The sequence below is a fragment of the Rutilus rutilus genome (assembly GCF_951802725.1).
Source record: "Rutilus rutilus genome assembly, chromosome: 23".
Classification (NCBI taxonomy): domain Eukaryota; kingdom Metazoa; phylum Chordata; class Actinopteri; order Cypriniformes; family Leuciscidae; genus Rutilus; species Rutilus rutilus.
This window is the reverse complement of record NC_140233.1, coordinates 12869612-13013790: the sequence shown is the minus strand read 5'-3', so window position 1 is coordinate 13013790 and position 144179 is coordinate 12869612. Positions and strand designations below refer to the sequence as shown.

At 37.1% G+C, this 144179-nt stretch overlaps 10 protein-coding genes and 1 long non-coding RNA gene across 21 annotated transcripts in view; 7 read left to right on the top strand and 4 right to left on the bottom strand.

Moving 5' to 3' along the window:
- The window catches only part of ccnd2a (cyclin D2, a), a 152235-nt gene extending 140124 nt beyond the window's left edge, over nucleotides 1-12111 (top strand). For both annotated transcript variants that reach the window (XM_084397850.1, XM_084397849.1), the window contains exons 4-5: nucleotides 4067-4215; nucleotides 8629-12111. In XM_084397850.1, the coding sequence (XP_084253976.1) occupies nucleotides 4067-4215; nucleotides 8629-8805 (326 nt within the window). In that variant the 3' untranslated portion in view covers nucleotides 8806-12111. The remainder of the gene's footprint in view (nucleotides 1-4066; nucleotides 4216-8628) is intronic.
- A 1034-nt stretch (nucleotides 12112-13145) lies between these two features.
- tigara (TP53 induced glycolysis regulatory phosphatase a) lies at nucleotides 13146-16084 on the top strand. The gene is made up of 6 exons (XM_084397851.1): nucleotides 13146-13385; nucleotides 14023-14060; nucleotides 14218-14339; nucleotides 14743-14820; nucleotides 14925-15035; nucleotides 15405-16084. The coding sequence occupies exons 1-6, from the start codon at nucleotides 13291-13293 to the stop codon at nucleotides 15792-15794; spliced, it is 834 nt and encodes a 277-aa protein (XP_084253977.1). The 5' UTR covers nucleotides 13146-13290; the 3' UTR covers nucleotides 15795-16084.
- A 3810-nt stretch (nucleotides 16085-19894) lies between these two features.
- Nucleotides 19895-22972, bottom strand: LOC311283048. Its single transcript, XR_014626006.1, has 3 exons — nucleotides 22715-22972; nucleotides 22531-22634; nucleotides 19895-21928 (listed from the first exon to the last, which is right to left on the bottom strand). It is a non-coding gene; the product is annotated as an uncharacterized lncRNA (long non-coding RNA).
- Nucleotides 22973-25128: 2156 nt separating this feature from the next.
- On the bottom strand, nucleotides 25129-31809 carry fgf6a (fibroblast growth factor 6a). The gene is made up of 3 exons (XM_084396734.1): nucleotides 31096-31809; nucleotides 30441-30544; nucleotides 25129-28414 (listed from the first exon to the last, which is right to left on the bottom strand). The coding sequence occupies exons 1-3, from the start codon at nucleotides 31430-31432 to the stop codon at nucleotides 28238-28240; spliced, it is 618 nt and encodes a 205-aa protein (XP_084252860.1). The 5' UTR covers nucleotides 31433-31809; the 3' UTR covers nucleotides 25129-28237.
- Nucleotides 31810-33657: 1848 nt separating this feature from the next.
- On the bottom strand, nucleotides 33658-59511 carry LOC311282690 (solute carrier family 45 member 3). 2 transcript variants are annotated; one of them, XM_084396649.1, is made up of 6 exons: nucleotides 59421-59511; nucleotides 43613-43956; nucleotides 38845-39672; nucleotides 36706-36971; nucleotides 35804-36229; nucleotides 33658-34339 (listed from the first exon to the last, which is right to left on the bottom strand). In XM_084396649.1, the coding sequence occupies exons 2-5, from the start codon at nucleotides 43758-43760 to the stop codon at nucleotides 35819-35821; spliced, it is 1653 nt and encodes a 550-aa protein (XP_084252775.1). In that variant the 5' UTR covers nucleotides 43761-43956; nucleotides 59421-59511; the 3' UTR covers nucleotides 33658-34339; nucleotides 35804-35818. The 2 variants fall into 2 exon arrangements, with proteins under 2 accessions (XP_084252775.1, XP_084252774.1); XM_084396648.1 differs by having other exon boundaries at nucleotides 33659-36229.
- Nucleotides 59512-61388: 1877 nt separating this feature from the next.
- ferry3 (FERRY endosomal RAB5 effector complex subunit 3) lies at nucleotides 61389-81337 on the bottom strand. Its single transcript, XM_084396647.1, has 14 exons — nucleotides 81268-81337; nucleotides 80586-80769; nucleotides 80317-80462; nucleotides 74674-74855; nucleotides 73851-73950; nucleotides 73640-73761; nucleotides 71059-71165; nucleotides 69413-69610; nucleotides 69183-69311; nucleotides 67396-67467; nucleotides 67121-67323; nucleotides 64173-64230; nucleotides 63034-63101; nucleotides 61389-62417 (listed from the first exon to the last, which is right to left on the bottom strand). The coding sequence occupies exons 2-14, from the start codon at nucleotides 80761-80763 to the stop codon at nucleotides 62325-62327; spliced, it is 1656 nt and encodes a 551-aa protein (XP_084252773.1). The 5' UTR covers nucleotides 80764-80769; nucleotides 81268-81337; the 3' UTR covers nucleotides 61389-62324.
- Nucleotides 81338-93473: 12136 nt separating this feature from the next.
- Nucleotides 93474-117015, top strand: dyrk4 (dual-specificity tyrosine-(Y)-phosphorylation regulated kinase 4). Of its 8 annotated transcripts, none has more exons than XM_084396729.1 (15): nucleotides 103698-104287; nucleotides 107141-107283; nucleotides 107493-107576; nucleotides 109731-109874; nucleotides 110335-110476; nucleotides 110660-110823; nucleotides 111781-111917; nucleotides 112520-112660; nucleotides 113663-113801; nucleotides 114499-114580; nucleotides 114919-115091; nucleotides 115280-115340; nucleotides 115740-115869; nucleotides 115960-116126; nucleotides 116606-117015. In XM_084396729.1, exons 2-15 carry the CDS (start codon nucleotides 107281-107283, stop codon nucleotides 116872-116874), a joined length of 1836 nt encoding a protein of 611 aa, XP_084252855.1. In that variant the 5' UTR covers nucleotides 103698-104287; nucleotides 107141-107280; the 3' UTR covers nucleotides 116875-117015. The 8 variants fall into 8 exon arrangements, with proteins under 8 accessions (XP_084252854.1, XP_084252859.1, XP_084252857.1 ...); XM_084396730.1 differs by having other exon boundaries at nucleotides 104087-104287; nucleotides 115960-116120; XM_084396728.1 differs by lacking the exons at nucleotides 103698-104287; nucleotides 107141-107283 and adding an exon at nucleotides 93474-93608.
- A 3263-nt stretch (nucleotides 117016-120278) lies between these two features.
- ndufa9a (NADH:ubiquinone oxidoreductase subunit A9a) lies at nucleotides 120279-126251 on the top strand. The gene is made up of 11 exons (XM_084397725.1): nucleotides 120279-120366; nucleotides 121450-121620; nucleotides 121723-121820; nucleotides 121915-122006; nucleotides 122499-122640; nucleotides 123295-123397; nucleotides 124343-124413; nucleotides 125195-125271; nucleotides 125395-125490; nucleotides 125833-125899; nucleotides 125982-126251. The coding sequence occupies exons 1-11, from the start codon at nucleotides 120312-120314 to the stop codon at nucleotides 126150-126152; spliced, it is 1143 nt and encodes a 380-aa protein (XP_084253851.1). The 5' UTR covers nucleotides 120279-120311; the 3' UTR covers nucleotides 126153-126251.
- An 888-nt stretch (nucleotides 126252-127139) lies between these two features.
- Nucleotides 127140-137863, top strand: LOC311282687 (putative polypeptide N-acetylgalactosaminyltransferase 8). 2 transcript variants are annotated; one of them, XM_084396641.1, is made up of 11 exons: nucleotides 127140-127325; nucleotides 127848-128052; nucleotides 129951-130117; nucleotides 130408-130591; nucleotides 130679-130876; nucleotides 132641-132755; nucleotides 132854-133039; nucleotides 133172-133309; nucleotides 133441-133536; nucleotides 133614-133781; nucleotides 137083-137863. In XM_084396641.1, exons 1-11 carry the CDS (start codon nucleotides 127154-127156, stop codon nucleotides 137215-137217), a joined length of 1764 nt encoding a protein of 587 aa, XP_084252767.1. In that variant the 5' UTR covers nucleotides 127140-127153; the 3' UTR covers nucleotides 137218-137863. The 2 variants fall into 2 exon arrangements, with proteins under 2 accessions (XP_084252767.1, XP_084252768.1); XM_084396642.1 differs by lacking the exon at nucleotides 127140-127325 and adding an exon at nucleotides 127617-127774 and having other exon boundaries at nucleotides 127921-128052.
- A 1718-nt stretch (nucleotides 137864-139581) lies between these two features.
- Nucleotides 139582-144179, top strand: part of LOC311283283 (RIB43A-like with coiled-coils protein 2) — a gene marked incomplete at both ends in the record, with an annotated part of 5501 nt that continues 903 nt past the window's right edge. Inside the window, 4 exons of the mRNA XM_084397637.1 lie at nucleotides 139582-139612; nucleotides 139962-140051; nucleotides 140442-140753; nucleotides 143566-143570. Coding sequence (XP_084253763.1) covers nucleotides 139582-139612; nucleotides 139962-140051; nucleotides 140442-140753; nucleotides 143566-143570 — 438 coding nt within the window. The remainder of the gene's footprint in view (nucleotides 139613-139961; nucleotides 140052-140441; nucleotides 140754-143565; nucleotides 143571-144179) is intronic.
- LOC311283228 (RIB43A-like with coiled-coils protein 2) overlaps nucleotides 144015-144179 on the top strand; it is a 5051-nt gene continuing 4886 nt past the window's right edge. Inside the window, exon 1 of the mRNA XM_084397548.1 lies at nucleotides 144015-144179. This exon is cut by the window's right edge and continues 294 nt beyond it. The gene's annotated coding sequence lies outside the window, so the exon portion shown is untranslated.

Here is a 144179-nt window from a genome sequence, read left to right as displayed (position 1 = left end):
GGACTGAAATAGCGACGTGTAATGGAGAGAATTTCACTGGAAGCCTTATGTGTTTGCCTGGTATGTTTGGTGGGCATATCAGTGGCTAACCCTGAATGCAGTGACACTTCAAAAGGCAGTTGTATAGTTAAGGACATTCCTGTGTGCTGTTGAGCCATTGGTTATGCTGTTCCTGCTCTTAGAGGTGGACCACCTTTAGGAGATCAAACATAGAGATGAGAAGGAGGGTGAGAAAACGTGAGGAGTGTATTGTTCCAGCCGAGCCAAACAGTGAAACATGTCATGTTTTCATATCTTATCCCCTCTTCTCACGCCTCCCAGATGCTCCAGGGCATGACGACTTTCCCATAATCAGGAGCCTTTGTGGGGCTGGTTCTCCCAGCCAAGCCTGTACTGAACATCACCATAGGCGGTAATGGGATCCAGTGCACCACCCTTGTTCCCTCAGGCTTCTCTCTTCCTCCCTGGGGTTGCTCAGCTCCCCATGAACCTCAGGAGTGACTCTGACTTTGGGAAAGTGGCATACGATGGGAGAGGGAGGAGGAGGATCTGGCTGATCTTTTAAACATGGAGCTTTTGATTCTGCTGTTGGTTTTTGCAATAGATATAGATCTGTTGTGAAACTGCTCTGGCATAAACAGAATCCATAGAAACTGGTTTGAATTGGCAGGTTGAGCATTGATGATAGCTGGGATAATATGAATGGTTTAACAAAATAACTTGGTTTTTAGATGCCGAAAAATTGCAGATGCAGTGCAACATACCTCTTTTGTTAAATCTCTTGTTTTAAGCAATACACAAATTAGTTACTAGTTTAACAACAGAGATTCGAGGGGTGTCCAAAAGATTTTAATTGCCGGGCAGATGCCCTGACTGCTGCTTTTCTTTTCCCTGTACAGTTTGCTTTCTTTGCAGAGAATTCAGCGTCCCCCTCTTTTCTGAGACATGCATAAATCAAGGCCCCTGTATCTGAATGAGAAAGGAGAGAAGAGTGTGGAAAGACGACAGCTAATTTTTAATGGTGCTTTGCTTTTGATAAAACAGTTCCGTTTAGAGCACTCTGTGAGATTTGGTCAGGCAGAGTAGACCAGTTCAGTATTAATTAATAACATGGAGGGGCCTTTCAGAGATATGCAAATAGCTGGAAGGCTTGGCTAGAGACCGCAAGAAAGGAGACAAAAGGAACAACCCTCCATTTCATATGCAGAGGCATGTAAGGGTCAGTGCAGAAGGAGCACACGATAAAGCGTTTCTCCGGAGGGCAGTCTGTCGAAGGCCTACACAGGAACAAGCTCATTAAACGTGATTATACCCCATTTTACTGTTAAACACCCAGCACCCCCTTTACTTTTCCATCGTAGATTGTCTGTAGATGTATAATAACAGACTATCATATGCTATGATATTAGCAGCAAATATGTTTTGTAGGTAGAGATCATCTTGCCACTCTTCAGATGGTTACTTATCAGAGAAATCCCTTTGGAAAAATAAGTAACTAGTGACTGGTGGAGAGTTCAGTAGGGCTGAAAATTCATTCTACGATTAATTAATTCTGTTTAATGTCATATTCATGTCATTTCTCATTCAAGAGGCTCTGTTTCCTCCCACACCGGCCTGACTGCTGTTGCTAAAGACTCAGCACTGGAGCAAGACTGAAACAAGTTGTTACAGGATTTTAACAGTCAAAGAGTGTTCCTGTTTTTAATTAATCTGTTTTACTATGGTTTGACAGGGCAGACCGACACGCCACTTTTGATTATGAATTTACTTTGTTGAAGATTTGTGACAGAAAAAAAAAGTAATGTTATACACGAATGTCCCAGACATGACCTGCAGATATCTAATTACTTAAACCCTCATAATGAGACACAACATAGCTAAGAGTAAAAAAAAAAAAAGGTTTAAAAACTGCTTCAAAAAAGTGCCAATGAGTTAACGTTTATTTGAATATTTGTTACTGTACATGTCTACTCTTTTAGTAACTCTGTCTTCAAGTTCTTCACTTACATGCTTTACCATTTATCTAAGCGTTATACTGTGATGCCCAATTCATATTTACGTTTGATCTTTATCAGGCAGGTCGAACATGACTGCTTAAAACGATACTTTCTGTAAAGGCAAACCTGTGCATCTGCATGAAAGCCTGGCACTTGATTTATTGCCCCTCAAATCATCGGTCTCTTTGGCCGTTCCTCAACTTTCCGGACGTTTAATTAATTTACAAGTTAAATGCGTACACAGCACATTGCACCCACCAAGGAGCTTGCTGTGTTGGCACAGTTCTGGGGATGCAGTGTGGCGAGGGCAGGAGAATGGTCCATTGAAGGGGGTGAGAGGCTGGTATACCAGGCCAGCCAGCCGCCGCTTACTAGGAGCCTTCCATCACAGGCGTCACCACTCAGCTACATACACTGTTTATACTCAGCATGAATATCAATGAAGGCGTGCAGAATACATCCATTCTTCCCTTACCACTCTCACAAACCAGGGCGTCCAGCTCTGCCACTAGCACGCGCATACTCTTGTTCCCCCGACAAACTTGTCTTGTCTAGAGTGTGAAAAATCAGATTGCAACCCACTCAGCACACGCAAGCTGTGTGTGGGCATCTTTTTTCCATTGTTTTTTCTCCCTGCCCCAGAAGACCTAAGAGTTGCAATGCGGTTTTTGTCTTCTTCTGCTTGACCAGAACTTGTCTTTTAATACATTTTTGTCTGGCCCGGCAAAAACTACAAAGGGAAGAGTGTATAATAAGTTCATTTATTTGTCAACACTGAGCCGCAAAATGAGAAAATGGCTGGCTTTGAATGTTAAAAAGGCAATGAAGGCATGCTCGTCAGTTATCAAAGGGCCCAGGGCTTTGATTTTTTTTTCCTAAAAAGAAAGGGGAAGAAAAATCACCCTCAGAGCCATCACACACAGTTTGCTTTGCAATTGAATATGGCAATATGGTAATGCAAAGACTGCCAGGGAGTGTGGGACCGTGAGCCCAGAGGTGGCCCTGCATCAGAGGAATGGCATGGGGGGAATGAGGTGGGTAGGAGGGTCTTTTCTTCTGCCAAAACCTTACGAAGGTCTGGACACTGATTAAAGAATGATGCTTAGTGCCCCCCTCAGCCGCCCCTGCTGTCTAAAACCCAACATCACCCTCCCCCAACACCCATCTTTTGTGCGGCTGTCAGGTTGAATTGGAATCCACAGAGAGGACTTGATGTTGCATCTCTCAGTTGGATGAGATGAGGTGATGATTTCGGACAATGAGGCCACACTCTCTTGCTCACTAGACCCACGTCCACCAGTGGCCACACTCAATATGCCAAAAGATAGCAGCAACGCTGACACAAATCTCGAGCTGTTGTAACAACAATGACATGTATGCTATTCAACTTTAGGAGTATGTGTCTGAAGTAAAAAAGTGTTGAAAAACAGTCTGAAAATAGAGAGAGGGGGAGCCGTAGAAAAAGAAGAAAGATGGAAATCAATGAGGCAGGGGGCAGACAGCCTAAGTTGTTTGGTTCTTTCTTTTCCTCTTTCTTTCTCCCCCTTCTTGCAGTCAGTCGTCTTTTGGGGTTTCAGGCCCGTTCACAAGCTGTCTTATTTGCATTATGAATGACAGTGAGAAAGCTAACAAGGTTATTGGTCTTTGAGATGTACGCCTGTGACCACACGTGGAAAAAGGACCTACAGCAGTGAGCATTGGCAGGGGGACTGTGGCTCTTTATTCCATCCTTTCCAAAGGCTATAGGGCTTTTTTTTTCAGGGAGCACACGATTTACTTAGGAGCTGGAAGAAAAGGGTGACTGGAGGAGAGGGATGGGGGTGGGGTGCTTTTCAGATTCTTTTCAAGCCAAGTGAACCCTCATTATCCTGGGCTGCAGTCATTAGCAAAGGACTGTGCACAGACCTAATGGAAAGGGTCTTCATTTATCTGTATTTATGATTTGGGTTATTTTTGTATCAATTTAATAATATCTGATATTACTATTCAAAATACTGTATAAGTGTGATAAAGTACATTTTTATGAACTCAAAGTTTGATTGATCTTGCCTGGTCTGCTCTTTCCTCAGATTTCAACTTTGCCATGTCCCCTCCATCCATGATTGCAACGGGCAGCGTGGCAGCGGCTATCTGTGGCCTGCAGCTCAACAGCACTAACCGCTCACTGTGGGGAGACAACCTTACAGAGTTGCTCGCCAAGATCACAAACACAGAAGTTGTGAGTATTGTTGCTTTGACAATATATTTTACTAATGCATCTTTTAATGAGTCATGATACATGGCACTTCCATGCGGGCCAGTGTGCTACACAGATTACCTCACAGTTTGTTTATATTCTAAAGTGGAGTGATCATATAGGGATGCTTTCTAATTTAAAACAGCGACCATCATAAGAAGATTCCTTGTTTTTTACCAATAGCAACACTATTGGTAATCTGTGGGATAAGTGTTGCTGTGCCTGTAGGACTGTAAGAGGAGGCTGTGCATTTCCCCTATTTACTCAATGGGCTTGGGTCCAGCTCCAATTCAATTTCACATTCAGCCACTGAATTACTGGAAATGAAATGGGATTGACCCTGACTGAGAGACTGTAAGGAGAGAATCCGCAGGGCTAGGGGAATGTGTCAGGGATACTATGGCTTTATGCAAATGACTTGCATACAAATTCACACATTCTGTCGCACGAGGGACCACCTCCTGGTCATTTAGTTTCTTTTCGGTCCTTTATTATCTCTTTAGGGGGGAAAGTAAAAGCCAAAGAGAATAGAAAATTAGGATTAAGAGAATAACCCAGGAAACACATTGAATTACTGTCCTGACCTGAAGAGGTCAACTCCCCAAGATACCCTAGAGTGCACTGCTGCTGGTAGAATGACTGCTGCCCCGGCATGTGGTGTGTGAAGTCGTGCACCATAGCAGAGGAAAAACAAATAGTCCTCCTCAGCAGTAAAGGTGCTCAGTGTCTGAGGAGTGTGAGGTCCAGGGCAGAAGGAATGAACTGCCTGCTCCATGAACAACTCGTCACATTGCTGGATGCCAACAAGCCATACCTTTGAAAACATGCAGATGCACGCTACCCTGCTCGCACTGAGCTATAAAGCCTAAAGAAAAATTAAAGGTATAGTTCACCCAACATGAACATTCTCTCATCATTTACTGACCCTCAAACTTGTATGACTTTTCTTCTGCTGTGGAACATAAAAAAAGATATTATGAGAAACGTCTCAGTGTTTTTATCTATCCAATGGAAGTAAATGGTAAATTATTTGCAAAAAAATTACTAAATAATTTGGTTACCAACATTCTTCAAAATATCTTCTTTTGTGTTCCTCAGAAGAAAGACATATAGGCTTAGAATGACATGAAGGTGAGCAAATGATGACAGGATTAAAATGTTTGGGTGAACTGTCCCTTAAAGGAAGGCAATTAAACAGTTTGTCTTGCCAAGGATGCAAATTGACTTTTTTATATGCTACTGCAACAGTATCTTTATTGTGACATTATGGAATCACGTGTGTAAGGGTTATTGCTAGCAGTGCTACAGGTATGTCTGCTATATCTTAAAGTGCTTTCATACTAGCACTTCTGGTTTCGCACCCACAAACTGAACCTGATTCCACTTTAGTGGGGTATGGTTCATGTGAACTCCCGTACGGTATGTTGCTGATATGAATGTAATCGTAGTAAATCGTGGAAGTGAAAGGCTATTAATGACATATCATTCGGTAAAACTGTCTGTTTGTATATGTTCTAACACACTTTCCTGACAAGCGGGACTGCCGCACTGCAAACATAGACTCCCCCGTTCTTTAGAAACAAAATCAAACTATAAAAGTGAGACGGGCAACGCAATGCATTTTGCTGCCTTCTCTTGCATTGCCGTTACCCAGCAACAAGGCAAAACAGCTGCAGCTTCAGATAAGACAAACATACCGCAGTTCAAAAGGCAAAAAAATACAATGTGTACACAATTTAGCGGGAGCAGGTGGGGGGGATCGAACTTGGGTTCGGACCAAGCAATTGAACCATGTGTGAATGCACTCTTATGTTTAATTGAGCACTGAATTCGTTTGGGATGAATAACTCATTTTACCAATTAGAATTGTTTTTGCATTATTGTTTTGAGAAAATCTTAGAGGTCCTATCTAGATATCTATAGCAGAAGTAAAGTAGAAAAACTTAGTCTTCAATAAACAAGGTTTTTGTGTACTAAACCTTTCCTTAGTGTATGAGGACCTTCCATATTGAGGCAGAGGTTGGGAGGTGAGCGGTCAGACAGAGTATGAAGGAAAGTCAACCTAATGCCAAACGATGCTGCCAGCCTGGAACCAGGAACCCTGCTGACATTTGTGGTGTCCAGTGCCTGTAGTTTCCAGTAGACATATGATAGGGGCAGCCAGCCTCTTCCAGTCGTCCTTGGAATGTGTGTGTAGCTGAAGACACACCTGGTGAAGCATACTCTGTGCAGCAGTAAGGTACACACATGCATGCCAAACCAAGAGGGCTGATACATTGGCTTGAAGTTTCCACAAACACCCTAAGGTCTCTCTAAGAAAGAAGCAAATACACTAAATATTTGTCTGATACTGGGTGTTACTAGTAGTTTGTTACTGTAGCTACAGTAAATACAGTAAATTATGCTCTTTGGGATGTTGTAGGCATCCAGGGTCTCAGAGTTATCAGTTCTTTTAAATGAGGCCTTGACTGATTTGTTTATGTTGAGGCATTGATTTGTGTCCTTGTGCTCCTCTAGAATACTTATAATATAGCTTTATACAAGCTAAAGATCTGCAGTTATAAAAACTAATCAGGAAGAGAAAGTGCACAGTAAAAACTCTTTTGAGATACCGCAGTTTCTAAAAGTAGGTGAAATGTTAGAAACTTTGGGTCTGGTATGCTGAGAATGCTCCTTTGCCTAAAGTCATAATGTCATAAGGACGTTGTTATTTGCAACCGAAATGTTATTTGGAGCTGAAGAGTTGCAAATTATTTAGAGAAGAACTTCAAGGCTTTTTTGGTACATAAGATCATGTGTTAGGCCCCCTGGCCTCTTGCATTAGGCCTCTGGGACATCTTAATCCCTTTCATTTCTCAATGCTGTGATGGCCTTGCTCTGAACCCGGCAATCCTTGCTTTCACTTCCCATTAAAAAACAGACACCAATTTTTTATTTTTTTATTTTTTGCTACTTAAGTCTTCCCTTTATGCTTCTAGGCTATTTCTGTCTAAGATGGCACACACTGAGTGGCATCACAATAACTGCTGTTTCTTCAGTAGACCATCTTTCTTGAGGTTTCGACCGATTTTTATTCATTTGTTTGACTTTGACAAACGTAGCCATGCTCTGGTGGGATAGAGGGTGTTCTTGATGAGGACAAGGTTGGATTAAGCAGGGACCACCCACTCCATCCTACAGCTCACCAAGTGCCACCCTCCTCTGGATCTAATCATTGAGAAGCTCTTCTAGAGCAAGTCCTGGTTTTATCAGTAGTCGCACATTGAAGCTATTAGAGTTGCCTGAATTAAGCCTTTGGGGCTTGGCATGAATTTGGTTGTGCAGCTATAAAGACCAGCACACAGGGAAAGGTCTTTTAAGAAGTCGGGCCTGGCATTCTTGTGGTAAGACACAGGCAGTTCCTTTACATGTTTTATGCTTTAGTTAATTTACTAGAAGGAATTTATTTTTCATGACTAATAATGGCTCATCGTGGTGGGAAACGAGAGATCTCTAGAAGGATGGTGGCATTGTCATCCACGATGAAAGAAAACAACCTAGAGACACTAAGCTATTCCTCAACAATAATAAAAAAAATAAAAGATAAACGATAGACTGCTTCTACAGGCAAGAAACACTCGCCTGGCCCAGGAGCCATGCATAACATAATTTCAGACTTTGGCCCATCAGCTTTTAATTAGCAGTAAATGTCAAAGGAATGCAGCCTCTCCACAAGCAACACATTCTCCACAGGCCCTTCCCATGGGCCATTCACAGCAAACTTCCCACAGATGCCTGTTGTGTCTCAGACATACCCACTAAATAGGAGGGAGAGCTTTGATCACCGTATCCATTTAGTTGCACTAGAGGGCATCATTGCTCATTTTGGTGACAGTGTGTGAAAGCCATTTTAAATATGTCATATGCTCTTTGGAGCCACCCACAGGGTTGCAATAAGCATTTCTCATATTTGATCTAAAAAAAAAAGATAAAAGATAACTTTTTAGTTTGTTCTTAGTTATACAGAGCAGGAAGAAGACTCTGGTGGACTCAAGTGAGATTCCCTTAGGTCATTACATGCTGTTGTGAAAATGAAAGGGTATTAAAAAAAAACAAGTGAAACACTACCTTGTTTTATCCATGGGATATAGATGTAATTAACATAGGAGACTGTGGTAGAGCTTTTTTTTTCTCTGCTTGCAGGGCAACTATTGTTTTAGATGCATATTTGGTGTAGACAGAAAAATCTGGCATAGAATTTTGGTTAAATCTTGTTGTTTGACCTAAACCATTAACCGAGTGTGAATTTGCATTTGCTTTAACAGTACTACTAATGAAGAGATTCTGGATAAGTACAGACATTGCAGCGATGTAAGTGACCGGTTTTTCTAACGTTACGTGTCTGATGCATTGCAGGATGTGTTAAAGGAATGCCAGGAGCAGATTGAGAGAGTGTTGATGAATAACCTAAGGGAGGGTCGCCGGCAGCAGCAGAAACAGCAGCAGCAGGAACAGGGTGGCCCGCGCAGCAAAGCACTTGATGACCAGGACCAGTCCAGCACCCCAACCGATGTACGAGACATCAACTTGTGAGCTTGCTGCGGGAATGCTGTGATCAGTCTTCAAGAAAAGAAAAAAACAACAAAAAACAAAAATGACAAAAAAACAAACAACCCCAACAAAAAGTGCTTGCTAGTCTTTGTAGAGTTTTATCTTCATTTTCCAATAAATAAAAAAATACTCCCGTAAATGACAAAAAAAAAATATATAAAAAAATCTAAGCTATTTTAGATACAAAAAATAGATATTTTTAAAATGATTTGATAATGATGCAAAAACCTCTACGGTGCCTCAGACTCTTAGAAGGGAAGCGTGTAGTATTTTGCAAACTCTTTTGATTGTATAATAATAATAAAATGATATTTAATGCAAAAGTGATAGCGTAAAGGGCTTTTCAAAATAGAGAGTCTACTGTATCAGACTGGCTTGAAAGGGTACAAAAAGTGGGGCTATGTTTTTTTTTTTCCTGTTTTGTTGTGAATTTTTTTTTTTTTTTTTTTTTTGGTTCATTTTGGAATGCCTGAACTTGAACACACATTGAGGTGCCATGAGTCTGAATGAACGCACCCATTCACTTGGCTGTGTACTAAGAGTGCATTAGGACCAGAAAAGGGGGATTAAAAAGGAGTGGTGAGACACAAGTCTTATGCTAAGAACGCAGGGCTCTTTTGCTAGGGCAACAGGGGCTTATATCACGACAATAGACTATTAATATAATTTTAATATGATTATTATTATTATTCCTGTTAAACAAGCAAGTTATTGTCTCTTGATGCTAAAGTTACAGACACTTCAAATAAGCTTTTGTCAAGCTGCTTGTGTGCATGCATTTACGTGTGGTGTATGTTGGCTCATGTGCAAGCGTGTACAAGTTACCCTATATCAGGCACTCTTGTGTGAGTCATGTGGGCTTTGTTTAATCATCTATCTGCAAGTGTTTGGTCATAGAGACAGATTCAGTTGTAGGCACATGGTCTGGACAGGGATAGCAAATGATTCCACGATGCTTCGAGGGCCTCCTGTATCAGTGCCTTATATTAAATGCTTTTATTTACTGGCCTGGAAACTGCTTGAGGGCTGAGCCCAACCCAGTGCACAGAACAAGAGGAGGCAAGAAAAGGGAGCGGACAGAGACGTCTACGTTCCCTCATTTCTTCTAAAGGCAAGAAGAGTTGTTTTTAAAATTTGTGGGTAAGGTTGTCCTTTGGGGCAACTTCCCACTAAATATTACAGTTGTATTGTATACAGTTTATTATGTTATTACGTATTTTGTTGTGAGTGTGTTGAAGGAGCCTTTGGCTGATTTGTGTTTGGTCCAACCAGGGACCGAGAGACGAGTCATGGAGTTGTTTGCAAATTTGATTAGCAGTAAAGGAATGTGTAGGCAAGAATGATTGAGGATGATGATGATGATGAAGCTTGGTTAGTTTGAGGTGTGAAGCATGCTGCTGAGATGAGGATGATGATATGAAGTTAGGAGAAGCAGGAAAGGAGGCCAAAGGAGAAACAACAGCTATAATGGTTTCCATAAATCACCTAATATTTAAGATCTTTAATCTATTTGTCAGTTTATTTGTTTGTCCTTTAGGTTTTTTTTTTTTTTTTTTTTGTCTCGTGTTTGAATTACAGACCAGTATCTAAACCAGTTTCATTGATACTGCCAGCTCATAACTGGGAAAGGTTACTCCATCGGTGTCAGTTTAGAGAGCGTATTTGCCATGGATAACAAATGGTTATGATTAAGGGGTCTTTTTTTCTTTCTTTCTTTTTTTTTTCGGGGCTGGTTTCCCATGTTTTGATCATGGCATGTTCGGTTCATTATAGCGTTAAAACATTGAAAACCAATGTATGACAACAGCAACAAAATAATAAGGTAAATTAATTTAACAAAATAAAAAAAGACCAAAAACCAGACAACAAAAAGACAGGAAACAGATCAAAATGGAAGAAAATAAATTGTTTGTTGGTTTGCAAGGGCAGTTTTCTTGAAATTTGATCAGATTAACTTGTGCAACTGCACCATTGCAGAAATGTTTTTTTATATAGTGCCTTGAGTCTGATGTAGACTTTCACCCTGTTTTGCAGAGCTTAAGCATAAGATCCATTACCAAGCCATCCAAAATATGCTGCTTCCAAAGGTTGAACTGGCATGGGATTTGAAAACTTCCAAAAGTCATTTACACAGTGTCCAAAAACAGGGTGCATCATCAGCACAAAATGGCTTTCAGTGCTGAATTTTCATAGCTTACCCTGAAAAGGGGAAGTCGAGCTTAGGTTTGTGTCCGTCTACATATGCGTGTGTGTTTGTGTGCATGTCTTTCTGTGTGTAAAGGAGATGTCTGCGTGTACTCGCAAGTTTCCTTTGCCGAGAAACAGTTCTTAGTGTTGCTTGAGTTTCACAAGTCACGTTTCCTCCATCCTCACACCAAAACCCCTGTCAATCTCATTGTATTAAATTAGTCTGTCTTAATATTTTCCCAGCTCTGCTCTGAAAATGAATTACAGTACTGTTAACAGATTGTATGGGTGGCTATGTCGTTTGACTTTGAATATGGACTGAAGTTACGTTCATTAAGGGGTATGATACTGTATTCCAAAGTGATGAGATGGAAAGGGTGTGAAGACATCAATCAAGTGTCAATATTGTTATTGAGTTATTGTTTTTTCCGCTGCTAAAAAGCTATGATTTTTTTGTTTGTTTGTTTCATCTTATACACAAAAATAACATTACATAGTTGTGATGTCACATCAGTGTGCTGCTATTTTATAAACAATTGTATTATAATTATTTTACTGCTTACAGAATACTTTGAGAATACAGAAGTAGAGGGTAAAAGAAGAACATGAAATGAGTATTCGACTGGAAATGCTCTTTGTACAGTGTGCTCTTATAAAGGCATGTGTCTTTACCTTTTAGTCTTTTCCTCCTCTTCTTTCTCTGTCACATTCTGTAAGTATGGTATCTCTATACCTCAGGTTTACTGGACATAAAATACTTTTTCCATTACCTCACACAACTCACAACAGTTTTTTCGGGAACCTGGAAAGGACAACACATAGAAGAGGTTATGATATGTCTGATGTAGTAAATACAGTTGAATTTCGATGTAGATGAATAGAAAGCTTACAAGGCTCCCACCTGGACGTCAGAAATAGTGGATGGAGGAGGTGACAAACGACTGCCAATGTCTTGTGTACCCTGTCCATTTCAGTGAATATAAACCTGTAAATATAAAATAAGCAACAATGAGTAAAGGCCTCCTCCCTCCACTATAACCATATCATGTACCTCAGTTATGTCTGTTGCACAGCCTCTGTTCAATAAATATCTGCTTTAAAGAGTGTGGTGCTATGTTGGTCCTATGTTATTCTTAACCTTTTATATTGGCAATGTTAATGGTGAAAATAACAATGGGAATCTATCCAGCATGTTATAACCTGGTAGAGAATGACTGTAAAGGTTGAGTGTGGATAATCAGACAGACTGGGTGAAAATTACACATTTGAACAGGTTGAATTTTTATATTCAACCTTGTTTCCTTACATAATTTCCCGCTAAATAATTATAACTTAAATACGTTGGAAATTGTTACAGCTGATTTATAAGAGATGAATTATAGGGTAAAGTCATTAGGGCCTGGCAACTCTGTGGATATTCTTTGGATTTCTGTTGAACTCAAATAATTTGTCATTGAGAGCATGAATGAAGTTAAAGGAGAGGACATGCTGTATGCTAAGGTCAATAAACTTACCATGAAAGAAGTATTCCGCCTCCTCTTCTTATTTCCGTAACGTTACTGTACTGTGGTGAAAACGTTTATATTTTACTACTGTGGAACAGCTGGTGAGTGCTTAAAAACATCATAATTAAAATGAAATACCTATGTCGAGTCAATGTAATGTAAATGAGATGCAGTCCATAAGAAAACCGTGACAGACAGACGTTATCAAATTTCAAAGCCCGCCACGCGCCACTGGCGCCAATGAGTCACTGCAAGCTTCAGTCAGGGGTGAGCGATGTCCGATTCGTTAAAGAATCATTCTTTTGAGTCGGATCTTTTCAAGGATTCGGTTGAGCTGGTGCATACAAACCTGCTAAACAAATCTGAAACACACTGGAAATATGAGTTTATATGACTTAATCAGCTATGACAGCTTTATCAACAAACTTACGCAACAGAGTTGGTTTTAACAAATAGCATTTTATTAAAACATCAAGCAAAGATTATTTCAGCCAAGAAATATAAATACATTTTAATAATGTTTCAGCTACATCATTTAACTGGGATGAATTAAATTCCAATAAGCACCCTTATAAACAAAATTTAAAAGGATAGCAAATATTGCTTAGGCTACATTTTGGAAATTGAGTCGGACCTACTAGCCATGCGTACGAACTTCCGGCTAAAACAAGTAGCAGTACGGTGATGATAATCGCTGTCAGTGGCAGTGCTTTCCCCACAAAAGCAGGGCATATTTGAAAACGCAAGGGAACGTGACAGATTCCGGGATCAATGGATGAAGATATATAACCTCACGAGTCACGACGCTGTTAACTGCGCCATCGTAATACCTGCAGCAATGCTCGCTTTTGGTTTAACGATAGTCCGACAGTAAGTTGGCTTTTCTGTCTCGTTTGCTCAATGAAAACAAATTTGCTCATTATACCTATTCATTTTACATTGCCAACTGATAATCACTGCATTATTGATTCAGTAACTGTAAATTAAAGTGACCTGATATTTTAATTATACTTTGCTGAAGTAGTTCTAAATATAGCTCTGTATCTGAACGTCATGGCGTTATAGAACGGTATTAATACATGAGGGCTGTCTGACATTTAGTTGAGTTTAATTATGCTAGTGGGAATTTAGTTTAAACTTTACTGGGCTCCTCATATCATATTACTCCTGTCTGTTATAACTTATGTTTAAAGGGCAATAAGAATACCTCTTCTAGTGAAAGGTCAGAGGCAAACTTGATGTAACTCTTTAAAAAAACACCAAAAAAAAAGTCCTACCCTCACTGTCCATGTTAAATAGACATGTTGTCTTCACTCTTCATTGCAAGAGGTTTTGTAGAATCCCTTTCTTTTTCATTACAGCCTACAAGAATAAACGTGTGAAGTTAGGAACACCTCTAGTCACAATTACAACTAAGAGTTTTCTTGAATTAAAATGATTGATTACAACTGTGCGCTGGTTAGTAATAAACATTTTATTGATCACTATTACTGTTTTGGTTTATCAGTGGTGAGACGCAGTGCAACAAAGATGGCCTTTTACAAGGTAATTTTTTTACGGGGATTAAAATTTTTATGTTTTTACTATTTATGTTATCCATATCAGTACCCCTGCATTTATATCAGGCATTAAGCATTACTTTTCTTTTTTTTTATCTCAGCACATGCTCCACAAACTATAGCTATAATTTCTTTGCTTTTAGGTCAGAAAATAGACTCACCGCTTTCTGAAATTGGGATACGGCAATCTGAAGCTGCTGGCCAGTACCTCAGGGATGTAAAATTCACAAATGTGTTTGTCAGTGACATGAAACGTGCCAAGCAGGTAAGTAGAAACATACACGTTTGCCACAGGTAGAGGGAAATGTTTCTCCCCAAAATAAAATAAACTCTATTTAGGATATTCTGTTCAGTGCTCATGTGGGTCAGTTGAGCTGGAAATGCATGTTTCCCTATATAAGAGTCAGTAAGCATTGAAGCGATATACTTATGTGAGACTATTTTGAACATGATAAAGAAACCATCAATAATAGTCAAACCTTAACAGACAAGATCTGTTAATTCGCAATATGCAACTGTTACAAATGTTATTGTTATTGCATATGCCCACTGAAGTTATAATCATATCTAACTAGTGTGTCCTATTGGTTTCTTGTAACAAATATCACTTTCCTTGTGTGTATTCGTTTGTTAGGATGAATAATCAAGTTTTTTTTGTAAAATTGCAGACTGCGGAGATCATTGTGAGGAACAACAGAACCTGCCATGATATAGAATTAGTAGCAGATCGATCACTTAAAGAGAGAGTAAGTACAGAGTACTGCTTGATAATATAAGAAACATGTCTGATCAGAGTATGTCTTTTCAGAGGAACTTTTCATATGCATCTCAGGACAATTTTTTTCTCCAGAGTTTTGGTATAGCTGAGGGAGGTCGAGTCATAGAAATGAAAAACATGGCCAAAGCAGCCGGGCAGCCTTTACCACAGTTCACTCCACCCGAGGGAGAAACCATGGAGCAGGTAAAATTAATGGCACTTATGTCAAAAAATAATAGTCGGTATAGCTGGTTTGTGATGAAAGAAAACAGCCACTCTAAATGGCAACACTGTACAAAACAGGAGTTTATATTTTAATATAATATAATATAATATAACAGTCCATGTTTGTCCTATGTCCCATGTATTTAATATATTTTAAAATGAATTTTGAATTATTATCAATAAATAATTTAAAATGTAATGTCCAGTTCTTCATATTTTCAGCAAAAAACAACAAATCTGATTATCATCGTAAACTTCTGTTTACTGTCTTTAAATGAGTTAAATGAGGCAAATTTGATTTAGTTATTCTTACTAAATATATATATTATATGCTTATATTCCTTTCAGGTGAAGGTGCGAATCAAGGATTTTCTCAAGGCTATGATCAAGCGAATAGCTAATGATCATCAAGACAAAGTGCAAGATGGTGAGATATCCATATCAGATGAAACCAATCGGGCTCCTGCAGGACTCCCAGATGACGGAGTCTTGAATGTTTCTGTCCATGCCTTGGTTGTTGGCCACGGGGCTTATATGAGCATAATGATGCGGCATTTTTTTGAGGACCTAAAGTGCCCCGTGGGCCGTTGTTTAGACCCAGCTCAACAGTTTTCCATCTGCCCGAACACCGGAATGTGCCGTTTTATTATCACTTTGAAAAGTAGTAATGCGGGTTTTGCACTTTCAGACATGAAATGTGTGTTCATCAACAGAAGAGATCACATCAAGACTGATTAAGAACAACAATATATGAATAGAAAAGGCAATAAAATGTTTGCATGTCAAAGTTCAAGCACTTTACCCCCGATTCATCATACAGGATTTTGCGATGTATCAACTTTTAGAAAGACAACCTTTACAAATATCTGATTTGATTTTACAATATAACTTATGAATCCTGTATTGTATACCATTCAGACACTGGCAGTGTATTAAATATTGTTTTTTGAAGATTATACATTTTCTGCAAGGGAGTGTGTTTTTGTGTATGTAAGTGTATGTAACTAAATAAATACGTCATACATCTATGTTGTTGTGTTTATATATAGCCACAATTTTGCTGTTGGGAAATTGTATTTTATTAGGGGTATGATGAAACACTTGGCAGACGAGATGATAAACAATATTTGGTTCACGGGAATGGGACGAGATTATTTTAACCATTTTTAAGAAATCTTCAATGACATAATATATTCTTTTATTCGAACTGCACGCATATTAAATTCTCATTGAAATCACTGTAGTTGCTATAATATTTTGCAATATTTTCTTCCTACTAAAGTTATTGAACTTCTGTTTTCATCTTTGAAGGATGACTGTCATGACCTCTTATTACTGAACCCGAAACCATGCATTGCTTGTGTATTTATTCTTGTGTAAAGACTTTTAAAACGATATGCAAGAACACAAGATTTTTATATATGCATTCTGTGCCTCATATTTGCATAAGAGTTGCGGAGTGGCCTGACATGTTCAGCAGCACAGAACAGTCAATATTGAAGATATTCATCTACTCTGACCTTGTTTTAAGGTGTTTGTTGAGTGAAGGTTTGAATTAACTCATGCACCCAAATCTGTTGACAAAAGAAAGGTTAAAATGTTGGTTATATGCACTGCTTGCCTCTTAAAATTACATAATCACTAAAAACAAACATCAACAAGTCCAACTGATACAAGTCTGATGCAAATGGAAACAAGTTTTAAACAGATTATGGTCAGTATATGGGCCATTCTACAGAATTGGTGCAAACTGCTGTCCGACAACCAAAAAACACATAAAAAGCATTTAAGTATTTAAATTTTAAATGTTTACTAAGATCCTTCTATTATCTATTGAATCCCACAATAATATTTAAAATATAAGTAAGCTTAATATATATATATATAATGATAATTTATTGGGTACTTTCAACTGGGAGGTGGCTGTCCCGAACACTAACCCTTAAATTTCAACTTGTAAAAATGATATTGAAATATATATTTTTTTTCTTTTTTTTTTTTACTTTTTAAAAGAAATCAAAAAGAAATCAAAAACTTTTTGATTTCTTTTAAAAAGTAAAAATATATATATATATTTATATATATATATATATTAGGCTATATTTGATTTTTAAATCATGAAACTTTAGTAAAAAAATGTGTCCCGCATTTTCATGTCACTACCAAAACAGTGTGTGTTTTAGTCCATTGGCTGAGACTGATTTTAACCTCACCCCTACATTTTTGATAAGGAAATATTCCTGTGTCCCTCTCTCTCATAGTCTCTCTTTCATTGTAGATGGGTAACATCATTTTGAGGGAAATGTGTTCAAAAGTCTGAAAATCTGTGTGTAACTTTAAGGGAGGTCACTACCAAACACCTTGTTTCTGCAATTAAAGGGATAGTTCACCCAAAAATGAAAATTCTGTCATCGTTTACTCACCCTCAAGTTGTTCCAAACCTGTATGAGTTTCTTTGTTCTGCTGAACACAAAGGAAGATATTTGGAAGAATGTTTGTAATCAACAGATCTCGGTCCCCATTGACTTCCATAGTAGGAAAAATATATACTATGGTAGTCAATGGAGACTGAGATCTGTTTGGTTACAAACATTCTTCCAAATATCTTCCTTTGTGTTCAGCAGAACAAAGAAACTCATACAGGTTTGGAACAACTTGAGGGTGAGTAAACGATGACAGAATTTTCATTTTGGGGTGAACTATCCCTTTAAGCAAACCTTTTTGGGTGTAATTCCTTGAAATGTAGTTTTTATATTTGTGTACAACTGTTCAGAACTGTGCTGGTTATCATCTTTGAGCTAGGCTCAAAAGTATCTTAAATTGTCACTGCCGAAACAGGAATGACCGAAACACGCCATCATTATTTTGGTAGTGACAAAAGGGAACACATAATAATTTATTTGGGGGAAATAAACACATTTTTTGTACAGTTATGCAAATCATTAGTATCTTAGTATGTTTTAGTAGTGTTTTAGTATGCGAGTTAAAATTATGTAATGTGATTTTAAAAAACATTAGTTATGTTAGTCACTACCAAAACATTACTGTCACTACCGAAAATGTGCTGTCACGACCGAAACATGCATGTTTTGTCTAAAATAAAGTATACTGACTTATCAACTAAGATGTTATTATAGTGTTTGGTTCAATGTATATTCAAACTAATGAATCCTTAACTTTGAAATCAGGGCTGGGTTTCCCGAAACCTTCTTAACGCTACGTCGTTCTTAAGTTACATCTTAAACTGTACCTTATCGTTAATACGTGTTTCCCGAAACGTTCTTAGTTAAGTATACCTTCTGTAAGTCATACGTTCGGAAGGTTGGTCTGGACCACTCTTAGCTTTACCTTATCTCTGTTGCAGGTCTATACGAATATAATTCTGAAGTTTTAATACACACAGACAGTGTTCAATTAAGTGTTTTCATGCAAAGATTAAAATTGTCATTACACTGATTGTGGTTAGAATTTTAATTATATTATTATATATATTATATTATTAATTTAATAAAATTAAGAGCGCTTTTAAAGGCCAGTGAAAGCATAGGCTACTGTCAGTTAAGTCCTATTCGGACGCTAATTTTTTCTCATGGGCTCGTCCGGTATTTTAAACATTTACAGGGGTAAGTCGGTGCTTTTAGTGCCGTCCGAATCCATAATATCAGTGTTTTTCCTCACCCAACCCGCGTAAAAATCCCTGGCCAAATTAGAACCTAGCCTACTATTTTTTGACAAACAGGTCGTGTGGTAATTTAATTGCCCTCTGAATCCAAATCTCTGAGTTTACAAGAAGAGATTCAAAATTCACTGTTTAAATCCTTTTTGCTCACTGCCGAGCACCGTACGTAAGATGTACACTTTTATTTCTGAAATGCTGGAAAGTATTTACAAGAACAATATTTCATCGCAGCTCCACCTCAGCAAACAAAAATGGGAAAGAGAAGAAAGCACGTAAAAATTTGAAAGCAATATATGATACAATTTTAAAATATGTAGGTAGGCTATTATAGTTTGGATTATTTTTTATAATATCCAATAGTCCTAATAAATGTAATTTCAACTATTTCTGAAGTGCTTATTTTATAAAGAACACCACTTTCTAGCATAACGCAGTGAAACAGCGCCTGGACAAGAGAATAATTGATTCTCGAGCCATCAATATCAACCAATTCAGCACCATCGCCACGGACAGCACCGGGTCACGTCGCACGTAAGAAGGTATCTTAAGCAGCTTTCTAAGGTATAGTTCGGGGAACACGCCTAGTAATGGTATACCTTTAGTTAAGTTATACCTTAAGAGTCTTCGTAGCGCGCTAAGAGACAACGTTATCGGGAAACTCAGCCCTGTATGATTAACTTAATGCCTTTTACAAAGAAAGATTGGGTTCAAAATACAACAAATCTCATAAATTACACTTGAAATATTGTTAAAATTGTAATTGTTATTGATTTACCAGTGAAAACTTTTTTAAAAAATAGCAAAAAAATAGCAAAAAAATTATAATATATTTACAAGGTTGATGTAAACAAAATATTAATAGGTCAATATAAGCCTTCTTATTCAATTATTTATTATTGTGTTTCGATAGTGACAAATTTGGGGGGAGGAAAAATATTCCAAAACTTTCTGAAATTACAATATGATAATTAACTGCACAATTACTTGAAATGTGTACCTTGGATATTATACAATTTGCATACATACAAAATTTGTGGAAAAAGACTCCTTTTTTTCAAGACGTTTCCAACTCTGACTTTGAACCAATTCTGTAGAATGGCCCATAACTGTTAAGGAGTGCGTGTGTAAATAATCCAAGAGAGATGCTTGACACAAAACAAACAATCAAATAACTTTTAATATACAACAAGAACCATACAGTATTATGTACATAGGACAAGGAACTGAGGAACACCAAGGGCTTAAATACACAAAGATAATCAATAGAGCATGGAACAGGAACTCAATTAAAAAACAATGGAAATAAACAAGGAACTAGAACTCAGGCAAACAAGAACAAGGAAAACCAAACTAAGAGCAGGTTTACATGACAATGATATACTAAAACCAGAAAATCTTTTCCTTTGCGTTTTTCACATACAGACGACAATGTTGTCAAAACAACGAATTCGTTCACACGAATCCTCGAAAACGACTAAAAACGCTGTATTATGCTGCCAGGCCAGTAGTTGGCTGTGCCACTCTGTGAAGAAAAACCACGCGCCAATAGACTGAACACGTAATACGTGTCATTTTGCACAATTTTGCCTCTTTTTTTTTGTAGTTTACACGGAGAGAATAACAGTGTCGTTTTCAAAAACGTGTCAAAGTCTGTGTTTTCAGGCCCCCAAAACGCTGTTGTCGTGTAAATGAACAGCCAAAACACATCAAAAGTTTTCAGTTTTTAGTTAGTGTGTGAACAGCCCTTCAAACACAATGAAACTAAACATCTGTTACAATCTTTATATTGATATTTATTGTCATTGTACTCGATTATCATCATCATCCACCATTAATCTTGAGAGCTAGAAAATCTTGTTTCAAAAATATAAAAGTATCAGTACCTCACAAAAACTATTTAAACATATCATGATTGTTTTTATATAATGTGCTGGGAAACTTGTGAGAAACAAAATTTAAGAGATTTAATGGGAAAATCTGTGACACCCATGTCATAACATAAAACTTGTAAATGTAATCCAATAATTAAATTGTTTGAATGCATTTTTTTTTTTTTTTTTTTTTACATTTTTGCTAAATGAATTATACATTATAATCAAAATGAATCCTGGTAAGAACTTTAAGATTTCCTGCAAAGATGATTTAATTTAAGGGTATTACTGAACTAAAGCATACAATTTAAACATTTCTTTCACATTTGATAAACTGAAATTTGATAATTTTTCGATTTCGATTAAAGACATCAATATAAAATGTAATAAATAAAAACGTATCAATACTTCTTCAATAAATAATTCAGTAGAGGTGGCCAGCACCATCTCATATATGTTTGAAACTATGATATTTAGGCCTACTGTCGACATGAAATATAATGATACAAATTGCAGAGTCCAAACATTGCAAGAAAATAATTGCCAACTGCACATGATTCTTAGTATTTCATGATATTACCTACATCAATCAGTGAAAAAGGTTCTTGCACAGTTCTGATGAAAACAACGTCATTGCCACAGCATTGCAGAGTAGTTTAAATTTTAACTGACTTAAAAAGGTGAAAGGACTGACAAGCAGTGACCTAAACTAGCCTCACTCACTGAGCTGAAAAAGAGGCCCTGGATTGCATCAGTTGCTGGTTATTTGTTTCCATGGAACCATTTGCAGAAGTTCTCCAGATCGGTGTATTGTTTGTTTTTAGGTAGGCTATCATCCAAAAAGGGAACCATCCCATGTAGTTCTTTGGCATGAGGCTGTAAAACCGTTAAGGAACCTAATTTGTTCAGAATGGATCAGATGGTGCAACTTGCTTATTTTTCTTTTCTTTTTGTAAATTTGGACTGACTGGACTCTTGGAAAGCAGTACGTGTAAAGGGTCATCATAGGAAGTGATGGTCTCTTTAGAAACATTACTGCTGCGCTCATGCTCTCGATCAAGTCTTCGATAATTGGTGGTTTTTGACTTGGGATTCTCGAATCCCAAAGGATCAGATGGGTCAATATTGAATTTGTGGCTTCTTCTCTGCCTGAGATGTGTTTTATGGTTGTTTGATTGCAGAGGAAGAGGTAATTCTGCCCTGTCAGCCTCAGTGTGGCTTATAGCTCCAAAAAGCTTGATCATTGCATCACTCCTCCGTGTAGATTGATAGGAATTCTTTCTTTGAATTGTTTTAAAGAAGTCCTTATTAATGACATCAACCTGAGGATAACACACGTGATTGATTGAAAAAAAAGTTCTTTGATGAATAGAAAGTTCAAAAGAATTGCATTTATTTGAAAAAATAAATCTTTTGAACCATTATCCTCGCTGTCACTTTTGATTAATTTAATGGATCCTTGCTGAATAAAAGTGTTAATTTCTAACCAATTCTTATTAATAAAAAAAATAAAAAAATGCTGTAATTAAAAGTATTTGGTATTGGAATTTATTGTTATTATTACACTGAAAAAAATTATTCGTTGAATTTATTATTTTTTTTATCGTAAGTGGTTGCACACAATTGATTTTAGCTACATTTAAACAAATGCATTAAGTTGAACTAAAATTGATTAAGTTCAACTTAATGCATTTGTTTAAATGTAACTAAAATCAATTGTGTGCAACCACTTACGATAATTTTTTTTATTAAATTTAATGTATTTGTTATTTAGGGCTTTTAGCCATAATAAATATTTGTTTATTAATCCATAACATAGTAATTATGATAGAAAATGTCGAAGTATATATCAGAAGCTGTAAAATTAGGTATTTATTTTGTATTAATATTGATAAAAACAACTTTTTAAAAAACTCATACTTACTGAAATATGTGGCTTTTTGGTTGTATCCAAACACATTATATTATTATTTTTAATATCAAGTGCTGAAAAGCAGTCCTTGCTTCTTTTCTTCAGTAAAATGTCTCCTTTATAAAATAAAAGAGTGTCAATAATATTATTAAAAGTAAAAATATGAAGATTCAGTTTATGTAAAAAATAAACTTACCTTTTGACTGTTGATGAATAGCTTTCCTCATCCTATTACTAAATTTAATCATCAGGAAATTGCTGCTGATCTTGGCCTCCATATCTCTCATATTTTCACATATTAAATCTGTTTGGATTGTTTCCTTTTGTATAGGATGACAAGTTAGTGTGCAGATGCTTAGAGCTGCCAGACAGAGAAGATGAATCATGTGCATGATCAGTCTGGATCAGGCTAGAGCTCAGGATACAGTGAGGCATCTCACTTCTGGTTTATATAACTGGGGGAACATTAGTTTAAAGGTCATGTTTGCCAACTAAGAACTTTAGGCTACTGTTGAGCACATGCAACTGGCAGTTGTAACCGGATTATTTTACTGTCAAGTGACCCTGGGTATCCAAATTAAGTTTTTACATAATGTTTACTACATCTTTTAAGTTATAAAAGTCTGAAATAGCTATACTGCAAGTTGTAGTTGTCATTTATTTATTTGATAACACTTTACAATAAGGCTTCATTAGTAAACATTTGCATAGTATAGCCCATATTACTGAGCCCCTAAGGTGGTCAATCCTTTTGCATTCTTTGGCAAATGTCTTGTGTTCCCCCTGGAAACTTTGCGGAAACCTCGCTCGTAAAACCTTTTGAGCTCTTTGCGAGGGAATGCAAAGTTTATCGTGGGAAATGCAAAACATTAGCGAGATAATGTAAAAGCATTGACAAATATTTTTTCCTCCATCTCATATTTTTTTTTCTCTTCACCAGGTAAAGAATATGAGGGAAAAGAATATGGGATGGGAGGAAAAAATATTTCAATGCTTTTTTTTTTTTTCTCGCAAACAATTTGCATTTCCACGAAAAACATTACATCGCTCACAAAACCTTTGCGTCCACTCGCAAAATGTTTGCGCTCGCCTCAAAAGTTTTGCGAGCGAATGCAAAGTTTCTCGGGGGAATGCAAAACATTTGCGAGTGAACGAAACATTTTCGAGAGGGACCATGTTTTTTCTTCACCATGTTTAGGGACTCCGTATGGCTACATTAGTTAACATTAATTAACAATGAACAATACTTCTACAGCAGTAGCCTATTAACCTTAGTTGATGTAAATCTCAGCATTTACTAATACATTTTTTAAGATAAAAAGTTCTGTTAACATTAGTTAATGCGAACTAACACAAACATTTTTATTAGATAACATTAACAAAGGTTAATAGGCTAAATACTTGAAAAGCATACATTGCTCATGTTAGTTAACGTTAACAAATGAGAATATATTTTACTTATTGGGTGAAGTCAGCAAAAGTGGGACATCAGCTAAAATGGGACAAATAAGCCTTTTGGTGTAGTACTTTTTTTTAAATGCATTGAATTTAAATTCTAATACAAACAGTATTTCAATCTACAATATACATTTTTATTACATATGTTCAAGTGATAATTAAACTTTATGCAATGATGTGCAAGTTTCTTCCTTCTATTTTTTTAAATTAAGTTTTGTTACTGTCCCAATTTACCTGGACGTGTTAGATAAAATGGGACGGTAGCATTCAGCTAAAGTGGGACATCCTATTAAAAAAAAAAGATAATACATTGCTTAATGTGAGAAATTGTTTTCAGAAATGGCAGAAAGGAAAAAAAAATTGGAAAACACGTCAGCCAAACAGAAGAGAGGTATAATCAGTGGTGAAGTAAGAATGAAAAGTGCAATCAATGAGTACAGGGTAAGAGTGGAGGAAGGCCAGGAACCTAGACTTGGTTTTGGCCAGGGCATGGTGTGCTCCAAAATCCACCTTTAAAAAAAGAGTGAAGAGTTGTGAGTGGACGTAGTCATGCCTCTGTCGGAAAACCATGGAACTGGCAAACATGTTAAAGCTTCTTTCGCAGAGATGTGCAAAAATAGCTTTTGAATATGCAAAAGCTAGTGGAATTCAATTGTTTTCTGAAACCAAAAACAACTAGTTTCAAAACTTTTTTTTTTTTTTTTAAAGGAACACAGAGCTGAGCATGAAACTTCATCATCATCATCGACACAATCCGCTAATGTGTCTGTTTTTGTAGTTATTCTTTTACATATTGAAAAAAAAAACGTACAATATCCAGTTGTAAGTAATTGTATTATCCAAGCACAAACTACTAGATGAAAATGTGTCCCACTTTACCAATTGCACTGTCCCGATTTACCTGTAGAATAAAAATGGTTTCTTATCATTTTTAAACACACACACACACACACACACACACACACACACACACACACACACACACACACACACACACACACACACACACACACACACACACACACACACACACACAAAACACCTATATTTCTTCAAAAAACATAGTTGGAGATACAAGAGACCTTGAGCATTTGTTTAAACCATTAAATGTATATGTTTTTAATACACAGTTTACCAAAATGTGTCCCAATTTTGATGACTTCACCCTTGTTATTTAATTAAATTACTACTTATTTGTTTGCTCATTCTGTGCATAAACAGGCATATGCAATAAAATTATAAATACACAGGATGGTAATTTTAGTAAAAATAAAGCACAATTAAATGAGAATCTCATGCATTTCGGATTTTGACCACACGAGGAGGCTCTAACCCAACAAATACCATCCACTTTTTTATTGATAACTCAAACTAAATCTTACATGTAGGGCCTGCGCCTTCCTGACTAAATAAAAGCAAAGTATTAAATCACAATTAAAGTATACTGCAAAAACAGAGGCTAAAAAACAACCTTTTATTTTCATTTCAGTAATACAGTTGGCTGCTGTGCACAGCACATACGTATAAAAATAAAAGGAAACATTTTCTTAATATATTAGAATTCTTACTCTTTTTTTTTTCTTTTTTTTTTTTTACATTTTTCTTTTCAGAGAACAAAATGATTGGCAAAAGTTTGTTGTCTCCAACAAATCGTACAATCATTTCAACAAATTGGAACTAAGGCAGAAGGTGAGGTATATGTTAGAAAATAGGAGGGGAATTTGGAGGGGGTCTGCCCCTCAGTGCAGGAATACAAAACTGAGGAAAAACAAAGGCTGCATACGTACAAGGACACGCACACATGCACTACCCCTTACAATCATCTCGCAAGCCGCAAATGAGGCCATTTCAAAGCTGGAGACAAAGTACAGTACAAAGAAACTGGTGGAACTTACATGAGAAATAGCTGTTTCTGTATAAGCACTTAGATTAGAGGGCCTAACTTCTAGATACAACATTTCCGTCCCACATTTTGCATTAAAAACCATGCAAAATTCTATTCACCTAAATATAAAGAGATCAGAAATGTGACAGAGGACAGGGTACAGTGAAGATACATATCAATAAATTAACATCAGTCATCACATACATAAAAAAGCAGTCATTTTGACAGTTTCATTAAAGCAATAACATTGCATGCCATTTTTGGGGTAGAAAGAATTTTAAATCTGTAGTTGCCATTACTAATATAGATGGATCATATTATCAACATAACACAGCTGAAAATCTCTCGTTATACCCAAAACACACACACAAAAAAAATGACCATACCCATTTTGTTTCAGTTTTGATTAGTTCAACCCGAAAGATTATACTCACCCTCATGTTGTTCCAAACCTGTGAAACATAATTTTTACATTGAAAGTCAATGGGGTCCAAAACAATATTTTGGACCCCATTGACTTTCATTGTATGAACAAAAACATTCTTCAAAGTATATTCTTTCACGTTCCACAGAAGAAAGAATGTCACACAGGTTTGGAATGACATAAGGGTCAGAAATCTTCATTTTTGGGTGAACTATAACTTTAAGGAAAAAGCCTCACACACACTCCATACAATGTAAATATCAGTGTACCTGGCTCAAACATCCCAGCCATAACTGTTATAAAAATAACATCCTTCTCCTTTGTAGCATTAACATGTCTCAAAATGTCAAGTAGAAGCATTAATGCAAGAGAAAGCAAGGTTTATGTGTACTAACCAGTACTGCAGTGATTACCAAACCTTTTATTCTCTCCTGCACATTGCAGCTGCGACAGAAAAGATAAAAGGGTATTGTAGTAAAGATATAAACAGATCTTGATTATTGCAGTCTGAGCTGGAACTAGATGGAAAATGAACAGATTATCTTAATTCTGTAAAAAAAAAAAAGTACAATCAACTTGGATATTTCAACTTAAGTCATATTAAACTAACTTAAAAAAAAAAGTTGAATCTTGTATAACTTATAAAAAAAGTTGAACATTGCTTAACTTATTTTGATGAGTTAAAGCAATGTAAAAACATGTTGTCATAACTTTTTTTTTAACAGTGTAATAATAATTTAACATTATTTGAATTTAAAGGAGTTTGCTATTCATTTAATTCTAGAGCCAAAAAAAAAAAAAGTGGGGTGACATTGTAAGTGAGGGAAGGGGAATGCTTAAATACCGAAGTTCAATTCAATTTCAAGTGCGACCAAATTCTCTAGACAAAGTAAACTGACTTGGGAATTTAAGAGTGTGCACAGGTGTTTGGGTCTATGCCTGGTATTCAAACATAAAGTAACGAGCAAATTATGTTATCTCGAACAGATTAAGACGGTTGTATTGGTTTTTACATTCCAAAGACTTTTTTAAGGAGGAGTTCAAGTATGCAGTCAACATGTTGGTGAATGAGCCCTCACTGGAGATCACTGACTATAGAGGTAAAACAGAGACACCACTGACTAGTATCAATACATATCTATGATTTAAAAAAAGAAGTTTAATCGCACGCTATATTTAATCTGATAAGTAAAATGAGAGGTTTCCTTATCACTAAGCTTTCATATAATCGTGCCACATAATTCAAGATGAATGCAATTCTATGCATTACCAAACCGTACAGGTCTAGCCGTCCACAGGCTTTCAGTCAAATTCTGCCCTTGCATGAGGCGTAAAATGGCCTTCTCTGAGTTCAACTCCCAATAAGTATGCATGCAATCAGTTTTTAGTTATTGATCTAAAAAAGGAACAAAAACCTCTTTCTTGCATGCACAAAAGGAGGCAAAATAGCAGAGGCTAAGGCACCACCTAATCATGAAAAAGGAGTAACTACAGAAAAATAAGTGCTTTACGAGTGCCCTCGTAAAATGGCGCAACAGATGAAGATCAGAGTAAACTGATATTTATTTTTCCCTCCCTAATTTTTCCAATGCGGACGTGGCTCTTTGAGGTAATAAAAAGTATCCGTTTCACTTCTAAAAGCTGAGGATGTTAGTCCAACGCCAGGTATGGTTTACACCAGTTATGGCAAGCACCCATAAAAAGTGAGAGGGCAAAAAAAGCTCCTCGACTCTCATATATTCATAATAGAAATCATAAGCAGCAAAGAATGGCATGTACACAAAGTTCAGACACAAAGTAAGCTACCGAAATATACATATATTATTATTATTTCAATGAGAATAAATACCGTAAGTGTTATTTTAGTTCTTTGCAGTTCACCTCTTAGCATGTTTGGGTTACCTACGAGAACATCCAACATGTGCAAATTATTGTGTTATTGCCAGTTTTGCTCATAAACGTGGGAGGAAATGTGTGACAGTCATTGCTGGGGAAGCCTTGTAGCCTCGCTTCAAGCGGCCATGTTTGCTGAGGGCAATATAAAATCCCTTGTAAATGGAAGACTCGTATGCGTTGTAATTGTTGGGCAGCAGCGTCTCCTTGAACTTGCACTCGTCATGGAAGGCCCTCTAAAAACGGTATGGATTAGATAGTTAGTTTGATATCCTCCTTCTAAGCCCCATCACACACTCTCAATATACATCTAACTAGGGTAAGGTGCAGAGCAACACTGGTTCATCTTAAATAAATAATGATCTAACTGACAAAAGCTTTGCTTTAAAAATCCAGGCAACTCATTTCCAGTTTTCTTAGAAGCTTCAAAACTTCTCAATGTGAATTAATTTTTAAACTTTTTACAGTCATCACATAACATACACGTGAATTCAAGGTTAGAATCATGGTTCAAGGCCCCATTTTTCAAACTTTTTCAGTTTGTCTTTATAACTGATCTCTGAAAGTGCCAACTGAATAAATCTTTTAAGTGACTTTAATTAACAGATTTGATCAATAAAGCAGATTTGGTGCTTTCGCAAATGACATGCACATAGTCTGCAATGTGTGTGAACATTGACTTTGACAATAGAAGACCATGAATGATTCTAGATGATTCTGTCATCAAAATGTAATGTGTTACTCATGGTGAGATCTGGCATCCAAGTAATGCAAGTTGAAAGTAGGTCAAAATTACACTCAAGCCATGCACAACATCACAGTCCACTCCACTGCTCATATGAGCTAACAGTTATTAAAAATTAATGACAAACCAATGTATTCAATGCATCATCAACTAGGCCTACAGCTGAGGAATAAAAAAACAAAACAAAGCAAATGACATATTCCATCCAGGCAATGACGCTCATATTTGAGCCCACTTCAAATTAATCAAACACGGCAAAAACAGAGAGAAAATTCATGCATTTGGGTCAATGACGTGACGATCTTTTTTCCTGAATCTGAATTCCGTGAAAATCCAAGTTTTTCAAATATAGCCTACAATAAAATGCTTTTTATTTCACTCTTCTGAATCATTAGGCCAAACCGTTCTGAGCACGGTAAGGAACTGTTACATTTGCACGTTTCGGCACGGTATTACAAAACCTTCAGTTTGATGGTTGGATTATGTTTTTCTAGCATATTGACCTAAAAAAAAACTATTTCTACACGCTTTTCTCGTCAGCGAATCATATAATATATCAATTTTCTGTATGTAGCCTATTATTAATGTAACTTAATGTCAGTAAATGTTTGGTAACTTTTACTTTTCTACAAGGCGATCGTCCTCCGCGGCACGCTCGCTGGCTCCAAAGTTTACCTACAGCATCTCGCGTTTCACGCAGTCTCCAGCTCTTGCCTAACAGAGGTTACATAAGCTACATTCTTCTAATCCTGATTTCATAACGCCAATGTTGCTGCCTTAAATTTTAAGTATGGTCAATTTGAACGAATTTGAATGAATAAGTCATTTCATTAAATTAAACTGACTTATAAAATAAGTTGAATCTTTAGGCTATAACTTGAAAATTGCTTAACTTAGGCTATTTTGATGAGTTAAAGCAATGTAAAACATATGTTGTAATAACTTTTTGATCATCTCATTTTTTTTACAGTGCACGGTTAAAAAAGAAACCGTCCGTAACCGTGCCAACTGACCTGGATAGGCACGGTTTCGCAACGAGAACCACTCAACCCGATGGCGATAATTGGATATTTTGTGAGTCAAACATTTCGGGTGGTGTTTTGACCTTTAATGAAAGGCACATTTTGTGCAGCTCAAAGGAAGTAGGCCTATAGTCCTGATATTTATGATGGCCTATTTTCTGTGAACACAATCATTATTTTCAAAATGGTTTTCATGTATCCAAGGCGCCAGGAAAATATTTAGGGTACTTTTTACTTAATGGTTACACCACTTGACATTTCAGAACGAACAAATAAATGTGTGTTGTTTTTTTTTTAAAGAATCAGAATGTGTCAGAATATGACATAGGCCTATAGCGACTAATTCTAAGAACTTGGCACTAATGTGAAAAGATCAGCATTTTTATCACCTCAAACCAGAATCCTTATTTGCCATTGACCCATTTAAAACCGCAGTAAAACTGAAGTGGCGTTCTCTGCACAAATACAATGAAATCAAACGACAGGCATACCTACCGTTCCATATAACCTTCCGCGGCTGTTCATTGCGACAAACATCTCGCTTTTCACCCCGTATAGAGTAACCACTCCTCTCTCTACCGCTGAGATTTCAATGAGACCTGATTGAACAGAACATCAGGGTTACATACATGACAATGTGGCACACGGCAGCTCATTTACTCATTCTGCGGGATGCGTTCTGCACAAGTCTTTGTTCTGCATTTTCTCCCATGCTGGCTCATTTTTTTTATACAGTGACATAAAAAAAAGCCCTGCAGGTCTGGCATGTACGACAAGCAGATGGACGCTGTGTAAAATTAGTTGCCGTCTAAATTCGTCCAAGCATTCGTGACATGTTTGAGCCTCGGGAAACTCGGCAGTGATTGACACTAGGGTTTATTTTAACAGATATGTCATTGCTTTAGGACACATGCAAAAATAATAATAATAGTAATAATAATAATTTTAAATAATACATTTATATAGTAAATAATATAATTTATTATAATAATTATAACATTTTTGTATAAAATACATGCTATATTTTATATTATTATAGCCCATATTTAGGTCTATATTCTGAAATTAAAATAATAATTGAGGTGTTCATTCAATCCTTCTGCATCCCTGCTATAACGAGTCATGCATGACATTTCTGGATGCAACTCACTGTACGGGTTCTCATTATGGACACCGTTTATCTTTCCGCCTGGCAGGACCTGCAGGTGAAACCCGATGCCCACGTTGCAGTACAGCCTCCGCACTCTCTTAATGCCCAGCAAATAGTCACTCTCCCAGTTCAGGTCCGATTTCTCCACCGAGATCCCCAAAACGGAGCGGGAGAAGAGCGTCTCCCACCTTTTCTCCAGTGGAGTTGCATTAGTCCTGTTCGAGGTGGGGTAAGAGGACACGATCCCAAGCAGAAAGCCCAGCAGAACAACCGCAGTCCACGTCCAGCGCCCGCTGCTCTCGCACATACTGATGAGGAACCTTTGCGCAGTGGCCATCCGGTTTACCCTCGGGGCACGTGGTCAAAATTAATGCCCCTAAAAATACCACTCTTGTTTTTCTTCTTTCGGCATGGTGGCAGGGGCTTATTTTTGGAAGGCAGGTCGGGGCTGCGGGCGTGTAACACAATAAGCCCCTCGGTAGATGAGAAGAGCAGGGCGGCAGAGCTTGAGCTGGTGGCGGTGGTGGTGGAGATGATGATTACCATGTTTCACCTCTCTGGATGGGGAGCACCGCACACTCACCAAAATGCAAGCTCACCTTGCCTGGGAGATCTTCGGAATGACATCACTCACCTTCAGGATGACATCACGCTGACCTCACCGCGACCGGGGGGTCAGTTCGAACGCGAGAACCCAATCGCTGTCGATCCACGCGAGCGGCCCCGGGGGGACAGTGAGCGCGAGAGCTCGCGGGAGAACATGGGGCGTGCGTGATGGGCTTCGTTGGCAGCTCCCAAATTGGACCTGTGGTGATATGCCTGACGGGCCGCTTCCTTATTTAGAAGGAAGGTGTAAAAACAGGCCAGTTGTCACCGCGAGGCCATGTCAATCTCGCAAAACACTTCCTGCGCTGTTTGCTCAGGAAGCTTTCACTAAGATATATTTTGAATATGCCCCCGTGATTTATTAATCTGGGTAAGAACACATAGGCTAGTTGTTGGACGTTGCGCACGTCCGAGCGCGAGCTGAACTCCTTTGATCGCTGACGTAGCTTAATTGACTTAAGCACTATAGATAGATAGATAGATAGATAGATAGATAGATAGATAGATAGATAGATAGATATTTTTACACCTGGCAGGTAGACACAAATAAAAGACAGTATGTGTCCACCAGGTGGCGCTGTATCATAATGTTGCAATCAAATAACCTATTTAAGAAATTACACCCTGTGAGTGTGTATTAGGCTATTTATTACTATCATTTTGATCATTTATGCATAATTCTGTATAGCACATAATCCTTTTGTAGAGTATGAGGCACCAATATCATATGGTACAAATGCTATTTGTTAATAACCTTTAAGATTATTTTAAAGAAAGTAACTGGCAATTTGTTTTAATTTCCTCGGGGATTAATGATATTTAAGACTCACAACACTTCTCAAATTTAATTAACCTAAATCAGTCAAAATGTTAAGTTATATTAAGTTATGTTAATATTAGTTTATCATTTAAATCAACCTTAGGGAAAATAAGTTTCAGAAATATCAACATTAATTTAGAAATATCATGTAATAAAAGGCGAATACAGTGATAAGACGACCAGATGAGTATATGGTATCATTGCTTCTTTATATTTGTTTTTTAAAGATGTTAAGCTTATCATCTCTAAATGGAGACATAATTATTTCTATGAATTTAGGGCCTTGGCCTATAAAGTAATGAATAAACCATAATTAAAACTGAGTCAGAAATAATCCCTAAGGATGCCATGATAAAGCTCAATGCAGTTTGTTTTTTCAATGCAAAATCCTGACCCATTTATCTACAGCATTAATTGTCAAAACACTTCAGAAGTCTAATTTAGGAACAAAAGAGAATGTTAAGTAGTTGCACGAGGCAGCATCATGTCACTTGAGTGCTGAAACCGCATCCACTTTATAACATGACACTGCACTAATTTACAGCCTCAAAATGTGTTTACCATATTTTTAATTGGAAGGTTTTATCCCCTGTTTACATATAAGATTAACCAAACACCATTTACCCATTCAGGAACAGAAAGAAAAAAATTTGAGCGTGCGTTATTTTTTCTCTAAAATGACAAATATTTAATTCTGTGGCTTTCTAGACACTTGCAACTAAAGATTTATGTAGCAGCTTGTTTGTTTTTTAGGTTTTTTTTTTTTTAACAGAATTTAGTTATAGATTTGTCAGCCAGTCAACTCTGGAGGGAAAAAAAAAAATCCAATGAGGGAGAAAGCAAGATTCAAATTTCAGAGAAATTTCTGAAATGTTTGCATTTGCACTCAATTTCACTTCTGTAATGTGACAGTATTTAACGAGAAAAAAAAATTTGTAAGCAGGAACTGATTGGATATGATTTCTGCTGATGCTCATCTGAAACTTACCAGAAAAATTGTTCATGGCATTAGTTTGATGAAGATCATGTCGATCAGAAAAAAAAAGTTGTAAACCTACTGCATTAGATGTTAGAATTCACCCAAAATGAAATAGGACAGGATAAAAAAAAAAAAAAAAATCATATTCTCAGCGATTAAAATATCAGTACCTCTTTTATTATTTCATTGTGCTGTGATTGAACAGATGATTTTTTTCAACTGGACGACACGTCCATCCTGAGAATCCTACCACTTTTTACAATGTCACACCCCATTACACACACAAATAAGACTCCACATACACACTCTCTGGCCAACGGTGAGTGTACCTACAGATGAATAACTTAAATAGTACAGGAAACGGTTACAGTTTTGTAAAAGCAACCTACGTAACTCAGTCACACCACAGAAATGTCATTTTAATATAGCTGATGCTTTGCAACACATAATAGCTTAGGTCTGTGTAAAGTCACCTGTAGAAAGGTATCCCAGATTGTCATTTTGAACACCAGACTGAGATTTTATACATGAATATATTGTAAGTCTTGGTTACTGACCAAAATTTCAGGTTAAAAAAAAATTAAGCCACATTTGTTTGACAAACAAGTCAAACAAGGTTAGAATACTACATAAATACAGACCTCGCCAAACCAGGTTGCATAAGAATTCCCATAGGGATATAAATATATGTATATATTATCAATATAAAAATATATATACAATAAAATAGTTCTTTACAAAAAGTCTTTAAAACACAACAGGAATTACATCAAGTCCATGTGTCCATTGGTCCCATAGAGATCTGAAAAAGCACAATTTATCCTCATAGCAAATATGACCTATGAAAAAAATAACGATCAGTCAGTACATACAAAGGACTTTTACAGTACATACAAAAAAGCAAAAACGTATCTAAGGTTGGTCATGTCCTAAGAGGACATGAAATGTTTTTTAGTTCTCTCGCAAAAATACTGCATTCCCACAAGTCCCCCAGAGACACTTTGTATTTCTCTAGCAAAAGTATGGTGTTCCTCTAAGAAACTTTGCATTATCTTGCAAAGGAACAACAAAGGAATTGTGTTCCCATGAGAAACTTTGTGTTCTTTTGAGAGCGAATCCAAAGGGAAACAATACTTTTGCAAGAAAACGCAAATGTTTTGTAACTGAACGAAAAGCGAACAGGCGAACAAAATAATTTAGTGCGCAAACAAACTTCTGCTAGTGAACGAAAATGTTTTGCGAGCGAACGAAACCATTTTGTGAGCAAACACAAACCTCTGCAAGTGAACGAAAATGTTTAGCAAGCGAACACAAATGTTTTGCTAGCGAACGAAACCATTTTGTGAGCAAACAAACTTTTGCGAGCGAACGCAAAGCTTCTCAGGCGAACAAAATCATTTTGTGAGCAAACACAAACCTCTGCAAGTGAACGAAAATGTTTAGCAAACAAATGTTTTGCGAGCGAATGCAAAGCTTCTCAGGCGAACAAAATCATTTAGTGCGCAAACAAATTTCTGCGAGTGAACGAAAATGTTTTGCGAGCGAACGCAAAGCTTCTCAGGCGAACAAAATCATTTTGTGAGCAAACACAAACCTCTGCAAGTGAACAAAAATGTTTAGCAAACAAATGTTTTGCGAGCGAATGCAAAGCTTCTCAGGCGAACAAAATCATTTAGTGCGCAAACAAATTTCTGCGAGTGAACGAAAATGTTTTGCGAGCGAACGCAAAGCTTCTCAGGCGAACAAAATCATTTTGTGAGCAAACAAACTTTTGCGAGCGAACGCAAAGTTTCTCAGGCGAACAAAATCATTTTGTGAGCAAACACAAACCTCTGCAAGTGAACGAAAATGTTTAGCAAGCGAACACAAATGTTTTGCGAGAGAACGCAAATATTTTGAGCAAACACAAATGTTTTGCGAGATAGTGAAAAGTTTCTCAGGAGAATGCAATACTTTTGCAAGAGAACACAAAGTTTCTCGAGGGAATGCAGTCATTTTGAGAGAGAACGCAAATGTTTTATAAGCAAACAAATGTTTTGCGAGATAATGCAAAGTTTCTCAAGGGAACACAATCTGTTTGCGAGTGAACCCAAAGTTTCTAAGAGGAACGCAATACTTTTGACAGAAAATGCAAATGTTTTGTAAGTGAACGGAAATGTTTAGCAAACAAACACAAATGCAAATGTGTTTTTGTGAGAATGCTAAGCTTTGCTCCAATCACCCTGTCCCTTTAGGGGCTCCGTAGATTAGTCAGTAACATTTAAGATGATGCTTGGTACAAGGTCGACTGTGAAATGACTCACATGATTACTGCTTCTTCAGCTTCTGAGGTCATTTTGGTCAAAGATGATGTGGGTGGCAAAATAGATGCCAATTGCACCAAATATGGCAGAGGAGGCGATATACGCGGTGACGGACTCTGTGAACTGGACGATCATGCCCATGAAGAGGGTAGGGAAGACCTGAGACAGAAGGAAGGTGCTGTCCAGAATGGCAAAGTCTAGTCCCACTCCACGTTTCTCAAAATCCTCTGATTCCAGACCATTCTGATTGTGCAGAGGAGGGTAATACTCTGGTTTCTCTCTATTGTAAGGAGCATGCCCGTTGGAAACGCCACTCTTGTGGTTGAGATCTCCAGGGCCATTGTCTAGTGTCAGACAAACAGAGTCCCTTGTGATGGTAAATCCATTTGTGTGCGTTTTTTTGGTTTTGCTGTTTTGCATGTACACCTGCGATGAGAAGCAAGTGAGACATCACATATATGACAAATATATCTAGCTTTTATTTTAGGGCTTCTTGTAATTTTATAGGCACCATACAAGGATGACAATAAATGATAAGGCAAATGTCTTAGTTTTACAGTGTATTTTTGTTTGTATTAATACTCATATTAAAGACCTATTATGTATGTGTGTATATATATATATATATATATATATATATATATATATATGCTCACAGTGTTCTTGTAAGTCTTGTAATTTTACAATATATTTGTACTGTTTTTATAATTGACATGGATGTTTAAATATTATATCAGTAAATGTTGCAAGCTGAATTCTAACTGACCTTTCTAAAAATATAAAAAATATATTGTAAAACTACTTACAAAATATTTTGACTATATACAGAATATGTATTTTCTATACAAGCTAAGAAAAAAAATATATATATATAAATAAAAAAGAAAGCATTTAATGCCTACCTCTTTCTCTTTGTGGTAGTGGCAGGTGAGCGTGTAAGGCAGTGTCTGCAGCGTTGCATAGGCAAAGCCAGTGAGGGCCGACATAGCTGTGACCAACAGCACACTCTTGGACAAGCAGATGACCAGAGCAGAGATGGTGAAACACACCATGCTGCTCAGATAGACCGTCCTGGACCCGAAGAGGCGCACCAGCCTGCTCATGGCCAGCGAGAAGAAGGTTGAGGTAGCGCACTGCAGGAACAGGCCCAGGCTGCCCATACGGATACCTGTAGAGGTGACATTAGAGAATTTCACAATAGAAACTACTTAATTCTGTATTTTCTGTATGAATTTAGATTCAATAAAGTATTGATTCAGAATCAGCACTTGATTCTAGCTGGTGAATCGCCGCATTGTACAAAAATCTAATAAATTGTAAATTTTTATAATGCCACTTAAATATGCTTGAACTGTTATTTGTTCACCAAATCAGCATATTATAGAATGATTTCTGAAGGATCATGTAACACTGAAGACTGGATTAATAATGCTGAAACTTAAGCTTTGCCATCACAGAAATATATTATTTTAAATTGTAATAATATTTCACAACATTACTGTGTCCTTATAAGAAAATAAATGCAGCCTTGGTGAGCTTAAGAGACTACTTTCAAAAACATTAAAGAATAAATGTAATGACCCCAAACTACAGAAAGTGTAGTGTGTGCGGGAAAAAAAAAATTCGTTTTTGGTAGTACTATATTTCGATTGTTCACTTTAGACATTCTACTCTACAAGTACAACTACAAGTAACTTTGCAACTACATGTCTCAGAATATTAGTAGACTGTTAGGTTAGGGTTTGTAGAATAAGTTACTTATAGACAGTAGAATGTCAGTTGTTTGTGTGTGTGTGTGTGTGTGTGTATAATCATTATAAATTATAGAATAATGTTAGTGAGTATCATTACTCCTTACATATATTGTTAACTGACCTTTATTATACTTTAAATTCAGTGTGTGCACCATCATTTTCAACAACTGCATGTCCAGGTAAACAACATTCCCTAGCCCTCGCGGATTTGACAGATGAGGTCATTTCAAACGGTTTGGTTTGCTTTGACCATTTGAGCATAATGGAGAATGCTTCCTTTGAATACATCCTGCGAGTGATGTTGACTAAGGCATGTGTTTACAGGCTTTGGCGTTGTACTTCAAACAAGCCAGGAACTTTCCTCACAGTAGGAATTCATCATTTAAACACAATTGCAGAGGTGCCGAGATGTTCACTGAACAAGTATCTCAAACATTTTTCGTTGCATGGTGCAGTTACACAGTTTGCGGTCGACTGCACTGACAGACTTCATTTGTTTGCACACTGATCTTGACCACATCTGTCAAAATGTTTTGCTAAAGGAGCGTTCTGCTGGTGTCAAAGCTCAGTGGGAGGCATCCAGATGGGTATAGATTTTCTAAGCCCGTTGTTGACTAGCTAAGGACATGCATTCGTGTTTATGAACATTGCTGGAAACTTAAGCACAAAGCTGACGGAGGCCACATGTGGAGGTGAACACAAGTTCACAGTCTAGAGACAGACGATCTGACTAGAAGACGGAAATTAAAGACCACCAATACCAGGAAAACAAGTTCATGGACAGTGAAAATGATTCCTTAGGAAAAAAAAGCCTTTTTATTTGGCCATAGACAGACAGTGAAATGAGTTGAAGGTCTGTTCATTATTATTTAATGTCCCTTAACATTAACAGAAACGCCTCTTGAGTAGGAATGTATGACGCTTGAGTCAGAGAGCAATCTGAAATAAATATCATTAATCAATCTCTTGGGGAATCAAGTAATGAACTGCTCAAAATGCAACATTATGACAAAACAAAAAGTAATCTTTTACCATCTTAAACATGTTTATAGTGTTTATAATGTTTGTAAATGTTTCATTTTATTTAACGGTAGGCTATACATTATTTCTTAATGTCATTTTCTCTCAACAATGCAATTTTGAAAAACTAGAACAATAGCCTGGCTAAACGACATTAGTGGAAAATGATGAATCACTCTATTAATCGCTTACAATAAAGACCAGAAATGTGCCTTAAGAAAGTAAATAGGTTCGATTTCGATTTTATGTAGACTAAGTCTTACTCACCTTCATCATAGCGTTGCCGGAGAGCGGTTCCCGGAGCAGCGCTGGGAACTCCTTCGTACAGTCCCTCGCCGACGAAATCTGTGTAGAAGAGCATGAAGGACATGACACCCATCCAGCTGCAGAGCTGCGCCAAACACAGCTGTCGCATGACGCGCGGCACGTGGCAGTAGCTGCGATAAATGACCGGTGTCATGGACCAGCAAGTCCTCAGCAGGCACATGAGCGGGCCAGATTTTAGAACCCGTAGCTTACACTGAAACAGATAGCAGCACGAGCGTGGAAAACACCGCCCAGGCTCCGACGGTCCCGGTTCTATGGTGGAAGAGGGTTCCTCTGATACTTTCATGGTGACTAACACGCTGACCACGAAGATGAGGATGAGGAGGGAGAACAAGCACTCAGCCTGACCTCCCAGGTAGAAGGACAGGAGCCCACCACTCCAGTCCAGGGCGGGTAGCAGGTAGCCCACGCAACCTCCAAGGCTAACCATAAAGGAGAACATGGCGAAAGCCTGTCCACAGTCGTCCTGTTCGCGGTAGAGGTCCGAGAGTAACGCCTCCAGTGGTGTAAAGCACACCTGCCCGCAGAAGTCTAAAAGGCCCACGCCTAGGATGAGCAGGCCCACCTGGAGAGCCTGGTTGCGGCGGGTGCTGCCCCAGCTCAGGTTGGCGGCCAACACGTCAGCATGTGGTATGATCAAAAGGGCTATGAGAACTCCCAACGACAGCAGCCATATGAAGGGTCGACGCCGGCCGTAGCTACTGTTGCAGTGATCGCTGGCTGAGCCAATCAGGGGGATGAAGAGAAGTCCCAGAACAGGTCCAATACCTAAGAAAAATGTCATTTGAATATTAAGGCAAGACACCCCAGGTGAATAGTGTAAAACATTAACTAACAGATATCACCATACTTCCCTAGTTGATTGATTATATATATATATATATTTCAAGTTCATGAAATATTGTTTAAATATACAACCATGGCATTATCTAATTAAATATGCACTCATTTCCAAACATTTCCAGAACAGAAATCAGAACATTGGAAATCAAAACCAGGTTAAAAACCAAATACATTTTCACCATGTTTTTAGGAATAATAAGTACCGGAATTATATGAACAACCCCCATGTAAAACCTGCAGAATGTACATAGGAATACAACTGTAAAAGTTTGGTATAAGTGCTACTGAATTGGAGATTTCTGGCTCTGTACATGAGAAAAACGAGAAATGGCTTTTAAAGATATGTACTGTAATTGGAATCTACAGATGCAAAATAGATGAAGTAGAATAAAAAAAAAACTTTAAAGTCAATTTGTGCCTTTTCTTTCCATTACACTCTTAAAAATAAAGGTTCTTAATTGGCATTGATTGTTCCATTAAGAACATTTAACATCCATGGAACCTTTTCAATGCATAAAAGGTTCTTCATAGTGGAAAAAGTTTATTTAGATTTTTAAAAAGTTCTTCACATAGTCACGAGTTTTTTAAGAAGTGTTAACTTAATGGTTCATTGGGGAACTAAAAATGGTTCTTCTACGGAATCACAAAAAAACAAAACAAAAAAAAAAACGTATGAAAAGCCAAATAGCCCCAAATCTCACAATTGACCAGCGCATGAAAAAAATAATGATTTGCCTGTAGATTCTCGCCTTCAACTAAAAGAGAAATAGTCACGGGAGAATCACAGCTGTGGCCTCCATTCCTTCATCTCTTAGCTTGGTCTTAAGCCTGCTGTAAAGCTGCCTGTAGTTTAAGGTGACCAATCTCTGGCCCAGCTCCCTCATCTCCACAGCTTTTCTAATTAAAGAAGATGACTCAGTCCACTGGTTTGGCACAGATTCCCATTTTGATTCATGTCTAGATCTTCAGGAGCTATTTTTATTCAAGTGCGTAGTGGAAAGATGTCCTGAACATGTTCAAAATGCAATTAAAAGTTAAGAGTCCATTTACACACTGCACACTGTAAAAATGTTAGCTAGTTTAATGATAAAGCAATGTAAAAATGCTGTAAAAACCAATGAACTAATTGACAAATTATATTTCATTTAGCAGGACAATGCATTATTAAATAAAATGATTACTGTAAATTCAAATTAAGTTTTAATTAAGTTCAAATTACCATATAATTTACAAAACACATACTTGAATAATGCATGAAAAAACTAAAAGGACATTCCCAGAAGTCTTTGCATGAGGGTTTGCATTTGGTTATCCCTTATTTATGCCTATCTTGAGGAAAAAAGTATTAATTCATTTTTTCTTACTGTCCTCAAACTTTTGAAGGGCAGTGTAATTTTATGGTAAGTCATGGTGAGTAATTATAACGTTTGCAAATAAGTGAAACTCACACACGTCACATTTCCACAAGAGAACATTTCCATTTAAACCGGAAAGTGGAAGCAGGTGAGGAATATTACACCTAAACTATTTTAAGGCAACCACTTTTTAAGGCATTGAGCAGATATTGACAAACCATGTGAGGAATACTGTCGAAGAGAAACCATGGAAGTGAACAGCCAAGGAAAGTGGCTATAAAAAGATTTATTTAACAATGTCGGTCAACAGCGCCTGTAAGTCAACACATGCTGTTTTTGCCAAAGTGAAGGGCGAGTGGGCTTCCTTCTAAAGGTGCCTTTGTGCTGTTTGCGACAGTTTGAGACAATTAATCACGTTACTCTTTTATATAGCCTGCAATTCATTATTCTAATTGTTCCTGTAGCTCAAATGGAAAAGCATGGCTTTAACAACAGCAAGGTCATGGGTTTAATTTCAAGAGAAAAATTTACACCTTTAATGCACTGTTAGTTCAAAAAGAGGTCTCAGCATAACTGAACACATGACCATCAAACTGGTGCAAAAAGCTCAGACTAAGGCATGTATTTCTCAGGTCATCATAACAGGAAAATTAATAAAATGCCTCCAAAACCCATTTCGTTAACAAACAGTTCAGCAAAACCTCTGGAATCACATACAACCACACATGAAATCTCTCCAAATGAGCAGCAATGGCCTTTTGGTGGTTTTGAAAGCACTTAATGGCAACGACATTATGAGTTTATAAAGCTTGTGAATGGAAATGAGCACAAAGGATCTTTCTTTGCTTTCCACTGCAGCTGTTGACAAAGAGAGCGGTGTGGAGTATGTATTAACACACCAAATATCTTCAGTCCATCTGGTGTGAAGTGACCACATGCACGTTTGTGAACTGCTTTCCTTCTGTTTTGGTTGCAAGGCTAATAGTCTTGGAGAGAGATTCATTTACAGCAAAAGCCATGTGGAAGACATTTGTGGGCACAAAAATAATGCATCTGTAATGCATATGGCACGTTGAAAAATCTCAAACACAGAGGCCAAATATTTAGAGTTGTAGGTCTGGTTGTTCTAGGACAAAAAGAACAAAAACAATCACACACCTCGCTGTATTTAAACAGATTTCTCCTGGACACTGTCTCTAGTGGACAAAAACACATGATTCTCTTGACACAAATTAAGTTGTTCTGGGCCGTGGCCTAGTAGATAAAAGCCATCTAAAAAAATTACATATAATTTTTTTTAATAAAAAATATGTGTAATTATTAATATATTACATACAATACTGTTCAAAATGTTTTTTTTTGTTTTTTTTTAAAGACATCTCTTAGACTCATCCAGGCTGCATTTATTTGATCAAAAATCCAGTAAAATCTGTAATATTGTGAAATATTATTACAAATTAATATGACAGTTATCTAATTTAATTAAAAGTTAAGATAACAATTATCTAGTTTAATTGATTTTGAAATGTAATTTACTCCTTTGGTGGAAGGTTACTCCAGTCTTCAGTGTCACATGATCCTTTAGAAATCCTTCTAATATGCTGATTTTCTTAATATTTTTGGAAATCAATATTTTTTGCAGGATTTTTTGAACGAATAGACAGTTCAAAAGAACAGCATTTATTTGAAATGTATATTTTTATAACATTATAAATGTCTTTACTCTCACTTTTGACCAATTAATGCGTCCTTGATAATAAAAGTATTAATTTCTTTCAGAAAGAGAAAAAAAATCTGTATATACACAGAATAAAGTATTTAGTCACATTTGATCTATTTAATGCATCCTTGCTGAATAAAAGCATAAATTTCTTAAAAAAATATTTACTGGCCCAAACTTTTGAACGGTAGTGTATAAAGATTTAAACTAATAATAATTATTCATATATATATATAATATATATAAATATATATTATATTTATTAATATATTATATATGTTTTAATTTAAAAAGCATGGCTCAAAAAATTAAATAAAGACCACTGAAGAGTAGATCTTCAAGTGTTTTTTAAAGGTTCCAACCGATTACCAAAGTGACATTTTTGAAAATGCATCTCAAGACCCCTAAAAAAAATTAGGAGAAATGGAAAATGTGCGCATTAAAATAACTCATTCGACTGACTCTGAGGCAGCCCATGATGACTATATTATCTGCTGAAAGTCCAGAGGAAAGCCCTACAGAATTTTAACAGGATGCAGTAAAACTATACAAGCTTCCATACAGCTGCTGACCCCTGGAGCCTCTGGGCCTCTTTCTGCAGCCCGGTGCCTTCCAATTAGCACCTGATTACCACCTGGATGGGGCAGCGAGTGATTTAGCCAGTAATTATGATAATGACCCCCATTATAGGATCAACTCCTTAATGGGAAACAACCTTGGCTTGCTGTTTACAGCGCAGCCCTTGGTTTAAACATTGGATTGACATTCCACAGTTAAGATGAGGCCTTACCTAAAACCATCGTCATATACTGTTCCTCCACGCCAGCTTCCAGCAGCAGAGGCGGTACGTAGGTGATCCCAGCTGCCACGCAGATCTCCAGGCCACATGTCAGCGAGTTCAGTAGGACCAGACGCCACTGAGACCTCCATCCAGTCATATTTACACAGGAAGGGTTTACCTTTCTCCCGTGTGTCGGTGTGAAAAGTCTACTGAAGCTTGCTGGAGAAGGAGAACGGCGCAGGGTTGGGTGCCCAAGGACGAGGTGGGCACGTGGGGTGCGGGAGGGCAGAGATGCGGACTCTCAACGGGCTCAGATGAACTAGGGGATCCATCGTGTCTTCAGCATTCTTGATCTGAAAGAAAGAGTGAAGTCACCTTTATTTATATATCACTTCATATAATACAGATTGTTTTAAAGCAGCGTCAAAATAATAAACAGAATAAATGACTCAAACTTCATAAAATATGAGACAAATTCAAATTCTGCTATAAGCAACTCTACAGAGGACAATAGAGTCGTTATTCAGCGCAAGTAATTTCATTGTTGATTCAGTTCAGTTCAGTTCAGTTCAATAACTATGTAAAGTTCAATTATGAAATAATTTCAATTCTGCTATAAGAAACTCTACAGAAGAGTCGTTATTCGGCGAAAGTCATTTCAATGTTGATTCAGTTCAGTTCAATAACTGTGTGAAGTTCAATTATCAAAGAATTTAAATTCTGCTATATGCAGCTCTACAGAAGACAAAAGTGTCGTTATTCAGCACAAGTCAGTTCATTGTTGATTCAGTTCAGTTCAATAACTGTGTAAAGTTCAATTATGGAACAAGTTCAATTCTGCTATAAGCAGCTCTATTGTCGTTATTCAGCGCAAGTCAGTTCAATAACTGTGTAAATATCATCAAATATGAAACAAGTTAAATTTAACTTGTAGAGCAGCTATAAGCAGCTCTACAGAAGACAATAGTGTCATTTTTCAGTTCGAGTCAGTTCAACATTGATTTAATTCAGTTCAATAACAGTGTTGATGTTGCAAAATTTGTCAATTATGAAACAAACTTGATTCAGCTATATGCAGCTCTACAGAAGACAATAGTGTCATCATTAAGCTCAATTCAGTTCATTGTTGATTCAGTTCAGTTCAATAACTATGTAAAGTTCAATTATGGAACAAGTTAAATTGCTCTATTGTCGTTATTCAGCACAAGTCAGTTCAATAACTGTGTAGATATCATCAATTATGAAACTAGTTAAATTTCAGCTATAAGCAGCTCTACAGAAGACAATAGTGTCATTTTTCAGCTCGAGTCAGTTCAACATTGATTTAATTCAGTTCAATAACAGTGTTGATGTTGCAAAATTTGTCAATTATGAAACAAACTTGATTCAGCTATATGCAGCTCTACAGAAGACAATAGTGTCATCATTAAGCTCAATTCAGTTCATTGTTGATTCAGTTCAGTTCAATAACTATGTAAAGTTCAATTATGGAACAAGTTAAATTGCTCTATTGTCGTTATTCAGCACAAGTCAGTTCAATAACTGTGTAGATATCATCAATTATGAAACTAGTTAAATTTCAGCTATAAGCAGCTCTACAGAAGACAATAGTGTCATTTTTCAGCTCGAGTCAGTTCAGCGTTGATTTAATTCAGTTCAATAACAAAATTCATCAATTATGAAACAAACTTGATTCAGCTATAAGCAGCTCTACAGAAGACAATGGTGTCATCATTAAGCTCAATTCAGTTCACTTTTTGTTTTCATCCAATAGAGTCAGTGTCATCAAATCAACAATATTACTGAATTTTAAGCGTCTTTTAAACTAAACAAAAGGTGTGCATGATCCCTTTGTGTGATGGACAGTATGAAACACATTCCTGCGGAGGTTTTTCTCCCCATTCTTCACCCGCAGGCCACACTAAGGTCACCCTGTCTGAGGCCCGCCTTCCCTACGCTCTCTGTCATTAGCTCGTTCACTCAGGGCTGATTCGACCGGGCCTCCTCAATGCAGTTGCCACCTCTAATTAGCAGCCTTTGTTCATGAAAAGCAACATTAATGAGTCAGATTTTTACTGCTTCCAGTGGAGAACCGAGCATTGACAGCGTTACTCTGTGGCTGCTTTTTGTTCACCGGGGGAGATTGTGCAATTATGAATTTTTTATGACTAATATCAGGGTTTGTTTTCTTCAGCAGGTCACTCATGCTTATTCTGGAACATTCCAGTGAGACACACTGTGATGGTTGTTGACTTGAATATTCAAGTCTTGGGAGTCTGAACTGAAGTTTACAAGTAATTCAACTTAAATTTGTAATAACCGAAAACAAATTCACAGTGGTATCCATGCCGTGACACATGGATTCAGGTAAAAATACTCAGCAAACAAATATAAATACTCAGAAAACTAATTTAAATACTCAGCAAACTAATCTGTAGCTTGATATTTGCTCATTTCCAAACATAGGAGTGGCAAAATGTATTTACATTCTAAATGTCAAATACTATAAGCAATTTATGTGAAAATACGGAATAATAGACAATACGTTATTGGAAAGTTACTGTACTTCTGTTCAGTCATGGTAAATCATAATTATGAACTACTAAGCGATATATAAAAAGTCATAATTATGACTTTTTGTCATTACTTTGTATAATTTTGACTTCTAACAATTATGACTCATTCCATAAATATGAATTTGTCAATGTTGACTTTTTATGTCATATTTTGACTTTTTGTCAATGTTGACTTATGTCATAAATTTGACCTTTTACGTCATAATTATAACTTAGTATGCCATACTTTTGACTTTCATAATTTTATATGGCTTTTACATGATTTCCTAAAACATGATTAGGCAGAAATGGGCTTCCATCATACAAAATAGTTACATCAATAATAAAGATAGCACTATTTTAAATAAAAATATAAGTACATATAAAAGTATATATATATTTATTATATTTAAATAATATTTGAAAAAGTTACTTTTTTCCATAATTATTAATAGGTTTATTAAAAGTATTTTCAAAAGATGGATACTTCATCTTGTAATCCAGACTTAACACACAACCTCTGAAGAAAAGGCATACACTGAATAGTACATTAAAAGCTGTTGATTCATTGTTTCATTAATCATCTAAATAGTCAATAAATCCTTCTAATTAGATTAGTTGATTATCAAAATAATCATTAGTTGCAACCCTTTCTTTTATGCCAAGCTGTTCATTTATATAATCAAATCAGCTAGCTACAATATTTACATCCACACACCAACTACTTCATCCACAACCCCAACATGTACAAACAAAGCATCTCCTATACGAAATACAACACCAGCGCACTCCCTCTCCGAATATAATTTCCTCCCACAACTCTCCTGGGCATGACATGTCAATCAGGTGAAGGACGTCTTCTCTCAAAATGACAAGAAACTTCCAACAACAAGGCTTTTCACATTCTGACCATGTAGAGAGAAGCTATTTGCTTTTCAAATGCAAATGAACGTTGTTAGAACTTGAGTAAGAGGCAAAGCGCACTAGAAAAAAAGACTAAAAACATTATTTCAACAAGAACAGATAATATTCTATCACTTACTTCTCTCTAAGCACTTCAGATAACTTGATTTGCTTCCAAATTGCTCTCGATAATGGTTAAAGTGCTGAGACTCTCTCTAGATTACATCAAGCTCTTCCTGAGCTCAGATATTAAACCATGAGCGGCGGCGAGTTTTGCGTCTCTGGTTCTGAAAGATGACTGTCACCCTGCCATCTGATTATGAGACATGTGTGAGAACACTCAGAGCAGCCGCCACCTTTCAGGAGGATGAAAAACAACCAGGTGCTAAATTCATATTTGGTGTTACATTCCTCCATCCATGTGAGCCATCTGCTCAACATTGGCAAACAGAAAGCATATCATCTCCATTTAAAGAATCTATAAGAAAGTTTGCTGAAATGATTCAAATATACAAGTTCCTTTTGCATTAAACAGGTTTTTAAATAGGACTATAGTCAAGAGACCAAAACAAACCAAATATATAACAAAGACTTAATTTGCATTCTGTATTTCATTATTGTATTATGCCTCATAGTGGACTTATTTTAAGCATTCAAATAAACAAGGATTAATTAGAGTATGTTTAATCTAAATATAGTGAAGTCTAAACGTCTTGCACCACCAAAAAGTGCCCATTTCTCCATTAATGGCTCAAGATTGTGTGAATTTGTGAAATATCTAATTACGATTTCATCATATGGTCCATTAATGGATGGTCAAAGAAAAAACAACCACAATACTTCAGCACAAAGCATATGCCAAAATGGGGCTCCACAGACGCAACCATTTCACACCCATTCCTTCAGTCCTGAAAGAAGCCCATCAGGGGTCTATCCCAGTCCATCTCTGTAGGACCTCCACCCTGCTGTCCCAATGACTAGACAACCCCCTGCTTTTCACCCATCCCATTACAACTTCCCCCTCCTCTAGCCCTCAAGGTCATCCTTATTGACGACTTATTACAAAAGAGAGGCACATTAATGCCGTAGTCGTAGTTAATTGACTTTTCTGATGTAGATGGGTTGAATTATCCCACCATCTCCTATAGCTCTGATATGGTCTGTGTTTAACTAGTTAAACTCCAACAGCATTTGTGACATCATTAAGCATCATTTAATTAAGTCTGGTTCTGTGTTTATTCAACTAACATTTTTGCAGGTTATTTTGTTATCCTTGCCATTGTTGTAGCGGACAGTAGTGGTGTTTCTTTCCTAATTTAATCAGTTTTGAATAAATCAGCTTGATTCAATGACTCACTCACAAAGACATCACTTGCTTTGGTTCTGAATGGATCAGTGCTTTTGAACAAATAGGTTTATCAAATGATTCAAAGACACTTGTTGAATGGGGGGGGGAAATCGATGTAACCTGCAGAAAGAGTCGCTAAAAAAATCCCTACAAATAATATGCAGATTGATGTAAACATAGACAAGGGGAATGATAGTAAAATGTCAGATTGTTTCATAAAATAAATCAATAAAAAGTAAGTTGAAATTGAGTAACATGAATTTTAGGCACAATATTTGTGTTATTTAGTTTGTTCCGCTATTGTTCTGCACATAGTTCTTGTTTGTTCCGCACAGTAGTGGTATTGTTTTCCTGAATGAATTGGTATCTTGAATGAATTAGCTGAGTTGATTCAATGACTCCCTCAAAAATACATCATGTGTAAATTAATCAATGTTTTTGAATAAATCACTCAATGACTCTCTAAAAAAGACAGTCACTCATCATTCAATATTGTTAAAAAAAAGTCAATGTACCATTATGACTGACCTTGTATGAGTACATCTAAATCCAATTATTCTACTTCGACGACCATGTAAAGCTGTTTAACCAGGTCACGTTTATATGACACGTGATGTAACTATCCAACAAATTACAGACACATACTTCACAGTATAGGCTAATTACGTCGGTAATTGCAAAACTTGATACATTTACTTTAAAAGTATTTTTCAGCTCAAAAAGAATGATCTAGACAACATATAAATCCAAAACGAACTATTTTAACTGAATAATTAATTCAAGAGCCAAAACATAAATATGAGCTTCACATTTCTATTTTTAACTTAAACCTTTTCGGTAACACTTGACAATAAGGTTCCATTAGTTAACATTAGCTAATGCTTTAAGTTATATAAACTGGCAATAAGCAATACATTTGTTATGGTATCTGTTAATCTTTGGTAATGTTAGTTAAGAAAAAATACAAGTGTTCATTGTTAGTTCATGTTAGCTCAGGTCCATTGAATAAAATGTTGAAATTAACATTTACTAAGATGAATAAATGCTTTAGATGTAATTTACACTGTCAGTTTATGTAATGTAGTTAGCCAATGTTAACAAATGAAACAATTGTTCTTTAAAATAATGAATTTTCTTTAACGAGTCCAAGTTATTTTCATTTACATTTATGCATTTGGCAGAAGCTTTTATCCCTTAGGATACTTACATTGCATTTCAAGGTACACATTTACTTTCTTATCAGTTCTTGCTTTCCCTGGGAATCGAACCCATGATGACCTTGGCATTGCAAGCGCCAACGCTTTAATGTTTGAGCTACAGGAAAGTCCTGTAGCTCTGTTTATTTGCTTTAGTGATTAACATTAGGCCTCGCCATGGAACATTCCTTTTAAGCAATGCAAACTAAGGACAGCATGAACGATTGTGTTACTCGGGTTAATTTCAGACCCTTGTTACCAAGGGGAGAATTTGACATAATGAAAAGTGACAATTCAAGGAGATGTGTCACTCAAAGGGCTTTAAAGTTGTTATCGTTCCAGTGGTATCATGGTTCAGAGACACAGGGGAAGCTGGGAGTTATAAGCGGAGCTACCGTATAGAATTTAGCAGCATGTTTGACGTGCCTTAAATTATATGTCAAATGAAAGCCACATGTGTTCGCTTTAAACCTGGCGTGCCTTTAGCGTGACATGAATCACGCTAAGCAAAGGCACTGGGTCATTCAGCCAGAATAATGGCCCCATTTTTACATCTCCAAAACCATTTCATCATGTCTACTGATCACCGTAATGCACGTTTCTTGTAAACATGGTCTAACCACCTGATCTGAAATGGTTTGAGCACTGCATACCAGGTTAAGGATCTTTTGACACCACCATTGCTCCTCTCGTACACCACAATCCCAGACCTATTCAATACCGCAACCCCCTCTGCCCCCGCAGATAAGCTTTAATGGCTCTGAAGGGCATTATTACCATACAAAACAGGCTTTGTGAACATTGAGCCAATGTTAGTAACTTGATATACTGAGGAATCAAGCCCTTTCAGTTAAGCTTTTATCAAGTCTTAAGAGTCTTAGAAACACTCTTAACAACAGCGCGAGTGTCTGAACTTAAAGCCGAGGAGAACATTTCTCCAGAGTTACATCAGAACCACAAGCAACAGCGAACATCCAACCAATAACCTCAGATGATGTTCAACAGTGGTTTGGCTGAAAGTGAGATGAGACCGAGGCGACGCTGGAGCTCTAATCCCACAATTAACATTCCACGTGGACAAGCTATTTAGCAGTCGACTTAAAGTCTCGGACTTTGTCTGGGACTCCACCTTGATGAATCCTGGTCTTGACTGTAGGGACGGTCTTGGCGTAATTCTTCTCTTAACTGAGATCACACGACAATGGCATGACCTGAAGGCATTAATCTTTTCCTATCATCCGTTAGAGCGACCCCTGACCTCGGCACTCGGCCCGATCATATGATAAACCTTCACTCAAAGACACAGAGCAGTTTGACAGTTTTTTCTCAAGTTGTTTTATGAAAAACATCTAGATTAAACATCAAATATTACAGCAATGTAGTTATTTGTTAAAATGAGAAGGTTTGAAATACTCAAGGTTTAGTTACTTAATTATAAGTAGCCTAACTTTAGTAATATTAATACTTAACATGCAATTTATGTAATTAGGAGGGTGCACATACAACAGCCCACGTGCGAGTAACTTGAGCGCTTGAAAACAAAGTCCACTAGAAAGCATCTTTCAGCGCTCATGGCCAAAAGAGTATACTTTGAAAAGCTTGCGTGCTCAACTTTGCATGAGACGGAGCAGAATGAGGAAAATTAAGTATACTTGGGCCTTTATGTCAGAAATAGATTTACATATTAACAGTTGATTGGACAGCGCATCCATCGACAGAAACATTCATTTGCAGAACTCTCTGTTTTCATTATAGACGACTCGTCAGATTTGAGATTAACCGTGGTGCAAGTGCATGCCGAACTTTGGGTGTAGAACAGTTTGGTTCGATTTTTTACCGAAAACTGTTACACCCTGAACCCTAAAAGAAATAGAAAATAGTAAATTAATGCCTCAAAAATGTACTTGTTTCACATTACAGAAATGATTGTGATGGTATAGCTATTTGCTGGTGATATGAAATTAAGTATCAATGTGAATATCACAATGATTCACTTCCGTGATTCCGTTCAAATAGTCCATTCAATGTTGGTCAACTCAAAAGTGTTCAGTCCCCAGGAAGCATTTTTCATGTACTAAAATGTTTTAGTAAAACATAAGTAAATATTACTGTTTATTTCTATTCATTATTAAATGTATGCATATAAAAGAAAAAATAAGTATAATTGTTTTTGCTAATTTAGTGAAAACAACAGTGCAGAAAACACACATGATTATTTTTAAATAGATTTTTACTGTACTTTTACTTTCTAAATAAAACGCTTTGAATCCACTGAAATAATGGTTATTCTGAAAAAAATTAAATCAATTAATTTTAGAACAAATCAATAGGCCTACATAATAAGAGAGATATACTCAATATCATCAAAGGGTTGATAACATTGGGATGTAATTTTACTGCTACTTCGCCCAGCTAGCAATGCATTGCAAAAGCAAGAAGTTGTCTTCTCTGAACTGTAAGATCCCACTCTTTCTCACCCAATGGTATCAGGTTCAGGTGCAGACACACAATCTGTAGAGGCTGTTCACACTCAGGCTTTATGCAGCTCCCGGGAGAGAAGCGCTCAGCTATCTGATACAGAAAGACACTTATCAGGTCAAAAGAGAGAGGAATGTGGGCTGCCGATGACCTGAGAGACACAAAAATGCAAGCGCTGATCCTCTCTAATGGAGTGCTATGAAATTACCGGAAAGTTCTGGAAAGGAAGGACTTCAAATTCGCTAGCTGAAGACTAGTCAGACAAGCTAAATTGTGTGTTGGTCTTTAAATTTAACTTGGAAATGGAATATCATTACAATATTTAACAACTATGTTATTTCTTCACTGTACTTGTTAAATAAATAGTACTAATGTGCATATTATTTTAAAATATAAATGAAGAGGAAAAATGTAGATGTGAAGTTGATTGCAGGTGTCATCAACATTCATGGCCTTAGCCAATACCAAACATTGGAATTCTTCTATAGGTATAGCTAAAGCATGACTTCATCGCCATTGTACTTTCAAAGCAGCCAGATTACACACATTTCTCTCACAGCATGCACAATTCGCTCTAAGGCAATATGAATAATGAAAGTGTTTTGGACATACAAAAATTCAGAAACCTTACCTAACAGTACACAATTCTTTCTGCTACCTTTAAACTAATTCTCACCCTAATTCTCCCATTATATTCTCCCTTCATTGCCCCGACCTGTGTGTGATGGAAAACCCCCTGTATGGGGCAGAAATCCTCTTCTTAGACACCAAAATCCTGTCATTTCAGGCCCCAAACAATACTAAACATGGCCCCCAGCACAGCAGCCCAACACTGATACGAAACAAAGAACAGATTCATATCAGTTCCACCTCAGGACTTTATTCTCTCTATACCCTCCTCTTGTCCAGCCCACCCACCCCCTTATTCATCTCATTTCCCACCCAAAAAGCCCTGCAATAATGGCCCAGATCAGGTTAAACTGCACATAAGGACAGACCTTTCTCACACCTCTACCTCCCAACCCCGAGGCCAAAATCTTCTACAACCCTCCCCAACATGACCTCAACACCAAAACGTACCCTTATGCTAATCCGTACCCTAACGCACTTTGAATGTTAACTGCTTTTGTATGTACAGTGAAAGTCAATTGAGTCCAAAACAAATTTGGACCCCATTTACATTCATTGTACAGACAAACACACACTGAGAGATTTTTCACAGAAGAAAGTCATACAGGTTTGGAACGACATTATACTGTCTTTAAGCTAAGATGTATGAATCAATGTAGCTACAACGAACAGCTACAGTTATTGTGGTATGGTATATGAAACAAATGTAAAATGTCATCAGTATTGTCGATCAAGTGAAACTTAAAGCAAACCTGTGACTGGGATTGTCTGTTGTACATCTTTGGCTGATTGCCAACACAGCTGATTGCAATGACTACGTTTATTGACATCTATCTTTGGTTCATTAAATAGTGATTATGTTAGCAGAAGGAATGATGAAATTTTCTAGGAAGACAACACGCACTCCCAGTTCCCGAGAAAACAGCCCTCAGGACTGTTTATAACTATGAATCATTCGATCTGTTGGGTATTAAGTATGAGTAGAAGAAGTAAGGGATAAATACAGTCAGTGATCAGTCAGTCATTCTCAAAAGAACAGTATCACCTGTATCACCCTGAAGAAGATCATCTTGAATTATCCTGCATATATGGCTGCTTACTAACTAAAACTAACTAAATAACTAAAATAAATAAATATTTTAGTTTAAATGATTTTATTATGTGGAAAGAAAGAAACAGAGTAGGAATGGGAATAGCAAAGAAATGAACAAGTCTGGTTCCCTTTCTTTAACAGATTCATTAACAATTCTTTTAGCACATTTAAGGGATACATATCAGTAACTACTACACTAATTCAATTCTCTAAGTTGTAAGCTGTTTGTGTTTCATTGATAAAAAAGAACTGACTCATTAGATTAATTAGTTTGGATATCCGACTACACAAATCATGTTGTATGTATTTGATTCAGTAAAAAGAACCGGTTCACTAGAGTCGTTTGTTCGGGAATCAGACTACACTGGACAAAAAGAACAGACTCATTAGAGTCATTTGATTGGGAATCATCCTTCAGGCTACAATGATTGCGCTGAACCGGCTCACTATAATCATTTGTTTAAGAATTACACTGGTTGCGCTTGTTTGTCACTGGTCATTTGTCCGTCTGTCTGACTACAGAATGATTGGCCAATCAAAATGAAATATTCCAGAGAGCCACGTAACCATGGTCAATAGTCAGTACCTCTATAATTTGAAGTTCCATGTGAGTCATGTAAGGATATAGACATTCACCAAATGAGTCACAGTAAAACAGGTACTACTGAGTAGACCCTAACCCTTTCAAGATGCTGTAGACAGTAGCCTAACCAAAGTTTGTTGCTCCTCCTATTTCAAAAAGAATTTGTATAATCAGAAAATCCCAAAATTAGATGAAGTTTCAACAGGGAATGGAACAAATGGTGCCACAGTAGCAGGCGCAGCCTTAATTGCAGCCATTCCCAAGTGGAAAATTCCGTCATGCAGGAGACGTAATTTGGAAACACAGGGAAATTACAATCATTCAGGAGCTCTTTCTATGTTTACGTGCCCATCCATAACCAGGGATTGACTTTTTACTGCCTGCACCTCTTAAAACTCACCTGGTCTATTCTTGTAGACGATAATGTCATTGTTTTGGAAACAGCTGAACTTACAGTGCAAAGTTCTTTTCATGTAGAATTTCCAGATGAAAAGGCACTGGAATATAACTTTGGGTGTGGATGTGTACATTCAAAAAGACACACATAAGGCTCTCAAACATTCACTGAATCAACAAAACGCAGAGACGCTCCACCAAAAAAACATTTATGACGCAACAATAGCCAAGCTGAAGTGATCATCAAAGCGCATGGCCAAACTGACTTAAATCACAGTTTATCCTTTCAAAGAGTTCAGAGCATCTCAAATATCAAAGGTCCTCTTCTATCCTTTTCACTACATGAAAGAGACCTTCTCCCCCAACCCATATTTCTCACTGTCGCCCAGACATTGACTTACTTGAAGGGACAGTAAATCATAAACATTCATTTCATCCCCTTGCTTTTTTCATAACTTGGGGTTTCCTGGCAAATACAGAATCTGTTTATTCAACCGAAGCATCCGTGTTTATATACGAGGCTGTTCTCCCACACTTCAGTCAATGTGGCTTTTCTCTACCAACATCTGGCATTATCACTTTGGGAAAATGCTTCAAGACAAGTCTCATTTATCCTGTCCGCAGGGCCCCATGTACACCATTGTGATTTTGACCTGATACTCTGCAGGAAAGTATTTCTTGCTATTAGAAAAAAAGCTTAGCTTTGGAGCCTCCACTGCAGACATTGCATTTGTGGTTGCTTTTTTTGCTACCCGTAATGAGGTCTCCATGAAAACACTCTGAGAGGGTTCTAAATTGAATTATACACAAAATGGACGTTTAAGATGCAGAATGTCTAGCAGCCACGTTGCTGATGAGCGGCAGAGGCACATTAAACAGTTCTAGCTTACAGACACATCCTTAAATGCAGCTTTTAAAAGCCCTAGGAAAGCATTCAGGATGATAGGTTTGCAAACCTCGACTAATTTTTCTTCATAACCAAAGACATAAACAGTTGAGACAATGGAAAGACCTAGATTGCATTGCCTTAATAAATGAGGATTTTTGGTAGAGTCAAAACAAAAGCCACAAATAACAAAATGTATATATAAATTCACACACTTTTGCTGAAAAACAATGTCAAGCATTACTATCATCTTTAAGAATTTGTTCAAGGACATACAAAAAAGTACTTGTCAGTTGTTGCGACTACACCAAACAGCATCTTTTTAAAGGATGCCAAAAATATCCCATCTACAAGGCTGCAACTCCCCAGTTCTTTGTAATGAAAGTTCTTTGAGACCACGTACGCAGAGGCAAAAAAAAAAAAAAAAAAGCTGGTAAAGCGGCAGTGAAACACAGTGTTCTCACATACTCTATCACTTTTGTCATCTTATTCTACAAGTGTGAGGGTGCCATGACTGAAAAAAAAGCTAAATATGAATGAATCTGAATGAATGGCCTTTCAATCATTCTTGATTCTTTACACAAGATGGGTCATATGGGTTTGTCGGCAATCTTAGGATGATGGGCAAATAAAACCATTTGACCCGCACTGCCTCAGGCATGCAATACAAAGTGTTTTCATCACAAAATCTGCATTCACCACCATTGTCTTGTAGTCCTAAGAATACACCACATCAATCAGAGTATATATTTCATTTTCCAACTCAAGCAGACATCACTTGCTCAGTCTGGTCTTAGTTGGCACCTCCAATTATTTACTGCAATCCAGTCCAGCAAACATTAAAGGAATGAACAACTTGAAAGGAATAAACCAAGCCAAGAGGATGGAAGGTGACTTTCCAAAGCTGGTTGGCAGCCATCCGAATCTTTCGGACTTGGCCCTTTGGTGTAGACGTGGAGACATCATTCACCTTAAGCCAGCTGGCAATAGCTCAGTATTACAGGTTAGCGGTGTAAACACTGACCTTGAGGCAAAGGGAGGCTTTTTGTGTCTTTTAACGGCAATTTGAGTACCACCAACTAGTTGAGTTACTATAGGTGAGTTACAGCAACTTAAATTCCAGATGTCAACCGTTTCTTGTCTAATGAGACAATAATGGGTAACTGGAACAGGGTAACTAATACTGGCTAAGTATACTGAGGACAGACAAATATGCAAAAGGCTCAACAAATAATCTTGTTTCTGAAGCAGTCTATTTGGCCAGCCATGAGTTAAAAAAGATTATAATAAAAAAAATATATATATAATTGGCTGGCCAAATAGAATACATATTCCCTCTCTCTCTCTCTCTCATTATATTAATAACTATGCATAATAATAACCCTCTGGTGCTGTTTGATCATTTTTGAGCAAAAAAATAAATAAAAAATACTGTGAACACACACACAAAAAAAATCATGGATATGATTCGAAAAGGTTAAATGGTCCTGAAAAGAATAGTTACACTTGAATTGTTTGCAGTCAAAAATGACTGCATTGGAAATGAATGGGAGACGAATTTCATCTATTGGAAACGTTTGGTACTGTTCCCAAAGAAAATCTTACTGAAATCTCATCTTTTGAGATATCAACCTCAAATTGCACACAGCTTGTTTAGATTTATGGCTTTGATTTTCGGAAAGGAAAATATTGTCAATTTCGTTTTGGAAAATAAAATTTTAAAATGGTATTTTTACAAATAAAAGTAAAATTGTTTAACTTTTTTCAAGTTCACTTCTTTAAACTTTTTTCACTTGAGAAATAATCTGCCAAGTGTCATCTTAAAAAAAAAAAATTAAAAAAAAAAAATCAGTCTGTTGCATCAAAGCATTCAAGATTTATGATAGTTTAAGTTGGGAATTTCATTTTCAGGTGCATGCTCAAAAAGTGAATAAATGCATTATAACTACTACATACATATAGGGTAATTTAGTACCATAAAATCCCCTAAAAATTCAAAATATTAAATAAAAAAATATATATCTAAATAAAAATATAGTAGAATAATTTCATTGAAAAAAAATAAATATTTCATTAAAATTAGTTTTCAGTCTTCCAGTCCTTACCTGCATAATAATATTAATAATAATATAAAATTATAATAATAATAATTATTACTATTATTATTATGCAAAGTTATCAAATTATTCTTTTTATCCAAAAATTACTAAAATAAATCAGATGATCACCATTACATTTTCAACCAAAACGTGTTGACTATAAATCTACTATAGCATGGCTAGTGGTAAAGGTGCTTAAACAGTCTGGATGGCTGAAAGAGGAGCATGTGTAATTAAGAAAGCAAAACACCTTGCCTAGCTTAAGAGGCTCTGCAGGTCGCGTGATCTTGTGTAGTATTAGGTACGCTGAGTATACAGCTGGTCTAGCAAGGGAATTTCGGGTGAAGAACATTTCTCGAGGAAGTAGCAGATGTGGTGTGGAGTGCTGGATCTCAAGCCCTAAAGCATCTTCATGCTTAGCTAAACTTAATGGGGGGGAAAAAACTCTTTCTTAAATGTATTATGTTTGTCTGTCTGGTATAAAAGAAACAGTGGAGACACACTCCACCCTCCCACTGAGCAATGTGCTTTTAGATGTGCCATTTTCTGTTTATTAAATTTCAGGCGAACAATGTCAAGAGAGACTGCTATAAATAAATACTTGTCTAGACTCCCCATAAATATTGTCTAGCTGTCAGCAGTGACTCATAATAACTGTGCTGGTGGATGGAAATGTGACCAAATTTGCAGCCTCAGTTCATTCGGTTAAAAAAAATGAACAACTGAATCTGAAAATATAACATAATCGACTTTTAAATTACATGTTTGTTTAGTTTATTACATGCTTTAAAACGTTCCAACGTCTATTTCAATTGCAATAAAGGGTTGGTAGCCTAATCTGGATCATTTTGAGTCGGTTCGGTTCGGTGAGTCGGCGAGTTGTAAACGAGGATGGCTGCGAGTCGAACGTGGTTGAAAGAGACAGTTCATGGTTCAAAGAGTCGGTAAGTTATAATTCAGAAAAAAGGAGATTCGTTTATGAAGCGGGACTCCGAACGCGCATAAGATGCAGAATATGCCAAATGACGCCCAAAATGCTGTCTATGCAGGCAGCCTGTTATGTTTCGAGACACAGCAAAAACATGAGGTAGACTAAACAAAGTCTCAAAATACTTAAGTATTTGCCTCCCCCACAGACATGTGTCAAAACAGCGGGGGTCTCACCAAATGCTTCATTTGGGGGGGGAAAGATAATCGACTCTAATCGTTTAACAGTCGTTTAATCGTTTAACACCATGGCACTTGGGACCCCATACAAATATATTGGAAAGGCAGAGTACAAGAAGTTTGAGAGTTTAAAGAGTCAGGGTTTATACGTTACACTTCTAAAGAAGAAACCCACTGTTTATGTCGTGGACATTACTGGAAGAAAAAAAATTAAGTAAATATCAACCTCATGCGAACAACGCTAGTCTTCGTCTCACGTGTTTGTATAACGGTACAAACATGTTTGCTGTTCTCCTCTAGTGATTTTATGCGGCGCGAGCTTATCATGCAGGAAGCGGAAGTCATTTTAATTCAATGAACAAGTTTCTTGCGTTTATCACTCATTTAGAAACCTCTCTCAGCTCGACCACATCAATGACACAAAGTAAAGCTTTAATATAGCATATAATCACTTATATACAGAACAGAACATGCTGGTCTTACCTTCCAGACGCGGCTCTCGTGTGTCCGCTCGCATTCACGGACGCTCCGCTGTTTCCCAACTTTGTGGGAAGGACTCAGTGACGTGCTGAAATTATCCGGGGAAAGGCTTGAATCAATGCACGGACCCGGGAGGTGTAGAGGATGGGTTAAATCCTCCTATTGAGTTTAGGTCAACCACCAAAGAAGAGGAAAAAAGTGCATGGAATTTCCGTTTCTTCTGAGCCGATTTTCTTTAGGTTTTAAGGACCGTTTTATTTTTTAAAGGAAAAGTTCTTGATTTTCTTATTTGGCTTAATATAGATGGAAGTGCCTGAATTTGCATCTGAAAAACAAGTTTTTAATGTGACCTTTTAAAACAAAACGACGTCTCTATTATAAATGAATTTAGTAACATTTCTATTAGGCTACAGTTGATATCTATCCATCCATCCATCCATCCGGCATACTTGGTCACCATCAAAATGGAAAAAAATGTATGGAATATTGCAGTCTATATTATAGGCTAAATGATTTATCCGTGCATATCATTATTTTATAAAAATGTATTTGCTCTTGTAATTTTTAATCAAAATAATTAAAATCAAAATGTTTACTGGTGGAACAACCATTCACATGAGATCACAGCAATAGCAAACCACAATCATCCAATCAATTCCAGATGGACAAAATCAAGTCCTGTCCTACATTTTTTTCTTGTTCGAGAAGCCGTTTCACTCGGATATACGTCACAATAGGAAAGAAAGAATATCACAACTTTCCTGCCAACTTTAACAGAACAGTTCGTGCCACTATCTGATCCCATGAGGAATGTCTGGGCCTGGCTTATGGTGTTCATTGCAGAAAACTGTTATTAAATTGAGCGTCAGCTTCTTTTTAAATCTTAATCACCAGGAGAATCAACTTTCCAATTATTGTTTCCACGCTTTTATGTATCGACGGCACATGTAAACAGTGTGCACTGCGCAGATGATGAGCTCTAAGTAAAATGTACACATCCCACACTCATCACACAAACAGGATAGATAGGCCAGTTCATCATGGGAGGCCGTTCAATGTTTCACCCTGGCTGAATAAACAGTGCTCTGTCAGGCACAGTTGTTGGATGATAAGGGCTCAGATGGCTAAAGAGCTGGCCGTTAAAACAGCAAGCCGAGAGGGGGGAGGTGGTTCTGCTGGAGGGGCCGCTGCTGAGCATGCACCTCTGTCCCCTACCCAAAACAGGGGTAACCAGAGACCAGATTCTGACACTAACTGATACTAAGAATGTGAGACGTTTGGTGACACATTTCCTTAGCACAAGCTCTCTGAGTTGAGCACCATTGACAGCGAGACTGCTGGGCCATTAGAGACTGATTGAGTTCACTTTGGCAGGGACAGCAGAACAGTCTAGAACTTTTGTTGGCCTTCCGTGACCTATTTGATTCATACATCAAATTAAAAGATAACATATTTGTACTGTTTTTGCCAAGAATGAAAGAAACCCTGTTGACCAAAAACACACAATGATCCTAAAATTAATAATTGAATATACACACACACACACACACACACACACACACACACACACACATACATACATACACATAGTATATATGTGAAAGTATACAAAAGTATACACCGGTCCGGTATATTAAGTGATAATTCACCCAAAAATTTAAATTCTGTCATCATCTCACCCTCATGTTGTTCCAAACCTGTGTGAGTTTCTTTCTTCTGTTGGACACAAAAGAAGATATTTTAATGAATGTTGGTATCCAGACAGTTGATGGTAGCCATTGACTTCCATAGTCTTTTTTCCTAAACAAGTCATTGGCTACCATCAACAGTCTGGTTACCAACAGTCATTAAAATATCTTCTTTTGTGTCCAACAGAAGAAAGAAACTCACGCAGGTTTGGAACAACATGAGGGTGGGTAAATGATCCCTTTAATTACAAATAATATGTAATAAAGGACGCAGACCTGCAGTTGAACTAAACCAACACATTTTTAATACAACTTTGGCATTATCAAATAGTCAAATTCAGAGTTTAATTGAAGTGTACTTTAATTACAAAGCATTTACATTTAGCAATGAACGTATAATTAGCACGTCAGTAGTATCAGACAAAAGGCTAATATGGATGCAAATGCTTTAACCCTCAGATTAGCCCTACTTAGCTACTTCATATGGTAATATCCTCATTAGGGGAAATCCAACAAATGACTTAACAGAAAACAGTTAATATGTAGACTTTCTTTGTGGCTCTAAAAATCTTTCCTGATTGCCTGATTAATATTATGTAGGTATATATTTTTTAGAATCCTGTTGAGTTAGATTTACAATAAAAAACAGATGATACTGTTTTCAAATGCCCCACTTTCCAAAGATTACACAGTTCAAATATAACTGCACACATGCCAGGGCTTACAACTGGCACTTAATATACAAACACATGGTAAATCACTTAGATTGCTTGGAAGGTTGGTTTCATTTGACATTTGGAATCAGCAGCTTTGGTTACCTCAAACTACATGTAAATGCTATACCGAATAAAGCGCCATCTTGTGTTTGTGGAGAGGTATGATGACACAAGAGGCCAAAGGTGGTTGACTGCAATGCAGCACAAACACACAGCTTGTCTTGGCATTACCCATGGCGTTTCCCCATGCAGCATTAGGTGAACGGCAGTCACAGCAAGACAGCTAAAACTCTGAACACTTCCCTCTGATATGTGGAATGCACAGATCTATGAATTCCAGGGAAAATTCATGACTGAAATAATCAGGCCATGGAGCTAAGCCTCCTGTGACAGGATTGTGTTGATCACATGACAGTGCGTATCAAAAAAGCTTACGGTTTGTACGTCTCTGAAAATTAAAAACCTAAAGTGACAAGACACCAGCTGAGGTGTTCTGTGTGTGTTTAGCGCTTTGACGTTAGCGTAAGCGTCGAGGAGACTCTGAAGATCTGAGGCAGCATGTTGCTCAGCTGGTAGAACATCTCCTCTGAGATACTCTGATGGTAAAAGACAATCAGAAAGACAGATTGATGCCACATTCTTTAATAAATTGCTAAACAATGTAACTTTGTTAGTAAATGACTTTAGTAAAAGGCTTAGTGTATGTGTTTTGCATTAAATTGACCAAAAGTTAGACTTTCACAATGATCCTTGAGCAGCAAATCAGCATATTAGAATGATTTCTGAAGAATCATGTGACACTGAACATTTTACAATATTTTTTTATATTTATATTTATATTTTACATATAAATTTTTTCCACAATATTACTGTTTTTACTGTATTTTGATCAAATTTCAAAAACATAAAAATCTTACAGGCCCCATATTTTTGAATGATAGTGTACATATATATACAGTGTGTTCGGCATCTAGACAACAGGGTTTAGTTTAGAGGAGTTATTTTAAAAGGTGTTAAAGAGTAAAACAGGCAGCTGTGAATGTGAAGAGTCCACTAAGCCTGTAAGCATTTGTCAACTGATGGACACTATTGTTTGAGATTACAGTTAGTATATTATGGTTTATTTATTCTACTGCCAGTAAATTTCCTGAATAGTCACTTATTAAATAAAAAAAAATACACTGTTGTACAGTCAATGAGGCTAAAACTAACCTGTGGAACAAGGAACTGAACAGTCCGTGAGATTCCTCCATCCCAGGAGGCCATTTCCATCATAAAACCTAAATAAAAAAGGCAAAGAAGACTCAATTTGCATTCTTACCATTATCATATTGTTTTAAGTAGAGATAATGGAGAAAATGACTTCTTATTTGACACAGAAGATAAGTAAATATGAACAACAATACTCGACTAAATTGATTGATTATACTACTCTTATTGACCCTCAAAAGTAAACAACTAATTTTTTTAATTTGTTTGTTTTGTTATATGCTTTATCCTCTAAAGGGTTGACCTTAGAAATTACTTGAATATGTAATATGTAAAGAATAATATTAAATATACAAAAAAAAGTATATTAAAGAGGCCATATTATGCTCTTTTACAAAGTGTTTATTTTGTTTTTAAGGGTCTACAGGAATAGTTTTTCGAGCTTGAATGTTCAAAAAACACTATTTTTCAGATATTTGACATTGTTGCAGCACCTCTCTTCCCAGTCTGTCAGTAATGCTCTGTTTAGTTCCTGTCTCTATGAAGCCAATCCTTCCGAATAGCGCAATGTGCTCTGATTGGTCAGCTGGACCAGTGTGTTTGATTAGTCAACCACTTCAAGCGGGTTTCAGAAATATCACGGCCCTTACCATAACCAAAAGTTTCAACACACTACTAACACAACTCATATGCCTTCTACGGGAGTTATTTAAATGAGGAATATTGTGATGTGTACATTCCCAGAAGAAAACTGAAGACTACAATCAAGTGCTTGCTGATATAGAGAAAAACTCCCTTTGGAGTGGACTTAGTGCTTTGTATCTTTGCAGACCTTTTTCATGCTCAAACAGCAACATTACACACTAAAGAAAGTTGAAAATGTAAAAAAGCATAATAGAGATATTTGTTACTAGTAGGGAAAAATATCCACATTTAAGGCTGGTCTTACACAACCAACTAAACGGGATGGGTATCTTTTCAACTAAAATATTTAGCAACCCAGTATTAGATGCCTTTAAAATCAACATTACAGACAAAAATAATCAGAATGTAAACAAATGATATATAGGCTATTGATAGAATATGATGATAATCAATGGCAGTTTCTGCACATTCTACATTTGTGCTCTTTGCATGCCCACCTTTCACACACTTGAAGACCAGCTCAGCTCGTTTCAGACACCAGGGAATGGTCATCTCCTGTACAGAAGAGGAGGAAGAGAGGGATCAAATCAGTGACTGAGATAATATTTAACCGGGATGCAAAAGTACCAAACCACTCTTTGTAGAGAAAAACTTCCACAAAGTGAAGAAGAACTACAACTTCTCATACAAGACTATTCAGATCTCAAATTAATTTCACTTTCATTTTCATGTCATATGTTTAATATTTTACTATAGATCATTTTGTGATGAGACATTATCGCAGTAGTCGCACTTATCTTGTTGATTTCTACAGACATTCGACGATAAACATCACAGAAGTCCAAAGTAACAATTACTTCACAGACATGTACGTCCTAAAAACGAATCCTGTCCCAAAAGGGCTTAAGACCTCAGCCTTATAAGCATCCTTGGCCTTTGGCTGGGAGAACACACAGTTCCTGTTCAAATGAAAAACATTTCCTGAACACTGAACATTCCTCAACATCGGCCTGTGGTCAGAGAGGCTGTGATTGAGGCTTTCGTTTACCCAGAACTACACTGGTCAGTCCAGACGGCCTGATCCAAAACAGACCATTTCTAAATTAGACGACAGAGTTTTGAGGTTGAGCATCCAAGTTAAAATTTAACCTAAAGTTAAAGAGTTCAATTTAATCAGGACAAAATCTCGGTACCACATTGGTTATCGTTCATTATTTAAATTATATGTCGACATTGGTTATATACTGGCTAATATTGGATATTTTATTGAATATTCCTCTTTTTTACATTGTCAATTACCTTTGCTGTCACCTTATGCTCACTCACAGTGAATCTTTTTTTTTTTTTTTTTACTAAATATATAAAAAATTATTATTTTGTGATGCCTAAATTTTGTAATTGGCACTTTGTGAAGCTTCAAAACCCCTTGCAAATCATTTGTTTTGAACCAGTGATTCTTCGCAACATGTTTCAAACGTTCAAAGTCACGTGATTTTAGTTAACGAGGCTTCGTTATGTCATAACTGTTTCGAAACATTTCGAAATTTCAATGGTTCGCCGCTAGGGGGCAATGATCTCTGTGAACACATGAACCAGTCAATGTCTATATAGTTTTATGAATTTGTAGACATTTTTAATGACACATTTGTATAATAAGGAAGAGTTGAAGTTAAAAGTCTCTTATTGGCCTGATTAACCAAGCTCTCCATAAAACAAGGCCTACAATTTAAGTAAATATTATATTATACAGACACTTCATATTTAATGGTTTTAAATGATTTGTTTATTGCAATATATATAGAGTTTTGGATGGGTTTTCATTGCATTTACACTGTTTTTACCAGCAGGCACCACCAGTTTCAAACTGCTTCGAAAACTTTGCACAGCATTTCCCATCACTACCTAAATTCACTCTAGGATTCAAAATGATGATTTCTTTATTTCTTTATGTGTTCATATTTTAAGTAGAATAGAATTCTTTGCATAATAGGACATGGCCCTTTTCATTTTCCACGCATCAATGCAAGCCAGATCACATGCTTTGGCTCGTTAATAAATTACAGTAATTAAGCGTGCACAATGAAGTAACATTTTCAAGGAAAACAAATGCATGCTGAATTACAGGAACACCAATCACAAGTGAACAGAAATGCTTTTTGCTTCTTGAGAGCAATATATCAGATATATGTAGCGTGACGCAGGTGGTTAAAATGGAATGTTTTGTTTTGTTTGGCTGCTTGTTTGCATGTTCTAGAACTAGATGCCAATGTAAAGGGCCAAAGCCTCCAAAATTCCCACAAAAACATCTTAATGATGGTAGTTGGCAGCAGAATGCTCTGGAACACACTTAGAATGTAGATTGTTATAGATTCCAGTAATAGAAAAGTTGAGGCTCAGTTGGGTTTTTGAACACCCTACGATATTTAAGTCCTCAACTACAATTTTTCAGACGTTCCAATCAAAATTGTGTCTAGCGGCTCAAAAGTTCAGGCTTTGGACACTTTTAGGAATTCAGACATGAATCCATCCCATGATTCACTTCACAGATGCTTAAATAATGTAAACATAAGTCATTGTTTGTAAATGTTTACAAAATTGTTCAGCAATAAAAATGTTTTCTTTAACCCTTTAAAACCGGATGTGTCGTCGACGACACAGCCAACCAAGCTGTATTCATGTCACTGTAACTCTTCAACCGTTTGCACTATCAAAATAATTCAAATAGTTCCTGAAAGTAGACATCATGCGCTTTTCGGCAATATACGGCTTATTACGGTAATGTCATGCTTTCCGTCTGCAAATGACAGCAGCGCAGGATGGAAGGATTTGAACAGAGAGATACAACGCGCGGCAGGTTAGAGTGTTTTGGATTGCATAAAATAATAAAAGAAATGAACAAATACATGGCGAAAGAAGTGTTAGACAGCAGAAGAGGGGATTGGGATGATTTTTTATGAAATTTGGGAGGCGGATGGCTGTTACTCTTTCACGTATCTAAGCATGTAGTGCGTGCATGTATATGTGTGCGTGCCTATGAATGCGTGCATTTGTATGTGTGCGTGTATGAAAAAAAGTGTCCTAAATGAAAACTGTGCAACCCAATGTAACAAAAAAGACTTATATATATGTATTATAGTTCATTTTTCAACTTTAAAGTGTTAGTTTCTTTCGTTCAGTTTTTTTCTAAATAAAAATCAGTACATTTATTCTCGTTTTTTTTTATTTTTGTCTATTTAAATTCTATTTACAAACTCACCACACACAATAATGGTCAATAACTGTAATTTGTTGAAAGCTTATCTTTTTCTGAAAAAGATGACACCTTGCACATGAGCACATTGTTTTAGAATTTTACAGTCAAAAAATCTAATTATGTGAAAAACACCTATTTTAGCTTCAGGTTCTAAAGGGTTAATGAAGTGAAATGTCATCTATCTACTCTTACCTCAGACATGTCATGCACCAGCAGCAGCGGGATGGTGATGGTGGTGATGTCATGGGTGCAGCAGACCTTCAAGATGTTCCTCAGGCCCATGATGGCCGGGTCCCGGGCTGTGATGTTCCCCGAACGCACGTTATCATCCACACAGAGGTGGAAGACAATATGAACCTCAGACAGGTTGGAATGGCGAGAGATGTAGAATTCACCTTATGAAAAACCACAGCATGTTAGGACTAATCAAACAGAGCGCTAAAAGCATACGGAAATGTTCGAATTACCTGGGAGGATATTGGAGGAATTCCTATCTATGATCTTATTTTTGTCTTCACTTCCCCCATTTCTTGTCATCTCTATAAAACAAAATCAAGATGTGTGTAAGTGTAATGCATCCAAATATGTTGTGCTTCACTTTTGAGTTTGTAACTATCCTATTTTGAAACAATGATTGTCATTAGATTTATTGGACACAATTATTTTTTTCCATTCCATTCATCACACATTAAAGTCAGTACAACGAATACATAAAAATAATGTATAAATACAATTTACAACTGAATTATTATACAATTCTTATTTGCATTATAGTAATTGAATTTGGGAGAAAATGTGCTTGGTTTTCATATACAAAAACAAAAATAAGGCAGAAAAATTCCTACAAAAAAACTAAAGGCAACAAAAAAGTTTATATTTATTTTAATAATAAAAAAAGCAGGCTGCTGTGAATTGGGGTGGGAGGATGTGCTTAATTTAAAAACAAATATTGCATCACAATAAGTGTAATTGTGATTGTCAAAATATTTGGTAACTAAATAGAATTTTATGAAGTTTAGTGACAACATGTTACAGTGTTTACATTGTACCCTACAATGACTGGTAGGATACAGTTTTTATTATTGCTTGACAAAAATTTCAAGATTTCAATTCCATTCTTGTGATTTGATTCCGATTTTGATTCAATATTGACTAATTTAGATACATGTTTATTTTAAAATTTATTTAAAAAAAAAATCTCACCTAATGCTGTAAACATAGAGGGCCCAATCTGCTGGTATTATTAAAGGTTAAAAATAACAAATTAAATTAAATTAAATATAATGCAGTTTTTGTTATAACAATTATTTAATGACATAAGTAAAAATATAATAAATATGTAATATAGTGCTCAGCAAAATCTCCTCTCTAGCTATTTTTTCTATTCAGTTAACATGCTATGGTCATTAAATGGCTTTCCTGAGATAAATGTAACGTTATGTGACATAATTGTTCTCCTGCGTGGTTGAAAAACACTAATTGGTCGATATTATGTATACTTTCGGTAAGTTGTACTGCATCTTTAAATAAAAAAGTAACAGATGATCGGTTCACGTGCACTTGAACTGAGGCGCTCAGCGATCTGTCACGTCACATTTACAAGCGCCAAACGTATTTTTGTCTGAATTTCGTAATAAAATTGACGGAATCTAATAGCTGAGAATTAGTTTAATATTAAAAGTGCGTGAGAAAATGGATGTGTGGCGTGAGAGCGTGTGAAAAGTGTCAATTGCGTGAGTCTCACGCTCAATGCGTGAGAGTCGGCAGCCCTGCATTATGTATATGTATAAAAATTTCAACCCCTGTATGTATATACACTACCGGTCAAAAGTTTGGAATAATTTAGATTTTTTTATGTTTTTAAAATAAGTCTCTTATTGTACCAATTACCACACAATAAAATTTGAATCTCAGTGGTTTAAATTCACTGCAAATTACTTAACAAAAGTCGAAAAGCAAAAAACAAAAAAAAGATATTATCATGGTAATAAGAGTTCTCTTTCACTGTGGTAATTAAATATTCAACAGTTATTACAAAGAGTTAGCAAAACTGTACCAGTGCACTCCACTTTCTGCCAAAACATTTGTGCATCTTGAAAAAAAAATGTGTATCAAGTTTCATTGTAGCCTGTCATAGTCCCTGTAGAATGAAACTGAACTCTTCCTCGTGGTGGGAATGAAGTTGGATATGCGATGGTGCAATGCAGAGGTGCTGGTTTTGGACGGACACACACACAGTTGTTGTGTCACTCACCGGGCTGCTCTCTCTGCTTGCTGCTGCGCTGAGCTCGTGCGTACAGCACCACCTGCTGGATGATGTCCAGCTGCTCATCCAATCTGGGGAAGTGGAAGTCTGTGCACTCCTTAGACACTGTTGCAAAGTCTGAGGTCACAGGAACAATTGAAGATGTTATTACGTTAGTTGTCTTTTATTTTGATTTTTGTTTATCTTTGCAATGAAATGCTACAAATTAGATATGAAACCTCTCTTGATGCCACTGTACGAGTTGACTCTGTTGTCGACCAGCAGCACCAGGCCGCAGAGCGATGTGGAGTAGAGCGAGAGGGCAGTCTGCAGTCGCCGTAACTTCACCCCACTGCTGCTGTGCCGACGGTGCTTACAAAAGTCCAGAACATCAGATCGTAGCAGACGGAGATTGTGCATGGTCTTCAGCTGAGCCCCTGAAAGACAAATATACGCATCACATAGGTGGCTTTTTGTATCTGTTTATTTAAAAATGAATATTTTGATGTACGGTTAATATTGGATATACTCTACTGTTCAAAAGTTTTGGGTCGGTAAGATTTTTGAAAGAAGTCTCTTATGCTCACCAAGGCTGCATTTATTAGATAAAAAAATACAGTAAAAACGTAATACTGTGAAATATTATTACAACTGAAAATAACTGCTTTTTATTCGATTTATTTCTGTGATCCTTCAGAAACCATTCTAATATGCTGATTTGCTGCTCAAGAAACATTTCTTATTATTATCAATGTTGAAAACAGTTTTCAACAACCTTTTTCAGGATTCTTTGATGAATAGAAAGTTCAATAGAACAGCATTTATTTGAAATAAAAATATTGTGTAACATCATAAATGTCTCTATTGTCGCTTTTGATCAATTTAATGCATCCTTGCTGAATAAAAGTATTAATATTTCTTTAAAAAATAAATTACTGAATCCAAACTTTTGAACAGAAGTGTATACTGGTCGATATCAAATATTTATGATTTTTGATATGTCTTCAAATGCTCATTTAGTTAACATTTTAGTTCATATTTATTAACATTAATATTTTAAGAACACTGTTAAAAGTAATCTTTAGCTAATCTCAAAATGTATGTCCATTTTTATACTGTGCTTTATATTGTTGTGGCTTCTAAATTTTATGGAAGCTTGTTTCCACCACAGAATAAAAAATTAAAAAAGGTAATTGTGACTTTTTATCTCAAATATTATCACAAATCTGATGTTTTTTCTTGCAATTGCGAGTTATAAATTCAGAATTGTGATATATAAATTCACAATTGCGAGTTATAAAGTTCGAATTGCGAGATATAAAGGACTTTTTTTCCTCGCAATTGCGAGTTATACTCTTGAGATATAAACTCAATGGCGAGAAAATTAGCATATATCTCACGACACAATTTGACTTTACAACTCTATAAAACACTTATTTAAAATGACTTTTCATTTGAATGCCATGAATTTACATTTCAATTATCAGATTACGTTCTTGCCCAGAATTTTTTAATGGGTGCATCCTTAACTTATGTAGAGTGGGCCGAAAAATATTTGGTTAAGCCACAACTAAAAATGCATGAATGTGCATCAATGTCATTATACTAGATACTAAATTATCAAACATAAATGCAAAGAATATTGCAAGCAAAACATTTCACAAAAAGAAGTTTTAAATCGAGACAAAATGCATTTGGACCCTTTCTGGTCAAACATTAATTGCACATGTCCACTACATATGATCAAAACGTTGTTAATAATGACCTTGAGAGGCAGACTGAAAACACATTGGAAGTAGGCGTAAATCCCCGCGCCGATTTGTTGTATGTGGGTATTTTTATGTGCAGTTTTGTAGCGCCCAATGTTTCCAAGGAAACGCCATACCTAAGTGGATGGTGAAGCTCTCCTCCAGCTGTCGCTGCTCCTCGAAGAGCCGAGCCCCCGCTTCCCCTGCCTCCCCCAGCTGACCGGGCTGCACCTTGATCTCCTCGCTGAAACACAAATAACAAGCTCAACTTCTAAAGTTCCTCGCCGTCCATCAATCACAATGATAAATACAGTTGTTTTGCCGTTGGCTCAAGTGTAACACTATTCACTCATGTGCTAGACGGTGTCAATGTGTCAAAGCGGGGATGCAGTAAAAATCAGTTAGAACTGAAACCGCATCTAATGTGCTGTTAAAAGACATTCAGTCAAGTGAATGAAATGTCTAAGGCAGAATTTCCTAAATCAGAACCAGAAGAATCTCTTTGAGGATGTTACTCGCACATGGGCAGCTTTCAGCTTCTCTGTGTCTGATTTCTACTACTATTCACTTCACCACCTGACACAATCATTGATCACCTCGGTAAGGATTCATAATCTTAATGCCATCAATGTCTTTACATTAGGGCCGGGACTCGATTAAAAAAATTAATCTAATTAATTAGAGGCTTTGTAATTAATTAATCGAAATTAATCGCATTTTAATTGCATATAAATTAGGGCTGTCAATCAATTAAAAATAATTGTGTTGAACATGTTATTGAAATAATGTTCAAATGTTCAAAGGGTGAGCATTGAAATAATTGCGCCTAGCAAATAATCAATACAATACAATTGAACATTATTAAATTATTGAACATTATTAAATTATACATTTGATATTAAACATTAAATTATAAACATTATTTACACTTGCTTTACAGGTTTTAAACATTACTTCGAAAATGCTGAAATTTAAAGTTTGAGATGTTTTTCATCTGTTTTAGAAAGTATTTTTAGACTTTTGTTTTTTCTGAATAAAACTTGTTTTACAATCTTGAGCATGTGTTATATTTTTATTAAATGTGTTTAATTAAGCCATTGCTGCAAGTAATTTGACAGTTAACAATATTTTAGTGTACAGTTAATCACAAATTCAGTCAGCATTGTCATGACTCATTATCCCATGATGAAAGGTAATACGGTGAAACAACGTCACGATATCAACGTTGATTCAATTTGCAAAACCGAAGCATAATTCATCATTGGTTCAACAACGTTGACATACAATCTTTATTCACCCATATTGAAAGAAGAGACGGTGAAACAACGTCACGAAATCAACAATGAAACAACGTCACGATTTCAACGTTGATTCGTTTTGCACAATCGAAACATAATCCAACATTGATTCGACCTTGGTCCCTTACGTTAGAGACCTGCACGGGTTCGGGTACCCGCGGGTACCCGACGGGTGACCCGCAAATTTTGTTCAAACGGGTGAGAAATATCCAACTGTGTCGGATACGGGTGCGGGTCGAGTCGGGTCGGACACGGGTTTAAACACGGGTTTAAAACAATCACGTGCAAACGTAAAAATATGCATATTTTTAGGAACACACTTACAAAAATATGCCTGTATTTCAAGTTGATAAAATAATTAAAAATCCACATCAGTTTATTTGTGCCCACGCCCTCTCAGGAGTCTGTCTCTATACCTACTTTCACTTTGAAAAAGTAGCGCGAAAAGCGCGAAAAGTATCTGCTTGCAGTCGGCGAGATGGATGCTGAAGAGTTGGAGAAAAGAATAGCTAGGACTAGAAGATTGTAAAGGTATCGACAATACGTTATCAAAAATCAAGTCCATTGTGTGGGAGAAATTTGGAGATATCTGAAGAAAACAATATTGTGAAAGGATTTGCTGCATGCATTTTCATGTTGGATAGCCGCAAATGTGGATTCATCGCCGAGGAAGCACGCAGTAAGCAGTTCTATCGAACAGTATTTTTCACATTTAACACTGTTAAATATGTGTTGTGTGCAGGCGTGTTTGAACCCAAAATTGTCAGATGTAAGCTAGACAAAATTGCGTGGCAGAAAATAGTGTTGTAGCCGCGTCTGTTATTAGGCTACTCGAGTTTTGTGGTAACGTTGGCTATGTTCTTCATGTACCGGCCGTTTGACAGATTCGGCTGAAGTTGTCCTTGTGTTAATGGTTGTGTAATAACTTCTGTATGACCGGGCAATAAACATTTTTGTAAGTGTGTCTATAATGTGATAGTCTAAACTGATTTTATTTCGGGTGCGGGTCGGGTGTCGGTTCTATTTTAAGCGGGTCGGGTCGGGTGCGGATTTGAATTAGTGCTGCTGTCGGAAAACGGGTCGGATTCGGTTTTAAGCACTGCGGGTGCGGGTGCGGATTTAAAAAATTGGACCCGTGCAGGACTCTGCCTTACGTTCACCGGTGAATCAACGTTGAAATGCCGGCTGTTTTTTATAAGTAAATGTTCCAATCAATGATCCAGGCAGCGCCAGCGCGTTCTCGTCTCCCTCCTTCATTTTACAGTCGAATTGTGGCTAGAACGGCTCCAGGTTCAAAGGTCAATACGGAATGGATTAATCTGCGTTATTTTTTTTAACGCGTTATTTTGTCTCAGATTAATTAATCGAAATTAACGCGTTAATGTCACGGCCCTACTTTACATCTTTTTCTTTCACTCACTTTATTGTGCTGTTGTTGGGGTTCTGTAGGTCCCGGTGAAGCTTCATCACCCATTCCTGGTACTCGTGTTTCTGGATGCCTGTGACATGCTTCAGTTCACTGGCCCACTTGTTCTCTAGCACCTTCCCATCACAAAAACACCAAACAGAAAAGTCTGGAGTCATTCATATGTTTTGCATTATTATAGTTTGTTCTGACAGTTTGGTCTTACTTGCTGTGCATCAAAGTGTTGGGCAGCCACGGTATTCACATCCTGGTCACACAAACTCTTTCCCAGCTCCTGCATGACTTTATTCATCTCAACAGCCTGTCTGTAAAGACAAATTCTAATATTTAATCTATTTCATAGTAGGAGTTTTGGACTTTTGGACATGTTTCTTATGAAGATATATATATAGCTGACAAATCGATTAATCACGATTAATCACATCAACATAAAAGTAAGTGTTTATATATATATGTGTGTATATATATTATTATATTTATATACAATTATATATTATATATATATATATATATATATATATATATATATATATATACACACTGAAGACTGGAGTAATGGCTGCTGAAAATTCAGCTTTGCATCACAGGAATAAATAAGTGTTTTTTATAAATTTTTAAACAAGTAAATATAGCCATGGCAAGCATAAGAGATTTATTTAAAAAAAAAACATAAATCTAACACCACAACTTTAAATGGTCGTGCATATATATTAAAAAGAAATAACAGTTTCATATTTATGTAAAAAATAGTCACAATAAAGAATAAAGTTGTGTCCAAATGTTGACTTGCATTTCAGGCACAGGTTTTCTGTTCAAACAATTAATATAATCATTATCTTTAATAAAAATAAAAGTGCACAAATAAAGTACTCCATCTGCACTATTATGCAATTAAACAAAACTACTTATTTTTGACTGAATATGGAGACATTCTGCATTTACGTTCAGAGCTCATTATCCAAATTGCACTGCCTGGCATTTTCCCTCATAAAACAGAAATCCATCTCGCTGCAAACTCCCACACAAACCTCTCCTGAAGTTTCTTGAGCTCCATGTCTCTCTCGCTGATGAGCTCAGAGACACTGACAAAGTAATTGTGTTCCAGGTTGAGAAGGGTCTCTGAGGCTGGAGAGTGGATCAGTTCATGATAGACACTCGCAAAATCCTCGTCCCAGCTGGGTTCTTCAGGACGGGCATGTTCCAGTGTAGTCTACACACAGAAATGATACAGAACAGACACACTTATCAGGGTGGCACAAGAGTAATCGACTTGCTGACTACTTGTTCTGTACCAATTAGTCACCTACTGGAACTACATAAATTGATTTCCCTAAAATGCTTTTGTTTGTCGTTGTTTTAAAGTCCCCCTGCAGTCAATAATTGTATCCATTAAAACTCATCTTAGATAATCTAAACGTTTTTTATTTTTTTGTGAAAATAGTATTTTCATGCCTTAAAGGTAGGGTAGGTAATCCTGTTCAGAAACACTTTTTTTTATACTGGGTGAAATGGTCCTTCCATCCTGATAGTAGTCAATACATTATGTGTTTAGAAAAAGGAATGAAAAAAATCAGACCTCTGTAGCAGCTGCAGGACAGTAAAAACTCTGACCAATCACTGCCATTCGGTGCGAATGTAAAGAACCAATCAGATGCCTTCATGTCTCGTGCCCGAGCCCCACTGCGCGCGCTGCCCTGCGTGCACTCATCACATGTCACCGTTCCCGGAAATATTCAGCTCAAAGCACCTGCATGCAGTCAGCAAAGGCAAACAAGGCAAAAACTACTTCCTCGGACCCTGCCCGCACTCTTGAACGACCTCCTCTGCTTCGCCCTCAACCCCGGACCTGTCCTCGAACCGACGATGCGGTACTTGTCTCCGGACTCGGAGTGTACGTTAGTCTTCATTAGAGTCAACAATGTTTTCATCATGGAAACTCTTACATGCAAAACACCGTATATGTTATGAATCTTACACGAAATTCACCTTCATCACAGTGTAACTGATGGTAATGGAAAAACGTGTATCAATGCAACCTGTTTTTAGTTTTGCCTTATAAATATAGCTCGTTACCGAATGAAACTTTACCATTATCGATATGCTAGCTTGATAGTGAGTACTAAAAGAAATCTTATTTGTTTATATTCATAGTGATAAAGTTAGGTATTTTATTACATGTGATTCTGACATGATGTCACTGTATGTACTGCGCTCCTTCCTCTCCACTCGTCTCAGGTAATAAATGCGTCTTGTTCCAGCCTGAGCGTTTGGCGTCGCGCGTTCATGTGTTTTGGGGGCGTGGCTTTGGAAGGAGCTCAGAAGGGAGGGGGTGGGAGTGAATGGAAATAATGAGCTGTGTTTATTGCAGATTAAAAGGTCTACAGTCACTCGATTTTTATATTTTCTTTTTCAGAGTACTTACATTTTAATTATGTATTGGTATATAAAGACAGTTTAAACAAATTTGGAATGTTTTTTTTTTAGAAAAAGGATTACCTACCCTACCTTTAAATTAGCTTGAATGTAACTCTACACCCTTGATTCAATAAGTACACGCTGAGCTATGAAAATGTGTCCCTGTCTCCACTCAATCACACCAGCTCGGATTTCCTGATCCACTCGATCAACTGTAGTAAACGCTACACAGTGGCGAGTGGAAATATTGGTTTAATTTAGCCATCTATGTTTATACCAAAAACTGATTCAGAAGAGTGAACTATACAAGCTCGTCAACAAAAGTCGATGTATCAGAATGGTAATGCGTTTTATGTATCGCTCTCTACAACGGTAATTGATATGATTAGCCTTTGGCTTGACTACGTTCTCAAAGAGCTAATAATGTGTTGCTAATGTGTTACATAAACCATGTTCCCGTTCGCCATCTCAGAGTCAGACAGCTTTGAGTCAGAAACACTTATAGAACGTCAGTGGAGAAAGGCATATAGTTCATCATAACATCGTAATATACATCATATACATAATTCAACCGCTATATTGATATATGTACCTGATTTTTCCTGTCCCTTCTTAAAGGTGTTCTTGCATTCACTATGCAGCACATTGACGGGATTGGTTACATGTTTGTGATGGTAGGAAACGGGGGTGGTTTTAAACAGTTTTTGAGACTGTCTATTTTTCACTGCAGTTTTAAGGAGAAAATACTCAGCAGCAATAGAGCTGACATGAATTTGCACATGGTTTGTCTTAAAGCATAGTAAAACACCCCACAGACATACAAACAACATTAAAACCTTGATTTTTTTACCACGGGGGTCTTTAAATCTTGATGTTTTTATTAATATAGTGCATATATTTTTTTCTAAATAAAAGAATAGGTTGTGTAACCTATTTTTATACATTAGATGAACTTTTTTCTACATACTTTGCATATGAAAAAAGACCTGGAAGCTTAATTAACCGCTATAAATAAAACCATAAGAATCTTTTTACACAAACAACCAGGTGGTCGTTAAAAGGCCATTTGATGGGCTTGAAATAGATTGGAGAGCATCCATGTGTATTTGTGTATGGCTGCTGTAAAATGTTAATGGTTATCCTGTGTGCATAGCTGTGAGCCATCAGCGCTTCATAGAAAAGGGAGGGGGCGGATTCTGCTTTCTTTTTATAAGTTTGCTGGAGCAAGTGGAAGCAGAATTTAAACTGCAATACTTTGAAGTGCTAATGCAGATGGTCGGGCTGACCTTCTTAAATGTGGAAATAGGACAGATATTCTGTTTCAAAGGAATTATTTGTGTGGGCAGAGCCAGTGTGATTTATTGGTTTAAAAGACAAATTAGCAAATTAAAAGACGACTGATATTGAGTAATTCAATTGATTTAACTGCATTGATAGCCTGGCTAACGTCAGACCTCGTCTCATTGAGACGTGGTCTGGGAACCACATGTTCATTTTCTCGTATTTGAGGTGTGGTTTACGAATGCCCAGAGCCGTTTATTGGGCGCTACGAATGTCTATCAAATGCGCCTGTACGTAGCTCATAGCCAATCGTTTCAATTATACCAGATGACGTACGTAGAGCGACAGAAATTCGACGAGGAAGAAGACGATGGGTCAGAGATTTATGTGTACACGATGGCGTTCAGTGACTATTGCCGTTTGTGCAAGACAAACATGAGGGTAGAAGGTATGTATAGATATAAACAAACTGCTTCGGTGTGTCGCATAGACGTCGTTATCGTCTCGCTGCTCCCTCCCCGTTATGTGATTGGTCCCCTCGCTGAGGCGAAAATCTGGTCTATGGAATCCAGGCTGCCTAGCAGAATGAATAAAATCGCGCTGCGCGCAAGGCAGCATGGGGAAACCCAGGCTACTGCATTGATGTTACCGGATGAAATAATTGAGCTGAGTAATGGACCTTAATCAGCATAGCGCCATAATTCATTTTTGACGGGAATGAAAATGAGATTGTAAGGCAGGGCCGGCCCGCGGCATAGGCGGTATAGGCAAATGCTAAGGGCGCCACTCATCCATAGGGGCGCCAGAATGAGTGAACGAGTGAATAAAAAAAATAAAAAAAATAATTGAAATTTTTTTTACATATTTTTTTTTTTATAATAGGCTACTATTTTATAACCATTAATTCGAAATACTACCAAATAAAGCAAAAAAAATAAATAAAATCCGGCTCTTCAATCTTCCCCCGCCCATCGAGTGCTTGAAGTGCGTCAGAAACAGAGCGCGCGCGCGATCAGTTGTTGGTAATTTGTTGTGTAGCGTGCCCGACGCCGCATCCAATGTAGACAGCACTGCTTTTGTTAACACACAGCTCGTAGAAACGGGCCTGGCAGCTCGCGCCAGTTCTAGACACGGTGAAAGTTTCCTGATTGTGACGGAAGGCCGAATTTACATGACACATTATAAATGAGCATAGTCTGCGATAGATACAGTGCCAAAAAGAAGAGAAGAGGATAAAGACAGAGGTAAAGAGATGTAGTGAATGAACAATTTATTGCATAGGAGTAAGATACTATAATTTCATGGCAGTTATTTTTACCTTAAACTTAATGTTAGCAGTTGTTCTGAGTTCTGAGTCCCCAGACTGTGATTTTGTACAATCATGTCAGTTTTAAGACGCATTTTTTATTATCACTTTTTTATTAATGTTTTACTCTACAGTTGTGCAGTTTTTGGGGGATACAGTACAGGCCAAAAGTTTGGAAACATTACTATTTTTAATGTTTTTGAAAGAAGTTTCTTCTGCTCATCAAGCCTGCATTTATTTGATCAAAAATACAGAAAAAAATTTAATATTGTGATATATTATTACAATTTAAAATAATTTGTTTTCAATTTATTATACTTTAAATTATCATTTATTTCTGTGATGCAAAGCTGAATTTTCAGCATCATTACTCCATTCTTCAGTGTCACATGTGACATCCGGTCTATCACATGATCCTTTAGAAATCATTCTAATATGATGATTTATTATGAGTGTTGGAAACAGTTCTGCTGTAATGTAATGTGTGTGTGTGTGTGTGTGTGTGTATATATACATATATATATATATATATATATATATGCTAAATCATGAACACAATGACAGGGTGAAATGGGCTGTGATGCATGGGGCGCCAGGTAAAATCTTGCCTAGGGCAGCAAATTGGTCAGGGCCGGCCCTGTTGTAAGGGATAGAATTAGAGTGCGTTCAATGCATTGTACTGTTGTGTAAAAACTTAACAATTGTTCAGCTGGCAAAATGTCTCGGTTTCAGTCCGAAATGGATTTGGAGGATCGAAATCAGTGACCGAAACAGACATTTATACTACAGGGCAGTTGAATGCTTGAATCTGATTGGTTGATGAACGTTCTAAGGTATGCAATTATTTTCAGAGAAAACGCACGGTTTCAGTATCCAGTATTCAGTATACAGTTCCATATCACTTCTCTGATTGCATGTTTTGACTGTGTTCAGTTTTTACTTAACCTGTTAGTGAAGACTTCATTAGCCTATTTATTGTATGTTTTAATAAATCTGTCATGAAAACAAGTTATTACAGTTTATTGTCGTTTAAAGGTTTATTTCACCAACAAACTTTAAGTAGAAACAATTCTGTTAATAAAATACTGATATAAAAACTTAGATGTAATTTAAATGTTTGTACAACTCAGTTGTATCTAATTGAGTGTTGATTATTAAATTAATTAGATTAATTAATTGGTTATTATTTATTTATCGGCTTCGGTTTTCGGCAAGCACAACCTGAATTTTCCGCTGGTGCATCTCTATCTATGACACTAACTTTGCAACATACACACTGTTATTAAACTTAACTGAATAAACATTAATGAATAATGGCACTATTGCCTTCTGTTGAGGTGCTTATCATAACTTGATTAATAATGAATGAACTTTGCAACTTTTAAACAATATTTTGAAATTGAAACATCATACTAAGTTAAAGCTGAAATATAATGGCACTATTACCATCTGTAGAGCTGTTGAATTGAAATCGCTTCAAAATTGACCTGTTTTACTAATGTGAAGCTGCTTTGAAACAACCTGTATTGTGTAAAGCACAATATAAATACAAGTGACTTGACTGATATACTTCATAAAGGGAAACTGATTTAGAATTAAAAGCTGAAGTGGTGCTGGTGTAGATGTAGATGTAGATAATTTAATTATTAGATTGAGACTGTGCTCTTACCTCAGAATAGGCCTTGGCCCATATATTTGTAAGTTTGTTGACGTCAACCTCTCCAGTAGTGAGTCTCTGCAGGGCTGCCTCTGCTTCTCGGTCGTAATCCGCTAACATTTCCCTCTCTATGAAACTAACGAGTCTGTTTTTCAAGTCTAAAATCAAAGCAGAAGCGTTAGAGGGTTTACACAGTAATTCATATTCACGACTTGAAAATAATGTGTTGATAAACTGAGGATTGAATCTGATACATGCTCAAATAAATGTTAATACATTACCATTTTCCACAAAACAGGGGATTTTATGAAGCAGCATGATCCGCCCATGAAGATCACTGACATTTTCTCTGAGTGGGAACTGAAGTGGTACTTTGAGGACACAGTGATGGTTTCCTGCCTTAAACTCAAACTCAAACTCCTTTTCAATTGTATTGGTTTTCCCTTTGTTTTTCCTCATCTTAGCCTGTATTCAGAAGACAGACAGACAAACAAATAATGGATTTACAGCATAGACGACAGATACAGCAAAAATTGTCATGAAGTTACAATTTGATAATTCTATTATTATGAATGCTGTCTAGTAGGTAGGGCAGCTCCCTAGGTTTTGAGACACAGCCATAGGTTCTGCAGAGATGGACTGAGACTGTAATATATGGATAAGCACGTAAAATAACTCTGCCGTCGTGATGTAGCCAGAAATTCTCGATAGATAAATACAGAAAATATGGATGCAAATATCTGTTCATAACTAAGCACATCGTTTTAATTTTATTTTCAACAACAGCTAACATCACACGAATAAATTCAGTGTTCGGAACGAGCTCGTCCCAGAAGACTAAAAAAACACATACAAACTCAAGTATGTTTGAAAATCAAGTGTGGTTGAAATACACGGCTATTATTCGTGCATTTTTCTGTAAATTGTTCAATATTATTTGCTTGAAAGACACTTCCGGCTTACCTCCGCTTGTTTTTACTCGGCTAGCTGTCAGCTGATCCGCTATCGTGCAATTGGTAACAGCAGATTCTTCTCGACAGGAGGTTTGTCGGAAAAAAAAAAGTTTAAACTAATTTATTATAATTATTTATTTCTCAATAATTATCATTTCATATTTCAGACCAACATACTGTCCAAAAGTTAGCAACAAAACGTAAAATATTTGAGTCCTCTCCTGCACAGTTTACAAGCAAAAATCGATTACTTAGGCCTATATGTTATGAAAAATGTGAATTGCTGCATTTTTAAAAAAATGAATCACACAAAATCTGATTATTCTTGTAGGCTAGTATGAAAATGTTTGTCTACATGTAGGCCTGAAATCTTTGACTTGTTTATCAGGCTATCTTAAATAAGATAATAATTAATAGAGTAGCATATATTTAATAGGATATAGGCCTTTGTGTGGGCCTAATGGCATTCGAGGACCTAAATGGTCCACTGAATAATATAAATTCCTTTCATGCTGCAATAGTGTAATATTAATAGTAGTATTTTGTGTCACTGTATCATTTAGGATGGGACACTGTTGTCATTGAACAGAAGCATGAGGTGTGAATACAGGATTTGTTCTCTGTTACATAGACAAGACCTCTATTAAAGATGCATGCTGTATCAGTTACAGGTAGAGTGACACATTTGTTGAGCTCTTTGTCTCTTGAAGCCTATAAATCACGCACGGCACTGTCTCTTTTCACTTCGTCATGAGGAAAAAGTTAAGACATCATCGCATAATCGTGGCCTGACTTTCAAAAAAGCCTGCTTGACTAAATGGAACTGAAAGAAAATTGATACGTAGTGTAATGTAATGGCTTAGTGTTCTTGATGTTATAATCAATATTTTACTGGTATAAAACCAGCACATAGAGGCATCACAGAAGAATTCTGTCATTTTGTCAGCTTTTCTGAAAATCACGAACATTTGTCACCACATCTCATTTGATTTGTTTAAGGGCATTATGTGATGGAAATTATATTTAAGTATTAATAATACTTAATAATACTTAATAAAATTATTAAATAAAATAATAAATATAGCCTATATATGTATATATATATATATATATATATATATATTTTTTTTTTTTTTTAAGTATACAACAAATAATATTAACATAATATTTTCACACTTTTTGCAAATCTTGACAAAATTGCATGCAGTAAATATTTTTCATTGTTTTCTTCACACGTTTTTTTTTTAATAAATAGTTCTGAAGCTTTTCATTAACACTGTTGTAAACAACTTTCGAGAATTTTTCTTTGTGGCGTTGTTGGTTGTGATGAAAGGGACAGTCATAAAAATGTTTTTGACGTGATAAATATTGAAATGGTTTATTGCACTCATTGTTTAAATCATACACATATTCATTTTTATATATAATTATTTATTATTTTAATGGATATGCTTAGGGTAAAACAATATCATAAAAGATTAAAAAGATAAAATCTTTTTCTTTTTAGTTTTAATAATAAAAAAACACACACCTAAAGTGGCCAAAGTTGAAGCAACATACAACTGTGGCTTTACTTCCCTTTAAACGGAAAAACAAAACTTTCAATCGTATTTCACGTTGTATAATCTCTGCGTTGTAACGTTGTCACCATGGTTACGGCGGCCACTGCAACAAGAGGGAACACGCGCGTGGGAGGCGCGCCACCTGCCTGCCGCCCTCATCAGTATCACTCTGCGCGCTGCCGTTTACTACAGTACACTAATCCATCAAATATTGGCTACTCGATGTGAGAAGATGGACAGAAATTTATAAATTTCCGTAGACCATTTTAAATGAGGGCATCTGACTATGGACAAAAAGTAAGTAACGTTAGTAGACAACGACGTTTCTAGTTTGTTGTAAAGCATTCTTTAAATTTTCGTTGTTGTAGCCTAGTTGCATGAAGTTGTTCAAGTTAGCCTATACATTTGTTAAAGATTTATGACATCTGCAAAAAAAAAATTAGGCTTATGATGCTACACAGAGTGAATAGAGGACAAATCTGTAGAGAAAATAAATAGGCTATATGAAATAGCCTAACTTACCTTTTTAACCAGCTGGGGTCACTAGTAGCTCGCAGCTTCCGGCACTATTCATATATATATATATATACACACACACTATATCATCAGACTGAATGATACACTGGACATTAAACTGCACATAATTCTATATCCTATATAAATGAGTATTATGAATATTTTTCTATATAGTTTTTATATATGAATATAGTTTTTATATTACATGTAGGCCTACACTGTAAAATGAAAGACATTTGAATCAATAAAATAAAACAAAGATATTTGGAGTTTTACAAGAAAATACTTTTCAGTCTTTTTTACTTCAAAATTACACGTTTAAATCAATGTGTTAATTGCTGTTTCTTTGTAATTATTTCTGAGTGAAAAGAAATTCAACTGCACCGTTTGTTTCAGTGTAGCATTTCCTAAAACATAGATAATTTTTTCTTTGAACAGAAAAGCTGCAAGGAAGAAACTAGAAACCCTCATAAAGGAGAAGAACATTAGCCTTCCTTTGGTGAAAAAGGTAGGTGAATTTAATAGATTGTTCAAAGGGATGACTCATAACATCATGCAGCAATGTTGAGCAGTTATGAGTGAATGTTACGGGGGAGGTTCAGTGTTAAAATAAGGTCTCCTGCCCTAGTTTACAGACATGAAGGTAAGCACCATTGACTCAAGTTTGGGGCAGATCTATCTGTTTGTTGGACCAATGGCAGATGAAAAATTTTGCATATAGGTACCCAATATTGGGTATACAGGGTTTGGCCAATACCACAACACTGAGGCAAAGGTAAACCCATAAAGCAGTTACAACATGATGTTATGAAACTGTGGGTGCCTGTTTCTGCTGACATACTACAACTACTAGTGCATCTATTTTGAAAATACTGCCATTAGGTTTTTTTTTATTTTATTTTTATGGATGACAGGTTGGTGACATTTGTCCTCTGATTATTGCAATGCAGGAACACTGGTGGCATTTTGCCTAATGGCTGACCTGTTCTGCTATGGAGCGAATAATGTCCTCCTGTTTCCAGATTCAGCACTGCGTGTTTTTAAAGCGGTAGTTTTAAAAAAGACAGTTTTTTTAATCATTTACTCATCCAAATGTCATTCCAAATCTGTATGATTTTCTGTCTTCAATGGAACACAAAAGATGTTTAGCAGAATGTCCACGCTGCTCTTTTCTAAACCAAAATATATATATAATATATTATAATAATATCCTAGGTTATTATATAGCCTAACTTTAATTAAGGTTTTTCTTTTTTTGAGCTTGACAGCCCCTTGTCACCATTCACTTTCTTTATATCCAAAGAGAGCAGTATGAACATCCTGTTAAACATCTTTTGTGTTCCATGGAAGAAAGAACATCTTTTGTGGAAAAACAAAGTTAAACAGGTTTGGAATGACATGAGGGTGTATATGTCACAATTATGTTTAGGCTACGTTTACACGGAAACGATCTGAAGAGAAAACGCAAAAGTGATCACTTTTTATTCTGCGTTTAGACGAGCGTTATCGGGGGGGGGGATCTGCGTGCATATGGTGACGCAAAAGTGTGTGAAATTCAATGTAGTATGCACTCCAGGCGGCTAGGTGGCAATGTGAAGCACTGATCGTTGCCTTCACTGTCAAGAAGACTTATGCGTTTTTACCGTTTAGACGGAAACGCGACAGTGGAGCATTTTTAAGATTTCCACTCTGGAGGTGGTTTCACTTTTTTGCGTTTTTAATCCCCAAAAACGCCGTCGGCGTCTAAACGAAAGGCACATCTGATAAAATATTTTTACGTTTTCACCCGCAAGCGTTCTCGTGTAAACAGGGCCTTAGTTTGTCTTATGGGCTGTTTACACGAAACCATTTTCAACTGAAAACGGAAGACTTTTTATGCGTTTTGGCCGTTCATTTACACGACAGCTGCGTTTTGGGTGCCTGAAAACGCAACCTTTCTAAAAACGGGTTTCAAAGTGCAAGTTTTTGAAAACGGTCTTCGTGTAATCAACAAAAACGTGAATCTGTGAAAACGATGATGTCATGCACATGCGTATTACGTGTTCAGTCTATAGTGTTTCATTGCCATCTAAAGGCCTGGCAGCAGAATAAAGCGTTTTTAGTCGTTTTCACGGATCCGTGTGAATGGGAATTTTGACGATGGTGTCCTCTGTACGTGGAGAAAAACTTCTCTGTTTTAACTAAGCATATTGTTCTCGTGTAAACGTACACCGTGTCCTAACTACACGCGACGCGACGCCGTGACACGCGATAAAAGGTATCTTTTCCATGTTAATCAGAGTTTTTGTCCTAACCAGCCGCGTTCGGCGACACGCGACGATTCTAATTTAGAAACAGTTTCTATTTTTCTGTGACGTCGCGCTGGGACAACAAACACAAAGTGTGGCGATGATAATCTCAGGGACTGTTTATGTGCTTTATTTAAAAGCGTGAAATGTGACTTTGAATATCATTTAGTGCTCCAGCTTTGTAATGGGCCTTTCACACAGGACGCGGTATGCGCGGCGCTTGCCGCTGGGTTCAGCGTTGCCCTTCAGATACAACGCGATTTGCGCCGAGCTATGACGTAGGCGGAGTTTTAGCGGGAGCTCTATTACGTCTGTTTTTGTTTCTTAGTTTCAGGTTTAATGTTTGAATAAATGTTTTATTCTAAAAAAAGAGCTGACTTCATGATTCTTGTTTTAATTCAGATATAAAATTTTGCCGTTCATCCATTTTGATTTCCGTCCTTGTTTGGATCCCCCGATTCTATTGGCCGCGCTGGTAATCGTCACAGAGCGCAGCGGCAAAAGTTGAACTATTTTGAACTTTGACCCGCGGCGTGCGCGTGAGCACGCCAATGATGCGCACCGGTGCGCTTGCGCTTTGCTCGACGCAGAAACAAAATGTCCTTGCGCGGCGCAAGCCATTGAGATGAATGAGTTTTATAGCGCAGCGCAGCGCCGCGCATACCGCGTCCTGTGTGAAAGGCCCATAACTGTTAGCTGTAAAAACAACAATGGATATAATTCACCTCAGATCTTGAAATTAAACAAATGGAAACATGAACGTTAAAACTGTGAACAAACAAGTGTATTATTTGACAAAAATAGTTTTAGTAACTCAGTAGCCTATCTATTTTTTAAATGGTGTAATATTTGTGAATTTGATTATGTAGCTACTTATTCATTTTCTTGCGAGTGCCGTCAAGATTACTCTCTAGTGCTGTGGACTTGCCGCGAGACTCCGCCCACACGCTGTTCTGATTGGCTGTGATTTTTAATTGACGTTGTGGCGTCTCACAGTCGCGTCGCGTCTAGTGTGGACAGACACTGTCGCTGGAATCTTATCGCGTCGCGTGTAGTTAGGACACGGTGTTAGTTTGGTTTTCCCTGTTTCCATCGCCAATTTTAATGTGGTTGCGTTAAGTTATTCTCCTGGGAGTTTTCTGTTTTGAATTTATTAAAGGCTGTTTTTGTTTCTCCACTCCTTCGTGCACTTTATTACACCAACAAGTGACAGCATAAATGGTGATCATTTTGATTGACTGATTGATTGATTGTTTGATTGGAAGAACTAGGCTATTCCTTAAAGTTTAATGTAAAATACACTATAGACTGCAGAAATCATGAGCCCAAGATCCAACCTGCAATGTGAAATCAATGACTTTTTGAAGATATTCTTGTCTTGAGTGACTGTTGCTTTCTTTGCTTGTAGAATAGACCCTGCGTGAGAAAAGTGGATTTAGTGTTGGACTGTTTTTTTTGTTTTTTTTCAATCTGTCTGTATAACAGTATTACCAGAAGATTCTCACAGCACATCCCTTTAATACGTCAGCTGGCAGAAAAACTAGACCATTTGTTTTCTGAAAAAGCTTGTTTCAATAAGAGTGAGAGGCAGTAAAGACCTTGAGGCGAGTCTCTGAGAAAGAGCCCACTTCTGCTCAACAAGTCACACTGCCATGGAAACAGCTGTTGCACTGAATGTGCTACTGAATGTATTACTTTGGAACGGTGGACTGGTGCTGGTTTCAATTCTTTTAGCGGAGGTGTTGCGTTCCCACCATTCCTTTGACTGCAGGAGAGATTCACTGAATGTGGCCCATCTGGACATGACACTGTACTATCATTAGCTCCAGTTTGTGCGTGGAACATACCGTCCATCTGTACTTACTGCTACATATTTTCTAATTTAAGCTTGGGAAGATTTATGGCAAGCTATTAATAAAAGACTGTGTGAAAAGCAGTTTTTTGCAATTGTATATGTATTGTTAAGATTAGGTTTAAAGACTTTTTATGACTGTATGCGAATATTAAACAGCATAGTCAGCACAAATGCATATTGCCTCAATCCTTTTAATAGCAACTATCCAAGATGTAAGGCAGCAAACGATTTCAAAAGGCATCCATAAAACTGCTAAAACATCTGCTATAATTTAATGATTTATATGTTGCTTGCAAAACATTACACTGTAAAAAATTTGTAACACTCCCAAATCAAAAATTTCAATTGACCGATAACATCTAAATTTTTCAATTGGCCCAAGTGAAAATCTGTACATTTAATTTTAGAATTTACAGAATTTCACTTGGGCCAATTGAAAAATTTAGATGTTATCGGTCAATTGAAATTTTTTATTTGGGAGTGTTACAATTTTTTTACAGTGTACTTAGTCTAATTTTAAGTAGCCTACAATGGAGAAAGATGCTTCTGAGGTCATTCACACAGAATACGTTTTTGCGTTTATAAACAAGAGACATACACAAAAAAATTAAGCCTTTTTTTCAAGATTTACGCATTTCAGTTAATAGTAAAATTTTATCATATTGAATTGAATAATCCACATATTATTTATATTATGAATTAAAAAAATTAAATGAGTAAAAAAAAAAAAAAACGAGAGCTTAATATATATATTTTTTTAATAAATCTTAAAGAAGATATTTTGAAGAATGTTGGTAACTAACCAGACAGTTGACGGTAGCCTTTGACTTCCATTGTAGGAAAAAAATACTATGGAAGTCAATGGTTATCAACTGTCTGGTTACCAACATTCTTCAAAAGATCTTCTTTTATGTTCAACAGAAGAAAGAAACTCATACAGGTTTGGAACAACCTTAGAGTGAGTAAATTATGACAAAATTAAAAAAAATCTTCTTTTTTTTACTCATTTAAAATTCTTAATATGCATAATATGAATAAAATGTAATGATTATTCAATTCAATTTGATGAATTTTACTATTAATTGAAAAGCGTAAATTTTGAAAAGGGATTAATTTTTTTTAATTTGTTTTGAGTGAAAGGGCAGTGAAATGAAAATGAGAGCAGTGTAATGCAAATCTTTAGTTGCAGGGCAGTGGGATGGAAAAATGCAAAAACACAAGATGCATGGAGGGCAAATAAATGAGAAAAAAGCAAGATCTAGAGATGTGTTTTTTAAAAGTTGACCTACTTTGAACTTGAGCTCCGCATTTTTAGAACTCAGGTGTCCTGCACGAGACACTACAAAAGTCACAAGACTTAAGCGCAATGGTCAAACACGTCCGCCTAGCGCATGTTTACAAAGAAAAAAATACAGAAAAGTAGCGCACTGGAATGCAAAAACACATTCTGTGTAAAAGCCATTAAGGTCTATCAGGGGCTTACTGGATCATGCTAACCAGCCTAACCTTAAAGGGATAGTTCACCCAAAAATGAAAATTCTGTCAGTAATTACTCACCCTCATGTTGTTCCAACCGTGTAAGACTTTCGTTCATCTTCGGAACACAAATTAAGATATTTTTGATGAAATCTGAGCCTGTCTCACTCCTCCGTAGGCTGCTAGGTGGCCCAAACTTGCTGGCCCAGAAAATGTATTAAAGAGATCGTTAATATAGTCCAAGTGACTACAGTGGCTCAATCTTAAGTATATCAAGCGACGAGAATACTTTTTGTGCGCAAAAACAAACAAAAATAACGACGTTATTCCACTATTCGTTTCCTTCTATCTGGGCCTCGTAGTGTTTTTGCGCAGCGCGTCTGTGTTGCACGTCATCACGCATCACACACATGACCAGCGTCGGCCAATAGTGAGCCTACGTGGTGACGCACAACACAGACGCGCTGCGCAAAAACACTACGCGAACCAACTAGAGGTCGAGAGAGAAGGAAATGAATAGTAGAATAAAGTCGTTATTTTTGTTTGTTTTTGCGCACAAAAAGTATTCTCGTCGCTTGATATACTTAAGATTGAGCCACTGTAGTCACTTGGACTATATTAACGATCTCTTTAATAACTTTTCTGGGCCAGCAAGTTTGGGCCACCTAGCAGCCTATGGAGGAGTGAGACAAGGCTCAGATTTCATCAAAAATATCTTATTTTTGTTTAAGACAAAAATGTCTTACGGGGTTGGAACAACATGAGGGTGAGTAATTACTGACAGAATTTTCATTTTTGGGTGAACTATCCCTTTAACCCTTACAATCCCACTGGAGAACTTTGTGGTTAAGTGCCTTGCTTAAGGGCACAAATGTGATAGATCATGACTCAGTTGTGCTTTATGTCCTTCAAACCAGCAACCTTCCAGTTACCAGCCCTGAGCTTTAGTCTCCAGTAATTTAAAGTTAGCTATATATCTCCAGAAAACAGTTCAGTATAAACAGACGGCTTGCAATTCTATTTAGTGCTGCTATAGTGACACAGAAACTATACAGACTTCATTTTCAATGCTATGCTAACATTTTATGCTGATAAGCAGTGAATTCAAAACAGTCAGGTTGTTGTTGAGATATCAATCTCAAATGCTTTTTTAGTCTCAAATGGAATATGTTGACTCAAGTGGATTTGGTGTCTGATAAACTAAGTGTTGGCAGGCCCTAGACCTCCAACCGAGTGTGCGTTGATGATATAGCCATTATCGAGATGAACTCCTCACCCGATAATGTTTCTTATGGGAACTTGCAGCGCTCCTGATGATACTGGATACTCCAAATTAAACCAGGCAATTCACCTCGATGTGTCAGAGAGCAGCGGGTTTCACCCTACACACCTGATTTACATGACAAGACCAGCCAGTGTTTACACACTCATGCTAGCGAGTGTGTAAGCACCATATCTGTCCTTAACAGTCAGCATAAATACAAAATAGGACACCATTTCTTAAGCTTCCGCTCTCTTTCCAAGCCAACATATTGTATTAGTGTCGGCCTCTCTGAATAATTGACTGGCAGATTATGAATGAATTTCTTTGGCATCTACCGGTGCCCTCTGGATCATCCCTAGCCATGTGGACAGCATGCCAACAGCCTATCTTTTCTTTTGTCCACCTGTCTGCCGTGATGTTTTTGCATATGAAGGTTAACTTGTAACAGTACAGCAAGCAGCTTAAGCTGTAATTTTTGATGCTTGGTAATTTGAATTAAAATGAGTTAAAGCAACACAATTGCTAAACATTTAGTTTCTTCTTAATTTAATTGTGTTTAATCTACTTAAATATATGTAAAAGAAGTTAAGTTTAATAAAAAAAATATTAGTTGGGACTATTTAAATCACTGTCCTGGAGTGTTTAGCTCCAAAACACCTGCCTGGAAGTTCCTAATAATCCTGAAGACCTTGATCAGCTTGTTTAGGTTTGTTTAATTTGGGGTTTGAGCTAAAATCTGCAAGACATTGGCCCCCCAGGAACTGAGTTTGACTCCCCAAATTATTTTTGTAGCATTAACTGAAACTGGGCAGTGGATTTTTTAAGCTCCCAGAATGCTTTGCATAGGGCTGGCTAAGGAGAGTCACACATCCGAAGTAGCACGTGCATGAACCAGAATGAACCAGACGGATTGTTGAACTAAAGAACCTGTACAAAATGAATGAATCATAAACAAAAAACTAAAAAAATTAATGAGCCGACAGTTAGAACAGGCTTATGCGGTTCTTTTTGAGTCAGACATGATCGAAAAGATGACTTTCAACTTTGCCTGTAGGTTTGATTCATTAATTTTTTTGGACATGTTTATCAACTTGTGATGTGTTGCTCAAAAAGCGTTCAGCTACTTCAGATGTGCATCTTGCGTCATCAAAACTAAAGTTCAGTTCAGTTCGATTCCAGTTACTGGCTTGAAAGAATGATTTGTTCAAGAATCACATGGGATGAAATCTTCTAAAACAAATTGAGTACAAATTGTTATTTAATTGAGTAGATTCTATGGGTTTGTTTCTACAGTGTATGTTGCCCTGTCTGTGACCAGTGTGTCTTTTTATCTAATCCATTGTTTCAGTGGGCTAACACAAGCTCTGGACAGCTGGGTTGCATCTTCACCCTAACAAGGCATAATTGGATTTGTAGGGGATTTACTGACTCAAGAGTCTCTTAATGAGGCTGTATGTTTGTTAGAGTAAACTTCACTTGTGTTGACGCACTCAAACTCTACAATTACAGAAGCACACAACAAATACAATTGCGCTGTCAAACAATATATAAAACAAGGAATGTTGTTACATAATAGGCTGTTACCAGTTCTTTATTCATGGAAATGCCTCATCTAATCCATCTCATTATGTTTATCAGAGATGTTTGTTTATAAACAAATATTGGAGTTACATCATCATAGGATGGTGATTATGATATAATAGGATCACCTGTCCTACTACAGTGGTGATGGAGCCGTTGTCACACCAACAGTGCTGATTAATCGTGTGATTAAATCTTGAGATGTGTCACCATGATAAGCCGTCGTAGAGGTGTGTGTTTCCATGTGATGTACCACTGGGATATCGCACACCTGAAAGTGTTACAAAGGGGAGCTTGCTTGATGAGATGCTGTGCTGAAATAGTGAAAGGTTGGATTAGTTATGTCATCAACTGAATGGTGATGATCTAATGTGGTTTTAAAAAGGATTGTGTTTGGTTAACGCAGATCTCTTAAAAATGGTTCCAAACAGCACCTGATTCAGGTTTTTGGTGCTAAACAGAACCTCTATTTTTTTGGGGAAAATTCACAAGTTTAACTTGCCTATAGCAATGTCTGATTCATTAACGACTCCTTTTGAATCACATAATGATGACAGAATTTTCATTTTTGGGTGAACTATCTCCTTAAGTAGATTGAACAAAAATGCTTGATTGAGGTCAGACAAATTCGATACCAATTTGCCAAAATGTGAAATAGTTACAAATTGCCATGAGAACCGTCAGAGCAAGTCAACAACTGATTTATTGAACAGCAATATTTTAAATAAGTGTATATCAATATTTTTTACTTAAAGTTGGATTGAAATGAAAATTCACTATCTATTATTTTAATAAATATAGATCTTATTGAGAACAATTCATCTGTGCATGTTTCATTTTAATAAAAAATTTGACCTTGTAATGTTCAATCAAGATGTAATAACTCAGTTGTCTAGTGAAATATGCAGGACTTCTCAAATAAATTGAGTTCGCTTAAACCCCTCATCTCAACACTTAACTGCAAACTTGCATTCATCTGCTTTTGAGTGAAATGCCCACTTGTGTGCAGGCTTAGATTCTGTGTTGTGTCTGTTACAAAGGAAGATCACCTTGCCTTCTGACTGATGTTGTTACGTGTGTGTCCGAGTGTGTACTGTATGATTGTGTTAAGGATGCACAGACAGTGACATAACAGTTCTCAGCTTACTTGTGTGACAGAAAACTCCTTTGGCCGCCAATGGTCAAGTGGCACAGAAAGTGGTTAGTAAACAGATAGATCTTTAACCACCCACAATGCACCACTGTATAGTGTCTGTAATAACACAATCTTCAAAAATCCTTTCATTAATTAATCGTATTATCACATAAAATGTGTATATATAAAATCATAATACTTTTTTAAAAAATCCATGCAGCATATTAAAACACCGCTATTGTATGTACATGCCAAGAAAGTAATTCGTCTACAATAAAATAATCTTTACCTGAATGTGACACTGACATGCAATGTATTTCTGAAGAGCACAAGAATGCGAGTGCAATACAACCGAACCTGGCGGATGGCATCAGATGAGCGCGTGGTGGCCTGACTGCATCTGCTTCCATCACTCAATGCCTTTTCGTCAGGTTGCTTCCCTGTCAGGGCCAAACATGTCAGCACTAGACGGCAGGCTCACTGGCTGAAGCGTCACAGCACCCAAACAGCGCCATTGTAGCCCACGCTGTAGCTGCTGTCCATACTAGAACTGGATTTCTTAATTAATTTGCTCCCTGGATTCATCCGAACGCTCTGCTCTTACCTTGCCTGAAGTAGACATGGGCCCGAGGGCAGAATCAGAAAGAGGGGAAGGAGAAAACATAGGAGAGAAGGTAAGATGTTGAACAGGATGATAAAAGATATGGAAGAACGCTATATATAATGAGCAGGTATGTGATGCTGTGGTGTCAGATTGTAATTCCTTTAGAGCTGTGAATTTTTAACTTGAGATATAATGATATGTCATTCATTAAACTGCCTTAGATCACGGACAAGAAAAGAGCGTTATTATGCATTAAGAGTGAAAGTGTGTGTCTATCCCATGGGTTGTACACTTTAGCTCTGAGCAGTCCACAATGTTGCCCCAAAATATTTGTATACGAATGCCACACCAAACTGAGTGGCATTTATTGAATTTATTAAAGAAAGGGGGTTGTATTGATTTCATGCGTTTGTAATTCAGTTTAAGATAACCTAGGTAAACCATGAGGGATATTCTTTTTGCAATAACAAGATAGTCCCTTGCTTGGTGTTTCTAGGGTTTGAGGTTTCTCCCTTCACCAGGCAACCAGAGAGCACTGAGGGAACTATAGTCTCTTGAGCTTATTTAACTGATGCCCACAATCCTGTAAGATAATCATCTTTACCTGCAGACTGTAGAAATTATGGTTGCACTTTATTTTAAAGTGCATGCACTTATGTGTACTTACAGTGTACTGTGCTTTCCTAAGAAAATACTGGTAATATAAAGTATGGGTTAAGGGTTAGGTTTAGGAGTTGGTTCAGGGTTAGTACCTAGTTATTACCCAGTTATTGCAATTACTATAACAAGTACATAGTATGTACATGGAAACAGGACTGTAAAATAATTATACACTTTTTTTAAGGTGTCTTTGTTACACTGTAATTCTACATTGAAGTACTGAGTGAAATTAAGTAGCTATGTACTTACTATAGGGTTATGATTAAGGTTTGGTTTGGTTTAGGGTTGGTTGCATGTGATTATGCATAATTTATAGTTATTACTGTAGTAACTACATATAATACTGACACTGTAAAATAAAGCGTGTCGGCCAAATGTGAGTGTTGTTCCTGTAAATGTTGATATCAGATGCCTCCTCCTTTGGTAATGGGGAATGTCTTCAAGGTTGTGTCATAGCCTTGAAATGAATCTGCATATTTTGATTTAACACTCAAGATCAATTTCAAGATGACTGACAGCTGAAAAGTTGGATTAGTTGCATTAGTTTCAAACAGAGGACAAAACCACATTCAACGCTCAGCACACCCCTTCAATATCTATAAAATATATAACAAATACACTAAACAACTACATAACTTTTCATTGCAGAAAACTATCAGAAGCCTCATGTAAAAAGATGCTCGTCAAACCGCTTTATCTTCTACAGGTCACGGGTTGCTCAACTATTTAAATTATATTTTTACATGATTAGCTTGCAGTCTAAATATTAAAAAATTATGTTTTTTCAAAGGGACTGTAGTGCAAAAGGGAAAAGAAAACACATCTTGAGTTTTTGTCAGCGATGACTGCACGCAAAAACAAAAATGTATGCATTGCGACTAGTGTAGTCCGATTCATAAAGAAATTACTCTTTTCAAGTCAGTTCTTTTAAAGAATCATAAAAAAAAATATGAATATAAAAAAATTACTAACTCAGTATCAGACTCTAGAAACTTTTACTGGATTAACTCCCTGAATAAATCTGTGAGAGTGGCTACTGAATCAACAAGACTGACTCAAATAATATGTAAAGTGATCAATAATAAAGGTCTATAAATCAAGTTTTGTGTAGGCCTATACTTAAAACTTGTTAATTAGTGTGATTACTACCCATTTACTTGTAATACCTTTAACATCTTCAATGTTAGTAACTTAAAAAAGTTAACTACAAGCTTGTAGTTAAAAGTAGCTTGAAATTTAAAAGTAGCTTCCCTGACAAAAGTGGGGTCAATCCTTGGCCTAGACAGCCCACGGGGCATCTGTGTTCAGATTCACCGTTTTACGTTTAAAGTCTAGGTCAAAGCAAAAGTGAAATCCCTAGTAACAAAAGTAAAGCTTCTCAGAGTAATTAGATGTCAGCTGAAATTTTTATTTAAACATGAATAGATGTTGAATGTTATCATTGCCATCCTGTCCCATCCGCTGTGTGTCTGCATATGGGTTTGTGTATTTGTGTGTGTGATAAGGATTAGCCCATGTGAGGCCTGGCCCAGACAGCTGACCTTGATAGATAATGTTACTCATGCTGCTTATGCTGGCATAAGTGAGTGAGGCATTGTCAGTCTGTCTCTCTGCCCACTCATCGCACTACTCTACTGTTGAACATAGACATCTGTATATCTCTAGCATCAGTAAATGACAACTGTATTCGTGAGAGATTGGAGTGTTGTTCTTATTCATTCATTTATTTCCATCAATGGTGCTTGCTAAGGTTTAGAATAAACCCCATAATCCTAAGGACAAGGTTTTAGCATGCAACTTGTCCTGGGTGTTAGTGCAGCGGATGTGAATGATACAGCAAAAGGTGTGTTATTACTTTTATAGGTATAGTATTTGTGCCTGGTAGATGATAAAACAAGTGAAAAGTCCCACAGACTTACACTAAAGGAGAGATCTAAGACATTTCTTAAATATCATAGGGACATAAGGGTAAGCAACCACCCAGAACACCCTGGCAAACGCATAGCAACATGCTAAAAAATACTCCAGATTAGCAGCCACAGAGCAATGCCATGGCAAGACAACATCCCACAGCAACTTGGCGGAAAGTTTTGCACAGACATTTAGGAACTTGATAAGCACAAGTTCTTTTGAACATAGAATCTACCAAGAAGTGTACCAAGTTACTTTTAGTGACAGAATGATTTAATATGCATGCTGAAAGCCTAAGCGAATACTATAACTATAAAGAAAACTAACGATAAACTATTTTAGTATCCACACCAATGGACGATAATGTTCTGTTTACTATAAGTGCACAATGTAGGTCATCTGTCCGCTCTTTAAGGCAGGATGGATTCTGATTGGCTGTCAATGTTTTTTATCATTCATTAGTAGGAAAAAAATAGTTTTGAAAGTGATTCCAACAATATTGTTTCTCTGTGCAGTTTCCGTTATAGTTGTGGTGTGGACTCTGCTATCCTTTTAAATTTAGAACGCCTAAATCTGTATCGATATAGTTATCGTACTTAGTGTTAACGGGCCTTTAGACGGTTTGCATGGCAAATCCCTCCCACAAAAGTTGTGCCTTTAAATGCATCTTCACTGGAGCGTTGTTGCGGCTATATTCAGGCTGACATCTTTGGACTTTGTGCCAATGCTTATGCTGTTTTTTGATCGTCTTGCTGAGTGTTGTGTTTTTTTAAAATAGTTAAAAATAGTCTTTCAAAGGTGTGTCTCATAAGCCAACCAAATTAGATATATACATGGCTTCCTTAAGATCTCCCTAAATATTTAGCTTTTTCTATGTAATATTATTAAAAATGACAGTGCTACACTAGGTGACCTAACTGACAATTTGTCAAATACATACTGCTTATACCGTTTAATTTTATTAGGGCAAGTGCAGGCTTAAATTGGTCGTCAACATACTTAACCGGTTAAAATAGACTGCCATCTGTAGTCTCAATAAGGCGCACATATATATGGTCATGTGCAGAAATAACGTCTTAGCAAAGGTGAAGACTTTACCTCTACTTTATCTTTTGGCTTCCTAAACGTGTCACATGTGATTAATCCATTACTCTACAACACCTGCTATTGGATGACCCTTTTCTCACCTGAACGACTTATATCAACTTCTTGATCGCTACATATGCTTAAATTGCACATCTGCCAGCTAGGTCATTAGCCATCAGTCTGTTGCATTTATGAATTTATATTGTTAAACATTTGTAATATCATTGGTGATACTGATTTAAGCCCTATTTGGACGGGACTAGTTTCACATGGAAAGGTGGGGTAAAGTAATTATTACCAGAGCTTCTATGTGATTTTAGTCCCGTCCGAATGTGCCATCTCAGTAATCATTACAGACAATGTCAGTAAAGATTACGGCGACTTTTACCTTCTGTAAAAAGGTCCGGAAAAATTACCTCAGGTAGGCTAATTCTAATCCCGTGCGAATAGACCAGCTGCAAAAATGTACGTAAATATTCTGTAATTTCCTAAATTAGTTTATAAGTAGTTTTCCGCCGTTTTTCAAGTATGGAGGCGCTTGAAAAAGCATTCAGTTGCGTTCTAGGCGCTGGGACAAGTCTGTGGCAAAACCCCAGTGCTTTCCACAAACCATTTAAATCAAAAAGAAGATCGAAAGCACTTGTTAGAGGCACAAAACATCTTTTAGTTTGGTAAGTGCCTATTATCAACATAATCCAATCCTAAGTTAATTAATACATCGTTCGACCAGACATAACTGTTATATATATATATAAATATAGGTTAAATGTTTGCGCACGTGATATCAGGAAGCAACGTAATACACACATGACAACAGGAGGGTGACAGCGGTGCGTAAATCGAGTTACCCCTCCCATTTCTGCTAGTTTTACTGAGATATCTTATCCCGTGCGAATTGGCCATTATTATTACAGACGTCCTGTGGTACAATTACATTACTCCATCTACCCTTATGAAGTTAATCCCATCCGAATAGGGCTTTAGTAACGACAAAAAGTTTGCACAATATAAGTAGCATTAGATGAGCCAGAAATAGCAAGTCTAGCATCATTTGTTGAAGCCGCTGGATTTTTAAACCTATCTGATTATCTTATGTGGCAATATTCATCATTTTGTAATAGTGGCTTAGATGTACTTTTTTTGGGCCACAGTAAGTCAAAATCACTCTTTTGCTTCCATGACTATATATTTCCATGACCAAAATAATTTTTTATTATAGTATAGTCTTTCTTCAGTTCACAGGAATTGCTTCTATTCTTCAGTTCTTTTACTGCCATAACATTCCTCTAGAATAAGAACATGGAACTAAATATTTTACAGTCTGGGTGAATTTTCTATATACTTTAAAATATGAACATATTTCCCAACTGTGTTCACAACTAGGAGTGTCCAATCTTGTTCCTGGAGGGCCACCTCACTACAGAGTTTATCTCCAACCTTAATTAAACACACCTGAACCAGCTAATCAAGGGCAACAGGATCAATCGAAACTTCCAGGCAGGTGTGTTGGACCAAGTTGGAGCTAAACTCTGCAGGTAAGGTTGGCCACCAGGACCAAGATTGGTGACCCCAGATATATACAGTGAATGTGGGTATTGCAGGGGTGTCCAATCCTGCTCCTGAAGGGCCACATTCCAGCACTGGAAACAGCTAATCAAAGTCTTGAGGATCACTCAAAACTTTCAGGCAGGTGTGTTAGAGCTAAACTTTACAGGATGGTGGCCCTCCAGGAGCAAGATTGGACACCCCTGTATTATTGGTTTAAAATCTTTTACAAAAGCTGATCCTAATCCAAATTTATCTGTGTTACCTTTGGAGAAATTCGATAGAAGAGGTCAATTTATTTAACGACAGTTCCCGGCTGTTCTATTTTAAAACAAATTTGTTGCCAGAAGGCCTGTAATGTCATAGTAGATTGTAACACATCCACCTCACATCAAAAACCCCAGCGGCCATGTGATTGCAGGCGAAACATCTGTTACATAACCATTGAGTGACACGATTTAAGTGATATGTCTAAGGTCTTCCAAATGTCAGTTACAATGTAAACACAAAGCTGGTAAACACATTCCCATTCTCAGTTGATGGCAGGTGCACAAGATCCAATTTGTCCTCTCCTAAGTGGCGCTGAGAGATGTGGGTATACACATTAGACCCCACATCCCCATGGATGAAACAGTCAGAAATATTATCCATGGAGGCAAATGGCGGAGGTATCACTATGAAGGGCAGGGCTAGCTTTCCCACTCTCTCCGTGCTATAGCAGGAGAAACCAAAGCCTAGGTGTGCATGCTGGAAGATAAGATTTCCTCTCTGCACTTCGCTGCTGTTTGTCAACGTCCTGGGGGAATGTAAGCAGCGGAGGGAGGAAATATATCCGACTGTCTCCAAGAGACGGCCTCTGGGATAGAGGAGTTACCAATAGTCCCAACAGAAGCCGCTTCTGCTGCCCCTGAGTGGAGCTCTACTGTCAGGGATCCCTCCCCTGATGTTTTCCATTGAGGAAGAGGAAGATGGCACTGAGAGCCCCCACTGCTCAGCCTCCGGCTCAGGATGGCTCCCTTGTGGAGTCTCATCCACACGTCACAACCTCTCCCTGTGCACTCCACATTACCACCCATTTATCCCTGCCTACAACACACATCTCCTCGAGCAGAGATGGCACATGAAATGGACTCTTAGATCCAGTGCAGAGAAATGAGTGCGACCACATTCTCCTAGAACCAGAGATTGTGTATCTTTTGGACAAGCACATGTCTGTAGAAGTCTAAAAGGAAAGGATCCCATCGGGTTGCTCAGTCTGGACCATGGAGCCCTAGAAGATCATCAAAGGACGAAGTTGTTTTGGTTAAATTCAGGGTTTCCTTACCGACAGGTGGACATGATGTGGTGGGACTGAGGCCAGTGGTTACTGCAGCATGGGCAGACCCCATTATGTGTGGAAAAGGGACCACACCACCTTGCTGTGGCTTTGAGATCCTCCAGAACTGCTGGGGCACCCGACAGAGTCACAGGAACAGGAGAGTTCAACCCGAGGTAAAGATTTGCGGTGTTCTGCCAACAGTAAGTGCTGTCTCCTAAAATGTCCATCCCCTGGTAATGAATCATGGATAAGTGTACCTACAACTCTAGATTGCAAAATGTAACTGCAATTTGTAACAGTAAATATAACAGTAGACCTTTGGGAAAATGCTTTTTTCACATTCCAGATTTTTAGTCCAGTCTTTGTAATTCTGTGCTCTGATTTACTTCAGTATGACTGAGAATAGAAATATTTCAAATGCAAAGTGATCACTTGTCTTTAGTTTATAAGTCCAATATAGGAGGATTACATATATTTTTGGAAAGGGTAACCCTAACCATAACCTTGCTGCTCTTTGTGAACTGTTTAATTTTCGGTTGCTTCTCCCAAAAATGCACTCAAAACACATTAGACATTTTTCTTCACAAGGCACAAAAATTATTATCTTGTAAAATGTCATGCTCATTGACATGACAATGTCATTGTCATGCTCTTTTGCCTACAGTGTGGCTGAGGAAAGGTGTGCAAAAATGAACCTTTACGGCAGGGTTCCTCAAATATTGCCCTTGAGGGCCAATGCCCTGCAGAGTTTAGCTCCAAACCCTCACCTAAGCAAGCTTATCAAGGTCTTCAGGATCACTAGAAAATCTTAGTTTGATCAGGGTTTGAGCTAAACTTTGGAGGGCAGTGGCCCTCCAGGACCGGATTTGAGGAACCCTGCCTTTTGGGTACACTGGGGCAATACCCTTAAAAGGCACTCCTAAAAGGTGCATGTTAGTGCCTTAGAGTAGTAATGTACTACTTGTGTTTTTATGAACATTCTAGGGGTAAATAAGGTTTAAAGATGCCCTTTTTAGGGTACTGCTCCTCTGACAAGCTGTTGTACTGTATTTTTTAAAAGCATGTCAAGCACCAGAAAAGTAACATAACAACTTAAATTTCTATTTGTCCCTCACAAAGTTATCGTATGTCTTCAGAAGACTTGAAATATAGTGCTGGAGTCATATGGGCTGCTTTTTATGGTACTATTTTGTAGATTTTGGAGCTTGACAGCTGCAGTCACTAGCAGAGCAGCCTTGAAATACTTATGGACTATTTCTAACTACTTTTATGTTCAAAGAAAAAAGGCTACATGTTTTGAGCAACATGAAGGGGAGTGGATGATGACTGAGTTTTCATTTTTTTGGTGAATCTCTCAAAGACAAACATTTTGGATCAAAGTGTTGAGATGATCAAAGGTTTCCTCATTCACCTCTTTTTTTAAAAATATTAAAAAAAAACATTCAGTTCTCTATAGCATTTGCCTGTGCTAGCAAAGGCCTTCATAGTCATATATTAAATACATATGCTACTGAAATTATTTACCAAAGTGAGTAAATTCTACTTCAAATGGCTGATTATAAACCTTTTAATCATTACTACATCCATAACAGTAAATGTGTGAGTGGTAGTATTTACCTCACACGGTTTCATAACTGGTTTCAGTCATGCAGAGCTGTTATTTTCTTTAATAAAGAAGCCTTGAATGGGATGGAGAGATTCTGACAGGCTGATGGGGATTGGGCCGGGAAAGAGTTGTCATGTGCATGTCTCTCTGAGCTCCATTGTGCTGAATGAGCACTCCGTCAGGAATAGTTTATCTCCATGGCTCACCATGATTATTAGAGTGCTTCCGTGTTATGTAACATAAACACTAATCATAATCAGGCCTCTTTCCCCTGCTCCCACCATGGTGAGAGTGTTCTTCTTTCACACACCTTTGTCTCTATGTCTATTTATCTCTGTCTTTGCTTAGACAGTCTAGTTTGTTCTCTCAAGGGAATAGTTAAAAAGCTTCACCCAAAAATGAACATTCTGTCATTATTTACGCAACCGCATGTCTTTCTAATCCCATATTTTGTTTTCTATGTACTGAGATTGAGTAAATAATGAGAAGGCTATTTTTTCATGAACATGCCTTTTAAATATCATTTAGATTTGTTTACATAGTTTTTCACTGAAGTAGACCAATACTCATTACCTATAGTAGTACACTTTTACAAATCCAAAGTCTATGTGGTTTTGTGATGCTATGCACGCTTGTGTAATTATTCCCACGATCAAAACAAAATGCCCTCCACTTTTTACCTCATCTTATCACTCATTTTCAGAACTACGATCACTATTTGTCTTAAATTAGTATAGACACAGGCTGTTTGAATCTGACAATCTGAAAGGTGGTTTGATAATAAGCCTACATGGTGAGTCACGTTGTATCTGATACAGTGCACAGCTTCCGCCTCTGCTGTGCTTGTTACATGTGAGCAGTGCAGTCTATAGGGAATAGGTGTGAAATGAAGTGTCAACTTGCTACCTTCTATATTTACCATTTATGAAGGCTTAAAGTGCTTTGTATAGCTAGAATAAGTCAAACTAAGTCCAGTAAAATGGACTTATGTTGGGCTTTTGGCCATCTGATGATAATTTAAGTCAGTATATTATTTTGTTTAATATATATTAAACATAAATCACTAATATACAGCTCACAGAAATCCATTTTGCAATCAATATCTGTCCAATGTAGACTTGGGGGCTCTTCACACATTTGCACTTTCCCTCTGTGAGATTTTTTAATCATTGGACTATGTAAACATGCAGACTGATATTATGTGCTAACGTCTCACCAAGATGCCACGTGAACTTAAAAACAGCTCAGTTATTAAAAACTTCACGTGAAGTTGGTACTCTGCGGAGTCTGCGGAAAATCCCTTTTTAACAAATGTATGCACGGTTCGGTGAGCATGTTTATTATTTTTTTAAATATTTTCAATTATTCTAGTTTAATATTTAAATATAGATTTTACTTATTTTTTCTTTTGTTAAAATTATTGTTTAGTAATTAATCATAATTAAGTTTCATTTACCTATGACCCTATTCACGTTAGCCTCATAGCATAATTGCCTAAGTCATGTTTTGTTTTTTCTTGTTTTCCAAAGAAATTGAAATATGACTTAGGCAATTATGCTATGAGGCTATTTATAGCCTAACCAATGAATAATTTATTTTGCAAGCAAATAGTAGGGGGCCTTATCTCAACATGGCCGCCAAGGGAGACCACCTTGGTCCTTTATGTAGAATGAAACTGCTTTATTTTACACACAGTCTTCTTTTTTGTTGTTTATCTAAACACATTTGTCACCAGTAGGCTACTAGTCATTTTGGGGTGTAAAAAGTAAATTTTTTGTTAATAATGCACCTACACAATCCCCCATTCAAATCAAAGCCCGCTTAATCACAGAGTTAACAAGGTTGAGTGAGGCTCTTGGCTCGCCCACTGCTCTTCTGACATTTTGAAATAAGGTTTTGCGAATGACGATGTACTGATAGGCGTTATTTATTGGGGTCCCATCGTTCGTTGACAGATGGAAACTTAAAGAGAGGGCAGTAAACAGATAGTGCCGAAGGCGGTGCCGTTGCATAGCCTACTCAAAGCTCGTGTCGAAGCGAGGAAATAGTGAGCGGAGGCAGTCGCGTCTCGCGCGGCAAGTAGACACACTAAACAACTGTGTTATTAGAGGCTGATTTGTGCCGCTGCACATTCGGACATTCGAGTCAATAACTGTCCTGGATTTCCACTTTAGGATCGCCATGACTTGGCAAACAAATGCACTGTGCTAGGATGGAAGGAATATGGGTTCAGTAGGTAAGCGCACGTAAACACATCTATATACAGTGCAGTCAGGCTGGAAAACCTGAACAGGTGGCATATCTCGGGACATAGCCTACACGTCAAGTGGAGCAGACGAACAGCTTGCCTCTTTCCGTTAATCTCCTGCTGACGAAAGCTTTTCAACCTCTCTCCTCCTCATTGGGAAACACTTCATTTCGCGAAGTTCTCCCTGGTATTTTCCAGTGCTGACAGGACGGGTTCCGGTGTCTGACAGGATTCTTAAGATGCACATTCAAGTTTTCTGCTGGATTTAATAGCGAGTCCGTTCTTTTTTGTTTCTTAAGCCCTATGCCTTATGACTTGGATGTGTTGAATATCCACGTGTCAAAAAGCGACATGTTTCCTGAAATTAATAACAAGGTAATGTATGAAGAGTAGGCTACCTTTGTATGTTCATTTGCATGCACTTATGAATACTTTTGTTAAAAACTGTATAATATTTTTGAAGCATATTTAGCCTATCTGATTAAATTGGTTGAACTGATGTTTACAATGATTATTAAGGTTTTAAACACATTATTTTATATATGAAATCATTTTCGCATATAGGCTTTATTATAGCCTAGGCTATTTAAAACATATTTGTCTAATGTAATGGTTTTCTTAGTTCATTAGTTCAATATTTTGCTCTTATTTAATGTTATTGCTTAGGTTTTATTTACCACAAGCTTTTTATATAATATCATACGGACCTATACAATTTATATAATACCATACAGTTTAACTGATAACTGGGTATCAGCCTCCACTTTTCTTAAAAAGAAAATGCAGAAATATTATGAAAAAGTTCTTACACAGGTTAACTGTTATCTATTACTAATATCTTTATTATTTAAAAAAATATTTTTTTTCGCAAACTATGCTTACCCATAATTATAATAGATTATAACATTTAATGTTAGCATCATATAGGCTACAGTGATTGATTATGATAACGTATATTAGTTTTCAGTTGTCAAAAGCAAATGTTTGTATGTAGGCTTATATATAATAGACCTATATATTTCAGAATATATGTGTGCATATAACATATATTATTATATAGACTACTTTTCAAAGGCAGAATCTGGTTACCATGGTAAAAATTGTAAGGGACTATAAATAACGTCCTCACGTTCTTTTTATTTTGTTATTTGCTCAGGTTTCATTGCTCTTTGCCTTCTAAGAATCGTAACTCACAGTAACACGAGATATTTGTTTGCGCTGCGTTCTGTGTATTTTCAGTTTTTATAGGTGATAATGTTTAGTGCAAGGTTACAATAAATTATGTAAGTCCCAATCCGATATTCATCCAATCACTATCAGTAAGATTTCTCCCACTGCTGAATTGCATTTTGACAGAATACATTGTCTCTGTTCTGTCAAAAGACTGATGTTAAAGCACCCATTAAACCCATAACTGTGCATGAGTATATTTGGCCTGAACATGTGATGGTTAGGTTGCTTAAAAATCCTCAAGTGTCTAAGTATGAACCATCCTTTAAGGTGGTTGTCAGCAAATGATTCAGTACTGAGCTCCAAGTTACTATGAAAGGCATTCATAGTCCTGAGTATAAAGAACGGCATATGATGTATTTTTGATCCTTTCTGGGTGTTGCCCATGACCATAGTTTCTACTAGATTGAGGTGACCCAAATCCTCCTTTGGTTTGTCTGTGTATGTGATACAAAAATGTGTAAAAACCATTGGTTTAGGGCTTAAACACCAATGTACATGTTAAAATAGCACATTGGATATAATATTTGGGTATATTGTAGTGAAAGCCTATTGTTTAGCTCAGAGTTGTCACAATAGGGCCTATATTAGAGATTCACATACATTTTTGCAATATGACCGATATTAAAATGATATACTATTTGGTTTAAATAAATTATAATTTATAAAAACTAAAATCAATTGTTTTAAATGCTACAAGTGAGTTTAGGCATTAAGTATGAAAAATGGATATTCATTTTGAAAATTTGCTAAGGATTACATTTAATGTTGTTAAATTATTAGTGTTTTTAAGATTAAGTGAGTGTTTAAGTGAGCGTCTTATGATGGCAAAAGTAATCTAAATATAAAAATAGGGAAAATGATCATGCACAATATCAACCAATACAGATTAATTTAAAAAAGAAATCAGCAGATATCCTATATGGTACCAATATTGTGCATCCCTAATCAATATAGATCAGAAAAATGTCAAATCATCACTTAAGGTAAAGGAATGAATGTGATAATTTGATTGCCGAATGAAGCTGACTGATTAGTATATCTGAGTAAAACAGAAAAAAATGTAGGGTGGGATTTGATGTTGTCCAACGGGAATTGATTGGATCGTTGTCATTTGCTATTGCTGCAATTTCATGTAAGTGACAGGTCGTCCCACCCTCGCATCGAAAAACTCGTCTTAAAAACGATTAAATATTACGAGGGCATGCGCATTCATATTTAATTTAATAATAATTATGTGCACGGATAAATCATTTATGATAAATACTGCAATATTCCGTTCTAAAAAAAATAGATTTGTTCATTTTGATTTCATTTTTTCATGGTGACTTTAAGGAAAGTATCTCTCACTCTTGCATTGCACACTGACCCACATTGTAACACAAAGCCTTTAGTCCTGAACATAGAAACTCAAAGGTGTTAATATTTGAATGAGTCTTTTAAAGCCCTGGGCTCACATTGCACAGCTGAACGCCCGCGGTCTAAGTGTAACAAATTTTTACTGCCTGTTTTCTAAATGCATCTCTTTGTTGCTGGCTCATTGAAGTCCATGCACTCTCTGATCCCTCTATAAGCCTGTATGTTCTTCACTGCACTGTGAATGAATGTAGTTAAGACCCAACACATCTGAATAGCTCAACCCCCCCCGATGGGAAGACACGCTCGGCCAAAAACCGATATATGTTTCAGACTCTGCAAATAATCAGCCAGTGGATTAAGGCTGTGCGAGCCACATAAATCTCCAAGGTGTGTATATGGGTGAGACCATCCCAATGTCTGTGTGTTTCTTGGCCAATCTGTTTGACTTCTGCTACCAGCACGTGTTTGCCCGCCGGTTTATATCTCGCCCCCACCCGAGAGGCTCTAAGTTTAGCTAGAGCTTTTCATCTGTCCTTATGCTGTCTGTCACCACTATTGACGCACGCTCCACGCGATTAAGATGGATGAGGGCCTGTTTCCTCATATGTCCGCAATCATGAATGATTGTGGTCATCGCAGGTCCACTGATATCCTAAAGCATTCGTGCACAAGTGGAACATCATTGGGAGATGATTGCTGTGCGTGTGAAGTACCAGTGAAGGAGTCTGCACATCACGACTGACTGTCCTCTTCTATGAGGTCAAACTGCATCATCTGACATGGTGGGCATCAGCGAAATGTTATTAACGTGCTTTTGAATGAAAAACAAGAGTCATGATGAGTCATCAGCTGTGTTGAATAACACCGCGGAAGCAGAGATGATGCCTGAAGTTATATACGCAGAATCCCACACGTATGGCTGTGGATGTGGGCTGCAAGAGTGTGCCCACTCCTCACGCTCATGACGCCTTTCCTCCGCTCTCTTTCACAGTCAGCCAGACCCGAGGCTTTCCCTCACCCCAACAGGTCTCAGGCCGAGAACACAAAAATAGGACCCAACTGCACCTACTCACAGGTGAGCCCTTATTCATAGAGAAAACAGGTTACTTAACAGGGATGATTCATTCGAATTGATTCTCAAAGGGTGTGTGAATCACTCTACTGTAAGAGCAACTCTGTCTGGGAGGAGAACTGTGAGATGGGTGCAGGGTGTTTTGGACCTTTCGGTACTCAACTTTTAATGGGTATTGAATTCAGTGCCTGACTAGAAATCCTACAAAATAGCTTTGTGTTGTACACTAACGTTCAAAAGTTTTGGGATCAGTATGATTTTTTTTTGTTGAAAGAATGTAATACATTTATTCAGCGAGGATATACACATACATAAGTGTATGCTATTGAACTGTTATTACGACTGTTAAAGGGATAGTTCACCCAAAAAAGAAAATTCTGTCATCATTTATTCACCCTCATTTTGTCCCAAACCTGTATGAGTTTCTCTCTTCTGTTGAACACAAAATAAGATATTTTGAAGCATGTTGGCAACCAGACAGTTGATGGACCCCACTGACTTCCATAGTAGGAGAAAAAATACTATATCAGTCAATGGGGTCCATCAACTGTATGTTTACCAACATTCTTCATAATATCATCTTTTGTGTTCATCAGAAGAAAGAAACTCACACAGGTTTGGGACAACATAAGGGTGAGAAAACTTATTTTTTTGGGTGAACTATCCCTTTAATATCTTTTAATTGTAACATATAACAGCATATAAATACAAATAGATTGTTAAATTGAACATTTCTAATTCTTTGTTTTCTTTTAGTCAGCTAATGTTTTGCTAGCTAACCGCACAGGGGTGCGTTTCCCAAAGCCAACTATATGGTCGCAAGTTCCGTTGGTGCCAATGGAGTTTAATGGACTTGCGACCATAGTTGGCTAACAATGGTTTTGGGAAACGCAACCCAGCATAGTAGCTTAGAATACCACTAGCTGATGCTTAGCCTATACACTATACCTACATGCTTAGCCTATACACTTCTCTTCTTTTGTTTTTTCATATTATACTTCTTTTTTTTTTCTCTTTTTTTTTTGTATTATGAACAGCTACCCCAGGGATCCTAAATAGATTTAACCCGAATTGTAACCACCATAAATATTATGGGGAACATGTCCCTTTTAACTAATTTTAACAATATTTTTTAAATCAAATCAATCTAACATTTGACAATCTAGATATCTTAAAGATGAAGCATGTGTAAATTCTGTGACATTAGCGTCAATTTAACATTAAACATTTGACTTAGTAATAAACCGCAGTATTTACAAGCTATGTAGGCACTTCCATTGTGTGTCCGCTATCTATAGATGACAATGCATGATCCCTCCAGCACCTATGGAAAGCGCTTGTGTTAAATCTTTAATGTTGAATATGAGATGACCCCCTTACAGTTGTCATTAACTAAAAGCAATCTCTTCGCAGGTGTTAACATCCGCTTATAATAAAGTGCTTGGCATACTGCCTCTTAAAGTCAAAATCCCTAGACTCAATTTGGGTTTTAATGTTATCTACGGTACCTGAACGGTGAACGTTGTTTACGCACAGCCTACTGTATTCTTGCACGTCTCTTCAGGTGCCCCTATATGCTATATTTAGCTACTGTTTCTATGCGTCATGATCAAGTTGGCAGATGCCGCAGTATCCCCAGAACATATGAGATTGAATATCGCATCTATCTATAGACGCACTTGCTCTTTTTTCAGCCCAGAAGTTTGTCGAGCACTGGCATTGAACTGTGAGATGGGGGAAAACCTGCAAGCTACGAACAAGCCCCTCCCTTGTGCAGTTCCCAATATTTGTTTCATGGCAAGGGAACCTTTCATTTTATTCCTTCCAAGAGAAGATACTGACAAAACTAGGAACCGCGTTGGGGAAAATCTGTATCATTCACTGTTATTACACCCCAAATGTAAGATTTAGAGTACATGTTCATTGCTCTGGTGGGTTGTGAAAGACTGCCCTATCGCTGCTTTTGTCCCCACCTCGGTCTCAACCGCCACTGAAATTCCATCCTCTATGCAGGGGGTCCAGTTCACATGGGGCCATTGGCCACTCAGCTTGTGTGAAGCTCACGTATCTTTCCCCCCGTTTGCCCCTTGTTACTGATTTGTAGAGTTTTTAATGTTGAACGGTACTCATAATATTGTGTCTTTTCTTTTTTTCTAGAAGTGTGGGACGGGAGTTGGTACTTTGCCCCAGCTAGAGGCTCCAGTCAAGCAAGTTTTGGTGACCAATGGCAAACTTCTTCATTCGAATGGAACCTTACCAAGTATCGTCAAACAGTTGGTGCAAAGCACTCAAGGGAATCAGGTGGGATAACACTCTTAAGTTTAGCCAAAAATGAAAATCCGTTCATTGTTTACGCACCCTCATGTATATCCAATCCCAAATGAGCACAAAATGAGACTTTCTGATGCATCCTTTTTTTCATATATCATCAGTTAACAGCAATCATGTCTGTCAATCTCCAAAAACCACAAATAGCCCATCAGAAATTCTATAAAAATTAAAAAAAAAAAGACTAGAATATTTTCCGAAATAGTGTCTGTTCCTCAAAAGACTTGGAATATAATGAATATATATATATATATATATATATATATATATATATATATACTCAAAAGATAATATATATATATATAATCTTTTGAGAAAAAACAACAGTGTATGGGTTTAGAATGAAATGAGGGCGAGTACAAATAAAAAAAAATTGAGTGAACAATTCATATAATGGTCACATTAGCCACATAAAATTTTTCTTGTAACTCAGGAGGAGAGGCAGAGGCCGCAGTTTCCCAATCGCTTTGGTTCGTCGGTGGAAAACCTCTCCGAATCCTTAACCAGGAGCATCATCAATAAGTTTGAGAAGATCAGGACATATGAGGGACAGAGGCTGCCTATGTCTCCAACAAGTATGAAGTGCTCTGGATTTCTGTTTGCATTTCATATATTCAGAAATTAATAGATGGATTTTTACTCTTCAAGCTGAATCGGAAATAATAACTAAAAATAGCATAGGAATGGTCTGATATTTCCCTGGTTAATTGGATCATATGTTCACTATTTATGTGTGTCTTCCTTCATCTGCAAAACAGCGGCACTGAAGCACTTCCAGAACCAGCTAACAGAATATGAGAAGGAGGAAATTATGGACTACTCTGAGATCTGGTATCTGGGCTTGGACACTAAGAAGATTGAGGGCTCCCAGGGATCCCCACAGAATTCAGGCTATGATGATGAGCATGGCAGCTACTTAAAGGTTAGAAATGACATATATATCTTTCTGTGATTACATTACTTTTGCCTGGCAGTGTTATTTTAGTATCACTGAGATTCTATTATAGTTATTTCATATTTCATTTCTATTATAGGTATTACTCTATTTTTTTAATTAGCTTCTATTTTCAAATTTTATGTTTTTATTTTAATTTTAAAGTATTAGTAATTTTGTTATGTGTTTTTGCCATCTTTTTATTCGTTTTTGTTGTTTTTAAATATGGCTATATAGTATTTTATAAATTGTATTATATATTATTATTAGTGCTGTCAAATCGATTGAACGCATCTAACATAAAAGTTTTTGTTTACATAATATGTGTGTGTAAATATATTATTATATTTATATATTATATACTGTATGTGTGTGTGTGTGTGTGTGTGTGCGTATTTACTGTATTCACACACATTATTAAAATCTGTCAATTTATTTATTCACATGTATATATGAATAAATAAAAAATACATACATAGCTTGGCTTCTGGCAAACAGCTTACTGGGTGACACACTGACCTCATTTTCAACTTCTCGATAAATGATGAAATTGCATTACAGCACGAGGCTGGCGAATTCAGCTGATTTAAGCTGCCAGACCCTAATGTCTGCTGTCCCACCCTATCTTCCTTAAATGTGCCTTTTCATAATGACATTCCTCAGGATTACTGGACATTAGACTGAATGCCTTCAGGCTTGACGATTTAAAGAGTCATACAGCTGAAAGTTGCAGTCAAAACATGTAAACAATGTCACATGTCTGACAGTCCAGATAAGAGCCTGAGTGTTAGTTGGGAAACAAACAAATAAGGAGCGTTTATGCATTTCAATATTACCATTGCAGTGTTTCTCTAAGTAACAGGAAGTCTGCCACTGCAAAGGAGATGTAAATAATTATGCTGACCTGTTTGTCAGCTGACTCTGTCCTCTAAATACTCTGTGCAGGTCCAGCATGACCATATAGGTTATCGCTATGAAGTCCTGGAGGTTATTGGGAAAGGATCGTTTGGCCAAGTCTTGAAATGTTTGGATCACAAGACAAATGAGATGGTGGCCATCAAGATCATTCGAAATAAGAAGAGGTAAAACGAACCTCCAGTCCATGTGTTCATTCCAATTCACATGCAATCTTTAGTACAATCGGGGTTAGCGACCCCTACGGGGTCCGTGGTGGTACTGCAAGGGGGCTGTCAATTATTGTTTGAGTATATAAGTATAAGAACAATTAAAATACTAAATATTAAAATAATATTATATTATTTAAAATAATACACTACTTAAATTCATCGTTTGGTTACAAACATTCATCAAAATATCTTCTTTAGTGTTCAACAGAAGTATTAACATGCCTAAGACTTTTGCACAGTACTGTATCTCATCATAAGGCCATCATAAGGTCTTTAATCAGCACTCAATCAGGTCATAGTTTACACTAGACCTGAGACACTGTAGGGTGTTAAAAGGTGTCTGTTGTGTATCACATTACGTGTCTGGGCAAAACTGATCTCATGCCCTTCCACTGCCATCGCACCTACTTTGACTGATGCTTTAACTTAAAATCCTTTCAATATGCAAAGCTCAGTGCTGAATACTGTAAAGCTGCTCTGTACAATAGAAAAAGCAGTACAAATTAGCAGCATTTTGATAAAGTTGATAAGTAAGTTATTTTTCTTTTGAACTCCAGGTTCCATCATCAGGCTCTTGTAGAGCTAAAGATCCTGGATGCTGTGCGGAGACGAGACAGAGATAATTGCCACAACGTCATTCACATGAAGGAGTACTTCTACTTCCGCAACCACCTGTGCATCTCCTTCGAGCTGCTGGGGTGGGTGGAAAAAAACTGGATTCATTTAGATGGACACATGGGCGCTTTCAATTTATAAACCTGTATAGTAACTCACGTTAAACATGGGAGTCACAGACTCAACTTAAATAGAATACTTCCCTGTAACTACAGCTTATTATAGATGCCTTTTAAAAGTAATTATGAACCCATTTTACTTTCATATTTATGAGTGAAACAGGATATTCAATTAAAAAATATATGCATAATAAATTTTTAAAAATATGTATTTATTTAATAGTCCTTTTTAATTTAATGTTGACATTAGCTAGTGCAGATCATCATATTAGTTATGAATCAGTAGTTAGATGTCATATTAGTTCTGTTTTATTAACCGGCGCGATGGTTTGTTCCAACGGTGGCCATATTGAGGTGTGAAGTGAGAGTTTCTCACTCAAGACCTTTTGGGCTCTGGGTAAAGTGATCAATTAAAAGACACTTTGCAGGAAAAGCAGCTTCATCTCTGGCAGCCTGACCTTTAGAGGACATCAGATGCGTCGTCCCTGTCTTCGGTTACCGTCACAGAATCCTTTAGTTAATGCCTTGATTAGGCCCCTATCTTTTTCCTTGCCCACTCATGGTGTGAAGTCTCCGATTACATTAGGCTGTTCACAGCTGCTGTTTTAGGCCTCCTTACTGCCAAAGATAATGACTTTCATGGCTTCCCTCTCAAAGGGCTCTTTAGCATAATGCTTAGCGGTTAACACAGACTAATAGTGAGATTTTGTTTTTATGGTCGTGCTTAAAGACAGGAGGTTGTTGAGTGACATGTTGAGTGAATGCTGTTGAGTGAATGTGTTTGTAGAAAGTTCAGCGTGAGGTGTAGTGCCAAATTTAATGTGCTGCCCTCTAGAGGCATTTAGATACATGTCATACTGTTTTTTTTCTTACTTTAATCCTAGTAGTTCATAAGGTATTAGCCATGAACATCACCCTGTAACATCGTCACAGTCTAAGTTAATTGTCTATGTTGTCTCCATACAGAGTGAACCTCTATGAGCTTATTAAGAAGAACAACTTCCAGGGCTTCAGTCTGGGGTTGATTCGGCGTTTTGCTCACTCACTGCTCAAGTGCCTCCAGATGCTGCACAAGGAGAAGATCATCCACTGTGACCTTAAACCGGTAAACCTCACCACTGGAGTGTGTCAAATGTCAATCACCCCAAAATGAAAAGCAAATATAAGAAAAATGTTTTGTTTTTGGACTTTCTATTCATCAAAGAATTATGAAAAAAAGCAAATCTGTTTTCAACATTGATAATAATAATAAATGTTTCTTGAGCACCAAATCATCATATTAGAATGATTTCTAAAGGATCGTGTGACACTGAAGACTGGCGTAATGATGCTGAAAATTCAGGAATAAATTGCATTTTAAAATATATAAAAATAGAAAACAGTTTGTTATTGTTATTTGTATTTTTATTAAATAAATGCATTAGAGAAAAATCTTACTGACCCCAAAGTGTTTTGAACAGTAGTGCATATTAAAATATATTATGTAATAAAGAAAATTATTTTATTTATTATTATTATTATTAAAAAAGAATGTGTTAAAATCAGTGCATTAAATACTACTATGATATGTAAACAACTCACAATAATACTAATAATTATGAATTGTGACCATCACATATATATATATTTATATAAAATGCTTCATTATGTATTTAACGTTATAGAAAAGTAGTTATTTTGCAGCTTGAACATTCAGCCAGATAACTCCTTTAGCTGTTTTCAGTTTCAGTTCAAAGATATACAAATGTATTAACCAGTGAAATGACCATCATGACAAAGCATTATTATTCATCTCTTAATAGGAGAACATACTCCTGTCCCAGAGGGGACAAGGAAACATCAAGGTGGTCGACTTTGGATCAAGCTGCTATGAGCAACAAAGAGGTAATTACCAAACCCCTGTGTAATGAACACATCACCAGATTTATCCTGATTCTGTCATTTACTCTGCACTGAGTAAGACTAAATGTAGCAAAATCTGCAATTGTTTGATTAGACACCTTTGACATAGTATTTGGGAAGCGTTAAATGCTCCCTTCATAAAATGTTCGCTTATATAGCTACATTTTCTCACTTGCATTTAGCACTGTTTTTCCTCCATTAAAACAGACCTGTGACCCATCAATTGAGAAACAATGATTTAGTGCTATTTGATGCATTAAGCTAATTCATACTGTTGAATTCATGTAGCTCTAATAGACCGCTTGTATTCCCATCTACAGTGTACACTTACATTCAGAGCCGCTTCTACCGCTCACCAGAGGTGATTCTGGGCCACCCGTACAGCATGGCCATAGACATGTGGAGCCTGGGCTGCATTTTGGCAGAGCTGTACACTGGCTATCCCCTCTTCCCAGGAGAGAGCGAAGTGGAGCAGATCGCCTGTATCATGGAGGTGAGAGACTCTATTAGTACTTAGACTTTCTTTCTTCTGTGAAACACTTCACTTCGATGCAAAATAGAATAAAAGTATTGTATTGTGATGAAAGAAAGTCCTTTAAATAACTTCATGTTCTTTAATGATTCTTCTATAGTTATTTGAAATGCATTGGTTCCTGAAAAGAATTACTTTTGATTTTATAGATCATGGGACTTCCTCCAAATGACTTTGTTCAAAGTGCATCAAGACGAAGATTATTTTTTGGTAAAATGACTTAAATACATGATTGCTTACAAATGACGGTAACACTTTATGATAAGGTTCGTCATTAACATTAGTTTACCACATTGGATAACATGAACTAACAATGAAAAATAATTCTAAAGCATTTATTAATCTTAGTTCATGTCAATTTCAGTCTTGACTAATAGTTGTATCTGTTAATATTATTTGTTGAACCTGAGCTAACACGAACAGTTAACAATGATTAATAAATATTGTAACAAATAAATTGCACATTGCTAAGTAATTTTAGGTATGCATTACCTAATGGGGTCTAATTGTAAAGTGTTACCAAAATAACATCTAATTTCAAATGCATTATGTTTATGCATTTGAGGTTTCATTTTGATTGACATCTTACCTTTATAATGCTCCAATAAGATTCCAAAGGAAACCCAAGGAATATCACCAACAGCAAAGGGAAAAAACGTCGACCCAACTCAAAAGATCTTGCCAGTGTGCTGAAGACCAACGATCCTATATTTCTTGACTTCATTCGACATTGCCTTGTGTATGTAAAGTAATGAAATGACTTCATATTTGTTACCACCACAACACACTTAAATAGGCTTTTTCAACCTGTACCATTGCGTTCCTGTAGGTGGGATCCCACAAAGCGGATGACACCTGATGAAGCGATGCAGCATGAGTGGATTACAGAGGGCCGTCTCAACAGGCTCCATCCTAAACCTCGACCTATGCGGAAAGACATTGACAACAATTATGACTTCACTTACCGCAAAACGACTTCAAACAGGACAGGCAAGGGTCAGAATCTGTGCTTGTAGAGTAATGACTGATCATTACAATTGTATTGAATTAATGAATTTATTACTAGTTCAAATAAAATGTTATATTAAATAATTAAAATATTACAGAGCCCCTAAAGGGACATTTACATTCCCCCGAGAAACTTGGCGTTCGACAGCAAATATTTTGTCACAAAAGTTTTGCGAGCGAATGCAAAGTTTCTCGAGGGAACGCAAAACATTTGCGAGTGAACGCAAAAGCACTGACATAATTTTTCCTCCCATCTCATATTTTTTCCTTCACCATGTCCCTTTACGGGCTCCATAAAATATAATTATAATGTGAATTATTTATTTTATATTTAGTATTATTTATTTATTATTATATGGAATTAAATTATTATTGTGTAATAGTATAATTAAATATATTTTTTAATTGATTATAATTTTTTGTTAAACTTTTGCATAATATCATTTATATCTTTTCTTTTTCCATAGCTGATAAATCTGGATCTGACGACAAACTTAAGAAGGTCAGTGACACTTCAAGCAAAGGAGGCAAGACGGTATCAGAAGAGCGTTTGCGTCCTATAGGAGCCTCAGCCGAGGAAGAAAACTGCGAAAATTCGGGCAAAAGTGTGAGCAAAGACAACAAGTCGGACTCTAGTGGAGAGCGGTCCGTTCAGATCATCATCAAATCTGAACAAGGATCAAGCACTGATTCTTCGGAAGGACCGGAGCCTCAGTTTCTCCCCCCTCTTGTCTAACACCCCAAAGAAAAGCACAAGTAACGTCTTTATAGCGTATGATTTCTACTTTTTGCCGCTTGTTCTGGACTTACCAAGCGGCTTAGACTAAGTTTGACTTTGTTTTATGGCAAAAAAAAATAAAATGTCAAAAATTTGTTGTGTGGTCTGTAAAGGTGCGGTCACAATAGAGTTTGAGCGTGCAAAATTATTTTGCGATAAATGTTGGCAAGATGATGTGATGCTGTAATGCTTCTGTTTTTAATAATAAATAAATCACAAATTATAAAATAAAATAGATTGTCTATAGCGCAACCTCACCTTCACTTTCCAGTCTAGAGGAATTAGATAAGAAGTTAAAGAGCTATAGTCTATTCAAATGTTTTGTTGATTTATAAGTAAAGTGAATGACTTGGTATCATTTTGGTGCTTGTGTTGTATTTTGAAAGGATTATTGCTATGAAATTGTGTGAAACACTGGCATATTTTGCAGAGCATCATGCTATGTGCATGTTTATTGGGTCTAGTGTGCTTTTTCATTTTTCTTTTAAAAGTATCAAAGCTATTAGCAATGTCAAAAATAGAGCTCAAGCTAACCTTGAGTACCAAAGCTGCTTTATTGTGCAATATTACTGCATGGATTAACAGTGTTTGTATGTTTTGTTGTCATTTGCCAGGTTTTTTTTATTGTTTCTATGAGTTATTAAGCTGTGCAATAATTACTGAGCCAAAGAGATTGATCATATACATTTTTGTTGTAGAGAAACACATCATCAGACTAAATCTGACGGAAAGCACACTAGATCATCAAAATGTGCACAATACTTGCGTGATTGTATTGATGATGGCTGATAATGATGGCAATATTGTTGTTGGTGAAGATGGTTATGATTATTATTATTTAGATTCAGAGGGAAGGTCAAGAATGATGTTTTTAAAGTTGCTGTTTAAAGTAAAATTAGTGCATCATTGTATGTTCATACAGAATGAAAATATATATTGTAATAGTTTATTTTCCTGTATATAGAATTCTTAAGGTAAATACTATCCACCCTATGTGGATGGCACCAAGTCATGTAAACATTAGACAAGGTTTTACTTGTTATTGTATTGTTTATCTGTCATAATTGAAAAAGAGATTTTTACTACCATATGCTATCTCTCTCCCTTGTGGTTTCTTGACAATTTTGTTTATGGGATTTTAGAAGAAAGTCTTGGATCAAGGGTGTTAGGTAGTGCCTTTCAGTATTAGAATTAAAAAATCTAAGTTGTCTTCTCAATAATGTCTGTAATATACTGTCATATCTATGACAATAAATATGTAATACCGTTTGTGAAATTTATAAATGCACAAGGTCTGGTCTTTATTTTATTCTGTTTAATCTATTTAGTCAAAAATGGCATTTATGTGTATCAAGGGGATGTGTACTCATTAAAATAAAGAAATTCTGATAAATGTAATATTTCCACACTTTTAAAGTTATATTTTTTTTAAAGCTAGAATAGCCTAACTTTTTTTTAAGAATGTATTATTTAAACTGAAAAGTTACCCCAACTGATAAATAACCAATAACAAGTCGCATAACTTTTGTTTTTGTGTTAATGTTTGTCAATGCTATTTATTGCCCATACGCAGAGGTGGACAGTAACAAAGTACATTTAGCCTACTTGAGTACTGTACTTAAGTACACTTTTTGAGTATCTGTACTTTACTTGAGTATTATTCTTTCTGGAAACATTTTAATTTAACTTCACTACATTTGAAAGACAAATATCGTACTTTTTACTCCACAACAATTCTGTCAAGGTCCTTGAGTAGAAAGTAGTAACGTCAGTCAGGGGGTGAAGTTGATTGCAGGGGTTTCATTTTGGTTGGAATCTTGGAAATGAAAGTGGGGTTGACGTCAGAACCCAACGTCAGATTGACGTCAAGATCCAACGTCGGACAGATGTATTTTGGTTGGAAATGAAAGGGGTTGATGTCAGAACCCAACGTCAGATTGACGTCAAGATCCAACGTCGGACAAATGTATTTTGGTTGGAAATGAAAGGGGTTGACGTCAGAACCCAACGTCAGATTGACGTCAAGATCCAACGTCGGACAGATGTATTTTGGTTGGAAATGAAAGGGGTTGATGTCAGAACCCAACGTCAGATTGACGTCAAGATCCAACGTCGGACAGATGTATTTTGGTTGGAAATGAAAGGGGTTGACGTCAGAACCCATCGTCAGATTGACGTCAAGATCCAACGTCGGACAGATGTATTTTGGTTGGAAAATAAAGTCAGTTTGACGTCAGAACCCATCGTCAGATTGACGTCAAGATCCAACGTCGGACAGATGTATTTTGGTTGGAAAATAAAGTCAGTTTGACGTCAGAACCCGACGTAAGATTGACGTCAGCATCCGATGTCGGACAGACATTGGATTTTGGTTGGAAATGAAAGTCAGGTGGACGTCAGAACACGACTGATGTTGGTTTCTGACATCAACCTGATTTTCATTTTCAACCACAATACAACGTCTTTCCAACGTTGGAGATTAATGTCAATCTGGCGTTGGATTCTGACATCAACCTGATTTTCATTTTCAACGTTGGGTTTGATCTTCTAAATGCTAATTTTGTCATTGGTTTGGAGCACACTAGCTTATAGATAACAGTAAGGCTAACATATTCATACTAAAAGCCAAAAATCTTTAAATAGGGGACTATTTGAGGGAACAGCCATTTGGGTGTCCGAAACCACTGTGTAAATTATTGAGCGCACTTATTCAATCTCACATTCAATCCCACTACTGGAACTGTGATCTAGAAATAAATCTGATATTGATATGAGGGTAGGTAGGCAAGCATAGATTCAGAGGCATAAGGTAGGCTACTGTAAGTGTTACAACAATGCAACAATAATAAAACAATGCCTTGACATTTACTTTTTACTTTTGATACTTAAGTACTTTTAAAAACAAGTAGGCCTACTTCTGTATCGGTCTTTACAACTTTTACTTGTAACAGAGTAATATTTGACCAGTAGTGTCTGTACTTTCACTCAAGTAAGAAGTTGTGTACTTTGTCCACCTCTGCCCATATATGGATTCTTATCGTCACCACACAATTATGTATTATAGACAAGGCATTTATACAGAGTTAAGCTATAAAATGTTTAAACAAAATAAGTAAAAACAAATCTATACAGGTTTAACGTTACCTCTAAGGTAAACAACGTAATGCCAAACCTACAAATGTGGGAAGAATCCTTTATATTAGCGTCCGAACTTTTCTGTTTTCCTGTTTTAATATATTTATAGCTTAGTTTTTGCTTCTATAACATACTTAAAATGATAAAGGAAAATAAAATGCTTTCTACATGTTCTTACCGTACTTATCCCCAAAATGCGAGTTTTTCGGTTTGCGTTTGACCCTCCTCAGCTTCCGTCCTCCGCGCTGACGTCCAGAATCATGGCGGCTGTCACTCTGCTTTGCCGTCCTGCCGGTGTCCTTCCCAAGCTTTCAGGTGAGCTCACCGTTAGATTACTTTACCATACAGAGAGTGGGACTGTATAGAAACACTGTTATAGCTGAGGCTATTAACAGGACGAATAATATAGCGATTAGATCATGTTTAAAGGAAATCTTTTTTCTTGTGTTTTGTGACCCCGGCTGAAGACATCAGGCCTCGTTTGTGCACTAGAACAGATGCAGTATACCGTATAAATGTGCTACTGTGTCATTTAAAACTATAAAAAAGAGTCGTTTTATTGCAGGACTTTAATTTGATCATTTTTATCTTAATGCTGTTGTCGCATACAGGGTGCAGTGTAGCATAATCCGAGAGTAGGTCTCAAAACATAGTGAGCTCCCTACTTAGATGGTGTTTATTTACATCACAGGCGCACATAAGATGCCCGAAATGAGTCTTTTATTATTTTCTATAATTTTATACTTTCTGCAACATTTAAAATGCTATATTTTTATGCTATATTGTTATTCTGAAGCATCAAGTCGTACTGCCCTTTATCTATCACATTTAACCCTGTTTATAAAAATCATGTATGTTATATGTAATATATATATATATATATATATATATATATATATATATATATATACATTTAAACAGAACAGTTTATTGAACCTGTAGACAAAATATATTTTAAAAATCTTCCATTTTTTTATGTTTTGTATCATATTTGATACATCAGGCCTTTGTTGCCCATATAGTATGATATTGGAGAAATGTGGAGCTCATACTTCAGGAGCGAAAAAAACAAAAACTAAGCAAAGATATGCAGTCTGATACATTTATACTGACAAAAAGTAAGATGAATTCTTGTAATGTAAGTGATATAAATGCTATACTATAGCATACTACTTGTGTATGTATCATCATGTATATATCATACTACATGTAGTAGATTGCTTACAACAGGTTTTCCAGCAAAGTTTTGATCATGTTGATAATGTATATGTTATACAGTACACATTATAGGGTTATAGGGTTTCATCTGTGTATTTGAATTATTTCAATAAACATTTTATGTCTATATTATTTTAATAGACATTTGTTTTCACATGGTTTATTTCCTCTGTTCGTCAGGCACCTGTTCTCCAGTGTTGCTGGCGGCTGGGCCTGTGACTGTTCAGCACAGGAAGATCCATCATGCCGTGGTGCCGAAAGGAAAAGGAGGCCGCTCGTCCTCCAGTGGAGTAGCTGCGACAGTGTTTGGAGCCACTGGATTCCTTGGGAGATATGTTGTCAACCGACTCGGTGAGTCCACATATCGCTCATCGTAAAAGCCGGAATGAACCTCAGTCACTTACAAGCATTTGCCGTTTCATTCGTTTGAAATGTTGTTGGGGTTTGTTTTAGGACGTATGGGCTCCCAGGTCGTGATTCCTCACCGATGTGACCAGTACGATCTTATGTACCTCAGACCTATGGGTGATCTCGGCCAGATCATCTTTATGGTGAGTACACCCATAACCATGTGGGTTATTTCTAGAGGAAGAGTTTTCTTTCTAATGAAAGTGGGCTAAGCTGATAAAATTGACTCTTTTACAGGAATGGGATGCAAGAGATAAGGAATCGATCAAAAGAGCGATCGCTCACTCCAACGTGGTGATCAACCTTGTGGGAAGAGAGTGGGAGACCAGGTACTGGAAAATAAGGCTGTGCGATTTGGCGGGAAAATCTAATTGCAATTTTTGCAAATATTGTGATTGTGACTTAAAAATTCCAGGTTTGTAGGGCTGTACAATTTGGCCAAAATGTTTTGATTATATATCAATGTGTCTATATGCTAATAATAAAATATTACTGCAACACTATAAAAATTATATCAAATTAATATTTATATCAGTTTTAATATTTCACTGTAAAAAAATTACTTTACAACTGTAAAATTACAATATTAATATTTATGGTCTTCAAATGTTTTTTATTCTCAAATGTTAAACCATGAAACTTTTATTTTGATGAAAAACGGCAGGGAGCCTCTAAAGCTTCTCTTTTTACAGTTTACAGAGTTTTTCTTAGCCATTTTATGAAATTAAATTCTGCCTAAGCTAAACGAAATTCTACCTTAGATACCTCGACGTGTTCTACAGATATATTTATATAGTTTGTTTCTGTAAAACATGTTACAGGAACTACAAGTTTGAAGATATCTTCGTCTCCATCCCCCAGCAGATCGCGAGGGCAGCTCGTGAAGCCGGAATTAAAAAATTTATCCATATGTCCCACCTTAATGCAGATATCCGCAGCCCCTCTAAGTATCTAAGGAATAAGGTAACGGTAACATCCCTATTCAAAAACTCTATGTGCATAGAGTTTAAGTGGAACTTCAACGATTTTCATCCCGCTTTGTATTGTTATCATGTCGGTAGTAAATGCATATGAACTATGTTACATTTATTTTATTACATGTAATCAATTACTATCCAGCAGTGCCCTGTGCATTATGGTTATTGACGTTTTCCTACCTATTTGGTAAAAGGGAAGACATTAGCATTTTTTTCTGTTTTCTCTAGTCAGGTAGCACTAATTAAAAAATAATCATAATTCACCGTTCTACTACATAGGCAGCCGAGTTTTATTATCAGCCCAATTTGTCAGGGAAGTATCCCTTTAAAAACTTAAAAAATAAATTACTTTCTTAATGCATATTATTGATTGTTACTGTGCTCGATTCCTTACTACATCATAATACTCTAAAGAAAGAAAATATCAAAAAACTTTTTCGTTTCTCCACTGACAAAACCTATGCTGAAAATCACCTTAAGCAATAACCATAATGCTATTTAGGCTGCTCCTAATGTAGATAAACCTTTCTGAAGTCAATAGTAATGCATTCTACAAATTTAAAGCATGATTGAATGATAAAGTATGATGATTGCACTGTTCTTGTGTCATAACTGGTTGTAATGAGTTGTACTCTTGCAGGCTGTAGGAGAGGCAGCGGTGCGGGAAGAGTTCCCTGATGCCGTCATTATGAAACCCTCGGAGTGCTTCGGAAGAGAAGATAGATTCTTGAACCACTTTGCTAGTAGGTATCTGACTGCACCCTGAAAACGGTTACTGATTGGAACAATTTAATATTTGCCTTCATTTTATGTGGTAGATCTGTCTGAAAGAGACAGTTCACCCAAAAATGAGAGTTCTGTTATTTTGCAAAGCTCTGTTATCAATAAACTGAATATAAGTTTTAAAAAAAGTTAGCACAATTTGCTTTCCCCAGTCTGTTTCCATCCAATTGGCATTTTACTAATAAAAGTGTAATGGCATCCTATACATTTTTTTTTATCAAAAATAAAAACATTCTACCCTTGAGCCATTTCCATGCATAATTTTGTGTATTTTGCAAATTCTGCATTTTTCGCATTCCCAGATATCACCAAATTTTTGTGGAATGGAGAAAGTAGTGAGATAGTTTAAATGAATTCAGAATGCAGTTTTACTTTTTTCATCTTCAGCACAAAATGTGTAAAACATTTTAATTTGCAACTTAAATTGACAAAATTTTAATCCCTGCTGAGAAAAAATTCACGGAAAATACTTTTGATTGTAATATACAATGGGAAGGTCATGAGACCATATAAATAATGTTTTTCTGAATTTAGATTCCACTGTATTTAAAGTTTGATTAGATTTAATCCACTCTTGAACATTACAGAGAAACAGCGATTAAATGGAAGCAACATACAGATGCATTTGTAGTTCTGTCATGTGATCACATTTATTTGTGTTAAAACTCTTGTTCTCTACAAAAACAGTTGAAGTATCGACGTTGAGTTAAAGTTCTTGCTTCGATAATTCGATAATTACCATTTCCGTCAGCTGTTGGTGAATATTTAGAAACTTGGCTTTTAATTCACCCTCATTTTGTTCCAAACCAGACATTCTATTTTCTGCCAAATACAAATAGCACATTTGTACCCAACCCAACCTTGTTTTGTTGAATCCATAATATTTCCTGTAATTGTCTGTTTAGACATGCGTTGGTTTGGTAAAGCTGTACCTCTAATTGGAATGGGCAAGAAGACAGTCAAGCAGCCTGTTCATGTAAGTATCAAACTTGAACACAAGAACACATCTTATTTAAAGTGCACCTATTATGCCTTTTCAGATATTACCTTTCATGTAGTGTGTAATATAGCTGTTTGTGAATGTGAAAAGTCTGCAAAGTTTTTGCACAAAGTTATTGTCTCCAAAAAGAAAGAACCGATTCTGAACTGCCTGAAATGAGGCGTATTCCAGTCTTACTTCCTGCACAAACCTACGCAGGTTTGTAACAAATTTGTATGATGCCAGCCTATGACCTTCATTGGCTGCCCTTGAACAACGTCTGTTTTGACTCGCACTCAAACACTGTAGTTGTAGGCATGGAAGTTTGGTTTGTTGTTGTCGTCATGATGTTGTTTTCTGCGCTGCGAAAGCAAATCCACTTTGCATCCACTTCCAAGGTATGAGGACTCAAATTGATATGGTAAAACCGATGGCATCATTACTGTTCGTATTGCTGTCGAAATTCAGATATGGTAGTGTCTGAACCAATCAAAACGGACTGGGCCGGCCATCTGACCAATCAGAGCAGAGCAGGCTCTCAAAAAGGAGGAGTTTAGAGAGACCGAATCGTTTTTCTAAATATTTTAGACACTGTGAGAAAAGAGGTGATGCTGCAATATATATTATGAGAAAATTAAAGAGTTTTTCGAACTTGAATGCATGTAAACCTGACCTTCAAAACAAAATTAGGAACCTTTAAAGTAGCCCTTAAATTTACATGATCTCTTGTTATTTGAGATTAAAGATTAAATATTTTACCCTTGTTTACTTTTTAAAGGTGGTGGATGTGGCCAAAGCCATTGTCAATGCAGTGAAAGACCTCGATGCTAATGGGAAAACGTATGCATTAGTTGGGTAAGAAACAGCCCCATTTCTCCTTCACTGCCTTCTAATTTTTCAAAAGAAATTATGCATTTCCTGCATAATGCATTTCATATGATTTATTGCGTCTGAAAACTTGAATCTCTTGCTTCACAGGCCCAACCGGTATCTACTTCATGACTTGGTAGAGTATGTGTACGCACTGGCACACAGGCCATTTTTGGCTTATCCCATGCCTCGCCCTCTTTATCAGTAAGCATCTCATAAAAAATCATTACATATTACTATTCTTAAAGGGATAGTTCACTCGAAAATGAAAATTCTGGCAACAATTACTCACCCTCATGTCATTCCAAACCCATAAGACTTCAGAGCACAAATGTCTCTCCATTGAAAGTTTTAATCACCCAAAACTCTGACGCTTAAAAATGTTCATAAACAGATTGTAAAAGAAATCAAGTGGTTTAATCCCTTTTTTATTCACATATAAACAGTGTCTGCTTACTATATTTGTGTGCTTTTGAGTGATCCCTTTAACCTTTACAGAGGTTTACTTCGGCAGCCTCATATTCACTTTGTGTTCTCTGGTTTTAGCCTCATCGCAAGCTTTTTTGAGATGAACCCTTTCGAGCCCTGGACAACCCGTGATAAAGTCGACCGGGTATGTGTGTCAGAGCATTACAACATAATATATTTAGTTTACTATGAAGAACTTACCAAGTAATCTAAACCCTCATTTGCAGTTCCACACAACGGACATGAAGTGCTCCGACCTCCCAGGACTGGAAGACTTGGGCATCACACCTTCCTCCATCGAGCAGAAGGCCATCGAAACCTTGCGTCGCCATCGCCGTTACCGTTATCTGGATGCTGAGCTCGGAGACACCAAGCCCGCCAAAACAGTCAGCTTTTAAGCATGCGGTGGTCGATCCTGTGTCCAGTCAGCTCTCTGCTGGTCCTCACTTTGTCTAGTTTGACTTTTTCTGTACATAAATAAAGATATACAACCTATAGCTTTGGCTCATGTTTTTTTCTTGAGGGGAGTGAGATGCATTTACGTATATTTGCCTGACGCAGAACACATTACAGATGGGAGGGATGTGATTATAATTTTTTTTTTTTTTTTATGAAAAATGTTGTTTACTAAATATTCAATGTTTTTTAAATATTGTAGGTGATTTACTTAAATAGAAATTAACATTGATCACTTGACTGATGTTAGCTTACGTCATTCTTAGGTGAAGATCGTACTAGATCATAGGTGAAGTTTTGTTTTATTGTTTTGCTCACCCACACATTTTTTTATTTTTAAATTATTTTAAAAATATTTTAGACTAAAGAAATTAATTCTTTTTTCCATCATTAAAATGATCAAAACTGACAGTAAAGACTTAAACTGTTGAAAATAATTTCTATTTTAAATAAATGCTGTTCTCTTGAAATGTATCAGTTTCCACAAAAATATTAAGCAGCACAACTGTTGCGAACATTATTAAGAAATGTTTCTTGATCAGCAATATTAGAATGATTTCTGAAGGATCATGTGACACTGAAGACTGGAGTAATGATGCTGTAAATTCAGCTTTGCATGATCACAGGAATAAACATTTTAAAATAATTATTTTCAATTATCCTAACATTTCAGTTACTTTTTTCTTATACTTTTAACACAAATTTGTTTTGTTGGTGCCTTGGTGAGGATATATAACTCCCTATATATGTCAGACACTAACCCAGTGTCTCTGCAAGAACTTTGACTTCATGCTTCTGATAAAGTCAGTGATAACATTAACCACTCCCATTACCTATCAGAGGTGTCAGAACCAGTGAATTACACCTTGCTTACTTGCAAAATCATGAAAAAGGCGTTCATACTTACCCTCATGACATTCCAAACCGCAAGGACATTTTGAAAATGAGGGTTGCTGAAAGATTTAGTGTGATAGTTTTTGCCGTCATAGTTTACAGTCTTATGTACATGTCATTTATCAGACAGGAGAAGAGTAATGACAACAGGCTACAAAGGCCAGAAGATCTGGAGGCTCATAGAAGACTGAAGAGAATAGAAGATCAAGTTGATAAAATAGGTGAGTTTACATATATATATATATATATATATACATACACACACACGAGTTTAAACTTACACATAATTAAACAGAGTAAAGGTTATGCGTTTGGGATAGTAATAGTCCGAAGTGAGGCGATGGGATGCTGTAAAACTGTCATAAAACAGAGGCAAGTCTGCTGAATGTATACCTCCTGGGGCTAATGTTGACTTAATGAGCTTCTCCCATGTTAATTAGATTAATTACCTGAACGTGCTCCTCCCGAACTTTGTTAATAAAATATCATTAGCCGACAGACTCACCTCGGTCCCACGACAGTTTTCCAGCATCCCTCCTCCACCCCAATTCCTAGCTCACTTATCTGTTTCTATCCCAATCCCAGCCAGGGAAACTCTGCGTTCGAGACACATTTTGAGTTCGGAAAGCACGCCAAATACATTCGTTCTGTTTCCTACATTCGATTACATGCAAGTGTGATCTCGTGAAGTTTTCATTATATTGTGGCACTATCTCCAATGTTATATCTACTTTAATTTTCAGCCAAATTCATAGAGGTTGTTGTGGAGCAGAAAACTGAGATTAAGAAGTTGTATCCTCAATCGCCTCTATTCAGTTCATGGGGAGCTGAACTTACAGAAGAGGAACAGATGGAAGCAGAGAGGCAGTTTCAGGAGTACGGATACAATGTGTTCCTCAGTAACAGATTACCAGTAAACAGAACAATTCCTGATACTCGAGATCACAGGTAACACCTTCATAACTTTGAAAAAAATTTGTTTCCTGTAACACTTCTTATTATTGTTGAGGAATCTTAAAGTGACAGAACCGGTCAAATGTTTGGAAACATTAGTATTTTTAATGTTTTTGAAAGAAGTCTTTTATGCTCATCCAGTCTGCATTTATTTAATCAAAAATACAGAAAAAAAGTGCTACTGTGAAATATTATTACAATTGAAAAAAATGGATTTCTATTATAATATAGGCTACTTTAGAATATAATTCATTTCTGTGATGCAAAGCTAAATTTTCAACATCATTACTCCAGTCTTCAGTTTCACATGATCCTTAAGAAATCATTTTAATATGCTGATTTATTATCAATGTTGGAAACAGTTGTGCTGCTTAATATATATATATATATATATACACAATGACCCGAAGCACACAGCCAGGATAACCAAGGAGTGGCTCTGTAAGAAGCATATCAAGGTTCTGGCGTGGCCTAGCCAGTCTCCAGACCTAAACCCAATAGAGATTGCCATCCCATTGTCATGTTGGAAGACCCAGCCTCGACCCATCTTCAACGCTCTAACTGAGGGAAGGAGGTTGTTCCCCAAAATCTCGCAATACATGGCCCCGGTCATCCTCTCCTTAATACAGTGCAGTCGCCCTGTCCCATGTGCAGAAAAACACCCCCAAAGCATGATGCTACCACCCCCATGCTTCACAGTAGGGATGGTGTTCTTGGGATGGTACTCATCATTCTTCTTCCTCCAAACACGTTTAGTGGAATTATGACCAAAAAGTTCTATTTTGGTCTCATCTGACCACATGACTTTCTCCCATGACTCCTCTGGATCATCCAAATGGTCATTGGCAAACTTAAGAAGGGCCTTGACATGTGCTGGATTAAGCAGGGGAACCTTCCGTGCCATGCATGATTTCAAACCATGACGTCTTAGTGTATTACCAACAGTAACCTTGGAAACGGTGGTCCCAGCTCTTTTCAGGTCATTGACCAGCTCCTCCCGTGTAGTTCTGGGCTGATTTCTCACCTTTCTTAGGATCATTGAGACCCCACGAGGTGAGATCTTGCATGGAGCCCCAGTCCGAGGGAGATTGACAGTCATGTTTAGCTTCTTCCATTTTCTAATGATTGCTCCAACAGTGGACCTTTTTTCACCAAGCTGCTTGGCAATTTCCCCGTAGCCCTTTCCAGCCTTGTGGAGGTGTACAATTTTGTCTCTAGTGTCTTTGGACAGCTCTTTGGTCTTGGCCATGTTAGTAGTTGGATTCTTACTGATTGTATGGTGTGGACAGGTGTCTTTATGCAGCTAACGACCTCAAACAGGTGCATCTAATTTAAGATAATAAATGGAGTGGAGGTGGACATTTTAAAGGCAGACTAACAGGTCTTTGAGGGGCAGAATTCTAGCTGATAGACAGGTGTTCAAATACTTATTTGCAGCTGTATCATACAAATAAATAGTTAAAAAATCATATATTGTGATTTCTGGATTTTTTTTTTTAGATTATGTCTCTCACAGTGGACATGCACCTACGATGACAATTTCAGACCCCTCCATGATTTCCAAGTGGGAGAACTTGCAAAATAGCAGGGTGTTCAAATACTTATTTTCCTCACTGTATATATATATATATATATATATATATATATATATATATATATATATATATATATATATATATATATTTAATATATTAAAAAAAATGTTATATCACAAAAATAAATTATATTTTAAAGTATATTAAAATAGAAAACCATTATTTTAAATATTTCACAATAGAACGGGGTTTTTTTTCAGTATTTTTGAGCAAATAAATGCAGGCTTGATGACCACTCTACTCCAAACTTGCTGGTACTAGTGTATGCATTTATAAACTTTAATATATATATTACAGATGTGCTGTGAAGATCTACCCAAAGGACCTGCCATCTATTAGTGTGGTTCTGATTTATTTAAATGAGGCTCTGTCAGTCATTAAAAGGGCAGTCCGCAGCATCATTGACAAAACACCTGCTCATCTACTAACAGAAATCATCCTGGTGGATGACTACAGCTTGAATGGTTAGTTTTGCCCTAAATATTTGTTACATTTTATTTATTGGAGAAGTAAAAAATATTTAAGATATTAGATGTTCAGATAATATATTTTTAACTGTATTTTTATTTTTCTAAAACGTTTTTTTTCCTGTTAGGCATGAATCTGAGGTTATAAAGAAAATAATAAATATTTACACAGTGTGCATTAATTAATTTATAGATTATTCTATTAAATATTCTAATATATTATATGATAATATAAATAATTAAATATAACAATTTAATGCTATTAAATATTTTACATTTCTTAACAGAGGATCTGCAATTGCCTATAGATAGGTACATAGGTCTCATTAATAAAGACAAACCTGGCTTAATCAAGAAAGTGAGACACAAAAGGCATATGGGTCTTGCCAAGGCAAGAATGTCAGGCTGGGAAGCGGCCAAAGGCCAGGTAGTGGCCATTCTGGATGCCCATATTGAGGTTCACAAGGAATGGTAAATACTACCACAGTGTGAGTATGATAACATGAGGATCTTATACTGTCTTTGGTAAATAAACATTTGACCGCCTTATTGTTCTAGGGCAGAGCCACTGCTTGCAAGAATCAAAGCAGACAGGACAATTGTGCTTTCGCCAGTGTTTGACAAAGTGCGTTTTGACACCCTGGAGATTATTAAATATTACCCCTCTGCTCATGCGTTTGACTGGAACCTTTGGTGTATGTACGAGTCTTTCCGGCCAGAATGGTACGAAATGAACGACCCATCAGAACCAGGGAAGTAAGTGGTGTAACTTTTTCACCATTTTAAAAAGGTTTCATAATGCACTATACATTACTATGCACTCAAATGTGTAGCGTATGAATTTTAATAAGGTTATTTTGTCATTTAACATTGGAGTCTAACAGACTCTCCCCCTCCACTATGCATGGAAATCGGCGACAGTTGACTACACTAAGTGTCCAATATTCCCCCAAAAATTCGGTTAATTGAGTGTATCATCCGGGTATTTGAAGTGCATTTTTTCATTTTGGAATTTTCAGTGTGACCCCAGAGCACATGTAGGCCTAGGTCTAAGATGTCTTCTCAAGAGCGCTTCATCTGGAAGGCATCTATTGTGTTGTGTACAAACATCTGATAAACGTCTTTTAAAAGTAATTTTGACATACATTCTAACATTTTCTAAATGTCTATTTAACGTCTGACAGGAAACTGCTAATAGATGCGTTTCAGATGAGCAAACACTCTAAAAAAAAGTCTTCCAGATAAAAACATGCACTTCAAATAGACGTCTCTGTGATGTACGTGTGCTACTCGCTCTATACTACAAAACTGCATAGAATAGTGCAGAAGTATGCAAATTGGGACGCACCACTTTAATTTTTTTTTAAAAATGTTTTAACTCCTTCCCTGCCATTGACGGAAATCTACGCCTTTCCATGTTTTCACTGTTATACGGTAGGGCAGGGATAGGCAACTCCGGTCCTGGAGGGCCACTGTCCTGCAGAGTTTAGCTCCAACCCTAATTAAACACACCTGAACAAGGCAATCAGTGTTTTCAGGATTACTAGATAGATACAGGCAGGTGAGTTTTTATCAGGGCTGAAGCTAAACTCTGCAGGACAGTGGCCCTCCAGGACCGGAGTTGCCTATCCCTGCGGTAGGGGCACTATTACACATCTTCTGAAAGAGTACTGAATCTTCAGATGAAAACACATGTGAAGAAGCAGAAACAAGCGATATCATATGTAAAATAACGTAATCATCAATATTAAACAGCATAAAAAAAATAAAAATGTTACTGAATGAAATGTCGACCAAGGACAAGGTACAGGACTGTGAAGCTTTGGGGTGTTGATGGATTCGATCTACCCCAGGCAGCAACATCGTGTCGGTCCAGATCCGGCCCACATCTGGTACGTGTGGAATCCACATGTACCAGACGTGGCCTGGATCTGGGCCGACACTACGTTGCTGTCTAGGACCCCATCTGTGTTTTGATCATCATTCTGAATTCTTTCTTATCTAAATGCAGTTTTTAATCCCATATTATAATCCAAGGACATGACAACATGCTTAAAGTCACCATGCAATCTAAATGGACAATTCTTGTTTTGTTTTTTGTTTTATTCCAGTAGCTATTTATTTAAAAAATATATTAATTAATATAATTCAAATGTATTTAATTCATGTGACCTCATAATCTTTCATCAAAATAACTTTCCCTCCCTCTTGCAGCGAGTCAGCGACATCTCTTCCTTCTCTGATGATGTGTTTATTGGCGCGACAACCTGTCACTCACATGACATCACAGCAATAGCAAATTACAACCATCCAATCAATTCCCAAAGGGCAAAATCAAGTCCCACCCTAAATTTTTTTTTTTCCTGTTTGAGAAGCCGTTTCACTCCGATATACATCACAATAGGAGAAAGACCATCACAACTTCCATTTCATGTCGGCTTCAATAAATAGGCTACAGTTTGCAGTTTATCATTTGATTGAAGTAGAACAAATAGTCAGTTACTTTTTCTGCATTGTTAGGAGTCCCTCAATCATGGGTATCTTTGTCGCTGATCGTCAATTCCTGGGAGAAATTGGAGTTTTGGATGAAGGAATGACAATTTATGGGGGTGAAAATGTTGAACTTGCAATACGTGTAAGTTATTACTGCACATTGTGCACCCAAAAAATGCATATAACGTGTAAAAAGTGCTTGAATATAATCAATATCTGATATTTAATTAATTAAATCAGGTCTGGCTCTGTGGCGGGAGTATTGAAGTGGTGCCATGTTCAAAGATCGCGCACATTGAAAGAGCACATAAGCCTTATTCACCGGATCTCAGCAAACCCATGATTCGAAATGCTCTGAGAGTGGCTGAAATCTGGATGGATGAATATAAATCAAACGTGAATATTGCCTGGAATCTCCCTCTAAAGGTAACAGTAATAGTAAACATTGTTTCAAGGTCAGGTCAAGATAAGTTGAATATTAACAGTCTTGTTTAACTATTCATTTCATTGATCTTCATATCACACTGGACGTTAATAAAATTACCGTTTTTCCTCTAGGATCATGGGATTGATATTGGTGATGTGACTGAAAGAAAACAGTTACGAGATAAACTCAAATGTAAGCCCTTTAAATGGTATCTGGAAAACATATATCCTCTGCTAGACGGGTGGAAAGACATAATGGGTTATGGCGCGGTAAGTTGCTCAAAGTCTTCTAGTATACACCATTTCCCTCCCAAGAAGAGATATAAATGAATAAATTAAGTTTATAGTTGGTCCATCTAACCCAGTTATTCCAAAACTGCTGCTGTTTATTTTCATGACAGTTGAAGAATGATCTTCAAGAAGACTACTGCGTTGATCAAGGACCTGTTCCTGGAAGTGTACCTATTCTCTATGACTGTCATTACTATGACTCTCAGGTACTGTATGTAAGTGTAAATCTTTGCTGTGAACAGCTACGTCCAAAATGCACTCTTCATTTCAACATCTCTTACAGCATTGTTACTACAACAGTAATGGAGAGATCTACATTGGAGGAATCAAATCTCACACATATAACTCCAACCGTTGTCTAACGGATCCCGGTAGTGGAAGCACACCAGGGTTATGTGACTGTAAAGAAGCCAAAGAGAAAGGACTGAGTATATACTGGGACTTCACTCAGGTATGATCCTGCTGTGCATTTTATTTGTTATTTATTTTTATGGAATATTTCACACCACATTGCTTGCCTCTTTAAAAACAAAATATTTTATATATATATATATATATATATATATATATATATATATATATACATATACATATACATACATATATATATATATATATATATATATATATATATATATATATATATATATATATGTATATATATGTATATATGTATATATATGTATATATGTATATATATGTATATATGTATATATATGTATATATATGTATATATGTATATATATATGTATATATATATATATATATATATATATATATATATATATATATATATATATATATATATATATATATATATATATATGTATATATATATATGTGTGTGTGTGTGTGTATGTATGTATGTATATATATGTATGTGTATATATTCTGTATGTGTATATATACTGTATATAGATTTTTAATACAATCGCTAGGACACATTTCTCAATACTTGGGTCTCAAAATAATTTTTCCAAAGCACTTGCAAAGGTTTTCAGCCAACAAACACACTTTGTCAATCATAAAACACTAGCATCCAGGTAGTATTATACAATGTTTACTTTTGTAAAATTTCTTTACAAAACAAGAATGACACTCTCTACTGCTTATAATTCACTGCAGCATGTTACATGGTCAATGTTTGCATTACCGTACAAGGTAACACTTTATTTTACCGTGTCCTTAAAGGTGAACTAAGTAACTTTTTTACCTTAACTGAACAGCTTCGGAGTCAGTGGAATGGTTATATTACTTATTTCGGGTTGAATGGTGGTCGTTTCGCACCCCCCTGGTGCCCGTGAGTGGAAAATACGCACTTGCAACTTTGGGGCGGCGGGCCGCCGGCCGCCGGCCGCCGCGTCAGGAAGTCTCACGTGATATCAGGTCTCGCGATGTAAACAATTGCTTTACGGCCAAAAGAAATCTGCTAAAATGCCGTCATTATTGCGCTCTCTCACGCTGTTCGAACCCGAATGAAGAAGACGTTTTAAAGAATATCCCATCTGCTTTGATGTCGTTGATCTGCTAGCCTCTGGTGTCTGAGAATAGCCAACGAGTTTTTACAACAGTGTTGTCAAATATCTATTCCGAAGCTGTGGGGGGAGCTCTAGAGAGAAACCTGCGAGCAAAAAGCGAGAATACAGCGAAGAAATCCCGAAGTTACTGAATGCAGCTTTAATACATATGTTACATGTACATATGTTATATGTTACCATTGTAATAACAGGAAATTATACATAATTACATGCAACTAACCCTCAACAAAATCCTAATCCTACCCTAGCCCTATAGTAAGTACATGTAGTTAATTAATATTACTGTAAGCTCGCACTCGATCGGCCCAAAGCCGGCATCCGACCAGCGCGGAAGGTCTTTACGTGTTACTGTCTTTTTCTCGAGGCAAAGTATTTTTTGATTAAATGCAATACATTTGAATATGTATTCTCACGTTATTTCATCTGACTCCATAAATGAAAAGGTTTTAATGATATCTGTGCATCATTAAATGTGAGCGAATGTTTGACTATTCTTTTGAACTCTTTAATGAAAATAATGTCAAGGTCAGTTAGAATAATCAAATGTAACAATTTATTATGTCAGGTAAATGTATCATGCCAATTTCATAATCAATTCAAAGATAATCGATACAAAACATCAAATGCTCTGGAATAAAGAGAAGAGATTCAACATTAAGAAATACATGGCTGTACAGAGTCTCACTCTCAGCCTCACAGGCTAATCTGAAATACAGAAAGGCCCCGATCTTCTCGTTGCATTTCATTATATAGGCAGAAACTTCTTTCACATGGAAACAAATGCTAACAATGGGAATTTACATTCAGAGTTGACACCTTTTGGGGGGTAGGAGACCATTTGTCTAGAGCAGTGGTTCCCAATTCCAGTCCTCGTGACCCACTGCTCTGCACATTTTGTATGTCTCCCTTATTTAACACACCTGAACCAGATCATCAGCTCATTAGGAGAGACTCCATGAACTGAACTGAGTGTGTCAGATAAGAGAGACCTACAAAATGTGCAGAGCAGTGGGTCACGAGGACTGGAATTGGGAACCACTGGTCTAGAGACCACCTTCCTTTGTGTGCCATCTTTCTCTAAACTCTTAAAAACCTTATTACCTTTTGTTTTACTCGTTTGGAAATTAGACATTTGTACCAGTCGCACTGATACATTTCAAATGATACCAAACATGTATAATACTCGATAATTATTCACATTAAACCATTTAGATTCTTGGGTGAGTTTTTGGTGATCTTCGCATGGGGGAGAAGGAGTGGGGGATGAGGGAATGAAATGTAGATTAGGATGATTCGGGGGTGAGACTTTCGTCTCGATAGTGCACAAGGTCCTTTGTCCTCTCAGGGCCTCAAGTAGACTGCCTGGCATTTATCTAATTTCTCAAGTCTTAGTTATTTCAGTCTTACATTACTCAGGGCGTGGTGTGGCGCAATGGATAAGACACATGCCTTTGGTGTGAGAGACCCGGGTTCGAATCCACTGTGAGACACCAATGTGTCCCTGAGCAAGACACTTAACCCCTAGTTGCTCCAGAGGCGTGCGACCTCTGACATATATAGCAATTGTAAGTCGCTTTGGATAAAAGCGTCAGCTAAATGTAAAATGTAAATGTACTTAAATGTATAATTACATTGTAACAATGACACCTTAAAATAAAGTTTTCCCCTTTTGAGTGGATGCTAATGAAATTGAAAGACTAACACTTGTGCAGGTGTTCAGTTCCATCTAATTGCTTTGATTGTATTTTTTTTTTTGATTCAGAATATATTTCAATATCGTATTACTGTAGAAATGGTGCAGATTTATGTCTTATTCATTTTGTGTTCTAGGTTTTGTTTGTTAAACTTAAGTTTAACAGTAAAAAAAAAAAAAAAAAAAAAAATTTATGTGCAAATTGACCTTTCTAGTACATAAAGTTTTGGTGGTGTTTGTGTCTATGTGAGAAAAAGATTCATGTAAATTGAAAGATGTCGTCGTTGGATGCATTTTGTGCCAAAGCAATGATAAATGATCCACAGTTTAGCCCACATAGACTGCTGTTGTGATCACTGTGAAGAGCTGTGAAAATGTGACCTAAGTATTGAGAAATGTCCTAGCGATTGTAAAAAAAAAACCTAACATTTTTAAGTGTGTGGTTATTCTGTGTTCTCTATATAATTGAAGAATTTATATAATCAGTAAAACTTAATTTCATGTTTTCGTTTTAAATTTAGGGAAATGCAGTAAGAAATCGAAACACAAGCCGTTGTCTCGAGATCGGCCAAGGACAGGATTCCTACTATCATCTCATTTTGCAGACATGCACAGGACAAAAATGGACAATACAACATGTCAGCAAAGACTTTTAAAAGGGAACATTGTAAAGGGAATAAATGAAGAACAAACAAGTGTGCGTGTGCGTGTGCGTGTGCGTGTGCGTGTGCGTGTGTGTGTGCGTGTGTGTGCGTGTGCGTGTGCGTGTGCGCGTGCGTGTGCGCGTTTTTCTATCCCGGTGGGGACTTCAACCTGAATGCGCACTGACTCATGGGGACTTGTCACCGTTGGGACCTAAATTGATGTCCCCATGAGGAAACAAGTTTTTATTTTATTTTAATTTGATTTTTTATGTAAAATTGCAGAAAGTTTCTGTGATGAGTAGGTTTAGGGGAGAGAATATACAGTTTTTTGCAGTATAAAAATCAGTCTATGAAAGGTGCCCATAAAACATGAAACGTGTGTGTGTGTGTGTGTGTGTGTGTGTGTGTGTGTGTACCCACGGCCCTACAGAGGATAAAACAGTTTAAAGGATGGATGGATACCAAAACAATATGTGAATGTACATGGATACGTTTGATTTTGTGTGTGTGTGTGTGTGTGTGTGTGTGTGTGTGTGTGTGTGTGTGTGTGTGTGTGTGAGAGAGAGACACACCCGATAACAACTTTAAATTAACTGCCAGTTTAACCTGTGACAGGTTGTTTATTACTTTGAAACATTAAAACCTAAGGCCGAATGTTATACTGTTACTGTGAGGTCTGTTTTTTAACAGTGTATGCCAGTCTCAATCAGCCCAATGGCGGTATCCAATAGAACGGGTGAAGGTCTCTGCACATTATTGTCTTTTCTGCGTGGCAAAGTAATTTGATTCTAATTAAGCTTTTATCTGACTCCATTTTATCACGACCTCGAATTTAGGTTAGAATGCCAATTGGTTATGGTCATTTATATAATAGTTTAGCAATACATTTGGTTGTTCTATTTCACTCTTTACTTTATATTTTACTCGTTCATTAGGAATCTATGTCTCTCAGAGAGTCTCGCGCCGGCCGTTTACGCGGATCTCACGGTCACAAACTCGCCAGTCTGATCGATAACCAGAGGTTATGGCTAAAGCAGTTCAACAATGCCGCCACACACGCTTGCTATTGTTAAAAAGTACCCATGTAGCCACCTACAGTCGCACATATAACAACTTAGTGAAAGCCCTAACAATAACGTTCCCTGAGATAAGGGAACGAGTATTGCTTAGCTGTACGCTATGGGGAAAACTCCTTTTTCTCCGAATATTGTAGCCTTTTGTATAATAACGCAGTGCTACTGCACAGCCACAACAGTGCAGAGACTATTCGCACGCTATTGGCTGGTCAGTTGTAACTGCTCAAACCTATAGCAGAGCGGCGTAACTGCGCGAACCAATTGGTGTGAAACGGTCAGTCGTATTGCGTAGCTAGGCGCTATGGGGAACCAATCAAATCATGCCGTGCTATGTTAAGCGTAACGACATGTTCCGTGACCCAAGTTGGACGCTTGAACAAGGGTCCAAAGCAAGGGCCTAAGTCTGACATGACGGCTTGATAGGGCAAGACTCTAATGATGATGGCCTGGCTCGTGTAGAGGCCGGCTCAATCATACGGAAAGGATGTGCGCCTGCAGCGCAGGGACTTCTAAGTTATAGAATCTGGCGAGGGTAGACGGTGAGGACCAGCCAGACCAGCCGGCCACCGTGCAAATATCGCCAATGGATACTCTGATACTCAAGTGAGCTCTGACACCTAAGGGGCATTCCTGGCCCATAAGCGTATGCTAGAGCGATAGCGTCCACCAGACATCGTGATAATCTTTGCTTCGTGACCGGAAGCTCTTTTGGTGCGGACACTGAAGCTTACAAAGAGCTGCTCCGACTGTCTGTACTGGGCGGAGCGTTCCGTATAAGTTCTCAGAGCCTGATCCGGGCAGAGTAGGTGTAATTATTGCTTGAGGGCCCTGGGAACCCTTGATAGGTCCCAGGAGGGCACTGTAGGGGGGCGTGGGGAGTTAAGCCTCCTTGCTCCCCTTAGGAAGCGGACAATCATGTCGCTTTTCCCCATCGACTGGCCGGCCACCGGGCATGGAAAGCTGCAATAGCTGCCACATGGACTTTGAGCATGGATGGGGTACGGCCCGCATCCAGCAGCTCTTGGAGAAATGAAAGTATCAGAGATGCTTCACATAAGGCAGGGTTCTGGTTCCTGGTTGAGTACCAGCCGGAGAACACAGCCCACTTAACAGCATAGAGACGTCTCGTAGACGGAGCTCTAGCCTCGCTGATTGTGCTCAGGACTCTCGCTGGTAGGTCCTCAAGCTCCTGTCGAGAGGCCACACATGGAGGGCCCATAGTTTGGGACGGGGGTGCCAAATTGTCCTGTTCGCCTGGGAAAGAAGGTCTTCCCTCAGGGGTACTGGCCACGGGGCTGCTATGAGCATCTGTATCAACTCAGGGAACCAAGGTTGGTTCTGCCAGAGAGGGGCCACCAATAGGACTGTGTGTCTGCCCTCCCTGATCCTTTTTATGACCTGAGGGAGGAGTGTGACCGGAGGAAAAGCATACAGGGGAAGGCTGGGCCATTCGTGGGCCAGCACATCCCTGTCCTTTGAGAAAAATATTGGGCAGTGAGAGTTGTCTTCGGAGGCAAAGAGGTTGATCTCTGCCCTCCCGAAAACATCCCAGATCGTTTGACCACCATCCTTCTTGAGACTATCCCCAAGCTTACCCCTGACTTGAAGAGGCTGGGTTTTATCCAAGGGGCCAGGGCTCTGGTGCAGCTGTGGTCCACCCTGATTTGAAGATGGACTGAGCGCCATACCTGGGGAGGAGAATCTCGACCATCAAGTTAAAGAGCGAAGAAAGAAAGACCAAGTTAGAGACCAACAAACTGGAAGTCTATGGTGAGTAACACCCATATTGCAATTAACATTTTCAATATCTGTTTTAATTATTATTATTTTTAAATCAAGATGGAATAACTGTCTGGAAAAGAAAAACAGAGGGGAAAAAAGTCTACTTAAAATGCTGACATTTTGGGGACTAACGTTATTGGGGACTGTGTGTGTGTGATGGGTAACTTATGGTTTAGGGTTAGGGTCAGTGTAAGGGGATAGAATACACAGTTTGTACAGTATAAAAATCATTATATCTATGGCAAGTCCTCATACAACATAAGTGTGTATGTGTGTGGAAAGGTTTTTTCCACAAAAAAGGTTTTGGATAACTTGAATAACATAACTCACTATTACATTGAGGCTGACTCAGAAGCTTCTTCTCCTGTGTGTTTTCAGCTGATGACCTGCTGTGCAGTGATCGTGTAGCCTGTGTCCTGGAGCAGCGGCAGAAGAAAGATGAGCGCCTGCTGAATGAAGCCATCGTACAATTTAGGGAACAATTCCAACAAACAACCAGCAGACATGAGTTTGATCTGAACGATCCAGAGCTGCTGAAGAAGCAGGAAGGTGTGCGGATTCTCCCGGGACTGACTGGAGAAGATCTGAGCCAGAAGAACAGGCTGAAGAAGCAGCAGGAGCAGCTCAGAGCATGGACCCTTCAACAGCAAGAAGAACTGGAGCGAGCCAAACAACAGCTACAACAAGAAGGTACGTTCACTTGCTGAATGGCAGCTCCTTATATCTAAGCTCTACCAATTTTCAGTGACAGTTCACTTTGGCTTGATTCTTTCTGAAACTACATTATGGCTGTGAATTGATTAAAACGAATTTGTTGAACAGGTTTCTCGCACCTAACGTAACAGTTTTGTAACACATTAAAACCCCAAATGAATGTACAAGCAACTTGAAGACAGTATATTTTAAATAATATTTATAAATATATTATTTAAAATATACTGTCTTCAAGTTGCTTGTACATTCATTTGGGGTTTTAATGTGTTACAAAACAGTTGTTGTAGCTGTTGTTTGGCTCGCTCCAGTTCTTCTTGCTGTTATTTATTTATGTGTGTGTGTGTGTGTGTGTGTGTGTGTGTATGTGTGTATGTATGTATGTATGTATGGTGAGGAAAATAAGTATTTGAACACCCTGCTATTTTGCAAGTTCTCCCACTTAGAAATCATGGAGGGGTCTGAAATTGTCATCGTAGGTGCATGTCCACTGTAAGAGACATAATCAAAAAAAAAAAATTCCAGAAATCACAATGTATGATTTTTTTAACTATTTATTTGTATGATACAGCTGCAAAGAAGTATTTGAACACCTGAGAAAATCAATGTTAATATTTGGTACAGTAGCCTTTGTTTGCAATTACAGAGGTCAAACGTTTCCTGTAGTTTTTCACCAGGTTTGCACACACTGCAGGAGGGATTTTGGCCCACTCCTCCACACAGATCTTCTCTAGATCAGTCAGGTTTCTGGGCTGTCGCTGAGAAACACGGAGTTTGAGCTCCCTCCAAAGATTCTCTATTGGGTTTAGGTCTGGAGCCTGGCTGGGCCACGCCAGAACCTTGATATGCTTCTTACAGAGCCACTCCTTGGTTATCCTGGCTGTGTGCTTCGGGTCATTGTCATGTTGGAAGACCCAGCCTCGACCCATCTTCAATGCTCTAACTGAGGGAAGGAGGTTGTTCCCCAAAATCTCGCAATACATGGCCCCGGTCATCCTCTCCTTAATACAGTGCAGTCGCCCTGTCCCATGTGCAGAAAAACACCCCCAAAGCATGATGCTACCACCCCCATGCTTCACAGTAGGGATGGTGTTCTTGGGATGGTACTCATCATTCTTCTTCCTCCAAACACGTTTAGTGAAATTATGACCAAAAAGTTCTATTTTGGTCTCATCTGACCACATGACTTTCTCCCATGACTCCTCTGGATCATCCAAATGGTCATTGGCAAACTTAAGACGGGCCTTGACATGTGCTGGTTTAAGCAGGGGAACCTTCCGTGCCATGCATGATTTCAAACCATGACGTCTTAGTGTATTACCAACAGTAACCTTGGAAACGGTGGTCCCAGCTCTTTTCAGGTCATTGACCAGCTCCTCCCGTGTAGTTCTGGGCTGATTTCTCACCTTTCTTAGGATCATTGAGACCCCACGAGGTGAGATCTTGCATGGAGCCCCAGTCCGAGGGAGATTGACAGTCATGTTTAGCTTCTTCCATTTTCTAATGATTGCTCCAACAGTGGACCTTTTTTCACCAAGCTGCTTGGCAATTTCCCCGTAGCCCTTTCCAGCCTTGTGGAGGTGTACAATTTTGTCTCTAGTGTCTTTGGACAGCTCTTTGGTCTTGGCCATGTTAGTAGTTGGATTCTTACTGATTGTATGGGGTGGACAGGTGTCTTTATGCAGCTAACGACCTCAAACAGGTGCATCTAATTTAGGATAATAAATGGAGTGGAGGTGGACATTTTAAAGGCAGACTAACAGGTCTTTGAGGGGCAGAATTCTAGCTGATAGACAGGTGTTCAAATACTTATTTGCAGCTGTATCATACAAATAAATAGTTAAAAATCATATATTGTGATTTCTGGATTATTATTTTTTTTGATTATGTCTCTCACAGTGGACATGCACCTACGATGACAATTTCAGACCCCTCCATGATTTCCAAGTGGGAGAACTTGCAAAATAGCAGGGTGTTCAAATACTTATTTTCCTCACTGTATATGTATATGTGTATGTGTATGTGTATGTGTATGTGTATGTGTATGTGTATGTGTATGTGTATATGTATGTATGTGTATATATATATATATATATATATATATATATATATATATATATATATATATATGTGTATATGTATATATTATTAGGGCTGTGCAACGATTAATCGCATCCAAAATAAAAGTCTGTGTTTTCATAATGCTGTTGTAACGGTCATCAGCTGGAGTGCCCTTGAGAGCCACCTGAGGGCACTCTACAACAGACTATCATTATTCACTCAACTACATTTCCCATAATTCACTGCTGACCCCTATATATATAAATAAATAAAACATTTTTCTTAAATATATACATGCATTTGTATGTGCATGTGTGTATTTATATATATATATACAAAAAATTATACACAGTACACACACTTTTTGATGCGATTAATCACGATTAATTGTTGCACAGCCCTAGTATTTTTAAATACATTTTTATTATTATTTGTCACTTTTTTTTTTTTTTTTTTTTTATAGTAGTTTTTAAGTACTATACTGTATTTTTTTCAAATGTCTTTCTAAATTTTGGGGATAAAATTATTGCCATTCAACAATATATTTAAATAATAGTTAACATTTAATGGGCAGACTGCAAATTGTCAGTCAACTGATTTTATTAATATACAATAACAACAATTACAGAACATGATCAGTCTTATGACAACTTTTAATTGAAATAAACTTACAACAATAATTTCATAAATCTTGTAAACAGCCATTATTAATCAATGTTGTTTCCCCCAGCCCTAGTATCAATGCTTTCTCTTTTTACAAACTGTATAGTGAATCAGTACGATCAAATAGGGCTGGGAAAAAAATCGATTTAATTTAAAAATCGAGTTGGTAGATCAAATCGATTCATATTTTCAAAAAATCGATTTTTTTTAGATTTTTTTTTTTCTCCCCCTCTTCAGTATAGCGTCCAATCATACTGTCTATGCGTCCGTATTGGATTTTGCATTCGCCAAATCTTCCTTCAGGGTTTCCGTAGCACGGTCCCTGCGGCGCAGCCCTCTATGCTTCACGACATCACGACAAAAAGACTAGCATGTTTAATTTTTTAACGGTCCTCCACTCCACGACGACGGCGCGCGAGTGAGTGAGTAAGTGAGAGTGTGTGTGAGTGAGTGAGTGAGCGAGTGTGTGTGACTGTGTGGGTGTGCGCGAGAGTGAGTGAGAGAGTGAGAGAAGGCTATGTGAGTGAGCTTGTGTATATGTGCGAGTGAATGAGTAGGCCTATGTGAGACGGCTCGCGATGACTGGTCGGAAAACAACGTGTAGTCTGACATGTTTCTTGTCCACGACATGACAAGATTTTTAGGAGTCAAAATCGTGTAATCTGACACAGTGACTATCAT

Coding starts and splice junctions, on each gene's coding strand:
- LOC311282690 (XM_084396649.1), bottom strand. CDS start 43,760: ATGACTGGATGGAGGTCTCAGTGGCGTCTGGTCCTACTGAACTCGCTG. Junction 39,673..43,612: donor GTATATGACGATGGTTTTAG/GTAAGGCCTCAT, acceptor CATTTTTCTTAG/GTATTGGACCTGTTCTGGGA. Junction 36,972..38,844: donor CCGGCAACGCTATGATGAAG/GTGAGTAAGACT, acceptor TCACCTCTACAG/GTATCCGTATGGGCAGCCTG.
- LOC311282687 (XM_084396641.1), top strand. CDS start 127,154: ATGAGGGTTGCTGAAAGATTTAGTGTGATAGTTTTTGCCGTCATAGTT. Junction 133,310..133,440: donor ACATAATGGGTTATGGCGCG/GTAAGTTGCTCA, acceptor TTTTCATGACAG/TTGAAGAATGATCTTCAAGA. Junction 133,782..137,082: donor TATACTGGGACTTCACTCAG/GTATGATCCTGC, acceptor TTTTAAATTTAG/GGAAATGCAGTAAGAAATCG.
- ferry3 (XM_084396647.1), bottom strand. CDS start 80,763: ATGAGGAAAAACAAAGGGAAAACCAATACAATTGAAAAGGAGTTTGAG. Junction 69,312..69,412: donor GTACAGTGGCATCAAGAGAG/GTTTCATATCTA, acceptor CTGTGACCTCAG/ACTTTGCAACAGTGTCTAAG. Junction 67,324..67,395: donor TTCCTCCAATATCCTCCCAG/GTAATTCGAACA, acceptor GTTTTTCATAAG/GTGAATTCTACATCTCTCGC.
- dyrk4 (XM_084396726.1), top strand. CDS start 104,216: ATGCCTTATGACTTGGATGTGTTGAATATCCACGTGTCAAAAAGCGAC. Junction 107,577..109,730: donor CCAACTGCACCTACTCACAG/GTGAGCCCTTAT, acceptor CTTTTTTTCTAG/AAGTGTGGGACGGGAGTTGG. Junction 115,870..115,959: donor TTCATTCGACATTGCCTTGT/GTATGTAAAGTA, acceptor GCGTTCCTGTAG/GTGGGATCCCACAAAGCGGA.
- tigara (XM_084397851.1), top strand. CDS start 13,291: ATGAAGATATATAACCTCACGAGTCACGACGCTGTTAACTGCGCCATC. Junction 14,340..14,742: donor ACATGAAACGTGCCAAGCAG/GTAAGTAGAAAC, acceptor GTAAAATTGCAG/ACTGCGGAGATCATTGTGAG. Junction 14,821..14,924: donor ATCGATCACTTAAAGAGAGA/GTAAGTACAGAG, acceptor TTTTTTCTCCAG/AGTTTTGGTATAGCTGAGGG.
- fgf6a (XM_084396734.1), bottom strand. CDS start 31,432: ATGGCCACTGCGCAAAGGTTCCTCATCAGTATGTGCGAGAGCAGCGGG. Junction 30,545..31,095: donor CCATAATGAGAACCCGTACA/GTGAGTTGCATC, acceptor CTGTTCAATCAG/GTCTCATTGAAATCTCAGCG. Junction 28,415..30,440: donor GCGGAAGGTTATATGGAACG/GTAGGTATGCCT, acceptor TACCGTTTTTAG/AGGGCCTTCCATGACGAGTG.
- ndufa9a (XM_084397725.1), top strand. CDS start 120,312: ATGGCGGCTGTCACTCTGCTTTGCCGTCCTGCCGGTGTCCTTCCCAAG. Junction 120,367..121,449: donor TGTCCTTCCCAAGCTTTCAG/GTGAGCTCACCG, acceptor TCTGTTCGTCAG/GCACCTGTTCTCCAGTGTTG. Junction 125,491..125,832: donor ATGCCTCGCCCTCTTTATCA/GTAAGCATCTCA, acceptor CTCTGGTTTTAG/CCTCATCGCAAGCTTTTTTG.